General features: G+C 37.8%; 1 protein-coding gene across 4 annotated transcripts; it reads right to left on the minus strand.

The window, feature by feature from the left end:
• Positions 1 to 317: 317 nt before the first annotated feature.
• LOC131428293 (band 7 protein AGAP004871-like) lies at positions 318 to 106,729 on the minus strand. 4 transcript variants are annotated; one of them, XM_058592121.1, is made up of 4 exons: positions 106,101 to 106,729; positions 7,313 to 7,463; positions 976 to 1,341; positions 318 to 914 (listed from the first exon to the last, which is right to left on the minus strand). In XM_058592121.1, the coding sequence occupies exons 1-4, from the start codon at positions 106,366 to 106,368 to the stop codon at positions 593 to 595; spliced, it is 1,107 nt and encodes a 368-aa protein (XP_058448104.1). In that variant the 5' UTR covers positions 106,369 to 106,729; the 3' UTR covers positions 318 to 592. The 4 variants fall into 4 exon arrangements, with proteins under 4 accessions (XP_058448104.1, XP_058448107.1, XP_058448105.1 ...); XM_058592124.1 differs by lacking the exon at positions 106,101 to 106,729 and adding an exon at positions 66,183 to 66,629; XM_058592122.1 differs by lacking the exon at positions 106,101 to 106,729 and adding an exon at positions 45,243 to 45,447.
• Positions 106,730 to 116,852: the final 10,123 nt, after the last annotated feature.

Genomic DNA, 116,852 nt, shown 5'->3' on the forward strand with positions numbered 1-116,852 from the left:
CTAAACGGTTGAAAAGCAAATTGGAGTAACGACTGAACTTCTAAGATGCGGAATTCCCATTAATTTCATTAATGTAACTCGCCGATTACATACGATTCTGTTTGGACATGCTTCTGTCATCTCGGACAACATTGATTGCAGTGTAGTGGGAAAGACCTGACTCTAAAAAAAAGTGATAGGAGACGATTAACGAACCTAGCTAAATGCAGTGTTCTTCTAGATAGTATAAAATAGAGAATCTATTCTTGATAATTTTCCGTTGATAGAGGCAGAAAGGATTTTCTCCAAAACGTCGCAAAAATTTCCTACACGATTGATAATCGGTAAAACCTTTTATTTACAAAAAAACATCTACTGCGAAAAAGACTGCGTAACTATCATTGTAATAACATGACTTATTTTCTCAACAAGCACACTGGGTTTATCGTTGAATTCTACGTTGATTAATTTGATCATAATAGCTTAATTTCTGTTGAATTTAGATGAACTTTTTGTCGGCCCGTTCCGCTGGCAGGGAAAGCTTTCATCTCTACCCAACACGACTTGACTAAATGGAGTCAAAACGATAAATACTACATTCGAACGGACAATGTTATTCTACTGGCGTAGGAATCGATGGCGTCGGGGCTCTCTGCATGCAGCTGGAGGTCATGTTCATCAGCGGTCCGATCAGTTCGATTGGTAACGGGAAAATGATGGTGGAGTTTTTCTCTCCGGCGATGCTGCTCAGGGTTTGCAGGTAACGCAACTGCAGTGCAGCCGGACTCTCGCACATGATATCGGAGGCTTCCTTCAGGGCTCGGGATGATTTCATCTCACCCTCGGCGGCAATTACCTTGGCACGGGCCTCACGAGCGGCTTCCGCCTCGGCCGCCATTGACCGCTGTAGCGATTCCGGCAGAGATACGTCCTTGCTGTAATTTGGGGAACGTTAGAACATTGCTGCTAACATCACACTTCTTTCAGGCTACTCACATTTCTACTCGTTCCACTTGAACACCCCACGGATCGGTCGCTTCGTCCAGGGTTACCTGCATCGAGTGGGAAATGGTCTCTCGTTCCGACAGCAACTCCGATAGGTTCCTCGTACCCAACACATTCCGAAGCGTTGTGGCAGCCAGCAGCCGAGTCGAATGGCTGTAGTTGGCCACCTGTACGACGGCGTTCAACGGATCGCGGATGCGGTAGTACACGACCGCATCGACGGACACGGTCACCGAGTCACGGGTCAGCACTTCCTGTGGGGGAACATCAAACGATACGGTTCGCAGGTCAACCTTGCAATAGTTGTCGATGCAGGGAAGCACGAAGAACACACCGGGCCCACGAGCTCCACCGGATCTGTCGGGTTTAGAAAGCAGAGATAAAAATTAAGGGATGTACTGTAAGCTAAAATTTTAAATTTTATATTGAAATTCGGCTTCCAAATTAATTGGGTTGGCTGTGAGGGTTAGCAATCGTAAACCATTTTTACGTTCGGGCCTTCAATTAAATTTGTGAATTGGATAAGGTTGGAGTTAGTAATGGGGAATAGGATTGCAATTGCAACTAAGAACTGACAATATTGTTCTGATTTAACGAAATTGTTGATACGATTTAGCTATCCACAGGAGCTTCAGGACAACCTGGATAGTCTTGTAAGATTGGTTGCTAATTTTAAGTAAGAATTTCAACAAAGAAGATGTTTCCTCGGATAAATTGAGTTTCCCGAATTTACAACGAGTGACAATATGTAATGTTCCGAACGTAATTCGCGAGTCCATTATTTACTCACATACAACTAATTTTAACTTGAAGGATTATTTCTGAGCAAGCAAAATGTTTTCTGTGGTTTCATTGTGGTATCGATATAAATGATGACTGGGTAATGTCAGAGACATAACTGGATGACGTGAATAGTGCTGGAAAAAGCTGACATTTTTTTTAATGTTACCTGCTATCAGGACAGTCATATATGAATGTCGCGCGAATCACACATATGAAAGTCACATGTGACAGTCATGAGCGAGCGCAGTGGCGTACCGAGGAAATTTGACGCCCGGGGCAAAATAAAAGATTTGCGCCCCCATCGTTGGTTTAGTGACAAAAAAAACAAAACTGAACTTCATCTCCGGAAATATGACTTGGGCGAGCAAAAAAAAATAAAGGTCCCAAGGATAACTTTGCCGCCCCCCTAACATTGTTGCGCCCGGGGCGAATGCCATGAAGAATCCTGAAGAAATTCATAATGGCGTCAATAGAGACGGTTTTTGTCTCGATACCGTTCCATGAAATGGTTGAAATTCAAATTGCTGGCGATCAAAAATCGTAGTTTTAACCTTTGTCAAGATGCGTAAGGCTGTCAACGAACGCAAAAAGGGAGTTTTTGGAAAAGTTTCAAATGTTCACCTTTATTCTTGTTTACGTTCGTATCGACTATTCGACGAACAAATACTTTCGAACGAATAAGAATAAGCCATTCTTGTTTTCATTCGAATGAATTCTAACGCGACTGGTTTGCCACAAAATATTTAAAAATCAGTAAATTTCCTCCAATAACTGCTAAGCCATGATGAAATCACTCCAGTTCTCCAGTTTTTGCTCATTAAAATTTACCATATCTATTAGGTACTTTATGCAAAATACGTCGTAGGGTAACATGCTTTATTTTATATTAAACTAGCTGATCCGTCGAACTTCGTTTCGCCCGATTTTTTTTTAATTCATGTTTTCGGCCAGTAGAATGTTCAAAGGTGTTATGCTGTTAATGTAACTTTCCATTATTTTACTGATAACTTGGCTGCGATGAATTCATAAAAAAATATTGTGAATATGTTGAAAGTTTGAATATGTTGAATCGCCATATCATCTTTTGAGTCAGTGCATCGAACAACGATTGTAGATCTCTCTCAAACTAATGGTTTCGACATATGGGATAAAAAGTGAAGCAACAATAGCAAAGATAACTACTTTAAATTGATTCCGCGAATTCACAAAAGCTGCCCTCGCGACTTGTAGTTCGTCACTTCTCGCTGGTGATATTATTTAGTCGTGTTTGATGAATGTTCGTAGCGTGACAATCACAGGAACAATTCTCGATTAACAATTTAGCGATAAAACTTTATTTTTACTTTTAATTTATGACTTCTGGTCAGTCAGTTAATATTTAGTATATTTTTGACATATCAGAGACTCGGATGTTTCGCATCGCTAAGTTCGACTTCTCTGGTAGAAGGTAAAAGTTTAGATGCGAGAAACCTTCTTCCTACTTAAATGAACCTTGTTACGTCAAACTTCTCCGCACTTTATCTTCAAATCCTCACTCTTCCTTGAGTACTATGGCTCTACATTTTTCATATTCTTTCTCCTCTCACAATCTCTAGTTAGTTTGATATTGTTAAAAAACCGAAAGATAAAATGAGTAAACATTCGAAAGTTCAAGTTAACATTCCTTTAAATATTATTTCCATTAACTTTTACATGAACACTGCATTCGTTTAATAGTTGTATCAATAGTCGTCGGATTAGTCAACACCACATCATTTTGTCTAGTACCCCACCTACGATTAACGAATGGTGGAGTTCGGTACTGAGAATCTATATCAGAAAGTTTTGTATGAAAATAACGTGCAATTCTGCTGTTATAGCGGAGTGAACAGGAGGAGTGATTGCACCAGTATTCAGCTTATCGTTCGAGTCAATGCATAAAATCTCACAACTGATGGTTTTCAATCCACCAGAATTTACCCGAAGCGATTGAACAAACTTCAGCATGCTAAATGCAAGGCAAACCTCTTTGTTTGATCTCATTATCTAAACAGTAGAATCCTATCATTGATTCGTACAAAATTCGTTCTATAATGTGATTTGTTCAACTCACGCCTACGATGGTTAACATTAATCATCTAACTGATAACATTGCACACAATGCATCTTCTGGAAACAATATCAGGACTTTTGATCCTGTTTACGATAAAGCTAGAACACTCATATGCGTTCCATCATTAAATCATTTGGCAAGCAATAATGTTGATACCCAGTTAAGCACGTGGCTCGGAATGACGAATCACATGAATCAAGTGTGCATGTGAAAACTTCACACAAAACAACTCGTTGCGTGCCAAAAGATTCCTTCAACGATCTAGTATTCCTTTCTTCGACGGCCAAACACTTATGCCATCAATCTGTAGGTTTTAATAACAGCTTTAAAATAAAAATAATCAAAAAAAATTAAAACCATGCTTTTTTTTATTTAACTTTTTCGGATTATTTTGTAATTATTGCTCAATTAATTTCATGCAGTAGATTATCGTTGAGAGTATCTTTATCGTGAGAATGCTCTGCGGGATTTCTTGTCACGAATAATCGTCGAACATTGAACAAATTTGTTCGAAATATATCGCTATAATCGGATTCAATTATGGATTCCACATATGAACACATGCCCTGATTTACCTACATCGCTTAGTTTTGCATTGAAGAAAAATGGCTACTTTGATGAATCACCGAATTTCGGTTTTCTAAAAGCTGTTTACTGAGATTCCGGTAAATTGATACAATTAATTAAGTTTTAAATTTTGTTCCACGGGATTATTTATATTTCATGGAAACTATTACAATATGAGTATTTTTGGAACGTGTTTTGAGAGTAGATTACAGAAAATAATGTTTGAGATATTTTAGAAATCCAAGATGGCGTCTTACGGTTTATTTATAATCCCTGAATGCCATTCCAATATGGATATTTTCGGAACAGATTGGATGAACAAGTGTCGGAAAACAATGTTTGGAGTCGTTCCGAAATACAACATGGCGGCTTTCGGCTTTTGATATTCTTTGGAAACCTTCACAATATGAATAATTTAGGAACGGATTTGATGAATAACACTTGTGTAACATTAAAAATAAAAATATTTTAGGAACATGGTCATTGGTCATTGCCCACAATTTGTAAATTGAGATTACCATTTGTTCAATAGATTATTGAATTCATACAAAACAACTTTAACACTATGAAACCATAATGCAAGGTATTGGAAAAAGCTTTTCAGATGTCTGTTTGTTATGGTAGTTTCGAGAACATTCATACAGTACAATGTTCAAATTATTTCGATGGAGATCTGGATCTGAATACACCTGAACTCACAATTTTTTAAACGTGTTTGAACATCATTTTCCGGCATCTAATTATCAACTCCTATCCGAAAATACTCAACTTGGAACGGTTTTTAAAGAATACAAAAAACCTGTTTTAATCCACCTAGTGGTGTAATGATGCCTTTCTTATATTACTCATAACATCATAAATATTACTGTAGAATTTGCAAAAAACAACTGTTCATTGAATAGAAAACTTAGTCTAACAAACTCTACAGATTCTGTTCGCCCTGTAGTTCCGGAACCGGAAGTAGTATCCACGAAAAATTTAGGAATTCCGTATGAAACTGTAAGACTTTTCCTTTGAAGTTTGTGAAATTCGGCCATCTTAAAAAAGTGAGTGAGATCCTTTTTGCAGTTTTTAATCATAATTTCCAATTTTTCCGAAACCGGATTCAGATGACCGGTATAGCCGAAGTGGGTTTGTTTGCCAGCAACAAATATGACCTACAAATTGGAACAGTTTTTAACCTAGTTAAACCTAGACTAGATGTCTATTTCGATTAAACCAATTAAACGAAATCTAGCAAATGAAGCGAACCTACGTTTCTGATACTTCTGCATATGTAAGTCAAGCTAAACAGCATGAATCAGCAGAATAAAACATGTAGTAGGATTATTATTTTAATTATTATTATTGACATCACTACACCACCGGCACGGTATTACTGCACTACCGGATGTGAAAATACAAATTTTTTCAAAAAAATTTGAATTCATTGACATTCGCTTATTCTTTTGGTCGTACTGATCATAAAAGAGCTAAAATTTTTATCAACCGTAGCCCCGTCTTTTACCAATACTACACACTAGCAGCAGACATCCGAAACCGTTTCGTTTTCTTTATAGCGTGTACGAAATAGAACAAAGCACGAATCGTTCGTTTTGTGTCTTCTTCTTCCACCGTACCACCACGTACCGATGTTATATATATTGTCATTGTACATGGCGATTTGAAAACTTTGACACTCATCGCCCTGTAACTGCGGAACTGGAGGTCGAATCCGAATGAAATTTCATAGTAGCTTTAAAGATAACATGAGCTTTAATTCAAATCAAGCGTTGTGAAAATCTATTCAAGCATCGCAGAGAAATCGAAGAAAATTCTATTCTTGAAGTTTTTCTTCACTACTTTCCGTGCTTCCGGTACAGGAAAAAGGGGAACCAGTAGTTCCGAATTACGTTTTTATGTCCACAAACTAACAAGTTCTGCAAATTAGAAAAATGTATGAGACAGTTTTATGAGATTTGTACCTGTTTTTGACCATCGTTTGAGAAAAAATACTCATGAAATTGGGAATTTTCCACTTATCACGATTTAGTTCCGAAACCGGAAGTCACATGTAAATAAAATGTTCTAGAAATTTTTAAGAAATTATAAGATCTTTCATTTGAATCTAAGTTTGTGAAAATCGGTTGAGCCGTTGCCAAGAAAATTGAGTGCACTTTTTCTCTAATTTTCACATAGCCTTTCTATATGTGAAAGGCAAAAATGAATTTTATTAAAACCAGTAAATTATACTTTTAATGAAATTATCACAATAAACTACGAATAATCGAAATGCAACTGGCATTCTAGGATTTGAAATAAACCGGAAATCGCCATCCTGGAGTTCAGAATCAGTTCAGATGTTGTTTTCCGACATCTACTCATCAAACTTGTTCCGAAAATACCCAAATTGTAGGGGTTTTTAAGGAATATAAATAAACCGCAAGTCGCCATCTTGGATTTTGGAACGACTCCAAATATTGTTTTCCTGCACCTGTTCGACTTTTTTACGAACCCCCGTTTAGTTCGTAAATTGACGTTTTGGTGTAAGGGATTTTTACACCCATTTGAGTTTTGTTCTAGCTGACCCTCAAGTGGGGTTTTCTTCATCCAACATTTCATGTGGACCAAAATAAAAAATTAAAATAAAATTCAGTCGGATCTTTAGATGTAAATAATTTATGGTATGAGATAGTGATCAAGGATAGCGGTAGAATTATTGATTGGAGTTTTGATTGATATAGTAATCAAGGATAGCATTAGGCTTATGATTTAGACACTTGAATTTATAACTTCCTGATTGAGTTCTAAATTTATTTTTGGATATGAAATGAAGCTCAGTTCAGTTCAGGTGGAATTCAAAATTAATATTAAGTTTCAAAATGTGGGTAGTTTTAATAATATTACCTCAAACGTCCCAGCCGAAAGATAACTGCCCTTTCATACTCTTGAACGACCTTGAAGCAGAGGAAGATCGAGATAGGCAGCGTTAGGAACATTAAAATGGTCGAGCAGACCGTCGCCATAACTTCCACGCATCCTATCGACTCTGCTTCAGCTGTAATGAAAAGAAAAGTAGACATTAATTACTCATTAGAATAGAAAGATTTATATGAAATAATTTTATGGCAAGCCTCCATCAGGAGATTTTGAAGAAAGTCTGAAGAATACTTTTGTATCTGTGAACAAAACATGAATGTTTTAAAAATAATACAAAATGCTAACGCGTCCCATAGTGAACCGTTCATAACTTACAATATAATTTACGAGTGTTTGTTTTTACAACGAAAAAAAAACTGGCTAATTATTATCTGTCGCAAATTTGTGTCCCCGCTCTAGTTGAGTACATCATGCCAAATTTATAAGCACCATAAATCTACTCAGGAGAAATAAATCGTCCGTAAATACGGCGTGGTGAAAAGCAGGCAATAAACCAAAAAAAAAAAAAATAAAGTGTTAAATCGCTGCTAAATTTTTGTCTAACCATCCCTCAAAAATATGTTTTCCCGATTAGACAGCAGAAAAATAAAACATGAATCGCTACTCAACTTTCAGGAAATTGCCGCCAGATGTTTTCAGTACCACCTTCATTGGCGACGGGACGATGGATTGGCCGTTGCAAGGGTGAAGATAATCCAAACGGACGGGTTTGCCTTCGATTTATTTTCGTTCCAAATCGTAATTCAGCTACCTTAGCATCATGTTCACGCTTTTCGAAACACTTTCAAATCGACTATTTCAACAACAAGCCCGGGAACGGCACTGCACTTTTCCTGTGTGAAATTCTTCAAACGATTCACCAAATTACTACACTGGCTAAGGCTATTATTTTTCCATCCTAAATGCCCGCTTGGACCGACGATGTTTTTCTTTGGCACGTTCGGTACACACTTCATGCGCAAATTGTGTTTATTCCGGAGTTCCTGCCCACTCTCTTTTCACCGAGCACTTCTCTCCGATCACGGCTCTCTGCGAGCTCTGCGGTCAGCCGTTCGGGAAAGGAGGCAAAAATCTCTAAAAGAAATATTTACTCCAAACACAACGATTTTGACGTTCGGTTTCCTGACCGACCGAGCACATGTCGGTCCCTCATTTGCTCTCTAAATACTTTTGCAGCCGCTGTTCTGTTATGCCTTTCCACCAATTAAACCCAGCCTACTTGATAGTATTTGTCCAACTGTCGGATTTTCGTTTCGGTTGCATATGTTTCACACCAACTTTAACGAAATTTCTCATAATTTGCAGGACCATTAGTTGGACCGCAAACAACTGCTGGTCGTCACCGAGACAGTTATGAGTCGAAGTCCCATGGTCCTGAGAGTATGTAACAAACATCCGCTGAGCATGAGCAAATAAACCTGGCTACGAAAGTGTCCGAGTTGGCTGCGCAGGGTGAAAATGATTTGTAACAGTTTTGACGATTAGTGAAATATTCAACATGAGGAATGCATCTACCGTTGCGGTTCGTGTTTGGACCGGTTAATGATTTTCATTTGATACAATGTACAGATGAACAGCAAAAGAAATTGAACAAATTAAACCATATTCTGAAGCTTCCTGGAACACTCTCTAAGGGTTCTTAAGAAACCACAGAAACCAATTCCTGCTCTCCAAGATGAAAATCAAATAAAGGAGAGGTGGCGCACCTGAGCCTTTTGCTTTCTAGATAGAAAGGTAATAGAATTACTGGAAACCACCAAGCTGAGTCGTGGATCATGCTCTAGAAGATCAGATGGCTGTCACTTCCGATTCCGGAGGTATAATGGTATGGGCAGGCACTTACCAAGAGGGGGGCCCTGAAACAGAAATAATAAAAACGTGTGGATAGTGCTTATAAGAGTTGACGCTAGCATGTCATAGTTGGGCAATATTCTGCACTTGAGAAAGATATCCTGCCGCAGGATCCCGCACATACTGTTTTAGGACTGAAAATACGAACGCAAGCGCACTTCGAACACTTGTTTGGCTGGATCCATTATTATAAGCCAGAGCAGAATGGTTACCCGACAATGGAGTAAAGTCAGCACGAGGTTTTTTAAACGTCACTTTTTGAGGACCACCTTAAATGCAAGTATTAGCATGCATTGATATTTGTACGGTCATCAACAAATGTTTTCCGTTCTCTACTAAGCGGAGTAAGAAAGCTATCTCGAACCGAAATCTATCATCACAAGTCTTGTGGATTGTTGTGCTCTATAAAGGTAGCTTTAGAAGGTCTTATACACGTGCAACAGAAATTGCATGACAGTAAACGTTAAAAAAATGGAATTTTTGGTCTCTATTTACAGAACTGAAAACCGGAAACCGGTAAATCCATGTTAGTGTAAAAATCAACTAACAAGATTTTCGAATCAAGTGGAGAAGATTTTTCTATTTTTTTTGCATCGTTACTTCTATTGACGATTTGAAATTTTTGATCTTCATCACCCTGTATTTTCGGACCTAGAAATTACATGTCATACGGCACCTTTCATTTGAATATAATTTCGTGAAATAGGTCAAAGAATGTCTAAGGAATCGGTGCGAGTTCCATTCCGATGTTTTCCGTTTTTTCCGCGTTGCTTCAGGAATTGGTGAAGTCAACTGGGCCTATCCGAAACGAAATCCTGGGTACGGGTCGGAAGTTGTACCAGACGATGAAACCTACGTCAAAATGGATTTCGGACAGCTGATCAAAATTATTAGTATTAAATTTTGAAAAGGGAAAGATGGGAACCGAAATTAACTGGTTACATAGAGTAAGGGCTCCATCTGAGCTCCCATTTCCATCTCATCCCTTCACCTCATTACTTTGAACATGAATAATATCTTACAACGTACCTGAACCAAACTGTGAAATGTTTAAAAATGAATATTTAAGCTATTGTCACACTTTTCCATTAGAAGAAATGATTTTAAATTCTTCAGTGATCGTTTGAAACCAACTCACTTTTCGATTTAGGACACATTTTTGTCTCCAGATTTACAGTTCGTCATGTTTCTGAATATCTACTGAACGATTCGTCTCATAACATGATCACTGTTTCGCACAATTACACTACTATTGAATGCTGGATGACTTCATAATTAGTACTGTTCACTCGCTAATTATTTAATTAACGAATAAAAATTTCAAAAATACCCAACAAGCGATAAAAGTCTTCAAAAATATGAGATAAAAGTTTTTCACTTAGTTCACTTGATTGCGCTTTGTTTTCATCTCATTTGGTTTCGCAAAGTTGCCAAGTTTTCTCATAATGTTACAAAACAAAATTGTTTTTCTTCTTCAAATTATCATCAAAAATTATGTTTTTGGTATCCGTGACATTAGTTTATTTATATTATTGATATTCATATTTCAAAAAAACTATTTCGGCTTTGAATATTACCAGAAAGAGCGTGTTAAATACTAATGAAATAACCATTGTGGTTAATCTAGTAGCACTGGTTTCTTTCCGCTATATGTCAACATAACGCTGTTATGTGTGTGTGCTTCATCGGCTGTGCACAGAGATGCCAGATATTTTCATAGAAAATATGTATTGCTTTGCACAAAAGGTCTATATCTGCTCTATCTGTTTTCACTCATAAAATAATGTTAAAAAATAATTCTTCATACCTGCGAAGATTTCCATTTTAACATGAGATTTGTCCGTTGATTAATAAACTTTCAAAGAATTACTGCAATCAAATACGAATAGATACTCAGAGAGAAAAGTCTAATTTTTTACTTCTCACTTTCTATGAACCTGTACAAATCTGTATTAAATTTAGGAAATCTGTATACAATCTGTACTTTGATTTAAATCGTATGCGAAAGCAAAAATCTATACAATCGAAATAAATCTGTATGAATGGCATTTCTGGATCTGCATTCTGTTTTAAGAAGGGCTAATGCCTAAATAGTAACAATTCCTTTTTTTGTTTTTAGTCAAAGTTCGTTAATTTAACTTTACAGAAAAATTTCAAATTTAAATCGAAAGTTAACGAAAACGACCCAAAAATTTTTAAACGTCGAAATGATTCAAAACTGGTTCTAAATATATCGTGTGATGTCTTATAGTTGGCCATTTTTAAGAAAAAATCGAATATTTTGAGTCTGAGAGTGTAATAGTGAAATGTTTTGTTTTGATTGTTGTTGCCATCACTAATTAATAGGATGAATAAAGAACCAACGATAGGATGAATAAAAATCATTTGAGATGGAATTAGGAGCAGAGTAGTGAATATATCAGAAATGTGTTAGGCTAATTTTTGAACATTATTTTAATTTCCAAGGAATGTGAATCAATTCTTCATGTGGAGCAAGGCGAATTAAGAAGAAATATGGAAAAATCATAGTGATTTTAGTGGCTAAATCAGGTGTTTAATGTAACGTCCTTACAAATGAGATGAAATAGGGAGCCCTAATTACCATCGTCTTCATTGCTCTAGAAAATTACTATGGAACGAACCCAAAAAACCCAAATTTTTGACGAAGGACTACGTTTTTCTTCATTATGCTAACCTGGGTGCACTTTCAAAATTTTACAACACGAAAGTGTATCGAAATAACTCCAGATTTGATTTTTTAATAACTTTTTCCCTGCTTGAGTATTTACTTTAATTCCGTCACGAAACGAATGGAAGAAGGTGTAAGATTGTTGTTAATATCACGTTTATCATGTAAACATTGTTTAAACAGTGAAAAAATAGATCCAAACACAAAACATCAAAATCAACTGAATATATAAATAGACCCTTTTGCTAGCTTCAGTCTATGATATTCCCTGGAGTGCGTAGACTTCCATCTACGCCAAGATAGCGGAATTACTACATGAATTTAAAAGTCCCGGGTCTAACATAGAAAAAGTCGATTGTTTTACCGTGAAAACTTTTTATTCTTCAGTATAATCACCATCTAGAGCGATACACTTGACCCATCGGTCCTCAAAAGCCTTCAAAATAGACATTCGTTTCTGCAACGACCCCAGCATTCGACGAAAATTTCTTTCCCTGGAGAAACCTTTTTCAGGTTTGGAAACAGATAACAGTCGCTGGGGGCCAGGTCAGGAAAATACGGAGGATGGTGGACCAATCCGTACCGCATATCATTTAATTTCACTGTTGCTTTTATGCGCGTCTTTATGAAAACTAGAACTCGTCTGACACGATCAGCTGTTATTCCAACACTAGATAGGATATATTGTCATGAAATTAAATTTTGGGCCATCAAGAGGCCTGTTCTGAAAACAATATACACTTTTAGAAACTATTCACACCTTTTCTGTGAGAGGTTCGGGACTTTTTGTTCCATCTAGTAGATCAAAAGATCAAAATCGTTCGTTTTTCCCTGGCGCAGTAGGCTATCGAGGTATGTTTAGTGAATATCTTACAAGCCACTTGTAGTTCCATATAAAAAAGATAATATAAAACCATATAAAAAAAGCCATCATATCAAAGATTTTCAGCTGAAACAAAGAATGGACACTTTCGCTATAGGCGAAGAAATAAATTATAAATTTTGGTTATAAATTGAATGACTAAATTGACTGTCCTCGTATAAGTAAATTAAAAATACTTAGGCTGTAAACCATTTCGCGGTTAATTTTAACTTTTGGTTAAAATCTGACACTCGACCGGTTAATTTGATGTTGTCAAAAATAACCCTGCTTGAGAGCATGGTTATTTTTGACCGATCGATAGTTAGTTCCGACACTGAAAAATGACAATTGTAATACTAATTCTTTAGTTGAAACTATTTCCAGTGGAAAATAAACCCAAATAAATTTCCGTCCGTCAAATTTTGAAATGGGCCACAGTTTTAGTTAAATTTAACTACTCGATACAAAATAACTGTCAAGTGTCAAATTTCAACCAAAAGTTAAAATTAACCGCGAAATGGTTTACATAGTTAGTGTCTGTTTCGCTAGCGAACCAAACGTGTCGTAGGCTCACAGTAGTCAATCATTGAAAATATTTCGTATTTCTCTGTGCCAGTTTTGCACGATACGCTTTGTGCGATGATTCGTTCGTTTCATGCGGTGGAAGTTTTGCGCGTCTTATTTTGGTAATGAATTTTTCCTTAATGGCTGAGGCCAGTGCGTTTTAGGGCGTTTTAGAGGGCTATTTTCACGCTTCAAATCTAATTTTCTCAGAAAAGGTGTCGAATATAAAACGAATAGACAAGTTATTTTTGACGAATATAAACCCAACTGACAAGTTATTTTTGTGAACGTATGTATGTATTCGTTATTCAAAACCAGTTGAACAGTTTTCTCAAATATTACTATTCCAATTTTTTCAAAAGAATTCTTGATTGTCTATTTCTGCTTCTCTATAGTACTAGCATTTAGTATTCAAAGAGTGTTGATATGATGCGATATAAGAATTAGGTTCAAGTTTAAACTGTATTTTCCGCCTCTTGAAGATGAACCGACAAATCTATAAAAATTATGAGATTCACATGACATGCAAATCAAAGATAATATGAGCAAAATATGAGAATCAAGAATGTGATTGAAAATTATCATCAGTCCAAAATTTATGCTTATTTTTCGACATTTATTTTTAGTTTTGGAAATGAAATTCCAAGTGCTTGGGAATAGATCAAAAGCTGCAACACGCTAGGTTCTAAAACTTCAGCATCTTTGGAATTCATTTTGGCACACTCTCTCCAACATATCGACCGGTATTTCACGAATATTCACGTAATCCACACCAAACAGTAACTTTTTTTTTGGATTCATTGGTAGCTCTTGCAATGCTTCTGGCTGGTCTTCAATTTAGATGCGACAAGTTTGCTTGTTGACGTATCCATTCAACCAAAAATGAGCTTCGTCACTAAACACAATTTTTCGATGGGGGACGGGTATAGCGTGATGGGTGAGTCGATGCCTTTCACGTAGCCCAACTAGGTTCGATTCCCAACCCCGCACATAGGGTCAGAAGGTTTTTCTGGCCCGAAGAGGTGAATGACATCAAGGTTAAAGCCTCTATAATCGAAAAAAGATAAGAGATAATTTTTCGATGAAAAAGTGGATCTTACTTCAACTTTGCCAGCGTCCATTCATGATTAAAATTTAGACCAAACGACAATTCATGTTTAAATTATAGATCAAACCTAACTAGACACGATTCACGAGTGATCTGTCAAAAACAGTGTTGCCAAAAAGATACCAGCAAAAAATCACCCTTAACGAAGTGTGCTTAGTCCGCTAAACTTTAAAAACGCGTTTTTATCAAAACACAATTTTTAGAAACTTAATTTTTTAGAACATGTATAAGCTCAAAAAAAGGAAAAATATGATTTTTTTTGCTTGAAACTTTCACAAACAATTATTTTCTCATATTTTTTTTTCTTATTTTAGTTCCAAACATAGTATCGAGTACCACGAATAAAATGGTGCATGATATTTTGATTTCCGATAAACAGAACAGTCGGAATCATGGAAGCAGTGGAGCATCTCTTCGTTTATATCTGTTCTTGTTGACTTCCAAACATTGTTTGAATGTATTCAAAAAAGATATGAAACATATCAATTATTTCGTTTCAACGGTTTTTCATGAAAAAATTCCCTTTCATAACGGCTTTCATAACGCCCGTCACAACTGCTGATCCTCTTAACCTTACAATTTTTTTCCCTGACAGCATGTTACTTACGCAAATTCACGTAGCACTCACAGCCTCCGGAGTCGGTGGACAGGCACTCGGTGTTCATCCTCGGCATCCCCGGGCAGGAACATAATTTCTTCAGTTTTGCTAACTATTGACGAACGAAACTGTCATAGAAAACTCAACTCCCAGCGATGCAAACAGGCGGCAGGCAGACACGTAGACAGCTAATTGGAGTTTGGTGTTTTTTCCCCTTTTTTCTCTCAACTGGACCGACAGCAGTCTGTCGGAGTCGGAGTCGGTGTGGAACGAACGTTATGACATCCAGAAGCGAAAAGCGAACAACGACCAGAATTGTCCATCAGAGCTCGGAAGGTGCGAGTTGTTGGGCGGGAAATCAAACACGTCACCGTCTGTCACACCAATGCTACACAGCGAGAATCACGTGCCAACTACGATTGAGATCTCAAAAAAACACTTGCAATGCTCAAAAAAAAAAAGGAAACAGAAATCACGACCCGGCTGCTCCACGAGAGAAAAAAAATCGAAACGGCAAGATTTGAATTCTCAAACCGATCCCACTTGTTCGCGATCGCTTACTGATGAATGCGGTGTTGATTTTTATTCCCACTGGCGAAAGGAAATCGAGAAAAATAAAACGGTTATAGCGCAGAAGAAGCAATATCTGTCTCGTTCGCTCCTCCTCCGGTGGTGGCGACAGGATGATAGTACCGATTTGATGATCACCGGTTTGTCGGCTGATTGATGCAGAGAAGGAGTCATTTCTATGCTCATCTGCTTGAAGTTGACAGTATTTCGGGTTGTTTTGGCATTCACATCAGTATTCAAAGGGAATGGTTTTATGACAATTTTTGCTAATACAGTGAATATGAGTTTGAGAATGTTTGAACCACTTCCGGTGAAACTCTCAACGGGTGCGGTGAAAATTTGAGTACTTCGCGAGAAAGAAAGAATTTTTATCCATACTTTCGCGGCTCGACTGAGCCACAAAGTCAAGTTTTCACTTGTGAACTATAAACGAATATTAATTGGCAATATAGACTAAGTTGTTGTGCCATCAATCGGCGTCATCTCGAGTGGGGAGACGCCAACCAGAAGGAAAAAGAATAAGAAGAAGAATGTTTGAACGGGAAACCTAATCTCGAGTTTTTGGGATAACTGCCAATAAGCACCCTGTCAACGCCTACTTTCAAATGGGATTCCGAAGGATTCAGTGCCAAAACCACGTAAAAACGAAAATGGAATGCTACTCTTTTGTGAAGAAGTTTACGAGAAATTTCAATGATTTCACTGCAAGGTTTAGCAAGATCTAGTCAGTGAACATAATAAGTGTCCGTCGATGGACTAAAACCGGCACGAGTGCTCCGAATCAACTTAGGGACGCTCAACGAGTCAGAAACATGATCTTTGCCGACCACCTCATCATAATAGAACTCTTTCTAATCTGTTTTACTAATTTTCACTAACGCATCTTAACTTAATCTGCATTTGTAATGAACATTATTTCCTGTTTAAAACTCGTTACTGCATCTAATAGGTTTTGAACGATGGCCACTCGAATGAACTACCGATGAACTGCCGATGAATCAAGTTCATCTTTTGACAGCTATCAGTGATTTGTTTACATATCTATTAACACGTATTTAAATTAGAATGAACGCCATGAACACATAAACAAACCACTGATAGCTGTCAAAATTGATTCATGTTATTCATTTTTGTGAGGTTATGTCATGTTCGTGGAAAACCTGATTAGGTTTCACACGAACATGACATAACCTCACAAAATGAATAAAATGATCTTAGTTTTGATAGCCGCTGGTGATTTGTTTACAGTTTAAAAGTTCACCAGGGGTTCATTGTTTGAATTTAAAAATTGCAAGTCCCTCACACTAAACATATTTATACAACTATCGCTGCTTGATGCTGGAAACGCATACAGGGCAATATTTTTAGTTTTTTTTATTTTGGAACACATTTAAAACGGCACTTTTTCGTCATTTTTCAATTTTTAATTTTCAATCGCAAAACAACCTGATTCATCGGCAGTACATTTGTGTCGTGGCCAATTAAGCAAAACAGAAAATTCTTTCTACAAAACAATCGCAGCTATGGCTTAAATGAACAATTTAAAACTGCAATTGCTTACCTCACCTTATTTGCCCAATTTGGCTCCCTTCGACTACTATCTGTTCCCAAACCTCCAACCAAAGTGTCGTGTCACTTTACCCAATTAGCTCTTATTATTAGCTTGTGAAAATTGTTTCAGCCATCTCTAAGAAAATGAAGTCTACTCTATTATAGAGTTTTTAACCACTATTTCCGGTACTTTCGGAGCCGGAAAGCGGGAAACGGTATAATCAAAGCTGGTTCTTTCAAACTTCAGCTAACAAGAGCTACATATTGAAACAGTTTTAAGTGCAGTTTCAGACATTAATAATTTAATAATGATAATAATAATAATAATAATAATAATAATAATAATAATAATAATAATAATAATAATAATAATAATAATAATAATAATAATAATAATAATAATAATAATAATAATAATAATAATAATAATAATAATAATAATAATAATAATAATAATAATAATAATAATAATAATAATAATAATAATAATAATAATAATAATGGTCACTATTAAATTGAAAAAAAAAACAGGAGATCCTGAATAGAAAATCTTTTTAAAATTGGACAAGCAGTAGGTGTTCAAAACCTGGCCACTTTTTGTACAGTTTTATTTTCCGTATTTTGAATTTGCACACAAACAAAGTGGTCCTACGTTAAAAGAAAATGTAAATCTATCGAACAAAATCTGGACATGTTAAGATTTTGTACGGTCGGTGAGGTTTCATTTTCAATTGCGACAGTACTACAAGTACAGGGTTGCGTAAAGGAAGGTGACACATTTTATTCTTCGGTTACACTGGAACCAAACAAGGGAGGGAAAACCGAACGCCGCATCGAAAAATAGAATAGTGAAGGTTTATTTCCGTGTAGTAGTTTTCCCTCATGAAACACTGTAGTGTCGCTCACCGCGTTTTTATTTATAACTCGTTTTTGATGAATCACTCGTACGCTACAAATATTCGTGAATTTATAAACCTGTTTTAATCCACCTAGTGCTGTAATGCTGCCTTTCTTATATTATTCAATTTCTCCTAAATATTATAGCAGAAATTCCCCGAAATACTATAATTTAAAAAGTTTAGAAAAGAGTTTTGAAGATATCCTGCTGCATGATGCTACTTAATTGATATACCATACTTAACTTTAAGTTAGTGAAAATCGATTCAATCATATGTGAGAAAGTGAAGTGAGCTCCAATTTTTGACACTAAAAATGCCTTACTCTTCACTACACGGGGCCGGGTGTCAATTAAAAGTTTCAAAAATTGCCACGTAATATTTTGCTGTCATAAGGAGTGTATCGAAAATAAGCTATTCACAAACATTTGTGTTGTACGCATGTATTTGTGATGGTTTTTTATGCTCAGATCACAGCATGCTGTGCGTTTGGCTGGCAGTTTTCGTTTGTTTACTTGTTTGTGCGGTTGAAATTCTGCGTTTTCAAAATGTCGCGTATTGAAAAGGAAGTAAAAATTAAGGTTCTGGACACATTGCTAAGCGAGAAGGGTATTAGGCAAAAATTAACGAATCGGTTTGGAATTTATCATGCTAGTGTTAAAACCATCATTAATAAGTTTGGGGAGGACTATTCTTTGGATGACCTAGAAGAGGCAGAAAACCCGGTTCTTCCAACCCGAATCTGTACCAGAAAGTGGCATCTCTAATCGTAATACGTGATTTTGTCAAGAAAGCAGGAACGAGTGTCGGAACGATCCAGCGTATCAAGAGGCGAAATCACCTGAAGACCTACAAGAAACAGGAAATTTCGAAACAATGTATAGAAAAGAAGAAGCGATCAGCAACAAGGGCCCGGAAATTGTATTCGCGTACTTTGCAGTGTCCGGATGCATGCGTTTTGATGGACGATGAGGATTCAAAAACCCTTCCAGCTCCACAATACTTTACTGTCGTCGTTGAGCAGGATGTGAGCGATGCGGACAGGTCGATTCAAGTGGAGAAATTCGATCGAAAGGTACTGGTATTGCAAGCAATACGTTCCTGTGGTTTGAAGTCAACCATTTTTTACATTACCGGAACTATAAATGTAGAAATTTATCGATCTGAGTGTCTGAGAGATTGCTGCCTTTATATAAGAAACATAGTACACCTCCACTGTTTTGGCCGGATTTAGCGTCGGCTCACTATGCCAAAACCACTCTCAATTGGCTTGCGGAAAAGGGTATAAATTTCGTTGAGAAAAATATCAATCCACCAAATTGCCCTCAGCTCCGACCCATCGAACGTTACTGGGCAATCGTGAAGAGGGTCTTCAAGGAGACTGGTATGGCAGTCGGGAACATGCAGGAGTTCAAAAAAATTAGGGCTCAAGCGTCCAAAAAATGCGATGCAACACTTATCCGGAACTTGATGAAGAGCGTTCGATCAAAAGTTCGAAAATTCGTGAAGGAATAACTTAAATTTCATCCGGTTTTCATTATGCTCAAGTTCCCCTCGTACAATAAAGGATCAATTTTTAGTTTGAATAAAATATCGCTAAAATATTATCAAATTCCAAAGAAAAAATTGTGGATAGCTTATTTTCGATACACTCCTTATTGAAACAGTTTTAATTGCAGTTTCAGACCTTTTAAATTGTTTGCGCCGTCACGTTCAATGGCAGTTTGAAATTTTCAAAACTCTTCATCACTGAATCAATTTCATCGGGACACAAAAAAATGTGTTGTCGTCTCCGGCAAACAACCTATACGGTTAAAGCCGCAATAAAATCAAACGATATAACAAAAATAATAATAACAATAAATTTGGTTACCATTTAAATTGAAAACACAGGAGAACTGAAATAGAAAATCTTGTTAAAATTGGTCAAGCAGCAGGTGTTCAAAACCTCTTCGAATAGTTTTTTTTCGCCATATTTATAATTTGCACACCGAAAATCAATGACGTAGTCCTACGTCGAAAGAGAATGTAATCCAATTGAACAAAATTCTGAAGATTTTGCACGGTCGGTGAGGTTTCATTTTCAATCGCGACAGTACCACAAGTACAGGGTTACGTAAAGGAAGATGACACATTTTGTTCTCCGGTTACATTAGAACCAAACAAGAGAGGGAGAAAGGCAATATACTCAATTTTTAATTGTTCTAAATCTTTTTCTTCATTCGGAGTATCCACTGTTGTCAAAAACTCAAACAGCAAAGCCATCCAAAAAGCGAAAGTTTTTGTTTTCAATCAGATTGACTTAATTTAGTCGCATTTAATCTCAAATTTAGTTTGAGTACTGTTGAGTGGATATATCTTTCCTCTTAGCATAGTTTTGCAGATGAAAAAAAATACTAAGAGTCACTTTAACTTAAATTTGGTTACCGAACGAGTCCCTGAAATAGGACGGAAAGTTTGATTTCTACATAAAACCATGTAAATACGTACATAGCGTCGAAGCCAGAAGAGCGACGTGTTAAAAGTTGGCTCGTGTAACGTGGAAATCCAAACTACTCGCACATCAAGTAGGTGAAATACTTCCTTCATCCAAAAGATTCTGGAATCACAACCGTGGAGAGCTCACCCGATCACCCGATTAGTTTTTTATAGATGTTCACATCTGTCATTAATAGTCTATAAAATTTTTAGCTTGATATCTGCACATTTGTAAAACTTACGCTGTATTGATGACATCTGCGATTGTGCGTGTTGCACAATTTTCAAAATTCAATTGAATTTGAAACAACGATTTTGCATTAAATTTTGCGTAAAAAAGGGTTTCAATTGTGCGACGAAATTGCACATGCTAAAAGAGTGTTTCAGCAACGACACTCTGATGAAAACAGTCGTTTGTCAGTGGCACGAACGTTTCAGAAGTGAATGATGATGAGAGAAGCGGTAGGCCATCGACATCGAAAACCGACTAAAACATCAATAAAATCGAAGAATTGATTACCGTAGACCACGAATTCACTATTGGGTGTAATATTTGGGCGTAATGAGAAATTTACGTGAAGCAATTCCCCGAAAAAGGCCAGATTTGTGGGCAAACAACTCGTGGATCTTGCACCACGATAACGAACCGTCACACAATGCCATCGTTATCCGTGAACATTTAGATAAAAACGAAACAAATACCATTCAGCAACCACCGAATTCACCTGATTTGGCTCCCTGGGACTATTTTCTATTCGGCCGACTTTAGGAACCGTGGAAAGCGTTTCAGAACTCGAGATGAAATTATGGAAAAATCGCAGATGGCTCTGATGGCCACACCGAAAACTGAATATAAAAAATGTTTCGAGGATTGGAACTAGCGCTGGCATAAGTGTGTTGCAGTCGATAGGGAGGACAATATCGATTCCAATGAATAATATTATATTTTTAATTTTCGGAGTACATTCCAGGAACTTTTTGATCAAGGTAGAAATTTAATGTGACCAAATGTTATAAAAGCATTTGAAAAACGTTTGTTGACAGCTAGGAAAATTGGATCGAGTAAAATTAGAAAGCTGTGGGCCTCCCCAAATCCTCGTAAATAGTGGTTTGAGCACATGTTACCTGCAAGGTGGAAATGTTGTTCTCAACCATTCAGCATTGAGCTAAAAACGAGCCGGACATGAGATGGTGACACCAAATCGTGGTGTTAAACAGCATTGTAAAGTAACATATTATGGTAACTGGGAGATAAAGGTAGCAGAAATCTACCACACACAGTAAGCTATCCAAGCCCACAAAGAAATATTCAGTATGGCAGGTCATCACTTCCTGCGGCTTCAGAAGCGACATTTACATCATGAACGGTACCATGAACCAAAGAATTTATGAGCAGAAGTGCTAAGTCTGTTACCAAGTGATGAATTTAGCATCTAGCCATTATAGTTTAAATACCATGGAGTTCAATGTCGACAACATCATCCAAAAGGCCTATAAATAACCGCGAGATCTCCGACGAATAGATAAAAGTATTGAGCCCATGGTAAAAACGCGAAAAGTGGTTCTCACTCAGATACACTTCTACGCAAATTGGCGTACGTTTTCATAAAAAAAAATAAATGGTGTAAAGAGTTTCTAAGTGGTTGCCAGCATCCATGGCATTCGAAGTGAATGTCGAAAATTCTAGGAGATTTGTTGTAGTTGAACAGCCTTCTAAAAAGCCATGCTGTTATTACATTTTCCAGTTGGTGAAAAAGTTTTGATTACTAGATTTTGCATCAGATTAAAATATTATAACCATAGTTCGTTACATAAACTTTAAACACAGCATAATGTTATGATTTGATATATCGGAAAAATAAAGAAAAGCAACCCTCTTCAATTACTGAATATCATTTGCTTAGAATTAACTGCAGTCGGGAAAGTTATGCAGCCAATAAAAAACGTAATTCTCGGTTGATTTTTCATTACGGCGAATAAGCAAGTGACAATTTCTCTTCAATTACTCTCTCTTTCGATTATTGTGATGTGATTAAAAAGATTTTCTTTGATATCACTATTCTTTTTGAAAGTCGAAAGTTTCGGGTATCATTTCATGCAAAGAGTTGAGTGATAAACGTAGAAACCGCTTGGTAATTATTAGAAGAGAAAGTAAACAAAGAGAAACTGTCACTTGCTTATACGCCCTTTTGAATTTAGAAATATTGCGATAAACAGCATTTTTCATTTTGCTTGTTCTAGAAAATCGTAGTCAGCCATGTTTATCTTTCGCACTATATGGCCGAATTGAACATTTTGTGTTGATTATTTGGTAATCGTGAGCATTCCTTCAGAATCAGAAACACAAAAAAATCATATAAAATTTGATTCGATCCAGTTTTATTAGCCGTAATAATAATTAATCATGAAATTTGTAAACATTCCTACTCGGATTCACCTTTCAGGTGAATATCGAATACCCCGATAGCTGGTAGCAGAATTCGGCCCCAGAAAAGCTGGTAACTATCGGTGTCGATTTATTTACGGGCAATATCTCAAAACCAGACCGATCGGCATAAACAGCCGTCAGCAGGTTGGTGGGCAAGCGAAAAGAGCAACCCGGGGCCAGTCCAATTGGCCGACAGCCGGAGGATGAAAATAAATCCATATAACATAAATAGCGGCGGGGTCAGCGCAAAAACATAAACTATTTTCTCCTAAACCCTATACCGGGAGCCGACTGATCCAATGCATCGCAAATAATCTCCCTTTCCTTCCTCTTTTCGATCGGCACAGTGCGCAACCTTCGTTGAAAAGTAACCCTGTCTATTTGGCAGTGGTATTCCTGCAACTAAATAAACCAAAATATTTGGAACGGGGATTCATTTCACCGATGTGTAGAATCGAAATTGGTTCCACCCCGCCGAGTTTCGATTGCATTTTTTTGAGCAGAAATTCCTTGGTAGTGTAGTTGCTCCAACGATTTTTACACTCCACTTGCTAATGGGCGAGAAAAAATGCTTCCTGTTAATTATAAACAAATTTTGTTCCATGATGTAAGTACTTTTTACGTGTTTACCGAGAGGTAGGGAATGGTCATTCTAGCTTGTTGTTTTATATTATACGTTTACACTAAGGAGTAACAACATGTAATGGGATATATACGTTTCATCTTGGACTCGTCAGTGCTTAACAGTTTATGCTGCACTGTTATGCTACCTAGCAGTAAATAGAAAACAAAGATGTAGTACTTGTTTTTGATGGAAGAGAACCCTTCTCAACAATCAAATCAATCACAAAGGTTATTTTATTAAAAAAAACCCTTCTTAATCCACCTAGTGGTGTGATAATGCCTTTCTCTTCTTTCATAACAGTCTCATGAAAATGTATTTCATAATTTTATTAAATAATTTCGGATACTAATTTCGAAACTGATTGATTCATATTGATTCGAGTATTTCACAAAAGCATGCTTCAGTGTTTATGTCACACAGTCAGCATCATTTTTCCAAATTAGTGCTTGACATTTGCGTTGCCTATTTGTAATCAGTGATGCTAATCTAAAAAAAAGCCTTCTTAGTACACTTAGTGGAATTTTCATATATCTTGAAAAATCACCATAGGGGGGAGCACATGAAATTTTCGAAAACAAAAAAAAAATTTTGATGCCAAAAGGCTTAGAATTGCATGAAGCGTCGAGATCTAGTGTCATCTCAAAAAAATTTTTTTTTGAAAAAGTCGACTTTTTGGGACTTAGAAAAAATATGAAAATTTTTCTAAGTCCCAGAAAGTTGATTTTTTCAAAAAAAATTTTTTTTGAGGTGACACTAAATTTCGATGTTTCATGCAGTTTTAAGAGTTTCGGCATCAAAAAAATTTTCGATTTTGGAAATTTCATGTACTCCCCCCTATGGTGCTTTTTCAAGATCGAAAATTGTCAAACATTTACCACCGGGCAGCACCCCTTAAGCATATCCGATTTAGGTCAAATTTTGCATGAAGGCTTTTTTCGAGGTGCTTAAACTTTTGAGCACTAGAACTTAACGAAAATAGAGGTGATCCCAAAATTTTGGCATCCTTATATATATAAGAGCCGTAAAAATCAACGTGTTTTGTCGGTTACGTCACTTATACAATCATATATCTGGAACCAAAAGTCAAAACCATTTGATCTTCGAACTTGATCAATGGCACGACAGTAGCTTTCAAACGAGCCCAAGTTTGTTAAAATCGGATCAGCCATCTCTGAGAAAATTGAGCGCGTTCAAATATCTTCGAAAAGTGCACACACATACACACATACACACACACACATACACACACACACACACACACACAGACATTTTCCGATCTCGACGAACTGAGTCGAATGGTATATAACACTATGGGTCTCCGAGGCTCCGTTCGAAAGTCGGTTTTTCCAGCAATTCTAATACCTTTCTATAGAGAAAGGCAAAAACTAATTGCTAAAATGCTCTTTTACTGGCTCGCAGGTTAACTCTCTTAGTATTTCTGAGATCTGCATTATAAATGTCTCTAAACTAATTGTACAACAAGTTTACACCGATTCGATCATGGTTTCAGAAATAAGAATCATAACTAATTGGCTCAAGTGGCACGTTTCACTAGTTATTTGGAAATTCGTGCCTTGCCATGCCTACCCTTAATTTTCCTGATGGAAAGGATAAAAGGAACTCAGAAGTGGGTGAGGTGGAAAACAGTAGAAAACAAAATGAAACAATTCGTTCTGCTTTCCCGACAGGATGCTGAACGATTTACAGGCGCCAAAAAGCACATTTAATGTAATCTCTAACTCCCAAAAGGATTCAGAAATTTTACGAAAGCGACCCCATTCTGCATACCCGGAAGAGTGCAGAACAATTCGCAATATGTATGAGCAGAAGTATATTCGCACACAAAAAAAAAACATTTAGGGTCAATGCAGAAAGGATTCATTCACTGTAACGAAGTGCCTTAAATCTGTAGTAACAAAAATGAATTCGCTCACTACAGATTCTCTGCTGAAATGTCGATTTCTGCTTGGAACATAGTACAGTATCCACCAAGCGAATGAGAATGCTCTAGTCTCATTTCACGACAGTAGACACCAGCAGAAGCACGATAATCCAACAGAGAACTGTCATGAAAGATCATTGTTACGGTCGTCGGCGGTTCTGTTTTCTAAATAGCTGCAGAGTTGCACTTTTTTTTTCATAAATACGTTTATTTCATAGGCAATATACATAAGTTTTTCTTCGCCGTGGCATCCACAATATATAGTAGTTTAAACCTAATACATTTCGAATATCATATTAGTATGTTGGTACTCATTAGTTAATCTAAACACTGTTTTTATCAAGCGAGTTGCTATTTTAAATTACATTAAATAAAATACATTTATTTTGTACATGATCTTATAACTATTTCAGGATTGTTTGTATCAGTTCACCACTTATATTCAATATCCTATAGTTGGCTATTGGTTGAACTCATGGAAGAGAAAACAGTCTAACATAAAATAAAATTTAAATTGGAACTCCAATGGATTTAATGAAATGATAAAGAAGTTTCATGTATGGAAGGTCACGACAAGCAAGAAAGTCGCGAACTGGGACATTGGATAGTCTACCTTGGGTACGCAAGGAATTTATTAGTTGAGATCTGACATCACGATACTCCACGCATGTCCAAACGACATGATCAATATCGCGATAGCCTTTGCCACAAGCACAATGATTAGTCTCGGAAAGTTCAATTCGAAGAAGATGTGCATCTGACGTGTAGTGATTGAACTTGAGTCTGGACATCACACGAATGAAGTCCCTACTCACATCCAGTCCCCTAAACCATGCCTTTGTCGATAGTTTAGGAATAATTGAGTGCATCCACCGACCCAGATCATCTCTATCCCAGCTGGCAAGTGTTCTTTGGCGAGACGCGCTATAGAATTCGTTGAAAGCAATCGGTCTCTCATAAATTTCACCCTCAATAGCACCACGTTTGGCTAAAATATCGGCTCTTTCATTGCCTGGAATGGAGCAATGAGCCGGAACCCAAACTATTGTGATTCGATAATTATTATTCAATATGACGTTCAGGCACTGTTTTATTTTGCCCAAGAAAAAAGGTTCATTTTTGCAAGCAGCGTTTGAGCGAATAGCTTCAATTGCACTCAGACTATCTGTGAAAAGAAAATAATGGTTTGGAGATAATGTGACGATTACACTCAAACTATAATGAACTGCTGCTAACTCTGCTATATAAACAGATGCAGGTAAGTTGCACTTTCATGTAAATAAATGATTGTGATTACGGCGGCCTCTCAACGGATTTACATAACAGTACAATAGTAATCTTAAATTTAATCTTTTGTATAAAGTTTTCCCAGAGAAATTCGTAAGAAAAATGCAAAGTCCTGGCATTACATTCCTTTTGTGGAATTTGGCCTTTCTGTTTCAACAGACTTCGCAGCCGATTCATATAGCGTACAGAATCATTGCATGGCTAGTACTATGGATCCTACTGACACTAAGAATCCTTCCAGGTCGGGGCTCGAACATACGACAATTGGCTTGTAAGACCAGCGTCCTATGCATTGATCCGCCAACCCGGGAAATTCGTAAGAAACTAATTTTTAATAAACCAATCGTGCTACAAATTTTTACCATTACCATTTTTACCAATTACCCTCTAAATGTTGGCGCCCGAGACGATTGCCTCACTCGCCTCATCCTCACTACGGCACTGAGGGTGACGGGGAGATCTTTCATTTGCGAACAGTTTGATCAAAATCGGTCTAGTCATCTCTGAGATCTCGACCTCTTTGTTGACAGCATACATATAGACCCACACACATACACACACGTACATTTGCTTATTGTCAGTATTAACTGACATTTGTAGAATATGAGAATATTGAGACTCTCAATAATTTACCTTTTTCCGAGAAGATTACCAAGTACTCGGTGGTGCAAATCTCGGTATTTCTTTTGATCGTTATTTTGAGAAAAAAGGGCGGATAGGTAATGTCAGCGACATAACTGGATGGCGTGAATACGAATAAAACTGACATGCTTTTTCCTAGTGATTGATTCTGTGAATTTAGCAAACTATCAATGATTGACTTGCAGAATTGTAACGGTGCAAATATAAAGCGGAACACACTAGAGCAAAAAATTACAGGGTTGTGTAGGGGATAAGACCGATTACGATGACATTAAAATGCAATGTTCAAATTTATGCATGAATTGCATGCATGCATCTCACAAAAACTCGTTCGCCCATTTTTGTACCGCGGCAGAAATGAATGTACAACGCTTCGTATGTACGAGGTTCGAGTGTCGCATGAGAATAGGTATTGCAGCCTGTGTTAAAAAGCGGGAAGGGTCTAACCTTTTTGAAAAATCATTTATTATTTGTTTTGTATTTTCTTATAGTAAAACATTTCAGGAATATTCGGTGAAATTTTCAAACCTATCGGAACAAAACTCAGCAAGTTATGGCCCCTCATATTATACGGCTTATCTTATACTGCGAAGAAGTAAGAGCTCGGCACACAGGTCCAAGATTTCTGCTTCGATTGACTTACAAACTTTACAAACATTTTTGAAATGATTCATTATATTGAATTACAAAAGAAAAAATATGATTTTTTGAAAATGTCAGCTCTCTGGATTAACAAATTGTTTTCATTGATTTTACAGACAAAAAACTTTAAGAGCGTTTTTCTCGAAAGCAGGTTTCGAAAGTCCGTGTCCATCGTCATTCAAAAACTACTGCACCATTTTTTCTTCAAATTTTGCTTACACTTCCAACATATAAAAACCAGAACCCAACATTTTCCTTTCCGTTGTTTGTTACTTTCGGGAGGTTTTACAGCTACAAAATGGCAGATTTTTTCGTGAGTTTTCACTTTGAAAAACCAAGAAAAGTTCAAAAAAAAATTTATAAAATCAAACAGGAACGTTGGGGTCTATAAAAATTTCTACTTTAACTATGCTCCTTCGATTTGTTCACTTCTGATAAATCTGCGCTGAAATGCAGTGAACACCGCAAACCATTATTTTTAAGGAGCGTCCAAGAAATACCGCTTCACTGACTTATTTCTCAATATTTTTCCACGAAAAAATTACGATATGTTGTTCGAATGATGCTCTTTATCATGCAAAACAATTAAATTTATTTTGAAAAAAATCGCAAAAATTATGATTTTTTTCATCGTTAAGACCCTAACCAACCAACATAACATTCAATATGTGGAATGAATCCCGCAGCCGAGGGAAGCACGTAGAAAGTTTTCATGCAAAAATCAATACATTTGCTCTGAAAGTACCGGCTAAAATTTTATCCGGTTATCCCATTCAAAGTTTCTTGCACTAAAAATGGCTTTAAACGTTTTCTACTCTGAAAAATTCAAGTCCGGTTTTGACACACCAATTATTAACTCGGTTTTCGTATTCAAAACTACCTAAAAGGGGGTTGCACTCGTCAGCCGTTCATATAACGGTAAAACACGTTTCAAACAGTATTACACAAAGTGATTTTTTGATAAAAAGCTTTGGGAATTATTGTTTCATTAATGTCATTTTATGTTAACCCGAATACGTGTATTAGGCCGCAGAAAATTTTTTTGTTGTTGTCGCTCATTTGAAAATTTAAAATTATAGTGGTCTATAACTCCAAAATGGAACTCGTATCGATCGATTTTCACGAACTTAGATTCAAATCAAAGTTATCATTGAATTTCATTTAGATCAGACTTCGGATTGTGCAATTCCAGGCTTTTAACCTTACGGTTATTCACCTCTCTGGATCAGAAAAACTCCACCAAAAAATTAAAACTGGCATATAAATGAACACAAAAAGGTTATAAAACTTTAGAACTGATCTCACACATACGTTTCAAATTACCTCATAAGTTGAATATATAAAAAAAAACCTTTTTTAATCCACCTAGTGGTGTAATGATGCCTTTCTCATGTATGAAAACCAAAAGAAAGAAACCAAGAGATTTTGTTCATGCATTAACTTTAAAGAAACCAAGAGATTTTGTTCATGCATTAACTAGTATAACAGTTATTTGTGCAATAACTAGTATAACATACAGAATAAAACAGTGCTTTGATTGTGTAGGTCATCCTTAAGAAAACGAAGCGGGTTCACTATTATATGCACTTCCGGCACCGGAACCCGAGAACCGGTATAATCAAAGTCGGTTCGTACGGCCAACAACTAACATGACATACAAACTCTACTAATACGCACTCTAAATTACGATTTAAATGTTTGTCGCATCCGAAAATATGCAGTAATTTTTGGTAGGACCATAAGACCTTTCAATTGACCCTAAGATTGGGAATAACGGTTTAGAGTCCAGTTTATAACCAGTGTTGGTGATTGCCGAAAATTTGACAGAAGCTGCTATATTGCTATCTATATTGTATACAACATTTTCAATCCGGTAGAAGATGCTATAAGAACTCGAGTCTCTCAATACATGAACCGCGAGAGAATTTTTCTACATTTCTTCGCTCCACTTCATACTCTGAGTATTTCACGGCCCATGAAAAAATATACAGTCTGATAATGATCGTTGCTGTGTGGAATTTGCCAAGAGAGAATCGCAAGTTGACAATTATCGCAGAAAATCGAATCGATGGTTCATCTTGATGTTTCTCATACTAGGTTGCAATATTTCAAAACCCTTGTGTGGAGCATTCACATACATTTTCATAGACACAACTTATACAAAGGTTATATGCACATATTTAGAATAAGGGGTAAAAAGTAAAATGATTCTATCGCAATTATCCACTGCCCATACAGAATCGGATCGCGAAACGAGAATAAGCGACCGTTTGTTGCTTCAGAGAGGATCTCCACAGCGGCGTGCTAACCTTTGATTCTCAGAAATGTCATCGAGAGAAATTCACTCTCGCACTGGTGTCTATTCTATGTTAAATGAGCCATGCCGGGTGTTTGTTGTTGCGATGTTTTCCATTTCTCTTTGATGGCACTGATTGAATCGTGTGAAGAGTGAAGATTGAACGTTCTTTGATACGATAAAAGCCTTCCTTGTTTATAACATTTTTTACGTTTTTTGTTTCGCCGGTTTAAGTGACGGTGTACAATATGTAACACAGGAATTCCGTATGGGACCCGGAGACCTTTCATTTGATTCTAAGTTTGTGGAAATCGGTCAAATCATCGCTAAGAAAAGTGAGCGAGATCCATTTTGGTATATACGACCACTATTTCCGGTACTTCCGGAACCGGATACCGGGAACCAGGATAGTCGGAATCGGTTTGTTTAGTTGCCTACTGATAATGACTATCGATTTGTGTAGTTTTGAGACCAGTTTAGAAATTTTTTTACGTTTTTTGTTTCGCCGGTTTAAGTGACGGTGTACAATATACATTTTACCCTATAACTCCGGAACCAGAAGTACGATCCAGATGAAATTCGGGGATTCCGTATGGGACCACGAGACCTTTCATTTGAATCTAAGTTTGTCAAAATCGGTTCAGCCATCTCCGAGAAAACTTAGTGAGATTATTTGATACACACACACACACACACACACACACACACAGAGACATTGCACAGCTCGATGAACTGAGTCGAATGGTACATGACACTTCAATTTTCACTAGTCTGATTGCATAACCTTTCTATATGAGAAAGGCAAAAACAATATTATTATGAAAATATTATAAAAAAAAATGAAGCCAGTTTGATTTTTATGCTAATTAAATAGTTTAGGCATCATTTTTTTCAAATTTCTGCATCTAATTAGAAACCGATACCCATACGTAAAAGATCCTGCAGTTGAATTCTTGAACTTTACGGGCAGGCAAACTGTTTACTTCGAATATACTCTTGAATCAGATCTGGAAAAATTAAGATAAAAAAAATCAACAAATTGTAATCACTAGCTTGTGATCTTGCCCAATAAAACACACTACTGATCTAATCTTTTTAAGATCAGTTGATCAGTGATCGATCAAAATCAAAACTGATCTTCTGTCGGTAGTATCTCTGAGCTACTATTATCTATGATTAAATCTCTGGATGATTCGATTAGATCTGAGTATTGTGGAAGAAAATCACATATGAGTAAGATCAGACATGAGTGTCGATTGATTTACGTCCAAAATCGTTGATCCCGATGAAATACAGGAATTTTGAACTAAGGATAACGCGTATCAATGAGACTTTGAGGGTTTGAGCAAACCTGATATAAAAACCAGGTTCGAAACTGACTCGATTTTCAGTTTAACAACGTTTAAACTAGGTTCGAAACTGGATTCAAACAAAACGGTTTGACAGCAGTTAGAGTGGAAACTGGGTTAGGTTTGACCTTAAGCGAAAACGACATTAATTTAACGGTTTTCACTCCACAATAGCAATACGCAATGCAAAATTAGAAAATAAATATACCACACCAAATAGTGATTATAGCGACAAAAGACTTTGTTTTACTTCCAACTGATTGAAGCTGTTCATGCACTATTTAGATTAAACTCAATAAAACGCTATTTGACATGAATTTGATTTATAGAAATAACAGGAGCGCTGCGTTTGGTGCAGCGTTTGAATGGTACGTTTGAATTCGGGCAGCAAAATCCTGCATTCCTGTTCCTTTTGTGTATGATTTTCAAGCTAGATAGGGTAGTATTAATCAGTTGCATAGCACGCTTTGTGATTGGACATGTTTTTCTTATGATTATAATTACTATTCATCGCAGCATGTATGTTAATATTATTAACTGTTTTAATTAATGATAACACCAAACCACGACGGTATTATTGAATAAATTTCAAATACATCACGAAGCAAGGAATTTCGATGCGACAGACGAAATAAACTCACCTAGCAAAGCAGAGTCTAGGCATTACATTAATTTTGTGGAATTTGGCCTTTCTGTTTCAACAGACTTCGCAGCCGATTCATATATAGCGTACAGAATCATTGCATGGCTAGTACTATGGTTCCTACTGACACTAAGAATCTTTCCAGGTCGGGGCTCGAACATACGACAACTGGCTGGTAAGACCAGCGTCCTATGCATTGAACCGCCAACTCGGGACTTAGATAAACTCACATAACGAGCCTTAAATTAGTGATATCGGATAATCCATATCCGAGAAAAATGCGCGGTAATCAGTTCTGATGATTTTTTTTATACAGGGTCCGGCACTCGAAGTGTAACCAACTTCAGACCTTCGAGCCTGGCGTCAAGGTAAATGCGACATATTATCGGGAAAGTATTCTGGAGGTTGCTTTGAAGCCGTGGGCAGACAAACATTTCGGTGGCAGACCATGGACGTTTCAGCAGGACTCGGCACCGTCTCACAAAGCTCGAGTGAACCAAGAATGGCTGAAAAACAACGTTCCGAACTTCATCACGTCCACACAATGGCTCTCGAATTCACCAGATGCGAATCCAATGGATTATTCTCTTTGGGCCATTTTGGAGAGCAAAGTCCGAACTAAAAGATACACCAGTCTCGAGGCGCTGAAAAAAGTTATTGTCCGCGAGTGGGCCAAAATACACCTGCAAGTCACATTCGGGCAGCTTGCGATTCGTTTTTTGACCGTCTCAAGGCCATAGTCAAGGCAAAAGGTGGTCATATCGAGCAAAAGTGAATTGATTCTGAATTTTGTATTATTTTTACACATTTTGTACTTTGAATTAAGTAAAAGTAATTTTCCAAACTGAATTTATGGCCTTTTTAATTGGTTACACTTCGAGTGCCGGACCTTGTATCACCGCATTGGCGTATCTAGAGGAGGCGGCAAACCAATCCTTGGGACCTGTTTCGTTGCTCGTCCAAGTCATCTTTCCGGAGATGGAGTTCAGCTTTTTTTTGCTCACTAAACCAACTATGGGAACCGTAAGCCATTTGACCTTCAAACCTGTTTAATGCTGTTTAATGAACACAGAGTAGCATTGAAACAAGTCTAAATGTTGTTGGAATGTTGATTCCGAGTCAGACAGTGACACTGATAACGATGAAGACATTTTTAAATTCTAATTAAAACCAACATTTATCTTATAAAAAATCATTAGTTTCAAAATTCATTATAATATCTTCACTAAATATGTCATATTGACTATTTTTATTTACTGTGAATCAAAACAAAAATTGCATGCTTCCACCCTTGCCATAAACCTGATCTGCTCCAATTACTTCCTGCAAATACCGGTTCAAACTAAGCAGTAGTAGGTTGGATAGACGATCGATCGAGATTATTATGCGTGTACATAAACTGCCGGTTTATTCGGTACAACTTAGTAATATAAAATTGAAAATATTAAAAACATTTGAATATTATTCAGTTTTCTTATAAAGAGATGCTAGATGAAGTATTATCATCATGCCAAAGACTTTCGTCTGTAACAATGAATGAATAATTTCGCTATAGCGAACAAAACGTGCCATAAGCCCACTGCGCTCAATCATTAAAAATATTCCGTATTTCTATGTGTCGGTTTTGCATGATATGCTTTGTGCGATGATTCGTTGAATTCATGCGGTTGGAATTTTACGCACCTTACTTTGGCACTGAACACTCTCCTTCATGCTCATTCATACCAAACATTTTAGAAAACTTCAATTTTAAATTATTTGTAGTGATCTCGTACTATTGAAAATTTTATCATAAATTGCTTAATTATGTTGCTGCGTTTAATACAACAAGAGATATTCGTGATTAGGTTCTACCCATTCTTGTACAGAGTAAATTTTAAAAAGCAACGCTCTTCAAAATAAGTGTGTAGAGCCGAATCAAAGATATTATATCCGATTTTATCACAATTTGTTGATTGAAGTTTGACTGATCGGTAAAAAAATATTGTGACTTTACCAAGGATGGCGTTTATCGTATCAAAGAACGCTCACTGGCAACTCGATGACATTTCTGAGAATCAAAGGTTAGCACGCTGCTGTGGGGATCCTCTCTGAAGCAACAAACGGTCGCTTATTCTCGTTTCGCGATCCGATTCTGTATGGGCAGTGGATAATTGCGCTAGAATCATTTTACTATTGCCGCTTATTCTAACTATGTGCATATAACCTTTATATAAGTTGTGTCTATGAAAATGTCTGTGAATGCTCCACACAAGGGTTTTGAAATATTGCAACCTAGTGTGAGAATCATCAAGTCGAATCATCGATTCGATTTCCTACGATAATTGTCAACTTGCGATTTCCTCTTGGTAAATTCCACACAGCACCAATCATTATCAGACTGTAAATTTTTTTAAGGGCCGTGAAATACTCAGAGTATGATGTGGAGCGAAGAGATGTAGAAAAATTCTCTCACGGTTCATGCATTGAGAGACTCGAGTTCTTGTAGCATCTTCTACCGGATTGAAAATACAATATAGATAGCAATATAGCAGCTTCTGTCAAATTTTTGGCCATAACCAACACTGGACTTTACTAATGAGGTGACTGTTGGTACAATAGCCCAATTGGTACAATTTTGACGAATATCACTTCAATGGTATATATTTACGGTTTCTTATGGATGATTTAGTGCGAGATGACTTCAATAGTTTTCGGCTAGTGTCCCTGATTGGAATTTATTTGAAATTGCTCACATTTCTATCGATAACTGCGTTTGTCTTACCTCATTTACTATCACTTGACAAGATATCCAAATTGAACTTTTATCTGTTTGAATACTAACGAATTTCGGTTGGATAATAATCCCCTTATTTGTATTCAATCCATCCGAAACCACTCGTAGAAAAGTGATCCCTCTCAGCTTCAATCCCAGTGCCGAATTAGTATTCCACGCCTAAATCCAACTCCAACTGCTGTACCACTTGTTGGTCCCATTCGAAACCTGAAAACGTGATTATTTTCTCTCCTGCCAGAACTCATCTACTTGACGAGAAAAATGTTTGTTTCTCCCTTCTTCCGTTGCCGCGGCCGGATTTCCGTGTGTTGTCGATCTTCCGCCCATGTCAAGATGATCGCACATTCCCAGCGGACAGACTTTTAAGTCCTCATTCAAAACTTCAAGTGCCCATCAATCACACGTTGGAAACCCGAGCACCGCCAGCATCGTTTACTGTTTCGGTTAAGTGTCATAATTTTTCAGATTGTTTTTTATTTTTGGTAGCAAATTACGCCCCAGTGAACTTTAGCACATCGCATGGGGTGGAGTAGGATTTATCTCGATTGGTCGGTTAACGGCAATCGAATGACCACTTACCGAAGAATGAGAGGACGTTTATAGAAATTAATCTGAGTCGGGTTCAGAATCATTTTATTTCTGGCAGGGAATCAGTAGTGGAACTATTTTTAGAATCAACGAAATTCGAAGTTTTAATTTTGGAACATACATAAATAGTTTCCCATTCACTCGTGCGCGGGCAGTTGGCAAAAAGGAAACTTTCTACTCCGCGCTCTTGATGCGCGGTGGCGAAGGCTCATTAGGCGAATTTATAAATACGACGTTTAATTAATGAACCCGTGGGGGGATGGACAGACAAATGGAAGTAAATTTGTAACAAGCAAGTGATGTGTTGTTGTGTCACAACACAACGGTTTTTGTTTTTCGGTCTGAGATTCGCGGTTTCAAATAAATTCATAAATCTCGCGACTGGCTTGGTTTCTTACACCGGAACGGGGGTCTGACAAATTTGTCACGATTTGTCCGGGAGAAATTTTCTCGTTGTGTTGTCTCGGAAAACGGCAGGCAGGCAGGCAGGCATTCGATGATACATCGTGGAATAATTTAGCTCCGGTGGAAGCTGATGCCCATGAAAAGGCTACCATCTCAAATCGATCCAATTTTGTTCGTGTCATGTGCTAACGACATGGGCTTTGTAAAATCGACTTGAACTACATCAACCGGAAAATTTATTGACTGCGAACACAGCTGCCTGGACAGCTAGAAAATAAACGCCGTTTGCCCTCTCTTCGACGACGACGACGACGCGAAATTCGTCCGCCAGTCAACTGCCGCTCACTTGAGGAAGGCGATGTTTGTTTTTCCTTCCGTCATCAGCTTTTCGCATGTACGGATAATCAGATGAGTTCGATGGAGCTAGTCAATTTTATTGCCCATCATCGGCAGACGCAATTTTCCGGCTTTTCCGACAAACTTTTCTTCCGTTTTGCTGGTCGTGCGTCGCCCGGATTTAGATCTAGAGATTAGTGACCGATCCGGAGGGGCTTTACTTTGGCTTGCCCGATAGTTTCGGGTTTAGAGCTCTCCGTTCAAAGCCGAAAACACGCCCATTAAGATTTGGGACATGTGATGCGGCGTGGAATCCACTGCGCTAATTAGGAATGCTGGCACATGATTTCCGTTCCGGTTAAATAAATTTATGTGTGATATTTTCATCGTCGTATTACATTTCCTTTCATCCGTCGATCGTGTTTACGTTCTAGTGCTAAAGAAGCAAAAGGAGAAGAAGCCGAAGGGAAACGGTTTTCATGTGGGCGGAAATCACATTCTTTTTCCTAATCCTCACTGTTTTTAGGTCAACAATTCCAAATACCAAGCAGCTGCCGGACCATCCAAGTAACTGACGATTATAATAATTTTTTACGATAAAGCAACCCAAACATAAATGGTTCGCCAGCCCTTCGACTGTTTGGCAGTTTGCAGTTGATTGTGTTAATAAACATCACGAAAACAAAACTCCTGAACCGTTTTTCCGCTCTAATCAAATCAATAAAGTGGAAAATATCGCTCGCATATATGTTTCGTCGAGTTCGTGTTTGGCGAAATAACAACCAGGCGAACTTCTGCTGTATCATCGACAGCATCATCAATCTCATCGACGAGCGAGCTGATGCCAACGAAAAAAAACCACGATGTACCAACCTCCTCCATCAGGGGGAGGGCGCATGTGAGGTGGTGGTATCGTTGTTTGTTTATCCGACATACAGAAATCGAACAGAATGAGTTTCGAGACAGAGACAGAGACTGAAAGTGAGTGCAAGAGGGAGAGAGAGGAAGATAATTTGCATACATGCTACCAGCAGCAGCTGTCTCCAACTTAACGAGGTTATTTAATGTATCATAATGAGTCTCGGAAAAATGAGCTTGTTTTTCGCAAGAATACACTTTACTCCCTTGGGTGCTTGAAATATGGACACAGGAGACAGAAGAAGAGGCAAAATTAAAGCAACCCATTCGTAGTACTCGTTGAGACTTCTGCTTTTAGGATTCTTCCTAATTGTGTTCTGTTCGAGTTTTTCTTCTTCTTCTTATTCTTTTTCTTCTTCTTCTGTTGATTGGATTGTGAATGAAGCGAGCATAACATCATCCAGCCAGACGTCATTTAGCACAATTCAGAAGAGGGCTATTCCATTTCTATTTACTAGAAAAACTCAACATGTAGTCTCCTATGTTGCATTTTCCTTCTTTTTGCCATAAAAAAAAACAGAGCGAATGATTAGTGTATTTAAAATTAATACGTTGGATCCTGGAAAGCGTTCGTTTTACTGCGTTGTAGTTAATTTATGTTTTAAGGGTGGAATCATTTAATATCTGGAGACAAAAAAACTCGGAATTATGTTAATGGAATAACAATGTGGATTCAAAATCAAGGTTACTAAGTTATAAATTTAGTTTGAAATCATCGGAGAACGATAATTTAGTATGCTGGATTTGAAAATTTACATAATTGAGATAGACTAAAAATGCGAGCGGCCCAATATGACTTCCTTGTGGAACTCCGGAAAATCGGTGAATGGTGCCAGTGATGTTTATATTTATCGATTATTTAACTTTTTTTGTCGTTATTAAAATCGAAAGCAAGAAAATTGTGCTATCACATTGAACAAAAACCATTTTTAATCCACCTAGTCAAAAATATCACTAGAAGAAAAAATATCTGGTTAGAATTTTTTTTTCTATCTTGTATAAAATAAGAAACTTTCTTTGGGTATGAACTAACATAACCTTTTCAATTTGTAAACAGTTATGTCAAGTTAATGAGAATGTTTCTTTATTTTGCACCGTCGCACTAAATGATTACCCTATGAGACTATAAAAACTTTTATTTGAGTCTGTTTGTGAAAATCAATCAAATCATTCAGACTTTTTGACCACTATTTCCAGGAATTCAGGAACCTGGAACTTGGAACCAGTATAGCCGAAGTCGGTTCGTTTAGTAAGTAACTAATATAGTCTACAAACTGAACTGAAGTTTTGATCCAAATCTAGAAGAATTTTACTCTTTCTTGCATCGTCGCTCTAAATGACGGTGTGCAAACTTAAACACACTTCACCCTATGAAAGCATGACAAATCCAACAGCAACCTTTGAAGGCCGTTCTCACACTATTGAAAGAGATATTTTGTTACTTCAAGGGATCAACTGGCGGTGATTAAACTGAACCTCGATTGAAGAGAAACGAGTGATGAACTGAATGCTGCCCGTTCGGGCCGTCAGCAAACATTGTGTGTGTCAGAAAGTGAAGTTTACTGCATTAGAGAGATCGTCAATGTGTTCCACATTCAGTTTCAATTGAATTGAATGAAGTTTTACTGCACTGACTCAAACACATACACGCTAAGACACTGTGTGGAATGATATAGAACACTTAGCCCTCTGGCCCAATTTTCACTAGTTAATTTTCAAAATGATTGCATAAACTTTCTATATGAGAAAGACAATTAGTGTACTTTTATAGAAAAGCATCGTTATCATGATCTTTTAATAACACTAACAAGTACACTCTTAGAAAACATGAAATTTACGCTTGACGTAAATTCAAGCATGCCGTAATTTCTTCGGTGATGACACAATATTACATCTACTAACATGTAAAAATAAACTTTGCGTCTGTACCAATGTAAATTTCAGCTAAAGTAACTGTGAACTTACTGATATGACTTATCTTTACATGCTTTGAATTGTGAATGTAAGTGAATCACGACGCTCCTTTTATGTGCATCTATGTAAATTTTTCTTAGTGTGTATTTTGTGTATTTTTTTTCATCTGAAAAATATAGATTCAAATGTGGCAACCCGGCACGCTATACGAAATTGAGCAAAGCCCACTGCGAACGGAGCAAAGCCGCACGTACCGTCGCGCTCCAGTTTTGCATCGTCATTTTGAATGACGATTTGTATGTTTCGACACTTATCGCCCTATAATTTCGGAACTAGAAGTTGGATCTGGATGAAATTACACAGTGTATTTAAAGACAATGAGAGCTTTAATTCAAATCATGATTCGTAAAAATCGGCTTAACCGTTGCTGAGATATCGAAGTGAGTTCAGTTTTTGGAGATTTTATTCACTATTATCGGTGCTTTCGGAAGTGGAAACCGGGGACAAGTAGTCCCAAAGTATTTTTATATATTCACTAACTAACAAGATTTGCAAACTAGAACAATTTAGCAGTAAGTTTTATGAAAATGTACACCTCTTTCGCTATCGCTTCCGAAAAAATACTCATGAAATTGAAAATTTCCACTAATCGCACTGAAATACCGGAACCGAAAGTCGGATCTGGATCAACTTCTCGGGTACTTTTTAAAGAATTTCAAGACCTTTCATTTGCTTCTCAGTTTGTGAAAATCGGTTAAGAAATTTCCAAGAAAATTGAGTGCGCATTTTTCAATAAATTTGCACATATTTGCTAGTAATTCCGATGCCGGAAGTCGGATACAAATGAAATTCAGGAAAATTGTATTAGATCGTAAGACCATTCATTTGAAACTAAGTTTGTGAAAACAGGTTCAACCTTTTCTGAGAAACATGAGTGACTATTTTTTTTTCGCGGTGCATATCACCCTGTTATTCCAGAACCGGATGGCGGATTCAAGTGAAACTCAGGAACTTTAAATGGGACCATAAGTCCTTTCATTTGAATTTAAGTTCGTGGAAATCGGTTCAGCCATCTCTGAGAAAATTGAGTGACATCACAAACACACATGCATACATACATACACACACATACACACAGACCGACACTTTGTGATCTCGATGAGTCGAATGGTATTTGATACTCGGCCCTCCTGGTCTCGGTTGTAAAGTTGGTTTTCACAGCGATTGTATAGCCTTTCTATATAAGAAAGGCAAAAAGGCGAGGACGTGGCCTGGCCTGGCCTAAAAGTCTCAGCATAACTCAGTCCATGGCTGCTCGTCGTCAGCCACTCAAGGCACGGATGCTTCGGAGATCACCCTCCACTTGATCGATCCACCCGCTGCGCTCCTCTTCTTCTTCTTCTTCTTGTACCAGTCAGATCAGACTCAAGAACCATTTTCTCTGGGCTGTCGTCCGACATCCTTAAGACATGGTCTTCGATCAACATAGTCCAGGTCTCGTGGCCATAGAAAACAATTGGCCGTCACCGTCTATCAATATTCGTGGTGGGAGGCATAGTGTTTCTTCTCTAGAGCCTCTTCCTCTCATGTATTTTGCTTTTGACGCATTTATGGCCAGTCCGATACGCCTAGCTTCAGCTTTCAGTCCGATGTAGGTTTCCGTCATCTTCTCAAGGTTACGTGCCATAATATCAATATCGTCAGCGAAGCCAAAAAGTTGTACGCACTTTCGGAAGATCGTGCCACTCGTGTCGATCCTCGCTCTTCGAATCACACCTTCCAGGACAATATTGAACAAGATACAAGAAAGTCCATCACCTTGACGTAGCCCTCTCCGAGATTCGAAGGGACTCGATAGCGTCCCAGATATTCGGACGTGGGTACGTTGTATTCACGCCACTTCTGGAGTACTTGTCTATCCCACTTGGTACGGCCCTACGAATTCCTTAGATATTGGTGATAGACGACGGCAAAGGATTTGGGATTGTATCTTGTAGGCGACGTTCATCAATGTGATTGCGCGGTAATTGCAACAATTTAGCTTCACCCTTTTTGTAGACGGGACATACCACTCCATCAATCCATTCCTGCGGTAGAATCTCTTCCTCCCAAATCTTAAAAATCATCCCGTGCAGCGCTCTAGCCAGTGTCTTTCCTCCATTGTTGGAACAACTCGCCTGGTAACTGGTCATTGTCCGCAGCTTTGTTGTTCTTCAGCTGTTCCGTCGCTTCGCGATCTTAGTCTTCCTGGTGGCTTTTTTTCCTCCGGAAAGCCGTGCTCTGTCGGTTCCGCGCCTGTCTGTATCGTTCCTCGTTCGCTCTAGTGCGGTGTTGCAGCATCCTCGCCCTTGCTGCATTCTTCTCTTGGACCAACTGCTGACATTCGCCGTCAAACCAGTCATTTTCTTCGATTCTATAACCTCGTACCTAGTACGGTTGAAGCAGTGCTACTCACGGTGGACCTTATATTCCTCCAGCCGTCTTTAAGTCGGGGAAGAAGGTGCTTCGAACTACCATTCATCGGGAGGCTGCAAAGTTCACGCATCGTTGGCCGTTGTCGTTTGTTGCTGCGTGCAGGCTCTCCAGCCCGATCACGGGCCTAACAGTTCGGCTGAAAAGTTCGTATCGTTTAATAGAAACACACATTTTTTTGCCAAAATTCGTTTTTATTATTCAACATAATTGCCATCAGAGGCGATACAGCGATTATAGAGATCTTCCAACTTTTCGATACCATTTTTGTAGTACGATTTTTCCTTTGCCTCAAAATAGGCCTCAGTTTCAGCGATTACCTCTTCATTGCTTCTAAATTTTTTACCAGCGAGCATTCTCTTGAGGTCTGAGAACAGAAAAGTCACTGGGGGCCAAATCTGGAGAATACGGTGGATGAGGGAGCAATTTGAAGCCCAATTCATTCAATTTCAACAATTCAATTCGTTGTTGTTTTTGATCGATTGTGAGCTCACGCGGCACCCATTTTGCACAAAGCTTTCTCATATCCAAATATTCGTGAATAATATGTCCAACACGTTCCTTTGATATCTTTAGGGTATCAGCTATCTCGATCAACTTCACTTTACGGTCATTGAAAATCATTCTGTGGATTTTTTTCACGTTTTCATCGGTAACAGCCTCTTTTGGACGTCCACTGCGTTCATCGTCTTCGATGCTCATATGACCAGTACGAAATTTTGCAAACCACTTACGAATTGTTGCTTCGCCCGGTGCAGAGTCTGGATAACACTCATGAAGCCATTTTTTGGTATCGGCGGCACTTTTTTTCATCAAAAAGTAGTGTTTCATCATCACGCGAAATTCCTTTTTTTCCATTTTTTCATAATAACAAAAGTAGCTTCACTCAAAATGCAATATCTCACAAACTAATAATCAGACAGCTGTCAAATTTATACACGTATCTTTTGAAGGTTGGTACTAACTGAAAATGGTATGGATTTAATTCTAGTGGCGCCCTCTCATAGAAACGATACGAACTTTTCAGCCGATCTGTTACCTGAGCTTTCATGTCGCTGATGACGAGTTCAACATTCCGCCGTGAACAGCTGTCGTAGATTCGTTACAACTGCGCGTAAAGTGCTTCCTTCTCGCCATCGGGTCTCGTCTCATGTGGACAGTGCACGTTAATGATGCTGTAATTGAAGAAACGGCCCTTGATCTTCAATACGCGTCTTGCCCAACACTACAAATCCATTTCCTAGAACCCTGGTTGTGCCACAGCTGCAAGTGCTACGACATCCAAGTCGCGGATTTGAAGCTCATCATGCAGTTCCATGTGCCAAGCTTCCAATCGTAGTCCTTTGTTCGTCACCTAGGATGCTTTTTATTATGAAAAAAAAAATATTTTTTGGAACGATAGCTCTAAAAAACTTTCGCAAAAATAGTGTTATTTTTCATCCGTTAGACCGCAAGGATTGAACGCAATATTACATTGCATTTACGATAGTTTTGTCATAATTGAATTTGATCGAAAAGTTCCCGGAATATATTCAGAAACTCGACACATTTTCTATATTCAGTTTTCGGTATGGCCATCAGAGCCATCTGCGATTTTTCCATAATCTCATTTGGGTTCTGAAACGCATTCCTCGGAGCGGTTTCTTGAATGGAGCGAATAGGAAAAAATCGAAGGGGGCCAAATCAGGTGAATTCGGTAGTTGCTGAATGGTATTCGTTTGGTTTTAGCCAAATGTTCACGGATAAACGACGGCATTTTGTGACGGTGCGTTATCGTGCAAAATTACATGAGTTTTTTGTTGTTTCGATTATCATTCGCCTCTTCGGGCCAGAAAAACTTTCTGACCCTATGTGTGGGGTTGGGAATCGAACACAGGCGGGCTGCGTGAAAAGCATCGACTTACCCATCACGCTATACCCGTCCCAGATCCACGAATTGTTTGGGCACCAATCTGGTCTGTTTTCGGCAAATTGCTTCACGCAAACGTCTAATAACGTCCGAATAATACTTGTAATTGTTAATTTGCGGTATACGGTATTCATTCCTTTTATTTTGTTGATGTCGATGGCCTACCGCTTCTCTCATTATCATTCACAGCCTCCCGGCCACTTCTGAAACGTTCGTGCCACTGATAAACGACTATTTTCTTCAGAGTATCGTTGCCGAAACACTCTTCTAACCTTTGCTATGTAGTCGCACCATTGAAACTGTTTTTAACGCCAAATTTAATGCAAAATCGTTTTTGCAAATTCAATTTGATTTTGAAAATTGTACAAAATCGAGGACACGCATAATCGCAGGTGTACTCAATACAACGAAAATTTTACAAATGTCCAGGTATCAAGCTGAATATTTGATAGAATATCGATGACAGATGATAGCGGCGAAATGACCCTACCGATGTCTATTAAAGCTTCTAAATTTATAGGTGGATTTATAGGTGGATTTATAATTGGATGGTAAGTGATTTCAGCAAGCTTAGCTTCATTTGAAAGCCACTATCAGGTTATTGATCTAGTTCGAAGATCAAATAGCAGTCTGTTTCGGTTTTGTAGATATAATGGTATAAAAGACATAACCGACAAACTGTGGGTTACTGGCCGAGTATGAAGATTATGGATACTTCCTGTTCCGAAGATATTATGGTATAAGTGACGTAACAGACAAACCTTTTAACTAATTTAATTTTGGCTCTACGAGTTCCGATTAGCTTAGGTTTATTTGCAAACTATTATGAGATCATTAGCCTGAGTTGGCGGTTCGATGCACAGGGTGCTGATCTAACAAGTCAGTTGTCGTATGTTCGAGCCCAAATCTGGAAGGATTCATAGTGTGAGTAGAATCGTAGTAGTAGCGACGCAATGAGAATCGACTGTGAAGTCTGTTGAAACAGAAATGTCAAATTCCACAAAAGTAGGTGTATTTCAGTGTTGAAGTACACTTTTGTAAATTACTCGAAATATTCCGAATGGACCCGAATAAATCTACCTAAATTCCCGTTAGAAATTAGTTCAACGAAAACAATGTTTCATTACAATTTGAACCCAAGTTTTTATTTGTTTACAGAATGTCGAAGAAAGTCTGTGTTAGGTATCGGAATATATTGCTTATAATCGCATGTATGTCCTATGTGTGACGAGAGAATTTGTGTAAAATGGAATCCTATATTCATTATGGTATATTAATAAATTTTGATAAGCTTTGGGAACATAACAATTGCTGTTGATACATGTTCGGAAGAACATGCACTTGAAGTGCTTGAAGAGTCGATAAGGCTGAACAATAATGGAAAGATAATTTCTGTTATCAGAATTGCACCATTACTTGATTATAATTAAAAAGATAAACGATTCATTGAATGTTCGCAAAAAAAAATAGACAGTCAACAGTCGGGAATTAGCTTTTCTGACAGAAATTGAGAAATTGTAACCATACAATCCGTTGCCAACAGCTAATAGAAACTTACTTCGAATGTTCACGGCTTGAGTTGGCTCCGGTGGAATCCTTACCGCTGCACTGTTGGATCCAGCTGCGGGTGTCGACGAGCTGGCTGTCATCTTGTTGTTAATAGCTGACACAAGTAAACAATCGAAAACAAACAAATTCTTTCGAACGACAGTATAGAATGTCACACGTCGGTCGCGTTCCGAGTGAAAACATACACTGTTTTCGAACCCAATCGAAGGAGACGCGCCACGACGAACGAACACGACGCAACGCCAACTACGCCTAGTCATTGTAGATAACGCGCTGCTGGGGCGTTTGGTTTTGCGTTGATTGTTTCGCGCACTGTGGCGGGTACGGTAGGGTAAAACATCATTCGAATGAGATTATCTGTTTCAATCTTGTCACCAGAGTTGGGTGTTTTTTAATGATTGATTGTAATCATTTCAAGTAATTGCGACAAGCATTTTAATTATTCTGTTTGTTTAATATTTGTCACTCGTCAACAGCACATTTTTATTGCTTCATCGTTAATCTTTGCACCAATGTGTAAGTGATCAAAATGTACGGTACTTTCTTAATCTTTATTTCAAACTGACTTTTATTGTTCGAACACATGATGCAATACCCATGAAATACAATCTATTCACAACCATCCAGTGCATCTGAGGGATTCCAACGAAGTGAGATAAACGCATGAATCACACTGAGTGGGATTCACACAACGAAATCATTTATTTGCATGCTTCAGCAGTGTTAAATAATAGCAAATTCTAGTAAGTTTTTGTAGAATAACACGCCACATTCGCAACTGTTATGGCACAGGAAGTAGTAAAGCTGAATACTGAATTTGTTCTGCATGGTACAAACATCGGACAGAACGAATGGAATATGAATCACTCCAACAAATTGATTCAAACCGAGAAGTGGATTAAATTACTTTAGCCACTGACACATTCCAACTCACTGAACAAGTCAAACCGGATTATTTTCAAATAACAGATACGGGTTTGACGTCGAAGTGCGTTTTAATCCGTAGTATTAATGGAGTTTCAGAATTAAGCTCTAAATGAATGGCGAAATGTATTTCTTGGTGATTAAATACTGTTTGTTCATTGGAGGGAAACTTTTGGCGGTCAAATTCTCGTGGAAAATGAGGGAGAGTATTTCGATATTTTAAATTTTCAGACGTAAACGATTTTATGATGTGTTTTATCTTTTCCTGCGGCCTTGTCTTGAAAAAAAGAGCTGTATTTATTTTCTAAGATTTATGATCCAGGCCCAGCACCTATTAGCAGACCGATTTAGTCAGATAGTTTGTGTGCATGGAAGAAACTTCATCCATTAATTAAATTATTGTGGAATTGTTACAAAACTCATAAGAATGAATACTTCTATCAGTTGAAAGACCATAGCGAATATCGACTTTGCAGGTTGTAATTAGACTGGAAAGAAGTCTAGTTTTTATAATGAGTAATTCCGCTGAGACAAAACAATGCGCATGTTCGACGAACCGTTCTTCTTTTAGTGATCAAGATCTTTATCAAATTAACAAGAGCATAAAATACTTAGTATGTGTATGTATGTATGTGTGAAGCCACCATCAGTTCAAGGCATTACCAGTGTATGCGGGTAGACTTACAGTAGATCCGAATTTGATTATCAGATAGCTTTCATATAATTGCTGTTAAGAAGGCCAAAATAGGTTTTGAGGTCCCGGCGCCTTCCAGCAAGAACATCCGGCCATATAATAAAGAATTTCGCTGTACCAGCTTAAACCCGCCTGATGGTTTGTTTGTTAGAAGGGAACGTCTTACTCATTTCAGACCTGCAGTAGTATAAAATAGTTATTCTATGAACGACTCTATTGTTCCGAGATTCATCAAACAACTTTACCTCTGTATAAATCACAATAAATACTAAAATGCTTGTTACCGATTAGGAATCCGCTGATATTAACGCATTCATTAATGAATTAAGGGGGGAGTAAGGGATAATTTGAATCAAAAATCACTTTTATTATAATTTTTTACGGAGAAACAGCTTAAGCAAATTTATTCAAATTATTTTAACATTATAAAGCATCATTTAAAGAATAAATTTCCGTCTACTACTAACTCCGTATTTTAATATTGAAAAATAAGGCGGTAACAGAACATTTCCCAAAACCTCTTTTGAACACGATAACTCGGCGTAGAATTATCTGACATCAAAAATGTTCTTGAATTTACTTAAAGTACGGGCTATTTCTCCACCTCCGTCGTTCTCTAGTTCTCTATTATTTTGATTTTTTATCAGTTCGTGGCATATTTAAGCAAAAAACGCGATCTTACGCTAAATTTTAAATCGTGTTCACGGACTTCGAAAAATTGGTTTTCAGGAAACGCGATAGGAAAGACAGAACAGGACAGGACAGGACAGGACAGGACAGGACAGGACAGGACAGGACAGGACAGGACAGGACAGGACAGGACAGGACAGGACAGGACAGGACAGGACAGGACAGGACAGGACAGGACAGGACAGGACAGGACAGGACAGGACAGGACAGGACAGGACAGGACAGGACAGGACAGGACAGGACAGGACAGGACAGGACAGGACAGGACAGGACAGGACAGGACAGGACAGGACAGGACAGGACAGGACAGGACAGGACAGGACAGGACAGGACAGGACAGGACAGGACAGGACAGGACAGGACAGGACAGGACAGGACAGGACAGGACAGGACAGGACAGGACAGGACAGGACAGGACAGGACAGGACAGGACAGGACAGGACAGGACAGGACAGGACAGGACAGGACAGGACAGGACAGGACAGGACAGGACAGGACAGGACAGGACAGGACAGGACAGGACAGGACAGGACAGGACAGGACAGGACAGGACAGGACAGGACAGGACAGGACAGGACAGGACAGGACAGGACAGGACAGGACAGGACAGGACAGGACAGGACAGGACAGGACAGGACAGGACAGGACAGGACAGGACAGGACAGGACAGGACAGGACAGGACAGGACAGGACAGGACAGGACAGGACAGGACAGGACAGGACAGGACAGGACAGGACAGGACAGGACAGGACAGGACAGGACAGGACAGGACAGGACAGGACAGGACAGGACAGGACAGGACAGGACAGGACAGGACAGGACAGGACAGGACAGGACATTAGACAATTTCATTAGTAATTTTTCACAAACGATGGTCAAAAACAGGTACAAATCCCATAAAACTATCTGAAAAATGATTCTAGTTTGCAGAGATTGTTAGTTTGTTGGCATAAGAACTTAATTCGGCACTACTGGTCCCCTCTTTTTCTGTTCCGGAAGCTCCGAAAGCGGTGAAGGAAAACTCCCAGAATAGAACTCACTTCGATTTCTCTACGATGTTTGAACCGATTTTCACAAATCATGATTTGAATTGAAGCTCATGTTATCTTTAAAAATACTGTGAAATTTCATCCGGTTCCGCAGTTACAGGGCGATGAGGGAATCGAAACGGTTACAGATGACTGCTAATGGTGTGTGATATTGATAAAAGACGGTTCTGAGGTTGATAAAAATTTTAGCTATTCTATGATAAGTGCGATTGAAAGAATAAACGAATGTCATTGAATTCAAATTTACTTGAAAAAATATGCAATTTTCACATCCAATTTAGCAGTAATACCGTGCCGGTGGTGTAATGATGTTAATAATAATAATAAAAGTAATAATCCTACTACATGTTTTATGCTGCTGATTCATGCTGCTTAGCTTGACTTACATATGCAGAAGTAACAGAAACGCAGGTTCGCTTCGTTTGTTAGATTTCGTTTAATTGGTTAAATCGAAATAGAGCTCTAGTCTAGGTTTAACTAGGTTTAAAACTGTTCCAATTTGTAGGTCATATTTATTGCTGGAAAACAAACCAACTTCGGCTATTCCGGTCATCTCAATCCGGTTTTGGAGGAATTGGAAATGGTGATTAAAAACTGCAAAAAATGGGCTTTCCTTCAAGATGGCCACATCGATTTTCACAAACTCATAGGTTCAAAGGAAAAGTCTTACAATTTCATACGGAATTCCTAAATTTGTTGTAGATACTACTTCCGGTTCCGGAACTAGAGCGTGAACAGGATTTGTAGAGTTTGTTAGATTTGGTCTGAACAAACTTTCCTATTTCTATTCAATGAACGGTTGTTTTAGCGAATTCCACAGTAATATTCATGATGATATGAGTAATATGAGAAAGGCATCATTACACCACTAGGTAGATTAAAACAGGTTTTGCCTTTCTCATATAGAAAGGTTATGCAATCACTTGAAAAACCGACTAGTGGAAATTGGCCCGGAGGGCCAAGTGTCATATACCATTCGACTCAGTTCATCGAGCTGAGCAATGTCTGTGTGTGTGAGTGTGTGTGTGTATGTATGTATGTGTGTGTGTCAAATAATCTCACTAGGTTTTCTCGGAGATGGCTGAACCGATTTGACAAACTTAGATTAAAATGAAAGGTCTCCCAGTCCCATACAGAATTCCTGAATTTCATCCGGATCCGACTTCCGGTTCCAAGGATATAGGGTAAAGTGTGTCCAATATTGTACACCGTCACATAAACCGGCGAAACAAAAAACGTAAAAAAATTCCTAAACTGGTCTCAAAACTACACAAATCGATAGACATTATCAGTAGGCAACTAAACGAACCGATTCCGGCTATCCTGGTTCCCGGTATCCGGTTCCGGAAGTACCGGAAATAGTGGTCATATATACCAAAATAGATCTCACTCACTTTGCTCAGCGATGGTTTGACCGATTTCCACAAACTTAGATTCAAATGAAAGGTCTACCGATCCCATACGGAATTCCTGAATTTCATCCGGATCCGACTTCCGGTTCCGGAGTTATAGGGTAAAGTGTGTTTAATATTGTACACCGTCACTTCAAATATTTTCGGATGCAACAAACATTTAAATCGTAATTAAGAGTGCGTACTAGAAGAGTTTGTATGTCATGTTAGTTGGTGGCCGTACGAACCGACTTTGATTATACCGGTTGTCGGGTTCCGGTCCGGAAGTGCATATAATAGTGAACCCATTTCGTTTTCTTAAGTATGACTTACGCAATCAAAGCACTGTTTTATTCTGTATGATATGCATAAACAATCTCTTGGTTTCTTTCAAAAATCGAAGAGAAAAATTTTGAATAGAATACCACAATATTATATGTACATGAGAAAGGCATCATTACACCACTAGGTGAATTAAAACAGGTTTTTTAGTGAGGTACTGGCGTTACGAAGCATGACAAATGTTTGTGTTTTGTAAATTATAGGCGTAACGAAGCGTTACATGCGTTATTTTTCTGTTAGTTATAGACGTTACGCAGCGTTACAGGCGTTACGTTAATTTTTGTTATAGACGTTACGAAGCGTTACATTCGTTACTTTTTGCCTTTCTCACATAGAAAGGTTATGCAATCACAGTGAAAACCGACTTTTGAACCGAGGCCCGGAGGGCCGAGTGTCATATACCATTAGACTCAGTTCGTCGAGTACGCAAAATGTCTGTGTGTGTATGTGTGTGTGTATGTGCGTATGTATCGATGGGAGGATAATGCGATAGAAAGGATAGCACTTTTTGGTCCCCAAAAGTACTCCTCCAAAGGGATCATCTCGACCCAGACGAATAATGTTAAAATCGTGGAAGTTTAAGGGTATTTCAGAAGTTAGCCAAGTTTCGCACAATGCAAATGCAGATTGTTTACTAATTGTTTGAAAGGGTCTATTTTTGGGATGATACTTTTGCAATTCCACTGAATAACAGTAATTGTATCCGTGACCTCGGGGGGTGACTTAGCCATCGAAGAATACGATCGCTGAAAGAAGGGGCCATTTTGCAGTCAATAGCTTCAAAAATGTTTTAACTGTAGGAATGAAAGCCATTCATAGACTTTTAAGAGGTTCTGAAATATTGGAGGCAGTCATGATCCAGTCCACGATATCAGAGAATTTAAAAAACTCAGTATTTGGTAAATTTTCTGATTGATTTTTAGGGACTTTCGGGGGTTTTGAAGTCCCAGGAAAGGGTGGAAATTCTTGCACTGAATTTAATTTTCCAAAACCTGGAGCTTTTTTCTCCGGTTTTTTGGCACCACTTCCTGTTGCTGTAGTTTTAGGAGCCCCCTCTGAAGACATCTTCGAACCCTTACTAGGGAGCTTATGAGAGGATATATTTCTCCTCTTTCTGATTGATGAGCTATGAGGGATAGCCGAAGATGTACCTTCGAGGGGGTCATCATATTCGCTCTCGTCAGTTGACAAGTAAGCGTAAGGGTGTTCGGTAGGTGGCGTAGCATATTTCAATATTTCCGCAAATGAGCGTTTGGAATGCATCAATGGGTTGCTGTATGTCCCAATTGTTTGCAATTGGTGCAGTTCATGACCCGCGGCACAAAAAGGCGAACAGGTTAACGAACTCGGTCCAGGAGGACGTAATTAGGCAAAACCGAGCCAGCAAAAGTCACCCGATACGAGTCTGATGGGATATAGGACTTAGTCCCATCCTCAGCGGTCGATACTGAACGCAATTGCTTGCAATCCAGTATCTTAACGTTCTTGAGTAGGGGGTTTTTAAAACCGTCTACCCCATGCTTAAGAACGTCCTCGCAAGTCAGACTCGGATCGGTGATCACGCCGTCTATCCCGACTTCGCGAGCTGGTACGTATACGCGATACTCCCGCGTGAAAAGTTCACATTTAACGTGAAAAACTCACACATTTAATCTCATTAGCTTGTTTTGCACTGGCTTGTCCGGGCGTACTTTTTCAATTTTTTGTACTGTATTATATCGCGAGGTCAAGTCCTTTGATAGTCTAAGGAGGTTTAATTTTTTTCCATTGGCTTTGGTCCGGATGTAAACCGCAAACGGTCCGGCCGGGAGTGCAAGCATCGGGATAGCTTCTAATGCGAGATTTATTGCCATCAGAAGCATCCATCTGATCATCTGGGGGAAGGTCAGGCAATTTTATATATATATATATATATATATATATATATATATATATATATATATATATATATATATATATATATATATATATATATATATATATATCACTGTTTCTAATGTATATATAAACGATATATACGCAGCGCCCCCCCCTTGATAACGGAAAAAATCAACTCAATACACGATTGGAGAAAGTCGAATTTACGTCCAACCGATCCGATAGTTACGGCACGAATGTGTTAAGAAGTGTTACACGCGTTATTGTTCTGTAAGTTAGAAGCGATACGAAGTGTTATATTCGTTACTTCAAATTGGTCTTTTGTTAATTATAAATGTTACAAATCGTTACATGCATAACTTCTTTGTAAGCTCTAGGTGTTACAAAATGTCACATGTGTTGCATTTTTAAAAGGTACAGGTGTTACGAGGCGTTACATCCGTTACTCGTGTGTAAGTTTTGTGTGGTAGGAAATTATTATAAGTGTTACTTTTTGTAAGAGATTTGGCATCAAAATTTTAATTTAATGTTTAATTTTCGAAATATACTGGAAATGTCAAAATTATTAAATTATTAGAAATGATCCTTTAACGACATGAAATACACTGATCAAAATGAACGCGATGACATATCTTATCGAAACGAAAACTGGTATTTAATTTTGAAGGAGCATAAATATAAAGCAATCGAAATCGCTGTGAAACGGCCTTACATGAAGCACATGAGCATCGCTACCATGGTTAAAATCAACGGTTTAGATTTCAATTATTTAGCCATCACCCTCGTTCACCTGTATTATCTAGGATTAAACGTTAATTTATCTCCGAGAAATTTTTATGAGTTTCGTTTTAGAATTTCAGATCACTACTTTCGGAACCTGAATCCGAAACCAGTATAGCCATAGTAAATTTGTATGACCATTCACTAATATGACCTATAAATTTAGAAGATGTTTTCCGTTCTCCACGAATCGGCTGTGCTACTCTATGGAGTGAATTGTCGTCATTTAAAGTAGGAATGTGAACGATCTCACGAGTCTTGTGGTTTGTTGCGTTATATAGATATTTAGAAGGTTTAGACATGTGTTACAGAAATAACATGAAAGTAAACGTGAAGAAATTTAATAATGTAATACAATAAGCTTCTCTCGGGCGCAGTCACAAATTCTATTTGAATACTCCATAATGACAGCTCTAGGCACACCGAGTATTAGGTACATAAGTAATCTTCAGTTACATTTTTTTTTGTCTGAGTGCCCCTCCCGAAACAAAATTCTGGGTAATTTATTTTCACTCTAGAATGTTTTCCACAATGTAATCCGACTACTGATTTCACAACGGTAACTTTCCGTACATTTGCTGTTTAAGGGTCAAAAGTCGAAAACAAAAAAAAGTAAAACTTAAGAAAAAGTCCAACAAACAATGGCATGTTAAACTAACACGAAACTCAATCATCTCGCAAGACTTCACTCTCGCTATCCCAAGAGGTCCAAATGAAAACACCGTAGAAGTGAGACGCCCAAGACTAATAATTAACAAGACAGCAAACTCAAACAACGATCTCGTTATTTTCTGTGTCAGGTGTCTTGGCCTTAGTCTTCACTTTATAAATATGTCACCACGTGTTGGCGTCCTCGTCTTCATTATTCCCGTGCAGTTTTCGAACTCGAAGTTTAATCACATTACCGGGGCAGCATGGTAGCATCGAGAGCGCAAAATACAGCGCGCACACACACACACACCATCGAAACAGACTACAAATCGTCTTCTGGTACGCGAAAGATTGATCCAATCGCAGCAATCGCCGTTACCTTGGTAGGAGAAAAAAATGCACTCTAAAAAATCGGTTTCGCCAACCAACCAGACAGTGGTCATTAAAATAGTACAGATTAAAACATAAGAAAAGCGCGTGCAATTTCCCCATAACGATCTTGACAAACCATTTCAAAAAGTCATCGCGTGGTTTGTTGGCAGGAACACAGGACAGAACAGGACACGCCCCGTCTGAGGAAAACAACTGAACCAATATTTGGCCATTAAACCGTTTGCTGTTTGTTTATTATTTTTAACAGTGTTCAAACACCACCCGGGGGCCGACATCGATGAACAATTTACCGTGGGACGTGCTATAATCAGGATTGGAGACCATATCTCAGTGCCGGCCGAAGTGAGATCTATTCTTCCCAACCGGGGGACCGAGATTAATGAACACGTTTTCTTCGAGACACCCACAACTTTCTCTCTCTTTCCTCCTGCTATCCTGTAGTCAGTATATGTAGTTTAGTTAGAGTTTAAAACAAGAGCAACGAACACCAACCCGGTGCATGCGGTGTCCTCTTGAGATAACGCCTTTCATCACCTTGGTTCGGTTTGGGTCGGTTCGGCTATCCGCATTCAGTGGAGATGAGCTTCCCAGCAGACACTCCAACGGCCACGTCCGTAACGCGACAAAGCGAACGGCTCGGAGACGGTGACGACGGCGGCGGTTGGCCGATCCGGGGATGGGTTTGGAAAATTAGTGGGAAATTGATGCAAATGGGAAATGTTTACGAGCTGCGAGCCAACTTTACTAACGTGTAAACGCTCTAGTATGTGTGGTGTTTAATGGCTTTGCAATTATCAAGAAATATGGGTCTCTTCTCTGTAGCTCGAGTTGTACCTCTGCCAAAAGGCCGACGGAACAAGCGCTTTAAACGGCCACTGGTTTGACTGAGGGAGGGAAGGGGGAAAGCAGCGCGTTTCATAAAATATCTATGTTCTATGGGCCATGATGGGACTATCAGTGTTTGCAGGCAGCATCCCGTCAAGAATCAAAGCCTCGGTTATAAACACACTATTGTCAATGATGACACTTCGCATCAGCCTTATTAAATCGTCACTCGAAAGGGTCCGAACCGAAGAGCCGGAACGAAGCGGAGTAGGCTCAGGACATTATTTTACAGTGTGACATAAAAATGGTGATATAGACCTTCCAGTAAATGATATAGAATGACAGCAGCGGCAGCAGCAGTGACAGCAAGCGATGGTTCATTCGGTATTCCGCGTGAATAATGTTTATTTTACGTGTTGTTGCTTCGCTCGGGACCATTTGAAATTCTTATCATATCAACATCCGCAGAATTCGTGCAGCAGTCATTTTGCAGCTTTTTGCTTCATCTAAAATTTAAAGTTAATTCTCCTAGTACATAAATTTCAAATAATAGGGTCAGATTGGACCGGTTTGCGATTGTCGTTTGTCGGAAATTTATGCAGCACCTTAGCACATTGTTGGAATCGTTTCTGCATTCACTTTCTTTTTGCGAGTCAAAGTTACTTTTATAACGGGACAAGCGGATGTGCATTGATGCTCGTGTATGTTGATAAATAAATAAATGAACCACTTTACGACGAAGAGAGACGAACTAGGTATAATGACCCACTAGCCTACCAACTGCCGGATATTGTAACACTTCCAACAGGACCATTGAATCAGCTACAAACCAATTCAGCTACATATTTTAAGGTTTGCACACGACTGTCCTTCCTACGAACAACAACAACAACAACAACACCAGCAACATAAACCGGAAACCTTTCTAATGAGAAACTATAAAATATGTATGCTGCAACGATGTGCGTCTGCAGAAGTGTTGCACTTGGCATGCAAAGCCGGCCACTACGGAGCTCTGTGTTTTGTTCCCGTCAGTCGGTGGAAGAAACACCGAGCACTGGAGAGTGGCAAATTATGCAAGCAAAGCATTTGAAAATGTCCCGGCCGAGTAAGTTTTTGGTTTCGTTCGCATTGTACAAAAACAGGTCAGGTAAGCACTAAATCGTTCCTAACGGAAATCATGTGGAATGCTTCTGTTCGGAGTTTTCCTCTCCTGGCGGTGAGACTGGATAGAAATACATTCAATTTTGCTGATATTCCCTCAGTGAAACTGGATGTGGTTCTTTTGTAGCTGGGATTCGTTAACACATTAGTGGTTATAAGCTATTGAAACGTTTTCACTCTGAATAGTTAAACAGAATGTATTTCGTGCACGTGCAGCTTGGTCGACTGAACCAATTGAGTCAGTTCATAACCCGGGAAGAGTTCATAGTAAGTCGGAAAGGACCAAGTCTGGACAATATGGCGGGAATAGCTGTTCGATCACTCATTAGGATTACCACGTGGGATGCATCCCTCGTCCGTCAGTAATTTAATTTGGTGGAAAAAAGATCCTAGTTATGCCGCAAACATCGTAAAATCATCGTGATGTAACACCTGATGCTGGAGAAATTACACCATATAAGTCGCACTATAGGGTGCATTCATCTAACTAGGAATCCAATTACTGAATCTTTGATTCGGTGGGAATGAGCTTGGTTTTGTTTAAGTAGGTTATTTCTAGTCTTCGAAAGAAATATTCATCTAATGGGAAATCTAGTTAGTTAGTGAACATATTTTGGTCTCGAAATTTGGGGTCTGATTTCTTATCTTGACGGAAAGTTTTGGATTATTCTTTACTTAATACAGCATTGATGTGTGTGTGTGTGTGTTTTTTTTTGTTTTTTTACAATGTGAAATACTTTATGTACTTTCTCAGCTCACGCGCTCGGTAGTTGTCAAGCTACCGCTACTGTGAACCAGCGAGTGGGACTGGCTGAACCTTACCCACTAAAACACCTTGGACATCTTGCCTCGATCCCCCGGAACTAAGCTTAGCTCAATACTTCTTCGTTTGGGAGATCCACCTTTGGCGCCTCGACGACCCAATGCCGCTACGTCGCACCAGACTACTCCACTGATCCCCGACGATGGATCTAGCCTACACCGACGGAGAGTTTCCCGGAGAAGAAAAATTCTCCCGCAACCGGCGCCTCCGGTACCCGTCCACGGCCCGACCGTTCATCGGGTCGATCCAATGATGCCGGTTGGAGGATGGCTTCCGGTTCACTGGTGCTCCGACGACCTTAACGGTACTACGCTTCGGTCTACTCGTCTAGTCCCCGACTAAGGACCTAGCCCAAGTAGCAATTCGCAACTAGTTCTGATACGACAAAGTCCAAACTATGTTGCAACAAGAGCACGAATATGTGTTTTATGTTATACTGGTTAAAACATGGTGACAGCAATGTTTCATCATAACATAACTAGTTACGAAATAGTTATTTAGGTTTCCAATCATAACATCTTTGTGTCATATTGAATTAAATATAGTTTATAAGCTATCGTTACTTAATCCAAACATATTTTTAATCACAACAATGCTTCTAGCCACTAGTTGAAAATAAGTTTATTTGACTTCAATAGTACCAACCCATAACTAGTTTTGATACCACTTAACCCAACTGTGTTGCAACAAGAGCACGAACATGTTTTTTATGTTATACTGGTTGAAACAAGGTGACAGCAGTGTTTCTTTATAACGTAAACATTAAACTAACTATCATTTGTAAGTTATCGTTACTTGATTCTAACATATTTTTAATCACAGCTATGTTTTTAGCTACTAGTTGAAAAAAGGTTGATATTCCGTTGCGAAACCATTACAAATACGTTAACGTATATGTGAATCGTTACTGTGAATTGATGTAGCAATAACTTAGATATTATAAGATTATAACATATAATTTCTTCATTGCTTCAGATAGTTATCGGTAGGTTTTCCCAACGTTATGATAACTAAAATGCAAACAAAACAACCTTTGTTGGCTTGAATATGGCGAACACAATATGGAGTCTCATGAAGTGTATGAAACGTAAATAAAACCAGGATATTACTTTTTCAAAATTACTTTTTGCCGAAAATAGTGAAAGGTAGAATAGTCATTTTTGTTCTATTCACAGTCATAAACACGAAGAAAATAATATAGGGATTGAACATCGATTGTGATAATATTATAGTTCTCATGATATATGAATTTAAAATGATAAGAAATCACTCTACTTGGAATAATTTTGAGCATTCTGAACATAGGGTTATTTTGTTGTTTATTTTTATATCTTTATAAACAGATTTTGATTGAAGGCGCATAAAAAACAGTTAAGTAAAATTGAATTCCGCTCGACAGTTTTTGGATCGTTGTGAAATTTGTACCTTGTATCAAGTTTGTGACATAAAGTACTCTTCTGCTTTTTTATTGATGATAGAAAAGTATTCTGGATTCATTCAATATTTATAATGTCGATGGTGACTAAGTTTCAACTAGTTTACTTGGAAACAAGTTATTTTCAAGTTATGAAAAGATAAGTTATTTCAGTATGGCATTACAACGTAACGACAACATATTTTTAGCCGACTTAACAACTAGTAGAAATTGCGCTTTTTGAGTCATGCAAGTGGTTAGAAGTTAGTAACAATCACTCAAATATCTGGTTGCAAACTAGTCACAAACAAGCTAGCGTGACAAAAATTGTTACTTGGGAGACTACCCCGACGGAGAGTTCCCCGGCGAAAGAGATTCTCCCAACTCCGAGTCCCCTGTTACACCACACGGGACACACGAGAGAGTGCTGAGGTCGGTCCGGCGATTCCAGTTGTAGCATAGCTTCTGGTTCGCTGGCGCCCCGACGACACAAGTCGGTTTTGTGGTGGCTACTGGACTAGTCCTCGCCGAAGGATCTAGCCTACCGCGATAGAGAGTTCCCCGACGCTGGGAGTTCTCCCGAAACCGACGTTTTCGATACCCGTATACGACCCGACCGAAAGGATGCCAAGGTCGGTCCAGTGGGTCCGGTTGGGAGATGGCGTCCGGTTCCCTGGTAGCACGACGATCCTTACGATGCTATGACGTGGTCTACTCATCTTGTCCCCGACGACGGATCAAGACTACACCGACGAAGAGTTCCCCGACGAAGGAAGTTCTCTCGAGCCAACGCTTACTCGCTGATCCCTTCTCCATGTTCGCTGCAACTCCGAGAGTATCTGTGTTACCACTCTGTTTACTGTATTCCACGTGCCTTCTTCACGACACATTTCCTCAGATATATTATCCACCCTTAAGGTAGGCATTTCCCTACGTACTTCCGCAAACCGGGGACAATCGAAAATCACATGTTCAGGTGTTTCTTCAACATACTCACACTCCGGACAAAATGGAGACGCGGCGTGATCACACCGATGCAGATACTTCCGGAAACAACCATGGCCAGATAGAAACTACGTTAGGTAGAAGTTTACCTCTCCGTGTAGTCTATTCATCCACGGCGACGAATGTGGAATGAGCTGGTGAGTCCATCTACCTTTCTCCGTACTGTCCCACTCCTGTTGCCACTTCGCCATCGAATCGATTCGAACCATCGTTCGCACGTTTCTGGTGGTTCTACGCTGATAACACTCGATATCCTCCGCCAGGGTGATGCAGATTGGGATCATTCCGATGATAACGCTTGCTGCTTCCGACGATATTGTCTTGTAGGCGCTCGTGACTCGTATGATCATAAGCCGGAATGCTCTGTTCAGCTTTTCACGGTTCCTCTTCGTTTTCAATGCTGTTCTCCAGACAGGAGCACCATACCGTAGTATCGACGAAGATACGCTAGCTGACAGACGTTCTGTGCTGCTTTTCGGGCTACCGACATTTGGCATGATCCTTGTTATTGCATTTATCGCCTTCGCGGACTTCTCACAGGCATATTCGACATGGCAGTTAAAGTTCAACCGGTTGTCGATCATCACTCCGAGGAGCTTCAGAGCTCGATTAGTTGCAATCGCATGTCCCCCTACATCTATCTCATTCTGTTCACCAATAGCTTTTCCAGGACCTTATTGAAAACTGATAAGGTGGAAATCGGACGGTAATTGCAAGGATCATAAATATTTCCGGACTTGAAAACAGGCACAACACGAGCAACTTTTATAAAGTCGGGAAAAAAACCAGTGCTCAGAATTTTGTTGAAAGCTTGTGCCAAAATCCGTGAAAAAGGCCAAGGATTGCTTTTCAAGAGTTTAACGGGAATATTGTCATACCCATTACGTTTGCTAGCATCTAATTCATGTATTATGGCAATAACTTCATTTGTGGAGGCCGGACGAATGAAAATTGAGTTTGTTACACAGGTTACATTGTTGAAATATGTTTCCAAACCCTCGAATGACAAGCAGTGTTGAGTAGGTTTTCGTAGTATAACTTTTTACTTTTTCTTTTTGCAATGTCTACTTTTTTACTAATGTGCTTCAGTAACCCTTGAAGGTTTAGATCATCTGGTTTTTTTCGAACCTTTTTAAGATAATTAGATTTCAGTTGCAACAACTTAAAAAGGTCATAAGACATCCAAGGACAATAATCTTTTTTGGTATTTACTTCCTTAGCATATCTCTTGGTACATTGGAACAGCATTAAGTTATATGTTGACATTATATTTGAAATAAATGTGTTAACATCATCAATAATCGTTAAACTGTCGATATATTGATTGAATAAACGATTCAGTTTATTATGATTGACTATTTTTTGATAAGTACTTGCTTTTGTTTATTACCGTTCAGATTAATTGTAGATCTAATCTGAAGATGATCGCTTAAGTTTGTGAAAATGGTGTCGTTTCGCAAACGCATAACGTCATCAATCTTACAAATAAAATGATCAAGGATTTTCCCACTATAATAATTATAATTTCCTCCCTCATGCTCCACTGTGCGTCTTTGGGAGCTTGAGCCGTTTGACTTTAATTGTCTTATAGAGCAATTTCAGGCCACTTGTCTATTCATACCATGTGATACAGAAAGTCGACGAATAGTTTGTCCTCAAACTAACGCATGGAAACGCATGGAACTTAGTTCTAAAGGCACGTGATGTATGATTTTGAAACTAAATACCATGCGTCTCCAGCTGATGATAATTTGACGGAGACGCATGGGTCTTCAATTGATTTATTTTTTTGAAAGTCTGGTATTATACCCGTCCACATTTTTTTTTTGAAAATCTGTAAATAATACAGCGTAATGTACTCATGAATGATTTATTTTTGATGTAAAATTTAGATTGGTTCCAATTTTTATACCCTCAAACCCTAACATGTAGAAATGATTCAGAAGTAAATCTATGAGCCGATTCTAATAAGATCAATTTGAATGGACAGCTGCCAAGAAAATGAAAGTCGTTACATAATTCTTTAGGGGAATTTACAATATTTGTGACTAATTGTTACAAAGAAGATAGGAGGGGTTAATTTTTGTTTTTAAATTTGGCGTGACGTAATTTGTGTGTGACGCCATTCCTTTTTTTTAAATCGGTCAAGTACCATATCTCACGAACAGCGCGATATTTTTACACAGTGGCAGCCTCTAATAAAGAATATTTACTACACAAAAATAGAAAAATTGGCAACTCACAGTTTTGTTAATCCACACTCAAAATGAAAGAATGAAAAATTTCGATCATTTTAACTTTAATTATTTTAATTTTTTTTGTTGACTTGACTTTAGTGAAAACGGGACTCTGTATTACACAGATTATTTTCCATTTAATGTAATATAAATTTCCGAGTATTCCCTCACATATCAATATTAAATTTGTGATCTCAAAACCCCATTCTATAGTTTTTTTCATACATAATAATGTTACAAAATATAGTTGATTTTTTTTATTAAACGATACTCTTAACATATCTTGGAATATTGAAACTTTAGGGTTAAGTTTGACGAGTAGGTTTCGAAAATACAAAGTTCCTGCTGAATTATATTCGAATCCGACTTCCGGATTTGCAAAGCAATTAGTAAAAAAATCCTATTTCAAATCACTTTCCATTTTTCCCAGAGATGGCGTGACCAATTTTATCTATCTTATCAAATGGAAGGTCTCATAGTCCCAAATAAAACTCCCAAGTTTTATCCGGATCTGACTTCCGGTTCCGAAATTATAGGGTAAAATGTGTTAAAAATGTTATACCGTCGCTGAAAGTGGTGAAGCAAAAACCGTAAAATAATTTCTAATTTGGCCTCGAAACTACTCCAATCGGTAGCTATTATCATTAGACAACCAAACAAATCGATTTCGGCTATCCCGAATCCATTACTAGGTGGATTAAGACAGGTTTCATTAATTTCAAATGCAATGATGGCGACCTCATACACTATGCGTTTTTTCTGGTTTTCCATAGACAGAATATAGAATTGACAGGAAAAACCAACTTTCGATTGGATACCCTTAGTGTTATTTACCTTTTGACTCAGCTCATCGAGTTCGAAAAATGTCTGTGTACGCCATTTAGAGATTTCTCTTTCCTCTCAAATGGATGAACCGATTTCAATAATCCAGTTGTCGTATTTTAGAGCCCCGGCCTGGAAGGATTCTTAGATTGGATCGTAATACTAGTCATGATTCTGTACGCCAAGGCAGTGAAGTCCGTTAAAACAGAATGGTCAAACTCCACCAAAGGAAAGTAACACTAAAGCTTTGCAATAGACGTATAAGTGATAGGGATGGTACTCGGAAGGCAAAGTAACGATACCTAGGGTATCGGATTACCGAAATTTTGGGTATCGATACAAGGTATCAAAAGGCAATAAAGTATGGATACCTGTAAGTATCAATTGATACTTGCACAGCAATCATTTCGGAATCAAATAAAATTGTCGACTGTGGCATTATTTTAAGATGTACAGAAAGGTTTTTTCATAAATTTGTTGTATCACCAGTATACGTATATTTCTTGCCACATAGATTGTACTTCGCCCTTCGCGACTTTTAGTCCACGTCAAAGAATTTCCGCAAGCCACTTTGTGTTGGAACCATGATGATTTCACATTTCACCAATTTCTCAAAAATGGTCTTGTAATAACCTTTATATCAATACACGGATATTACACTAAATCAGTACTAAGTTAGCGGATTAAATTGAACTGATAGACGCGAGATGTCAGCCTAATTTGAACTACTTTAAACACTGATGAATCGAAGGCGAAACGCGAAGAAACAATTCCTGTTGCTATTATGACGGGACCGGGGACGGACGGAACGGAAGCACCAGACTCGCGCATGTATTGGTATGATGTGGACTAGCCGTCGTTGATATTCGTTCTCGACAAGCTCGCGTCGTCCCACAGGCGCATTAGGAGAAAGTGTTATGAGTGTGAAAAATGATATTATTGAATCCTCTGAGAGTATGGCCTTTATGTGCGTGTTTTGTTGATGGTTTTCTCTCATTAAACTCTCTTTCAGTGCAATCGTGGGACGGAGCGAGATTGTCGAGAATGAGTTTCAAAGACGGCTAGTACACGTCATACCAATCCATACAAGAGCCTGGCGCTTAATCGAAACTGAAGAAAAAATGCTCCATTGGGTACGGGTATAATCTATACCTTTCACACAGGTATAGTCGATACTTTTCACGCAGCTCACCTGGGTTCGATTCCCAACCCCGCACACAGGCTTATGAAATTTTTCTGGTTAATGCCTCTATAATTGAAACAAACAAAACACATTCCGTCGTAATGGGAATTGACTTTAATCTGTTGCGATACCCTGTAAGTATCGAGACCAAAAGTATCGATACTAACAGTATCGCTCTGATGTGATATCGATACCAAAAATAGGTGAATCTTGATAGAAAGTATCAATAACTCAAAGTATCGACTTGCCCTAATAAGTGACACTACCGGCAAGTTGCACTTATCCTATCCGCGTTATGTTTTCTGTATGGTCATTATTCCAATACAAATGTATTATTGCTGACAATTTGACTAATGTTACCAAATATGCGACGTGAGCGTAATTCGGTAACATTAGTATTAACGAGGTAACAATAATAATAATAATAATAATAATAATAATAATAATAATAATAATAATAATAATAATAATAATAATAATAATAATAATAATAATAATAATAATAATAATAATAATAATATTAATAATAATAATAATAATAATAATAATAATAATAATAATAATAATAATAATAATAATAATAATAATAATAATAATAATAATAATAATAATAATAATAATAATAATAATAATAATAATAATAATAATAATAATAATAATAATAATAATAATAAAAATAATAATAATAATAATAAATCTGTTTCAATCCACCTAGTGGTGTAATGATTGCTTTCTCATGTACATATAATATTGTGGTATTCTATTCAAAATTTTTCTCTTCGATTTTCGAAAGAAACCAGAAGATTGTTTATGCATAACATACAGAATAAAACAGTGCTTTGATTGCGTAAGTCATCCTTAAGAAAACGAATTGGGTTCACTATTATATGCACTTCCGGCACCGGAACCCGAGAACCGGTATAATCAAAGTCGGTTTGTACGGCCACCAACTAACATGACACACAAACTCTTCTCGTACGTACTCTGAATTACGATTTAAATGTTTGTGGCATCCGAAAATATTTTAAGTGACGTTGTACAATATTGAACACACTTTACCCTATAACTCCGGAACCGGAAGTCGGATCCTGATGAAATTCAGGAATTCCGTATGGGATCGGAAGACCTTTCATTTGAATTTAAGTTTGTGGAAAGCGGTCAAACCATCGCTGAGAAAAGTGAGTGAGATCTATTTTGGTATATATGACCTCTATTTCCGGTACTTCCGGAACCGGATACCGGGAACCAGGATAGCCGGAATCGGTTTGTTTAGTTGCCTACTGATAATGACTATCGATTTGTGTAGTTTTGAGACCAGTTTAGAAATTTTTATACGTATTTTGTTTCGCCGGTTTAAGTGACGGTGTAGAATATTGAACACACTTTACCCTATAATTCCGGAACCAGAAGTCGGATCTGGATGAAATTCAGGAATTCCGTATGGGACCACGAGACCTTTCATTTGAATCTAAGTTTGTCAAAATCGGTTCCGCCATCTCCGAGAAAACCTAGTGAGATTATTTGACACATACACACACATACACACACAAACATTGCTCAGCTCCATGAACTGAGTCGAATGATATATGTCACTTGGCCCTCCGGGTGAATTTTCACTAGTCGGTTTTTCAAGTGATTGCATAACCTTTCCATATGAGAAAGGCAATAATAATAATAATAATAATAATAATAATAATAATAATAATAATAATAATAATAATAACAATAATATTAATAATAATAATAATAATAATAATAATAATAATAATAATAATAATAATAATAATAATAATAATAATAATAATAATAATAATAATAATAATAATAATAATAATAATCTGCTTCAGGATGTTTTAGAAATGCATGAAACGTTGAGATTGAGAAACGAAACATCACGTGCATTTCTAAGACAATACAAGATGTAAAGCTTCGAAAACTTGAAAAAACCGCATAAAAAAGACTTGAGTGTATATCAATATTTTTTAGAAAATTTGAATAACCCAAATCAAAATTACCGTTTTTCTGTAAATATGTATATTAAATTAGATTTGCTGAATGTATACCTAGAAATTGATATTTTATTCCGTTGCAAACATTTTTTATATCGAAAAAACCTTTAAAAAAATGTCCCAGATATGCTGTTATCTAAATCAGCATTTAACTTTGATTATTATTATTATTATTCTAGACTCATGGTCAGACTACTCGACGTACTGATCTGTGAATCAATTATTTTCTTCTGCCCACATGTTTACAATCAAATTCTAACCCGAGTAAAATTTTCACGCGATAAATCGGTAAACATTTAACATACGAACGGTTGCCTAGCGACAGTTGCGTCTATGAACAATTGCCAAACGGGAAAAATTCGTTCGTGTCTGCGTCTGGATCTGTGCTCAATCCGATTTCAAAGATTGCGGTTGAAAGACCGTAAAGCACGATCAAACAAATTATTGCACCATCACGAGTAGTTCCGAATGAGCCGACACGCTAATTCTACTTGGAAAATCATAGTCTACGGCCGGGAACAGAACCGAGCGCACACCGTGGGATCGTGTGCGTGGGATCAAAACAGTCACCATAACAACAACAAAAACAACAACAACAATAGAAACCCCTCGTGGTTCGGTTCACCGGCAAGTGGGCAAAGAATTGTTACGTACGTTTGAGTTTCCACCTGGGCGGTTCGTACATCTGCGTGTCTTGGGTTGATCCTGACCGGGGGGACGTTAGCTGGATCCGGAACCGCATTCGCTGTGACCCAGGTCACGTCGGTGGAACTGTTCGTCCTGTTGTTACCTTCCTTTCTGCTTTCGAGAACGTGTCCCGCGTGTCGAGCGCCTATTTAATTCGAGTTATAATGCGACGGCCGGGTGCACAACCGGGTGCTCATAAATTACACAATCACGAATCTTCGAAGTGGGTATTTATTTAGAGACGATACACTCGCCTATCGTTATTGGGTAATCACCATCACGACATCGTCGAACACGGCAACTGCCACACATCAGACGGAACGTACGAAAGAAAGTACTACGTAGGTTCGTAGAACAAACAACTCGCCGCACTTCTTCCGCCCGGTGTCGGGAATTTCCAACGTGCTACTGAACGGGGGATAACTTTTTTGTTGTCTCGTCGGTCCATCGTGTGGTGCTGAATGCTGCGTGTCGCCTTCCCGGTTTGCTTTTCCTCGGAAAATTCGTTACAACAACCAGAGGCGGTGGCCCGAGCGAAACAAAGCAGCAAAGCCGGCCGCCTGCTGCTGGCAGTGATGCTGGCTTCTGTTGGCACTGAGCTGTATTGTTGTTGTTGCACTCTCCAACTAATACACTAAAATGATACCGGAGTCTCAGGCTCTTGCTACTCGTTCGGTCGTGCCACCGCCACCGGTTTCATTGCTGCTATCATTGCCACCAATCTAACAACTCCTCATTCGGTCGGTGTAGTTGAGTCGGAGGCCACCAGTCGGTATGTCTTACTGGGAACACATTCCGGAAGAAGCTAGATTCTGGGGTAGTGCCAAGTAGGGAGTAGGGAGCCAGGCTCTGAGGCTATTGTCATCGGCGGTTCGTCGGGTCGGATGTCTTCAGCACAGCTGTGCAAGCTCCGAATCTGATTTCGCCATACGATAGCAATCTTTGGAGAAAGAGAGCCAAGGAAAATGCTTTGTAGAGAACTAAACGAAATAGACGGATGCTAGGGTGGGACGTAACTCCAGGCAAGTTTCGAACAAGAATGCGTGTCTTATCTTATGAATGTTTTGCCTGCACTAACTATACTAACTGCACGCCGGAAGGATGATAGCCACTTGTGAAAGCAGTAGACGCATCTTACTAAATCTTTTAAATCAACCGAAGGGCAGAGTAATTTTTTGTTTTTGTGATAGCCCCACCATTTTCGAGCCACTCTACCTCCGCTGTCTTGGCAGCAGGAAAACCAAGTGTCACCACCAGCCACGGACGGCTGAATTTCTCCGAGCAGCGCTTTGTTGGCTTACTTCTACCGAAGCACACATGTTTTCCGAATCGCGGCGCAGCACTTTTATGTTGTATCCAGCTGCTTCTGTGACTTGCTGAAAGAAGCACGAATAAATTTCAACTTGTTCTTCTCTCAATTCGGTCCAACGAACAGCACTGGCGGGACGTTAAGTTGTGCATAATACTGACAAAGGATATTTGTTGCAGCTCCCGCAAACGGTTTTCCTAGCAAACCTCATTTAACACAGGATCCATCCATCAGCCGCGCGCATTCTACGACTTCTACTTGCGACCACAGTGCAAACTCTAGTTTGAGATGTTAAATGAGGGCAGATACTATCTTACTTTAATATTTATGATCATAATATTTCTATAATATTCGTAATTCGAGAACTCCTTCGAAACCGTGACGAATAATTTTATCCGTATTTTTTCTTAAAAGTATGAAGAAAACGCTACATTTATAAAAAAAATCTTGAATTGAATAATAAATTACTGAAATACAGGCAATTGTCTTTGTTCCAGTTCTATCTGAAGCAAGCTTTATGATCAGTATCTAACGGGGCGAAGGAGGCATTCGCCCCGGGAGCAATAATTTTAGGGGGCGGAAAAGTAATCCTTCAAACCTGTTTTTTTTTGTTGATCACCCTAGTCATTTTTCCAGAGATGGAGCTCATTTTTGTTTATTTTTTGCTCACTAAACCAACGAAATCTCTTATTTTGCCCCGGGCGCCAAATTTCCTCGGTAAGCCACTGGTTTGAATTCTTAATGTCTACTTTCTACGCGTTAGAAATTTCGTTTACCAAATCTGAAATAGTAAGGAAAATGTTTGTTGTGATCGTGTCAAAACATTTGGAAGAGGAACTAAACTGTCTCACTTGGTTGCTTTTTATTTGCTCTAACCTCTCCGTGCCCTTTAAAAAAATGTTTTATATTTCTTCGCGTTTCGCCTTACGCTCGTCAGTGCTTAAAGCAGTTCAAATTGAACTGCCATCTCGTACCTAGCAGTTCAACTTAAACCGCTAAGCAGTTTAAGTTGAACTGCTAGGTACGAGATGGCAGTTCAATTTGAACCGCTTTAAGCACTGACGAGCCGAAGGCGAAACGCGAAGAAATAGAAACAAAATATGTGCTTTTTGCACAAACCAACAAAACCCCTAAATGTTAATGTTTTATATATTTGCAAAGTTTAATGATCTGTAGTAATAATTTTTATCCCAAGAAGCTTGCCAGCTTGCAAGTGTTCTTTGGCGAGACGCGCTATAGAATTCGTTGAAAGCAATCGGTCTTTTACCACCTAAAATTGAACTATGTCAACCAATCGAAGCGTCATCTGCATATCAATTCCAGTGTTATCTGATTTTTATGGAATGTGTGAAAATTTACAACCCATTCGCGAGTATTTACAGGGTCCGGCAACTTCAGACCGCTCGCGCAGCTGACGCACGGGCATCAGCTCTCTAGAAATTTGCTAAATGACAGTTCGGAGTTGTATTGTTTACAAGCGCAAGAAAGCATTTTGCCAAAAGTGAACGCGAAAAAAAAATCAGTGATGGATTTAAAACGTAATAGTGTGATTGCTTTATATTTGGATGGAAAATCACAACCAGCGATTGTTCGTGAGCTCAAACACCTTAAAGTGAATAAAGTTTTTGTTTATCGCACCATAACTCGTTACAATAATACTGGTAGCATCGCAAAACGTCATGAAGGTGGTCATCAAAAGACTGCAACGTCACGTGAGATGGTTCAAAAAGTGAAGAAGCGACTTGAACGAAATCCTCGACGAAGTGCCAATCAAATGGCAAAAGAACTGAAAATATCCGACCGTAGCATCCGCCGCATACTGAAAAATGATCTGAAGGTCAAGCCTTACAAGATCCAAAAGGCGCATGATCTCACACCGAAGCAGCAACAAGGTAGACTTGAGAGAGCGAAGGAGTTGCTTCGTTTGGCCGAAAGCGGTCAATTTCCGAACATTGTATTTTCTGACGAAAAAATTTTTCCAATTGAGCAATTCGTAAACTCTCAAAACGATAGGGTTTACTTGACCGACCGTTCATACGAGAATTTGAGTCATCGATTGGCCAACAGGAGGCAGCACCCGCAACAGATAATGGTTTGGGCCGCTGTAACCGCAGATGGGCGCTCTCCAATCGTTTTCATCGAGCCTGGCGTCAAGGTAAATGCGACATATTATCGGGAAAGTATTTTGGAGGTTGCTTTGAAGCCGTGGGCAGACAAACATTTCGGTGGCAGACCATGGACGTTTCAGCAGGACTCGGCACCGTCTCACAAAGCTCGAGTGAACCAAGAATGGCTGAAAAACAACGTTCCGAACTTCATCACGTCCACACAATGGCTCTCGAATTCACCAGATGCGAATCCAATGGATTATTCTCTTTGGGCCATTTTGGAGAGCAAAGTCCGAACTAAAAGATACACCAGTCTCGAGGCGCTGAAAAAGTTATTGTCCGCGAGTGGGCCAAAATACCTGCAAGTCACATTCGGGCAGCTTGCGATTCGTTTTTTGACCGTCTCAAGGCCATAGTCAAGGCAAAAGGTGGTCATATCGAGCAAAAGTGAATTGATTCTGAATTTTGTTTTATTTTTTCACATTTTGTACTTTGAATTAAGTAAAAGTAATTTTCCAAACTGAATTTATGGCCTTTTTAATTGGTTACACTTCGAGTGCCGGACCCTGTATTTTATTTTATATCTTCAGTAGTCGTTAGTTTAAAGCAATGCGAGCAAGAGAAGCAGGATACTTGTGAGATCGCTCCTAAGAGATATTAAATATTTTTCTTTTTACAATGTCTTATTATATTTCTTCTTACTAAAAATCGGGCTAGACTAAACTTTGTCGATTATTCGGGGAACGTTTGATCAATGGATCTATTTTTTTTTCGTGTTAAGCGCTAAGTTTGAGACGCACACGTGAAGTTTACTTCCTTCCCAAGTAGATCTGCATTCGGACGTGGCCGGTGTCGGTATTAATCAGCATGCAGGGATCAATGCAATTTACACAATGTGAATGTTATGTGCTGCTCCTACGCAAGTTGTTTCAGGAACACATTTTGCAAGCTCAATTGGTTCTGATCAATTGGGCGGTCTCTAATGCTAATGTTACTATTTTGTTTCCAGAACTGTAACGAAATAGTTGTTTTCTATACTCAAATGTTCTGATGCTTACAATGGTCGAGTACTTTCTGTCATCACTTATTTATCTACACCGCAACCTAAATTCAAGACCAGGACAAACCCAGATCTAGAATTTTATTTCTGGAGTTAGTATTTTTTCCAAATTTAATTCTAGAATTTTAATTATAGAACTGAACTCACTTTCAAAATTTAGTTCCAGAGTTCAAGTTTCGAATCTATTTCCAGTGTGCAGGTTCCAAGTTCTAAATCTAGATTCCGGACGTAAATTCGTGAACAAAATTCAGGAATTAGGTTCTGGGTGAAAAGCCAATTCCAAAATTCAGGTTCGAAGTTTAGATCTATAACTCAGGTCTACAGTCGAGATCTAAAAGTCATATTTGGAATTTCTGAATCAGAACTTTGGATATTCTGGACATAAATTAAGACACTAAATTCAGTTCCAAAAATATAGTTCGTGTAACCTGTATTCTGGAATTAAGTTCTGAAATTGAATTCTTAAACTAAACTTTAACCCTGAAACTAAGTTTTGAATTCAGTTCCAGGGGCTGGGGTCCACAAGGAGATTGATAGTACCTATTATCTTTCGCCTGACAGTACCAGCCTGGATGTCGTGTGGAATCCGGCGGAAAAAAAAACTTAACCAAGAATAAATCCACTGGGTTGCTGCTTCCATGTCGTAAAAGGCGACAATGGCAGGAGTGTCTTTTTCCCCTCAGTTATCAAATTTTTCCAACGTTTCACATATGATTACTCTATTTTACTAAATTTTCTCTTCATTAAACTTCTATCAACTTATCAATTTCCGGTTAGCTTCAAAGAAAAGTTTTATTTGGTATGTTTTATTCTTCCATGTTTTTGCTTGTCTTTCACGATTATAAATTCGAAGACCCGTTCATATTACAATGTTAATAATAGAGGTAACAATGATACTTGTTTGTTTGATAAATTATTTTTTTTTCTCATTAGGCAGCTGCCCAGATCAACCAATATAACAAATTAATCATTTTTCGCGGTAAATAATTAAGTGGAAATAATAAACAATCAAGATGCGCGTGAAATCTGTTAACCTTTGTTTGGTGATTTAAAATGATTTGATATAATTTACAGAATATGTCACTACAATGAAACAACTATTTTGTCTTAATCCTATTCAAATATCAAAATTAACGTTGTAGCAGATAATTCGCTTTTGAAAAAAAACAGAGCTATTTTTATTCGTTATGCGATAATATTTCAATGAAAACGGTTTGTAAAGTTTGGTTTGCAGGCTTGCTGCCCGGAAAAGAAAACGCGTGCTAAATAGTTGCCCGTGAATTGCCCGAAAGTGCATTTTTTTCGTTTCGGTTAGTCCGGGCAGCTTAAATATTTTCTAAACTAGCAATTGTTTTGATCCGTTGGCTTTGTAAACACGCTGTCATATGGCAGACAGACGTCAGTTAGTTGGATCGAGCTAAGTCGATTCAGATTGACGTCAATCGTTTTCATGTCAAAACACATGTACGTTTTAAACTGAAATTTTTTGAAGTGAATACGACTTACTTTACTATGGAGCGCCTTTTCAAAAGTTACCCTGTACAAGAATGGGTAGAATTTAACCATGAATATCGTTTGTTGTACTTAACCTGAAAACATCTTCATGCTATCGCAAATATGATCAGCAATTTATGATTAAATTTTCAGTAGCATGAAATAATCACAAATAACTAAAGATTAAAGTTTTATACGATGTTTGTGTTCAAACAGTATTGAAGAGAAAAAACTCACAACGCTAGTTTGTCTTTCTTCTGCTCGGATGATGGTTTTGATGCAGTGAGCGACACAACATTTTCGTGTTGTCAACTGGGTAGATAAATCATATGAAAGTTGACACGTTTCATCTAGTCTACCCCCTAGACAGTTTACTTTAAATACCATTAAATGAATTGTTAAAGAGCCTTTGATATTTTCTTTCATTGAAATTTGTGTAATTCGTTACGTGTGTACTTCTGCAGGCAAACAATTTTTTACTCTCTGTCTTATTAATTTGTGTGTTAAAATCATTGTGTCGTGAATCAGTTGTACTTTAATATAGGTGCACAGTTTCTATACTAGATGTAAAGAAATTAAATCTGGTGCAATTTACACAATATATCAACTTGAGAGAACGATTTTAGATATTCAGGAGTGAGGAATTTTATTCGTATTCACGTCATCCAGTTATGTTTCTGACATTACCCACCCACTTTTTATTTTAATTATTCGGATATTTGGGGCACATTTGATTTTTGTGCGTCATAACGATGGTCTGGTTGTTGCTTTTTAAATGTTTATTTTGCGCTGAATCCAGTTATTTTTTGAGTACTTTCACCTAGAAAATAAAATTCTAACTGCGCCTCGAAAATAAATTCTCTGTGCAGGGCTCTTCTGGTCAACAAGTGGAGCTCAGCGAATAATAGCACGTAATTTTCAACTCGCAATTTTAACGGATCCTTGACGCATACCTAAATATTGATGTTCATATCTCTTACATGTATAACATATAAATCACTTATTAAAACTAGATCTACTATAAACTTTAGCAAATCGATCTTTTATGTAGCGAAACTATCAAGTAGTTTTCAATAAAATTCTAAAATCAATTTTAGCCTAAGTTATTTTGTACAGAAGATTGTCTAGTTTCGAGAGAGTACTTATATTTTCGACGCGCTCATTAAGGTATCTTGAGATTTGGCACCCAGACCGACAAACAGACAGTTGCTCAGTTCGTTTTCCAAAGTTTGAGCGAGAATTATACTTATAAATATGAGGAAGGCAAAAAGATGAGAAGATAAAAAAAAACTACATTTGGAGACCTTCGATAAACAATGCTTCATATCTCGACACGAATCCATTTTTTTAAAAGAGTTTATGTGTTTGGCATGTTTTCTTGTAATAATATGGTCTACACTCCAAAAAAATGGAATTTTACAGGTGATTGAATTTTACTGGTTTCGACTGTAACTTGCATTATGCTAGCAGGTGCGACTGTATGAATTTAAATGCACCTTTTACCAACCAAGCAGATGCATGCTTCTGTGGCTCAGTCGATTAACAGACGTACTTGCGTTCCAATGATTCTCGGTTCAAGTCGCTTCGGTTGCTATCAGTATTCTTTTTTTTTTTATTTCATTGAATTTCTTGTCATGGAGTTTTAGACACAATATTAAATGTTCTTCAACGTAAATTTGCGTGAACAGCCACGCTCCATTTATGTGCCTCTAGTGAGATGTAAAATCACAGGGTTTTTGTTAAGTGTGTACAATTCCTCCGAAGAAATGAATTTTCTATTACGCAATATAGGCAAACTATAACTTTAACCTCACTTCTTGGTGGATTACAGACTGCTTTAATTATATCAAGAGAAGAGGGCAATTCCATTTTGGCTCGAAAATCAACCGCAAGAAAAACGTTAAACCACCGTTTACGTACACTTATTTACGTTACCTCCTTTCACGTAACTCTTTTTACGAACCAAATCCTAAAAAATGTTTCAAAAAATTAAAACGATTTCTGAGTCATTGATATTTGATGAAAACCTGTATAATGTGGGTGTTTTCGGATCGGGTTTGAAGAGTAGATTTCGGAAAAACGATGTTTGATCTCGTTTAAAATGCAATATGGCGGCTTCCGTTTTATCGATATTCATTGAAAACCATTACAATAACGGTATTTTCGAAACGAATATGATGATTAATTATCAGAAAAAAATGTTTGAGCTCTTTTTAAAATTCAACGTGGTGACTTTCGGTTTATAGATATTTATTGAAAACTCTTACTCATATTGCACGGGTTTTCAAGGAATATCAATACACAATACTGTGTAGTGAACAAGAGAGTATACGAAATGTGCAAATACGATTTACAACAGTATGAAACTTGGCCTACAAGACTATATTCAATTAGTATTGATTTCAAGCGCTTCAAAGTTAGACCAGCAACAAACTTAAAGAACTTACTTAAAGAACGAATGCTTCGAGACGATAATGATGTCAGTGAAGTTCAATTCAGCAACGCGTCTAATTCTGTGTACATTATGTTTATACGTGAAATTCGTTTCGATTAACAACGAGGTGCACAGTATGCCAACGTTAAATACAAAATCCCGGTGGTGGACGGTGTCATAGAAGTGCGAGTACATGACCTTCTCCCGTACAAATACGTTGCAATACGGAGAAATTCTTTCCAACGAAAAGAAGTTTGGCGGATTTTTTTCCCGGTAGATGGAATGGAGTGCGAATGTTACGTATGCGACTGCATAAGGCAATTCCATCTCATGTAACTTGTGGTCAGGGCGGAGGACATCCTTGTAAATCGCAGTTACCTATGAGAACCAGCTAATTATACTACGACAAACTTTCCACTGAAACTACAAAAAGGACATCTTCAACCAAAGACAAGGACAACCGTTCAGCAACGGTAACTAGTGCGGCCAGTACTTCTGCTTCAAAAACGCTTTCAGCATCCAACCAGCAAGCAATTGCAATCAATTTCCAACAAAACATATCTATGGCAACTGACAATGAGCACAAGACAGCGAACAACAGCGAGAAGAAAACGGAAACCACTTACAATAAAGCATTTGATCCTCGCTGGATGGAAATGGAACATCCTTTCCCCCAAGAAAATGGATGACAACTATTGAACAAAAAAGGAACATCAAGAAAAACCGGAAGCCATTATTTTGGACTTCGGGACAACCCCCAGGCATCGTTTTCCGACATCTACTTTCCAAATCTGTTTTGAAAATACACATACTGTTAGGGGTTTCTAGGAATATCAATAAACCGGAAGTCGCCATCTTGGAATTAGGACTCATGAAATTCATTGCGAAAATATTCATATGATTAGGTTTTAAAATATTGACTGCACAAGCTATTTTACGAAGTAAATTCCAAATAACGTAAACTTTTTTTAGGAATCAACTTGATTCACGAACCCTCGTTTAGTTTATAAATGGAGGTTCCGGTGTAATTGGGACCACTGTGCACTATATAAGGGGGAAAAGTCGTCTACACAAAATTATCGATATCTCCATTAAAATGGACTGTACAACAGTTTGGCTAGTTGAAAAGCTATTACCGTGCGGAATTTAAATCTTAGACCATATTTTGTTTACAAGGTCAATTGTGATAGAAATTTCTAAAAAACTGCATTTTTAACAAAAAAAAAACGTGTTTAATCCACCTAGCAGTGAGATGATACCTTTTTTTACCAATCTGCATGTGTTTTTTGCATGAATATTCTTCGGTGTTTAAGTTTTCATGACATTATTTTAATGACCGTCGTTTAAAGCGACAATTTGAGATTTTAATCACTCATTACTCTGTAATGTCGAAACTGCAAATCGGATCGAATTTAAATCTAGAAGTGTGATAATCGATTAAAGATGCCATGATATGTAAGTTCCACTTTAGAGTTTACGGTAATTTAAGGTACTTCCAGAGCCGGTATTAAGGAACCAGCATAACCCAAACCGAATCGTATGGCCATATGACGAATAAATTACAACAGTTTTGAGTTCAACTTTGAAGCTCAATCCCATCTTCTATATCGGTTTGAATTTTAAAAATTCATCATCATGTAATTCGAGAACCGGAAGTCATAATTGGATAAAATTAATTAATTTTTGTATGTATGTATAAAATTAATAAATTTTGTATACAAGTTTATTTTAATTTGAATTTTTGTTTCTAAAATTTGATTAGGCTTTTTTTGAGAAAACGATTGAGCTTTGAGAAATGATTTTATACTGGAACCGGAATTCTAAATTCGGTATGGCCGAAGTCAGATAAATTCACCTGAATAGCTGTATAGTTTACATTTGTTTCAAAATATTTGAAAATCAGTGAGGAAATCTTTGAGAAATCATAGCACGAATTAAATTTTTAGGTGCCTTCTGAATCGACAAAAAGTTAATTTTTTTTATCGGCTATCCAAATCTGCTAACCCGATAAACCTGATTAATTTATGTGGAATAGACATTTTTATACCAATCACCCTGTATCCCCGAAACCGGATGTTGGATCTGGCTGAAGAGCAAAATGTTTTATAAAATCTTGAAACTTTTCATTTGAATCTTAGATGATTCATAGAATTCATTTGAATCTTAGATCGGTTCAGCCATCTACGAGTAGAATGACTTACACAATTTTGATTTCGTTTCATATATCATCCTGTAGTTCCGGAACCAGAGGTCGGAACCAAACATAATTCAGGAACTTTGTTTGGGAGCATACGACTTTTCATATGAATCTGAATTTGTAAAAAAGAAATTTTCAGAGAAAATTGAGTGAAATTATTTGTCACACACGCATTTGCTGATCTCGACGAACTGATTCGAATGGTATATGGAAGTTATGTTCTTCCAGCATTTATTGCTGTAAGTAGTTTAAAACAATATAATTAAAAAAAAATCTGCCATCATCTGGTTTATATATGTCATATTCGAACGATTATGTTGCCAAAAACGAGCCGTGCTAAAATCGGTCCGAGGCTAAATGTCATGAAAAAGGATGCTGTACACAGTGTTTTTGGTACTTAGAAACAATTGTATGTAACAGTATAAAAAATCGTGTTTTCCGTTGCATTGCTTTGTCATACAGCGCTCAAAACTCCTTCGGCTGAAATAGGGGAAAAGTCGTTTACACAAAAATTTCGATATCTCCGTTGAAAATGGACGGATTTTAACAATCTATGGCTTGTTGGATAGGTATTATCGTGCGGAATCTAAGTCTGAAAACATATCCAGTTTTCAAGGTCAATTGTGACAGATACTGTCAAAAAACTGAAAATCTTGACATAAAACTTCGTATAACTCAAAAAGTAAACATCCGATCTCAAAACCATTCAATAGCGTTTTGGGTGACGGGGAGACCTTTCATTTGCGACTAGTTTGATCAAAATCGTTCCAGCCATCTCTGAGATCTCGACCTCTTAGTTGACAACACACATACAGACACACACACATACACACACACACACACACACAGACATTTGCTCAGTTCGTCGAGCTGAATCGATTGGTATATGTCATTCGGCCCTCCGGGCCTCGGTAAAATTTTCGAAAGTTTGAGCGAATTCTATACCTATTTTTTATATATATAAAAAAAGGTAAAACTCTGAAAGTAATCATCAAATCTAAAAACTAAAACAATAGCGCAAAGACTTCCACCTTTCATGCAACAAATTCAGTAAGCCGAACATAACAAGTGGGACCGCAAGATGATTCAATGCATGTAAAAGAATATCTCCAGAAGTACCAGCTACTCTTCCTCCGACTCCAGGAAAGCGACACGAAAAAAAACTATTTCTTTCCAACTGGCATCATGGGACTACGTCCAAAAGGTTGGACATTGGATGCCACACAGAATCCGTGTTCGGGTTGGCGGTTCAATGCCTTTGGCGTTCGCCTCACAAGTTTCCGTACATTCTAGTCTCGACCTGAAAGGGTTCTGTAAGCTAGCTTTGTGCTGAAACAGATGATCAAATTATTCAAGAGATTCCATGCCTGTTAGATTTATTGGTTCGTTTTTGTTTCGGTTGCCGGTTAAAATACATGATAAAATATTTATTATCGCCTAGATAACTCGTTCAGCTGACAACTTTGTGAAGGTAGAAGGTAGGACCAACATTATCATAATTATCATCATCTTTAAGCCTTCCAGGCACATGTTCAATGCCTTACTGTCGAACCTACTCAACTTAAATTGTGCGGAACCACTCCTCTCTACAGGTTCAACTGCTCATTTCATTCAAGATAAATACACTCAACAATGTTTATCTTCGAAGAACATGAACTATTCTTTTTACTCATCCGGTTATGTCTCTGACATTCCCCATTCGTCTTTTCTTTCATACAACCTAGTTCCACCCTAGTTATTAAACATCTCCGTAGTAATTCCATCGTTTACGAAAAATGTTGACGTTTCGATGCCGGTGACGTGTGAATTACGTGTGAATGTTGTCAGACAAATATCTGTTAGCCATATCAAAAAGAAGAAAAAAAAACGACTTTCGACTATCCCTCACCAAATTGTAAATCGGTTTTTTGCTGGAAAAGCAAATTCCATCCACTTCGAACGAGGTGAGGTAATAAATCCGCACCGCTAAGCGAGAAAAAAAGAGCGAGAATACACAGAAATATCGAATGAAAACAAACCTGAAACTCCAGAGCAAGCAAAATCGAGCCGGTCGTTGAATCCAACCCAAAAGCACAATGTTTTGAAGCAGCACTCAGCTGATAGAGGTGGGTGGTTATTGGGAGCACGTCTTCGGGACCCTGAAATCATGCACATCGTTTGTCTATCCATATGCTGTGCAGGTATGACAAATTCGAGCGTGAACATTACTTTGGCAACGACTCCGAAAAACCTTGCATTGGATTGATTAAAAAATGGCTTCAAACATCAATTTTCGACTGTCATTGCATTTTGTTCTGATGGCTTATAAATGTCCTATGGTAACACTTCAGTGAGCAGCATTGAAACACTTTCCGGTTATTCTTTTATGTACATGCAAAACGGTGCCTCCGTAAAATCACCAACCAACGTTACTCGATGAATAGAGCCGGTATGATAAACGGTATACGATATTAACTGCCAGCTTTTATGTGGTGCTTAGTAATTTATGTATGTAGCTTTGCAAGGGTAGTCCAAGGATCCGAATAGAGTCTTCATGAATGTTGAAAAATGATTTTACTGTCTAATTCCCGGCTGCGATGTAGGACCAAAATACGATCAGACACTCTCAACGCCAGCATATATCAACGTAATCCTGAATAAGCCATAAAAGCGCAAAATGTGTCGGCAGCAACGAAGCGGAAGACTGTTGGCATTTAGAGGAAGTGGTGCCAGATCTGCGCCTTGTGAGGAATTCTTCGGAACTACAGATTCATGTACCCTAACTTAGTTGGCAGTTTTGGATGTGGTTATTGTTTTTTTATGACTTGATCAATATTGGAGTAACCAAATAATTCACCTCCACTTCCTCGAAATGTTCGGTTTAAAAAGGAACAAACCCGAACCGAATTCCATTCCCGAAAAATACCCATACAAATTTAACATTTGCTGTGATAAACCCTCGACTGACTGGAGGTGTTTCATAAATCCCGCCCTATTGATTTTAAACGTGAAGCGACGTATTTAAACGACGTATATTTAAAGAAAGATATTTCATTCAGTTAGTGTCAGTATTTATTTGATTCGCACAATAAGCACATCCCGTCCCGGGTTGGTGGTTCAATGCCTAGGGCACTGGTCCTACAATCACGTAGTCGTATGTTCGAGCCTCGACGTGGAAATATTGTTAGTGCCAGGAGAATCGAAACACTAGCCATGCAATGGTCATGTCCGTTATGAATCACAAAACATTTAAAGCGTAAAAATGAAAACTTGTACGATTCAATTTATCGTTCAACTGTAAAAAAAGATATTCGACTACTGGAATATATGACCACTATTTCCGGTGCTTCCGGAATCGGAAAACGCCAACCAGGATAGCCGGAATTGGTTCGATTAGCCACCTATTTATAATGGTAGATTGATCTTTAATAGTAACCAACATCGAACGTTATTTGTCTTGATTTGTATTTGTTTAATATCCGACGAAATTACACCAATATCCCAAATGTATGCAATTATATCTTTGTACATACTTGCGATACGGACTTCGATATTTAAGCTTCTCTTCGCCAATCTTGTGTTCAAGTTATGCATGCAAGCAGTTATTTTTATAGCGTTAATTTTCTCTACCATTCTGCGATTTCGGTTGTAGCGACAAACTTTTTCTCATTATCAATCGAGTTCATCTTATATAAATTAGAAATGGATCTTAAGCACTCAAAATTTACACTGAGGTAGTTGTCAATTTCTGAGGCTCGCGACATAACATGAAATTTCATCCGAGCACAGCAGCAGATCAGCTAAAGTTCAAATCGCATACCAATTAAAGCTTCAAATCGTTTTATGGCACTTTTTGTCTTTCGGTCTAGCAACAACCTACCGCTAGCATGCTACGTGTAGGACTGAAATGTTAGCTATAATTTCGCTTATAATTATAGATTCGCGTGCTTCCAACAGCTTCGCTTTTGCATCGATTGACAAATCGAGGCGATACTTTCCCATTGATGTATCGCTTACTCCTTCAAAACCGTCGTCTACGTTAGGGAAATCCGGTATGCGGGAGATTTTTAGCAGACTGGACACTGCTCGCTACTAATCAAAATTTTAATCATATATAATTGAAAATACGTGACTTCATACATTCAAATCGAAACTTAGAAATATTTCCAATCAAATGATGAAATAATATTAATAATTGATACAAAATAAGCTGAGCTGTACGTGTTTAAAACCTGACCACATTTCTAAGTTTCCTTGAGTTTCTGATTTTCACCCCTATATAGAAAATAAAGATGTGTTCCACATAAAAAAGTTTTTACGTTTTTGTTATGATTGCGACTTGTTTTATTATGTGGCGTCTTCTCAAAATTTACCCTCTGAGAGAGTTTGGTAAGTTTTTGATCATGAATAAGGAGTGTTTCGAAATGCTTACATGCTGCTATTCGTTTGCATTGGCACAAAATACAACGAAAAGTGGGCAACGATAGGGAACATTATGCAAATTAGCCCTTCGAATGACTCCTAATGCCATCTAAAGAACTATAAGATTGCATATTTGCAAATCGCAGTTTAGTGCAAATCTACATTAATTTGATAAGCTTTGAACACTCTTCGCAGTGTAAAATTCGCACCAAACGAGTGTGAATAAAGTCAGCATGTGATTGCTTCGCGTTCGAGAAAAATACTCCCAACAGTGTTTAATATCGAAGAGAATTCCACAGTTTGGCCCATCTGAACGCCAGAAATGAATTCCGTACTGTATTTTGATAGTTTATTTCACTGAAATATGCAAATATAAACTAAAATAATCGACATCAAAATTCTGTATCGCTATTTTTGTGGTCGTTAAGACCGCTCAATTGTGCCCATTTTTGTAGCCATTCGTTTAGTAAGTAACTAATATAGAATACAAATTAAATCAGGTTTGAGCCAAATCTAGAAAAATTAACAGTGTGCAGTTTTAAACTCACATTACCCTATGAAAGCATGATTAAATTCAATACCAACCTATGGGACTATGGGATTTTTTTATTTTAATGAGTGACACTATTTGACACATACATACACACAGAGACAGGGAGAGAGAGAGCTCGATGAACTGTGTCGAATGATATACAACACTTAGCCCTCCGGGCCAATTTTTCAAGTGATTGTATAAACTTCCCATATGAGAAAGGCAATAAGTGTACTTTTTTAAAAAAGCATAGTTATCATGATTTTATAATAACACTACAAATTGAATGAAAGATTTACAAATTCAGATTTACCCTGCACGCTTAACGGAATTGAACAAAGCACACTGCGAACTAAGCAAAGCCGCTCGTATCGACGTGTACTAGTTTTGCATCGTCATTTTGAATGACGATTCGAATGTGTTGACATCCATCGCCCTATAATTTCGGATCTGGATCAACTCTTTAGGGAGTTTTTAAAGAATTCCAAGACCTTTTATTTGCTTCTTAGTTTGTAAAAATTGGTTCAGGAATTTCCGAGAAAATTGAGTTCGCATTTAATCATAAATTTGCACATATTACCTTGTAATTCCGAATCCGGAAGTCGGATCGGGATAAAATTCATCTAGCGATCTATGGGTTTGTGAAAATCGGTTCAGCCATCTCTGAAAAAATCGAGTGACATTATTTGTCTCCGGGTCTCCGTTCAAAAGTTGGTTTTCACAGTGATTGCATAGTCTTTCTATATGAGAAAGGCAAAAACGATCGGGTGACTGAGAGTGCCACACAGTGGTGATTCCGGGAACTTAGTAGTAGGCAAACTATTCCAATTTGTAGCCCATATTTGTTACTGGTCAACTTTGGTTATACCACTCCCAGGAATCCGGTGTCGGAAGTACCCGAAGTAATAGTCCAAAACTGTGAAAAGCATCTCACTCATTTTTCTTCAAGATGGCTCAACCGATTTTTATAAATTTAGATCCGCGTTTACAGTCTTACAATTTCATACGCAATTCCTTATTTTGTTACGGATCCTACTTCCGGAGCATGCAATGGAACGCGAGAAAAATAATGAATTTTCAATTACTATACTCTTTTGACTATCTGTAGGTTTCAGTTTAAGAATAGGAATAAACATTTGAGAAATCAAAATGGTGTACATATTTCGCATCTCCCGGAGCTGATTTTAAAGAATCCTATTGAAGAATCTAACCAACTCTTTTGCGGTCGCTGCGCTGCTCGAGTGGCGAGCTTTGAACAAAACGATGGTGATAATTTCTTCTGAACGATGAAAAAAATCATAACTTTTACGATTTTTTTCCAGAATTATCGTTCAACAAAATAAATTCAAATGTTTTGCATGATAGAAAGCATCATTCGAACAACATTTTGTAATTTTTTCGTAGAAAAATATTGAGAAATAAGTCGATGAAGAGGTATTTTTGAGGACGCTTCTTAAAAATCATGATTTGTGGTCCACTGTAACTCAGCGCAGACTAATCAGAAGTGAACAAATGAACGCAGCATAGTTAGAGTAGAAGTTTTTCTAGACCCCAACGTTTCTGTTTGATTTTTTTTTTAATTTTTGGTGGTTGTTCAATATGAAAAACCACGATTTTTCACGAAAAAATTCACCACTTTGTAGCTGTTAAACCTCCTCAAAGTAACAAACAACGAAAAGGAAAACGTTGGGGTCTGGTTTTATATATGTAGAAAGTGTGTGCAAAATTTGAAAAAAAATGGTGCAGTAGTTTTTGGATGACGATGAACACAGACTTTCAAAACCCGCTTTCGAGAAAAACGAGTTTAAAGTATTTTGTCTATAAAATCAATGAAAACAAATAATTGCTCCAGGGAGCCCGTAGGGTCTAACATTTTTAAAAAATCATATTTTTTCTTTCATAATTTATTACAACGAAACATTTCAAGAATGTTTTGTCAAGTTTTGAAGTCAATCGAAGTAGAAATCTTGGACCTGTGCGCCGAGCTCGTGCTTCTTCGTAGAATGAGATAGCCATAGATAAAGATCCATAACTTCCAGAGTTTTATTCCAATAGGCTAGAAAATTTCACAGAAAATTCTTGAAATGTTTTACTATAAGAAAATATAAAGAAAATGATAAATGATTTTTCAAAAGTGTTAGACCCTACCCGCCTCTTAAGGTGGCATTCGACGGGGTAGATCACGGAATCCTTCTAAAAAAATTGGAATTACTTTGCGTTTCTACTCGTGCAGTTTGTTGGTTCAGATCCTATTTATTGCAACGCTGTGTGCGAGTTTTAATTGGCTCAGTTATGTCGGATGAGTTTTCGAACCTATCCGGAGTTCCACAATGTAGCATACTCGGCCCGCTGCTGTTCTCGGTCTACATAAACGATGTGTCTCTGCTTTTGTCACTGGATTGTCGATTATTTTACGCAGACGACACAAACATTTTTAAAATCATCAAGTGCCGTTCGGACTGCATCGAATTACAAAAAATGCTGAATGTATTCCAAAATTGGTGCTCTAACAACCTTCTGGGCTTAAGCGTCGAAAAATGCAGGATTATTTCCTTCCACCGTAAAAAAGCTCCAGTTGCTTTCGATTACAAAATCTCAGAATGCTCTCTCGCCGGTAGTCTACACAATTAAAATTGTGACCCGAGCTTAAAATTGTCACGCATTCTCAATGAAAGAATCCAACCCAACAGCCTCATTTTCAATATTTTACTGTCTCATTCGTAAATAACCGACACCAGAACAAACGAAGAGAGACAAAGCATTTTCGTTTCTCATTAAAAAACGTGATTAATCCACCTAGCAGTGAGATGACACCTTTTTTTATCATGTGTTTTTTTCATGAATATTCTTCGGTGAGAAACGATTCGATACTGGAACCGGAATTCGAAATTCGGTGTAGCCAAGGTCAGACAAATTTACCTGAGTAGCTGTATTGTTTACATTTGTTTCAAAATGTTTGAAAATCAATATCGACATCTTTGAGGAATCGTAGTACGAATTAAATTTTTGGATGCCTTCCGAAACGAAAACTGAATACAACCAAAAATGAAATAAGTTTATTTGGTTATCGACTATTCAAATCTGCTAACCCGATAAACCTGATTAATTTAAGTGAAATAGACATTTTTATACTAATCACCCTGTATCTCCGAAACCGGAAGTTGGATCTGACTGAAAAAACAAGATGTTTTAAAGAATCTTAAAGCTTTTCATTTGAATTTTAGATGATTCTTAGATTTCATTTGAATCTTAGATCGGTTCAGCCATCTACGAGAAAAATGAGTTACACAGTTTTAATTTCGTTTTACATATAATCCTGTAGTTCCGGAACCATAGGTCGGAACCAAACATAATTCAGGAACCTTATTTGGGAGTATACGACTTTTCATATGAATCTGAGTTCGTAGAAAACGGTTCAGTCATTTCCGAAAAAAATTGAGTGAAATTATTTGTCACACACGCATTTGGTGATCTCGACGAACTGATTCGAATGGTATATGGGTGTTATGTTCTTCCAGCATTTATTGCTCTAAGTAGTTTAAATCAATATAATTATGAAATTGCTTTCAACTCGACAATTCTGCCATCATCTGGTTTGCATATGGCATATTCGAACGATTATGTTGCCAAAAACGAACCGTGCTAAAATCGGTCCGAGGCAAATTATCATGTTGTACACAGTCTTTTGGGTACTTAGAAACAAATGTATGTAACAGTATAGAAAATCGTGTTTTATGTTGCTCCCAAGCATTTCTGTGCCAGACAGCGCTCAAAACTTCTACTGCTGGAAAAAGTCCCTTATACAAAAATTTCGATATCTCCGTTAAAAATGGACGGATTTTAACAATCTATGGCTTGTTGGATAGCTATTACCGTGCGGACACGGACACGGACATTTGCTCAGTTCATCGAGCTGAATCGATTGGTATATGACATTCGGCCCTCCGGGCCTCGGAAATTTTTTCTAAAGTTTGAGCGAATTCTATACCTATTTTTTATATTTATAAAAAAAGGTAAAAATGAGAGAGAATAATCGCCAACGTCACTCTTTCCATTATGCCAAGACGAAACCAAACGTAACGTCTTCAGGGAGCATCAGCAGAACTTCAATTCTCATTATTTCATAGATGTATTGAAAATCTGTGACGCTTGGCTATAAATAGTGACTAAAATATGACAAATCAAAGCAATTACATCCCAGAACCTCTTTGGAAACCAAAACTGCTACAAATTCGAGCACCAACAGGTAAAAGTTATTGTGAAACCCAGGCATGGCAAAAACACGGATCCGTTCTGCACGGTACTCACCTTCACTCGTGAGCACACCACCAGGAGTATTGAATGCTACACTTCGTGCCCGTGTTGAAAAACACACACCGAACGCAGTAGAAAAAGCACTCGTAGCGGTGGTCGTGTAATTGTCAAACACCGGTGCTTGGATTTTCGGGCAGCACTGAAGTCGAGTGTTCCTGACTTCGGCAAACACCGAAGCCGAGTGTTTCCGATTTTGCCACATACGTTGCTTGTACTATAAGCACCTATAGCGCCACGGTATGACGAAAAATGCGTTTGAATGATTAATTCTTTTTTCATCAATACGCGTCTGATTGAATTCAATTGATTGACATAATCACCAACGCATGGGTGCTCTTCGGTGCCTTCGCGAAATTGAAAACACTCGGCTCCGGTGTTTAACGAAACTGAAAATACGCGGTTTCGGTGTATGCCGAAGCTTGAAACACCAGTGCCGAAAATAAAACAGCGCCACGAGCACCGTGGCTTCGGATATTGCGTTTCGTGTTTCTCTTTGTGCACTGGCACGCAATGGCATTCCCAATACACGCGGTGGCGGTGGTTATATGAAGCACGCAGTGCAGTGCAGTGTTTGGACATGCCTGGTGAAACCTTTTTCTGTCATTTTCGATTCTCACAGCTTCGGCTGAATATCGACACTGCATACTATGGGATTTTCATTGAAAACTGCAAATGACTGAAAGCGCAAATGAAGGAAAAAAACACAATTTTGAAACTACTCTCCCGCTTATGTCATTGACTGGACATGGATTTCGTTCTCATAGTTTGCAAGCGAAGCTAAGAGTGACCAGTGTTGGTGATTGCCGAAAATTTGACAGAAGCTGCTATATTGCTATTTATATTGCATACAATATTTTCAATCCGGTAGAAGATGCTACAAGAACTCGAGTCTCTCAGTGCATGAACCGCGAGAGAATTTTTCTACATTCCTTCGCTCCACTTCATACTCTGAGTATTTTACGGCCCTTAAAAAAATTACAGTCTGATAATGATCGTTGCTGTGTGGAATTTCCCAAGAGAGAATCGCAAGTTGACAATTATCGCAGAAAATCGAGTCGATGATTCAACTTGATGATTCTCATACTAGGTTGCAATATTTCAAAACCCTTGTGTGGAGCATTCACATACATTTTCATAGACACAACTTATATAAAGGTGATATGCACATAGTTAGAATAAGCGGCAATAGTAAAATGATTCTATCGCAATTATCAACTGCTTGTATAGAATAGGATCGCGAAACGAGAATAAGCGACCGTTTGTTGCTTCAGAGAGGATCCCCACAGCAGCGTGCTAACCTTTGATTCTCAGAAATGTCATCGAGAGAAATTCGCTCTCGCACTGGTGTCGATTCTATGTTAAATGAGCCATGCCGGGTTTTTGTTGTTGCGATGATTTCCAACTCTCTTTGATGGCACTGATTCAATCGTTGAAGAGTTGCGTTCACTGGCATCTTTGATACGATAAAAACCATCCTTGAGAGTGACAGTAATTTCTCGTCATTTTCGTCTATTTTGAGTCAATGAAAATGATTTTTGTTAGCTCTGATTGTGACATTCTGCCAACACTGCTCGGAAGGCTGCAAATTGGAAGGAGATTATGTCGCCGGAAGCGATCGTCTCTATGATTTCGGTTAGAGAAACTAGTCGGGCACGGTTAAAGAAAACGTCAGCTTCGGAAACCGTGGCCAAACTGTTTACTATCGCTGGAAGAATTTTTTTTCGTCCTGGTGGGATTTGGCACGAACAAATCGGCAAAGGAAACACCGAACCGAAGTTCCCGAGGACGTTCCACGTTGGTTCAAAACACGTCGCCGGGTAGGAGAAGGTCGAGTTCAATTCATCGTTTTTTTTTGCTTTGAACAAAGATTTAAAAAATAGCACCATATCAGTAGATGCCACTGGAGCTGAGATACAATTCATCCTCTGCTACTCTTGTGTTTTAGGTTAAGCATTCTTTCCTTTCCTTTAGATGTTATTGTTGCCACTAGCGAAACTATCTATCGATATTAACTCACAGCACCAACTCGAAATCCGATCGTAATTCAACCCATTGGGAAACTATTCCGCGTCGTAATTTGCTTGCGGTTAAGTTGAGATGAATGACAACAGCAAGGGGGAAAAAATGTCGAGTTATGTTCGTGTCGACTGGTTGAGCACATTTTTGCGGCTTTTCAAATCGTCGGTACCTAAAAGCAAACAAAAAAAAAACCGACGTACGACAACGTTAATCACCCGCAGATAAGATGAACGAAACCGATCAGATTTATGAGCTTCAGTGACCCGGCCGGTAAGCACCGTCTTCAGGCGTCTTCCCACCGTCGCGTCGGTCGCGGATACGAACCACGTAACGATGGCACGAATGGGACATAAACTTCGGATTTCTGGGTGTTTATTTTTTCGGTTGTTTTGAAAATTTGCTTTCGGAAGAAAATGAATGGACTTTCGAGTGGCGCAATTCTGCTATTGCCAAAGGAGTGAGAATTTGTTTGTTTTTGTTCTCCGATTCAGAATGTTAATTTCAGGCGGTGAGAAATGTTGTTTTAAATGAACGCCAAACAAAACGGAATGGCAGGATGGCAGATCGAAGTGTCTAACTACTTTAAAGGAATAAATTCAGATTCCATGCTCATTTCTGTCGAAAATGTTTCACGATTTATGCGCCTGACTCTTCTCGAGCTATTCGGGAGAATAACTTCCGAAAAGTTTTAAAACAAATTCAATTAATACGGCTTTTCGGTGCTTCCAATTGAAACGCGCCGACAAAATTCAATTTTCCTCGAAAAGAAATTATTACTCGCTATTACTCCTTTTGGATTATTGTTCCGCATCTTCAGTGCTGTGCTGGCTGCTTTTTGGGGATACAAAACCCGTCCCAACTGGCTGTCGATGATTGCAACGGAGAAGGCACGGTTTGGTTGTTTTCGTATTCGCTTCGATGTCTCGGATCGGACGGCAGTCGTTGGCCTTGTTCTCTTGCCAGAACCATAAAACATAATTGACATAAACAAAAAAAAATGATAATACAAAAATTCTCGGTCAGAGCTCGATTACGATGTGTACAATAATGCTTTAATTAACATAAACTTATGAATAAATATATCCTGGCGACTGGTGTCCTGATGGTAGAATGTCGGATGTTTCGAGGCTCAGCGAGAACACAACTCTTTTGCTTGAATATGTTACCGAAAAAAAATAACGAGCTAAAATCTATGAGAGTCTTCTCGTGATGTTTGCAATTTACCACTAGAGGTGATTTTTATGTTCCCTCATCATAACTAACATCATAACTTACCGGGGTGATTTACACTCTGGACGGTTTCTCTGCGAAACTAGAGGTTCAAATCTATTTGAATGAGACAGTGCTTTAATTATTTGACGAAAAAAAATTGGTTTTTAAATGATAGAATTTATTTTGAAACGTGACGCATTTTCAAAATGTCAGCATGATGATCAATATTTGAACAACCACGTAAACAATTGTAGCAAAACATAAGAATTGGAATTCTCACCACCACAGCTGAAGACTGTCCCAGGAAGTTTGGATGTTAAACAATTGAATTTAATCAAATTTTGATATATGGGTTTGGATATGTGGCTTGTTTGCGACAAAATCTGGATAGATAAAATTTGAAATTTAACAAATTTGCTGTTAGTCCAAACGAAGAAGCATTTTTTATTAATTTAATTGTGCATTAGTAGTCTTATTCAGACAAATTACAGTTACATAATTAGGCTACATGACGAAACTACGAACTTTTGAGTTTACTTCAGCCATTAGAACCTATGAAGACTTGTCTGCAACCGATTTAGCTGCTTTTGTCTAACACTATCGATATTTTCTCTATTTTTTTTCTCATAAATATGTTTATTTCATAGGCAATATACATAAGTTTTTCTTCGCCGTGGCATCCACAATACATAGTACTTTAAACCTAATACATTTCGAATATCATATTAGTATGTTGGTATTCATTAGTTTATCTAACCACTGTTTTTATCAAGCGAGTTGCTATTAAAAATTTCATTTATTTTGTACATGATCTTATAACTATTTCAGGTTTGTTTGTATCAGTTCATCACTTTTATTCAATATAAGATAGCTGGCTATTGTTTGAACTCATGTAAGAGAAAACAGTCTAACATAAAATAAAATTTAAATTGGAACTCCAATGGATTTAACGAAATGATAAAAAAGTATCATGTAAGAAAGGTCACGACAAGCAAGAATGTCTCGAACTGGGATATTGGATAGTCTACCTTGCGTACGCAAGGAGTTTTTTAGTTGAGATCTGACATCACGATACTCCACGCATGTCCAAACGACATGATCAATATCGCGATAACCTTCGCCACAAGCACAATGATTAGTTTCGGAAAGTCCAATTCGAACGACAGGGCATTTAACGTGTACTGATTGGACATGAGTCTGGACATCACACGAATGAAGTCCCTACTCACATCCAGTCCCCTGAACCATGCCTTAGTCGATATTTTAGGAATAATTGAGTGCATCCACCGACCCAGATCATCTTTATCCCAAGAAGCTTGCCAGCTGGCAAGTGTTCTTTGGCGAGACGCGCTATAGAATTCGTTGAAAGCAATCGGTCTCTAATAAATTTCACCCTCAATAGCACATTCGTCCTTTTATTTCTACGGAAACCAAAATGAGTATCTGACAACAAACCGTACGTCTCGATTCAAGTGTCGACACGTCGTAGAATAATTTTTTCGAACAATTTTCTGATGCAGGACAACATTGCAATGGGTCTATATGAGTTGTGATTGGAAGCTGGTTTACTCGGCTTTTGAATGGCGATTACTTTCACTCGCCTCCAATCAGGTGGGACAATATTTTGCTCAAGAAACTTGTTGAACAATTCCAACGAACGTCTTTTTGCGAGGTCGGGCAGATTCTTCACCTAGTTGAATTTAATTCTGTCCAACACAGGAGCGTTATTGTTACAAGACATGAGTGCTATGGAAAATTCCATCATTGAAAAGGGGCTATCAATAGAACCATTATTTGGAAAAGATTCCCTAATGATGCTATGCGTAGGAACAGAATCTGGACAAACTTTCCTCGCAAAATCAAATATCCATCGGTTCGAGTATTCCTCACTCTCATTTCCTACGTTACGATTCCTAATTCGTCTGGCCCTATTCCAAAGAGTGCTCATTGAGGTTTCTCTTGACAAACCTTCGACAAAATGTCTCCAATAGCTACATTTCTTGGCCCGAAGTATGCTCTTGTACTTGGTTTCTCAAGTCAAGAATTTTACAAAATTCTGAGGAGTTCCTCCTCGTCGTTTTAAAAACGTCTTGAAAGCATTTTGTTTCGCGTGTTTAGCTTCTGAGGACTCTTTGTCCCACCAAGGGTTTGGAGGCCTTCTGTTGGACGATGGACAAAGAAATCGTTTGGTTTGGGCTTGTTCTGCGGCCTCCAGAATCGAACAAACGGGGAAGTCATATTCTTCAAGTGGGGGGAGCTCTTCCATTGAGTTCAAGGTACTTGAGATACTACTTTGGTATTTAATCCAGTCAACATTTTTTGTCAAATCATATGGAATATTAACTGAATTAGCAATGCCTTTGTTACTGCTAATTGAGATGATGATTGGTAAATGATTGCTATCGTGTAAATCACGAAAAACTTTCCAGGTGCAATCTAGTCGAATTGAAGTCAAGCAAAGAGATAAATCTAATGCACTTGGACGTGCAGGAGGTCTTGGAATATTTTCTGTATAGTTGTAGCTTGTTATTTATATTGAGAGAGTTCTCTCTTCAAGCGAGCCCAACACCGTTCGATAGGTCGCAACTCCGGACAGTTGGGTGGATTCGTTTCTTTCGGTACAACATTGGCCCCATTCACTTTATACAGTTTCAGAACATCTTAGGCGTAGTGGGTAGGATTGATAACAACCGATTCCTTAGTCATTTTCCACGGTAAATTTCCTTGTTTACCGCTTCGGTAGATATAAAACTTTGGCTGGCTTGACCACAGCAGCATATTTCCTGCCAAACCAAATATTTTTTGTCAGTTCGTGCTCGCATCTAATCCGACACAGTCGAAAATTGCGTACGGTCGAGACGATAGAAACGAAGCCAATACAGTGTAGTGAACGATAAAGTGCACGAAATGGGCAATAACGATTTAACAAAGCCTGAAATTTGGCCTGCAAGACCAAATTTTAGTTTGTATTGATATCAAGCGTTGCAAAGTTAGACCAGCAGCAACCGAAATTGAAATCTTGCTTAAGGAACGAATGCATCTAAACGTTAATGTTGTAAGTGAGATTGAATTCAACAAGGCGTCTAACTGTGTGTACAAACGTGTGTTTAAACGTGAAAGAGATGTAATTGCGTTTGCTTCGATTAATAACGGGGTGCAAATCCCTGTGTACATGGTGGACAGTGCCATATAATTACACGTGTATGACCTTCCCCCGCAGACCAGCGATCAGTTCGTTCAGGAAAGTATGTTGCAGTACGGTGAAGTTCTTTCCATCGAAAGGGAAATATGGCGGAAGTTTTCCCGGGTATCCGGAATGGTGTGCGAGTGGTACGTATGCAACTACGTAAAGCAATTCCATCTTACATAATTTGTGATCAAGGCGGGATACATCCGTGTAAAACGTTGATTGCGTATGAAAATCAGCTGCTTTCATGTCAGTTTTGTGAACAACCTGCACACTACGGCAAATCTTGCACTGAAACTGCGATAAGGACATCTTCAAATAAAAACGAGGACAACCACCCAACAAAGGAAACTAGTCAGCGCAGTACTCCTGGTTCACCATCAAACCAATCAGCAACCGCAATTAATGTACAACAAGGCGCATCTACAGCAACTAACAACGAGCCCAAGACTGCGAATTTCAAGGGAAACGAAAAAAAACGGAAACCAACAACGATTCCACCGATGGGGCAATGGATGGCGAGACGAGCCACGAACAAAGTAATAATCGCAAGATAGAAATGGAAGCTCTTCTCCTCCTGTAGTATCACCAAAAATAGATTTTACACAATAAACTGAAATACGTTCATCAGCCTGTGAAATATTTCACGGGTTGATGAAATATTTCCAGAGATATACATATTTAGGGGTGCTCAGATTCCATCGCGAACAAGCCTTTCTGTTATTATTAGATATTATTATAGGCTACTTGGTAGGTTTTCTTAGTCAATGCTCAAAATTCTTAAATTGGTTAAATTTGTGGTCAATTTGGTGAGTCTTTTGGAACGACAGTAACCCTTTTGATGGTGTAACATTCTACCGTCTCATTTTGCGTAAATAATAAATGCAAAACCTGACCAGAAGCTATAGGACCCTTTGTTGATTCTTATCATGGTAGAAGTCGAGTTGTAAACATTTTTAGATTCATACTTCGCTGTTCATCGAAGCAGCTGTATTGTAATGTTACTACAGCCACAAATAGCTTGCCAGACTATAGTTTGTTCGACTTGAACAGATGTCTTGGATTGGTTCAAAACTTGCATTCTCGCACCGTTTAGTATTGTGACCCCGGCTAGAAATTGAATTCCACGTAGGTTTCGTCGTCCATGATTATACAGTTCGAATTTCCAGCATTCGTACACACCGGACTTCGATGCTTCTCTTGTTTTGGATTACACATGTTTTTTAATGGGTTTAAAGATTTAAACGATCTTTAGCACGAATAATATTTGATTTCGTAGTGTCATCTTATGTGATCACATCGTGATCGGATACTTTCTTCTTTTGCAAAACCATTTGTGCACAATATGTCGACGCTGTTCTGCTGAGAGTTCACGCATTTTGAAACAAACTTATGGAAACAAATAAACGGCTACATAAGTGGTGTGTGGAGAAAAATGTTAGCAACAAGACACAGAAAAAAAATTACAGATTTTTAATTCTTGCTATTCGGCTTGATTTATTATTCAATTTGTTTGTTATGACTAAAAGTTTAGCTCGAAAGCTGGAAATTGACTGATGTATGAAATCGGGGAAAACTTTTGGATCTGGTTTTTGTTCAGTTTGGACAAGTAAAATACTGTACACTTTCGCATCATCGCATTCAGAATTCGCAATCAATTTCCTACAGACTTTTTTTAAATAATTGTTTCCGAGTGAAACAATTTGTAGAATGTGCAAGCAAAATGAATCATTCACCTTTTTTATAAAATCAGTTTTGAGTAGAGCTGGTCTCGCCATCCGTGTAAAACAAAGGTTTTACCTTTCTAAAGATGTGTACAAAATTTCTTCTAAATCGTAGTAAGTCGCTCCTGATGGTTCCTTTCACTACCGTTAGGTGTTGAAATGGCTTCGTAGCGTAACCCGATCCACATATCGTATCACAACTATTTCTCTTCTTCTTATTTGATTAAAAATGTAATTACTTCAACTACTAGCCAGACCATATTTATATCAGCACTTGTTACGAAAACAGCTTTTTTTATTAACTTATTATTGCTTGATGATCGGGAAGTTACCAGCAAATTACAGGGATATCTCGCACCTTAACCATAAGTCACGTAAGAATGAATAGGGAAAAAATTCCGCCACACTTCCCTTTGAACATATAGAATGTCTTTCATACATAGCTTTACGAATGTAGCTGTCAGGGATTAAGAATCTAACGTTATCATATTCGACATCGTTATTAACCGAAGCGAATGGTATTACATCACGTTCACGATTAAACTGGACAAAAACTGAGCTACAAGTTATGTTAAATTGTATCTCAAATACACCCCTTTGTTCCTTTAGTGAGATTTCAATTCCGTATACTGTAGCTTTAATTTTACAGCATTTCGAAACAATGCAAATAAAATTTGATCACCATCAGGCGATAAATTATTTTCTGAGAACATTTTTTTAGAAAAATTATGAAATAATTGAAGCAAATCATAGCAATTAGTATTATTTAACTTAACTTTATTTAATGAAAAATGTATGCTTTAATGAATTATTATACGCTTAAAAAAAGCAAAATATTATTCTCCTTCGGGAAAAATTGTTCCAAGTTTGAAAAGACTCGAGCCACATTCGAAAGGGACCAAAAGTTTTTCAGTATACTCCATTTTAGTATAATTGTATCTCGAAAATGGTAGAATTCAGCGAAACTTGATTGTACCTTTTTTATTGAGAATGTTGAATCTTTTAATATTTCATATTACCATATTTAAAAACGAATATTTCAACAGTTTTGGAAAATTTACCTTTCTCCAAAAGAAACTAACTCCTTTGTCTATTAATTCTCAATTTTGTAATTTTTGAGATTCCAATGGATCTGACTTCTGATTTCTGAATCACAAGATAGAAGTTTTCTTCTGTAGAAGAGTGTGTAAATATGAGCTAATTTCTCAAAAATAGTGCATACATTCTTCTAGCTCTTAGATCTGGTAAGTTGACAATTGACAGTTGACAAACTTATATCGGATTTACCGGCCCGAAAGTACAAGAATCAGTGGTCAAAAATCTCCCAAACGAAACTCACTCGCTATTCTACGAGACGACCTAACTGATTTTCACAAACAAATGGCCCAAATCAAAGCTCTGGAACTACAAGGTAAAGTATGATTAAAATTAAACTGGTGCTGCAAAAAAGCTGAGAAAATTCTTCTAATTTTGGCTCAAAACTATTAGGATTTGTAGGCTCGAACCAATTTTCCTGTTTCTACTCAGCAGTCTTTTCAAGAATAATATTTATAAGAATATTAGTAATATGATAGAGGTTTCATCACACAACTTGTTGAATAAAAGCAGGTTTATAAATGTTATTTAAAAAAAAACATTAAACAATTTGTTTTCCACATGGTCTTAATAGTAGCTAAAACATTGTAGAAAACTCCACATCAATTGGATCAACCGTTTTTGAGATACATAATTTTGAAAACTTCCTAGAAATTTTTGCCCAAGCTCTTCAAAAGTAAGGCAGTAGTCAAACAAATTAGAAAACCCTTCTAATTCTAATGGTATCGCTCTATTTAAATACTTACGTCATTAGACGGTGATTGTCAATAGGGCGGGACTAGCGAGACCGAAGCATGGTCAACCAGCACTTCACGACGGAGGTCATCCTGAAACACCTAGACTACGAAGAAACAGGAAGATTTCGGTGGAAATGAGTCTCGTGCCAGGCGAACGGCACACAAAAAAACACAAATGGTTTACTTCCTGATGTGCACATTAACGAACCGCACAGTATGCGAGTCGGCTCTATTCTGATTCCTGATTCGTGAAGGAACTTTTCTTAAATGTACATACACATACACATTGAAAACAGGAATTCCTATGAAAACCGTGAACTTATGTATACGAAAATGTTGTCTCAGTTACGGAAAACCATGACAATGGCTTAGGAAAAGAAGAAAATTTGACATTATTTGTTAATAATTGAATTTTAGATTCCAATTCCAATTTTCTAAAATATTTAGGATTTATTTATTTAGTAGGTGTAAGGCAATCGAAAATCGGTTTGAAATTGATTGACTGTCAACGTTCAAAGTCTGATCATTGTACACGTACACGCATTGTACGCTTTTATTTTCCGAAGTTTCAATTGATAAAAATAGATCAGTTTAAAACAACAAAGAATATTGAAAATGATAATGGAGATGATAATAAAGCAGAAAAATCCACAATAAAGATGAAAATTTAAACGAACATCTGCAAGTCAACCGCTACCAAACAATAACTGGATGGATGTTACGTCTGCCTAGCGGTTTGTGTTGAGCTGCTAAGTGGCATAGCGGTTCAATATATACTGTTATGCACTGACGAGTCGAACACGAAACTTCCCTCTAAAAGAATCAGTGGATGCCAACAACATTACTTACGAGAAAATATACATCTGAGACAGGCCATGAGCTTGAATACCAACTTATGTTCATGAAACTTAGCTGAACAGTTATTGCACATGCATGTGAAATGATACAAATCTCAAAAGTGACCCAATTTAAAAGATTGTCGTCCCTCTCCCATGGGGTGCATCAAAACTACAAAATTACCGTCAGCGGTCTGATGCCTTGAACATCAATTTTCGAACCGAGTAATGAGCTTCCTATTAATTAGGAATGAGATATTGATTCACTCGATAATAATTAAATAATAATACCGTTCTCTCCTAGCAATCAAGTCTTCCAAATCTAATAAGTAACTTTCGGAACTTCGCCAGTCTATCGACACAGTTTGAATCCACTTACATGAACTATCATTCCTGGTACCAACTTCACCACCACTCCCGGTCTGTCGATCATGTTTAGACACAGTCTTACCGACTGTCCCCGGGGATCGTAGCTTGGCAAACGGGAAGCGGTCATAAAATACCGCAAAAACGGGGACACTCATTTCGTCGCCCGGTGAAGGCACTTCCGGCTCTTTCCACCATCATTTTCTATGCATGAATGGCGTGTATCGTATAATTCCTGCAAAATTCTCTCATTACACGGTTGTTCCTGGTGACGCCGTTTGGCCGCAGGCTGTCGCGTCGGTGGTTGCGTGTCCCGTCGGAACGACAGTAGCAACAACAACAACAACACAATCGACGTGGCGGAAGACGCTTGTCTGTATAATGGGATGGTAGCCAAAATTGCTTCTTATTCCAGATATGTTTAGGTGAAGTGTTCACGAGATGCACGTTGCTGGTTCCGGCATAAGACGAAAATGCAGTCGTTGGAAAAGGAAAAACCCATCGCCCAGTCGGTGGTGCTTTTTTTCACGAGAGCCAAGTCTTTTCACCAGGACTGAATCTCCCGAGATTATCAGTTCGCTTGACCCAATTTGGCAACATTTGTTCTATGACTTTATTGGTCGTAAAAGGATATGTTTCTTTTATGTTGGAATGATTCGTTTCTTTTCGAGATTACTTGAGTTTAATTCATTTCTTGACTTTCAATAGAATTTAGCCAATGCACTAGTAGACATTAGCTCTGGCAAGCAATTTGATAATGTTTTTCAACTTCGCTTTAGTATTGTCATGCATGGGATGACGGTTCAATGCATAAGGCGCTGGTCTTACAAACCAGTTGTCGTATGTTTGAGCCCCAACCTGGAAGGATGGTTCTGTACGCTTTACGGGTTTGCAAAGTCTGTTGAAACAGAAAGGTTAAATATCACAATAGAAATGTAATACCAAGGCTTTGCTTTAGGGTTGCAATTTTCGATTAATTTCAGTCGATAAAAATTTGCGGTTAGTCGGTTACGTCACTTATATCATTAAATTTTCGAAACCGTAAGTGACAACGCGTTTTGTCGGTTTTTCCGGAACCAGAAGTAACGGCCATTCGTGCTTCAAACCTGATCAATGGTATCTTTCAAACGAGCCTAAGTTTGCTGGAATCGGCTCAGCCATCTTCGAGAAAATTGAGCGGTAAAAAAATCATTCAAAAGGAGCACGCACACACATGCACACAATGACATTTTACGATCTCATCGAGCTGAGTCAAACGGTATATAGTACTAGGGGTCTCTGGAGCTCCGATCGGAAGTCAGTTTTTCGAGCAATTCTTTTACCTTTTTTAAAGATAAGCAAAAAGCAAAAATCAAGGTAAGTAAATAACATGGTGGGTTAAAACAGGATAACAGTTCGGCTGAAAAGTTCGTATCGTTTAATAGAAACACACATTTTTTTGCCAGAATTCGTTTTTATTATTCAACATAATTGCCATCAGAGGCGATACAGCGATTATAGCGATCTTCCAACTTTTCGATACCATTTTTGTAGTACGATTTGTCCTTTGCCTCAAAATAGGCCTCAGTTTCAGCGATTACCTCTTCATTGCTTCTGAATTTTTCACCAGCGAGCATTCTCTTGAGGTCTGAGAACAGCAAAAAGTCACTGGAAGCCAAATCTGGAGAATACGGTGGATGAGGGAGCAATTCGAAGCCCAATTCGTTCAATTTCAGCATGGTTTTCATCGACTTGTAACACGGTGCATTGTCTTGATGAAACAAAACTTTTTTCTTCTTCAAATGAGGCCGTTTTTTTTAAATTTCGTCCTTCAAACGCTCTAATAACGCTATATAATAGTCACTGTTGATGGTTTTTCCCTTTTCAAGGTAGTCGATGAAAATTATACCATGCGAATCCCAAAATACAGACGCCATAACCTTACCGGCCGATTGTTGAGTCTTTCCACGCTTTGGGTTCGGTTCATCGCGTGCAGTCCACTCAGCTGACTGTCGATTGGACTCCGGAGTGAAGTGATGGAGCCATGTTTCGTCCATTGTTATATATCGACGAAAAAATCGGTTTTATTTCGATATAACAGCTCCAAACACTGCTCAGAATCATCAATTCGTTGTTGTTTTTGATCGATTGTGAGCTCACGCGGCACCCACTTTGCACAAAGCTTTCTCATATCCAAATATTCGTGAATAATATGTCCAACACGTTCCTTTGATATCTTTAGGGTATCAGCTATCTCGATCAACTTCACTTTACGGTCATTGAAAATCATTTTGTGGATTTTTTTCACGTTTTCATCGGTAACAGCCTCTTTTGGACGTCCACTGCGTTCATCGTCTTCGGTGCTCATATGACCAGTACGAAATTTTGCAAACCACTTACGAATTGTTGCTTCGCCCGGCGCAGAGTCTGAATAACACTCATCAAGCCATTTTTTGGTATCGGCGGCACTTTTTTCATCAAAAAGTAGTGTTTCATCAACACACGAATCTCCTTTTTTCTATTTTTTTTTCACAATAACCAAAGTAGCTTCACTCAAAATGCAATATCGCACAAACTAATAATCAGACAGCTGTCATATTTATACACGTATCTTTTGAAGGTTGGTACTAACTGAAAATGGTATGGATTTAATTCTAGTGGCGCCCTCTCATAGAAACGATACGAACTTTTCAGCCGATCTGTTAGTTGCTGGCCAAACGAATCGATTTCAGCTATACCGGTTACAAGCTTCTGGTTCCGGAAGTACCGGAAACAGTGGTCGAAAACTCAAAAACGGAACTCCCTTCATTCTCTCAGAAACAGCTAAGTCGATTTTCACAAACTTAGACTCCAATAAAAGTTTAAACGTCTATAGAAAACATACTGCTTTTGACCTTTTTTCGGATGTCCCTTCCGGTTAAAACTATCGAAAATTGAAAAGGTTATGCCAATGTATGCCCAAACAAACTATTTTGTTCTTATTCAATATTCAAAGAAAAGCTTTTTGGTGAGTCCCTTAGTAACATCAATGAGAATATGTACACTTAAAACCGTTTCTCTAGCTCGACATAATGAAATGCCGAATTAGATTGGCAACACAACATTTTACTGACCATTCAGTAATCCACACACTCTTTTCCGAAAATCGTTAAAGTAAAATGCTGATATCTCGGTGAAGCGCGTTTATTTGCCGAAGTTTGGCATAGTAAAGACTGTCCCAGAAAGTATGGACGCAACCAAAAACGGCTGCCAAATGGTGCACAGAACGCGGACTGTCACTGAGAAAGATAGCAAAAATGGAAGGAGTAAGTGAAAAAACCGTGCGAAATGCAATCAGGAAGTTCGGTGAGGATAACACCTTCGAGGATAAACCGAAAACGGGTCGAAAAAAAGGTCCTGCTAACCCTCAGTTGGATAAACGTATACTGAAGGCGTTCGAGCAAAAGAAAGAGGTTTCAGTTCGGGATGTGGCCAAAAAAGTGGGCACTTCGAAGTCAATTGTTCTTCGTGCTAAAGAACGTTTGAATCTTCGAACCTATAAAAAGCAGAAACAACCAAAACGTAGTGCAAAACAAGAAGAATCGATCAGGCCGAGGGTTCGCAAGCTGTACAATACGATTCTTGCTGGAAATTTGAACTGCATAATCATGGATGACGAAACCTACGTGAAACTCGATTACAAATTCTTGCCGGGACCGCAATATTATACGGTGGGAGAAGGGCAAGTGTTAAACCAGTCCGAGACATCGATTGAAGTCGAAAAGTTTAGTAAGAAAGCTACGGTCTGGCAAGCAATTTGTAGCTGCGGTAAGATTTCGAAACCATTCATCACCACTGATTCAATGAACCGCGAAATATACATCGCGGAATGTTTACTAAAACGACTTCTACCCATGATTCGAAGCCACAAGGATCCTGTTGTCTTCTGGCAAGATCTTGCTTCTTGCCACTACTCGAAATCTACGGTAGAATGGTATACTACCAAGAATGTCACTTTCGTCCCAAAAGACATGAATTCACCAAATTGCCCACTACTTTGTATAAGGTAAACTGAATGAACCTAGAAATAAATACTAATGTGGTATAGTAGAAGTTAGTACAAAAATAATCTAGAATTTGATCAAAATTACTGGAAAATACGAGCAAATTACTACCTTGTCGATCTTGTTTACCCATAACTGGTTTAAAAGCACCTCAATAATTTACCTATATTATAAGTTTGTGCAATTTTATTTGATCCTGGGTGCATTCTACAAGAATAGGATATTGAGAACTTCAACTTTACCCAGTCATAACTTTGTTGTTAGTCAACTGATTTTCGAAATTTGTTCACCATTGGAAAGTATGTTGTAAAATAGTATTCAGATTAATCTGTATTTTTATTGTAAAGAACTATACTGGTTATTTCATAATATTTAATAGTGTTTCAGAATGTTTAATGTAACTAATCTGAACTTTAATTTAGGTGTTTCGTTTCAAATGGTAGTAGTGAAAAAGGGGAATGCTTGCATAAGTCATACAATTGATCAACTAACTGGTATTCGGAAGTTCTGAAGAACATGCCAGTTGTTTTCGTATTCACGACATTCAGTTATGTCACTGACATTACCCACCCGCCTTATTTTTAAATTGACTATCTGAGACTTTGAATTTAAAGATTTCTGATATCGAACGTCGAGATCTGGTGTTATCTCGACCTTTCAGGCAATTCTAAGATATTTGACACAAAAAATAAATTTCCTATTTCGGTGATTTTTTTTCAAAAACAATTTTTTTTTTCAGATGACAGATCCTAACGTTTCAGCCAATTTTAAGATATTTGGAATTGAAAATAATTTGGGTGGTGAAAATTATCCAACTTTCACCATTATCTTTACGTTTCGTTTTAGACTCGTCAGTGCACAGCAGTTTATGATTCCAAAATATTGGCACCCTACTGTTTAATTATACTACCATTGTAATTGAACAGTAGAGTGCCAATATTTTGGAATTAAATGATAAAAATCCAACCATAAAAAATATTTTATGTTTTTGGTTAAAAAGTATTACCCTATATAGTATGAATTTCATATACAAAAGTAACATAAGTGCAGGGTTTCATTCAGTAAGAAGAATTCAAACGGAGAGGTTGTTTTTCGAGACGAAGACAACTGTAAGCTGCAGGTAGATTTGTTGGTTGGTGCTAATCGCAAAGGCTGCAGTTTCAGAAGTACCTATGGAATAGTGGAACTCACTTCACTGAGAAAGATAGCCTAATCGATCGATTTGAAGAATACGTTTTTTATATGAGAATAAGAGAGATATGAGATAGGCATCATCACATCATTAGGTGGATAAAAACCGGTTTTACTTAATTTCGTGAAATTTTTTGTGCTAAATTCGTAATTATACTTTTCTGAATTGGTAAACTAGTATATGATAGATTTTCCGAAACGATTCTAAGTTTTTGACATTTAAATTTTAATATTCTATCGATTATAATTGATGTCGTTTAGGATAGCGGAAATAAAAATCAAGCAATAAATTGTTTTTAAATTGTATTTGATTTCTTTTGCCATTGGTTAGTATATAAAAATCCAAAAAAAATTACGTTCTATTTCTTATTGTACAAAGCCATTGAAATTATTTAAAATTTTTGTGTTGTCACAAAATTTATTTTATTAGTATAATTCAAATTCTATATCTTTATGAAACAGATGAAATCAGCACGGAATTTTGAAAATAGTTTTTTTAGATTTGACGGAAAACCTAAAACAAAATCAGAATTTTAGTAGTTATCAATTGCGTTTGGGTTGTGCATAAAAATTGTTTAGATCTTTTGTCCAATACAATATTATTATTATTTTTAGAGTTTAGATATATTTATTTGAGGTTTTTTTGTAAATTTTGTTCATAATAAATTTCCAACCAAAATAATAAAAAAAAAATTAATGTCAAAATTTCAATTGAGATTCTTTGAACGGGTATATAATTTTGTTCATCAATACATTGCTACTGGTAATGATTCCAATATTTTGCAGCAGAAAAATGTGCATGTCATCGCTTTAATTTTTGAGTTATATACAAACATATGAAAAAAACTACAAGGATCATGGGGTCCCATGGGGTTGTTCGGATCATTGATGTGGAACAAGGCAACCAAAATTTCTAATGATCTCCATCAAAAAGTTCAATCAATCCGAACCAACACCGAACATCATTTGTCTTGATTTCCATTTGTTTTATGACCGACGAAATTACACCATTATCCCAAATATAAGCAATTATATCTTTGTACATACTTGCGATTTCGATAATTCTCGGTTAATTTTTCAAAAGGGCGTATAAGTAAGTGACAGTTTCTCTTTGTTTACTTTCTCTTCTATTAATTGCCAAGCGGTTTCCACGTTTATCACTCAACTCTTTGCATGAAATGATACCCGAAACTTTCGACTTTCAAACAGAATAGTGATATCAAAGAAAATCTTTTTAATCACATCACAATAATCGAAAGAGAAACTGTCACTTGCTTATACGCCCTAATGAAAAATCAACCGAGAATTAAGCTTCTCTTCGCCAAGCTTGTGTTCAAGTTTTTTATGCAAGCAGTTTTTCTAGCGTTAAGTTTCTCTACCATTCTGCGATTTCGGTTGAAGCGATAAACTATTTCTCATTATCAATCGAGTTCATCTAATATAAATTAGAAATTAATCTTAAGCACTAAAAATTTATCCAGAGGTAGTTGTCAATTTCTCATGGGGAAACGACATAACATGGAATTCCGAGCTTGCATGACACAAGATCAGAGCATACCAATTAATGGCTGAGGCCAGTGTGTTTTTGGGCGTTTTAAAGGGCTATTTTCACGCTTCAAATCTGATTTTCTCAGAAACGGTGACGAATATCAAAAAACCCAACAGACAATCTCTTAGAAATTTAGTTTAGATTATTCTGTGAAAATTTTAGAATAATTGTTTGACTTTAGCGGTCGGGAAAGTCTTTTTTCTGAAGGAAGAGTTGCATAGCTGAAAACGGCAACTTTTAACATGTTCATTGAATATCTCGCCTTCTAAAGCATGGATCAAAAATCTGTCCTGACAATGTCTAGATAATTTAGTTTAGATGCGATTAGTGCATAAAAACATATATGTTGTCGCGATAAAAATTAAGTGAATGTTATTTTTGTAATGGTAAGTACGTTTCTAACATTTTTTTCTGCTCTTGTATCCTGGTAACGTAACGAAACATGAGAGAGAAATAAAATCGGCTCATCAAGGCTGCCAAACAAGCGGTAGCTTTATTGGATTTTATGTGATGTAGTCAAACTTGTAACCGAAAATATCAAAACTTTCTTGGCCACCCGGCCACATCGAGAGTCATTTTACACATTTACGAGAGAGCATGGAGAGAAATGTAATACGCGAGCGAGCCACACGGTTTTACGCTAACAACTGGCATCAGCCCTTAAGGCTTCAAATCGTATTATGGCACGTTTTTGTCTTGCTGTCTAGCAACAACCTACCTCTAGCATGCTACGCGTAGGACTGAAACGTTAGCTATAATTTCGCTCCTATTTATAGATACGCGTGCTTCCAAAAGCTTCGCTTTTGCGGCGATTGACCAATCAGAGCGATGCTTTCTGATATATCGCCTACTCCTTCAAAACCGTCGTATATGGCAGGGAAATCCGGTATGCCAAAGATTTTTAGCAGCCAAATAGGACACTGCTCGCTACTAATCAAAATTTCAATCATATATAATGGAAAATACGTGCATTGATACATTCAAATCGAAACGTAGAAATATTTCCTATCAAATGATGAAATAATATTAATAATTGATACAAAATAGACTTAGCTGTAAGTGTTTAAAACCTGACCATCTTGCTACGTGTAGTTTTTCTTGAGTTTCTGATTTGCACAGCTATATAGAAAATAAAGATGTGTTCCACATCAAAAAATGAAATATTCATAAATATTTATAAATTCATCGATTTTTTAAGGTTTTCTTTTGATAGTGCAAGAATGATAGCTGGGCAAAAATTGTTGCTGGTATCAGTAGCAATCGAATGATGTGTAAAAAAATATAGGTCATCGCTTTGGCCATCGAGATATTTACGATCATTTTAAACAGTCTCTCCTTTACTGAGGTCATCTATCTACAGTTTTCATTATAACTTGGGGTAGACAACCCTATTTTTCATTTTTTTTTCAGTGCATTTCATTTCTAGAAGTAGTACCTTTCCAATGGTAAACAAATTTCGTTAAAGTTGAAGTGTTCAATATTTTCTATGCGACGTTTATGCCAATGGAAAGAAAATAAGAAAGCAGATAGGGCATGTTGGGCGCGTGAAAACAACCTGGAACGGGAAAAATGAAATTTTCATTGGTTTTCCTTTACCAATCGTCTCCTACAAAGTTTTTGAATCAATCTACGAACTTCACAAAATTCGAAAGTGTAAAATTTGTTGAGATTCGTTGAAAAACAGCTGAGCTATGACAGCTCGAAGTTACCGTTCCAACTTTTTTTCAGGCTTGATATTTGGAGTGTTAATGAGGGGCAGTTTTCAGAAGAAATTTCAAATTTTCTAGCTCAAACGAGTGATTTAGTCCGATATATGATTTCGTTCTTCAGCTGCTTTCGACTAAACGCACGAATGAAGCTGACGATTTTCGTAACCCTGGCTCCTCAGCTACGAATAATGACATTTAAGAAGGTCCGAGTGTGATCGGTGCGACATTCACCTTAAACGCAATGTACTATCTCTTTAATTTAAAAGTGAATTTAATTTCAAAAAACAATATACCTCACAATCAAAAAACAGTCACCGAAACGGCAAGGATTATCAAGATTCTGGCCCGCGTTATTGCATTGATCATCTGACAACTTGTAAACAACTAACCTGTTCTGATCCTATGTATATCCGATATCGGAATTGCTAGTGTTTGCGGGTTGAAGGTGGACTGTGATCGTGGAGGTGCAGGTGGCTGTGATTGCTGTTGTTGTTGTTGCTGTTGTTGTTGTTGTTGCTGCAGTTGCTGCTGATACTGTTGCTGTTGCTGAGGAGTTTGCGATTGCGACAGTGACAGTGGAACTGCCGGTCCCAGTTGATGTTGAAACAGTTGAACATCTGGGATTACGATGTCATCTTGCTGATTAATCGAAGTCATCTTGTTTATTTTGTTTTTATTTTCAACTACGATTCAACTGCTGTTTTGCTACTTTCAAGCACCAGGTATTTTTTTGCAAACAGAAATCTTCTCCCAGAGTGTTGACCTTTGTACAAGCGCACTTGTTGTGATTTTTGCGTGTAACCGAAACGGAAGCGTCGCGACGGCACTGTATCATTGAATGGACGGGCGTGGGTGTACAAGTTTTTTTTGCTCCAGACTGAAATAAATCAATCGCCAATGAACAACCGACAGACCCCGTACCGGGGCGTGAGAAATAAACAACGCGCCAAACTCGAACCGCGCTGGCAGCGATCGATTAAACGCCACCTCGATCGGAACTCTGTGGAGCGGGACTCCGGCATGAACTGGTCGATTGCGCTGCTACTGGATGGAATTCGCTTCGATGCCGATTTAAATATTTTGACAACCACCGTCCTATGCGGAACGATTTTGAGCGGTTCGGTTCCTTTCTAGAGGCAGAAAGCAGAAAGAGACAAACGGATGTACAGCCGGAATAGGCGAGAGTGAGTCGGTCAGGCCTGTACTCTTCTGTCCACGGCTTTCCTCAGTTCATTAGGCTACTTAATTGCGGAAAATTGTTTATTGCGAATCCGGTGAGTGCGAGATATTATTATTATGATTTTTTCTCGGACGTTGCCTGCTTCCACTGTGGCCCGTTGGAGAAAGTGAGTCGAGAACCGATTTGAGCACGCGTCCGGTAGCTACTAAACGCAGATTTAAGACCGATGCGCACGCGGCCACGAGATCCAGAGAGCAAAGAGTACAGAGGCAGTTTGGCTTTTGGCTGGTCAGAGGCAAATATAAACATCGGCCGAAAAAAAAAGTGGCCGGTTACGTTCGACGGCCACAAACCCGATGATGGTTGTGATGGGGAAAATACAGTCGCAGAACATGGATCGAGAATTATCAGAAAATAGTGTGTTGGGATTTGGATATGTGTTTTCCGAGCTCGAATTCCGGCCAGAAATAGGCTGAACTATAGTGCTCCAGTGGCTTTGAGTTATTTGAACGATTAATTTCGTTAGCATTCCGGAAAATATTATTCTTCTTTATTTCACCGAGTTATGGACCGGCCACTGTGAAGAACTAAACAACGTGACATTTTTACACAGTCTTGACAGATTGATTGATGTCACAGAAAGCATTGCTTATCTTCGTCACGTTTTTGTTTTTGATACGCTAATTCAGAATTGGTACTGATGTGGTTTTGTGTGAGAATTTTTTTTTGTTAACGTTGACGTTTTCGTTCAACGTATACAAGGTATTCTACTCTGAAAATAATTTACCTACTAGCATCATGTGCAAAGCATTTGAAAGCATTCATTAAAATATAAACTCAACTCATAAAATGAGGGTAAAAACTGTTTATTTGTAGTGTAAATCATGCTACATTTATCTGAAATGCACATCCAAACGATAAGATATATCGTTATATGAATTGATATGAATTTAATATGAATGACACATTGTTTTTCATATATATTTACACACTTAAAACCAATTCTCGAGCTCGGTAAAGTAAAATGCCGAGCCAGATCGGCAACACACAATTTTGCTGATTGTTTCTGTAATCAATATTATGTTTTCCGAGATTCGTTTAAAATATTTACTGATTTTTTTGGCAAAGTGCATCTTTTTGCCGAAATTTGGCTTAACTTTTTGCTGAACTCATCGGTGAATAACGATTATGCCAGTAGCAAATACGTTAACCGAAATTTCGAAATATGTGTTAACTTTTGCCGAAATTCGGCAATACAACTGTCATTTATGCTTTGTAAAGGGTGATTTTTTAAGAGCTTGAGAACTTTTTTAAACAATAAAACGCATAAAATTTGCAAAATCTCATCGGTTCTTTATTTTAAACGTTAGATTGGTACATGACATTTACTTTTTGAAGATAATTTCATTTAAATGTTGACCGCGGCTGCGTCTTAGGTGGTCCATTCGGAAAGTCCAATTTTGGGCAACTTTTTCGAGCATTTCGGCCGGAATAGCCCGAATTTCTTCGGAAATGTTGTCTTCCAAAGCTGGAATAGTTACTGGCTTATTTCTGTAGACTTTAGACTTGACGTAGCCCCACAAAAAATAGTCTAAAGGCGTCAAATCGCATGATCTTGGTGGCCAACTTACCGGTCCATTTCTTGAGATGAATTGTTCTCCGAAGTTTTCCCTCAAAATGGCCATAGAATCGCGAGCTGTGTGGCATGTAGCGCCATCTTGTTGAAACCACATGTCAACCAAGTTCAGTTCTTCCATTTTTGGCAACAAAAAGTTTGTTAGCATCGAACGATAGCGATCGCCATTCACTGTAACGTTGCGTCCAACAGCATCTTTGAAAAAATACGGTCCAATGATTCCACCAGCGTACAAACCACACCAAACAGTGCATTTTTCGGGATGCATGGGCAGTTCTTGAACGGCTTCTGGTTGCTCTTCACTCCAAATGCGGCAATTTTGCTTATTTACGTAGCCATTCAACCAGAAATGAGCCTCATCGCTGAACAAAATTTGTCGATAAAAAAGCGGATTTTCCGAATGGACCACCTAAGACGCAGCCGCGGTCAACATTTGAATGAAATTATCATCAAAAAGTAAATGTCATGTACCAATCTAACGTTTAAAATAAAGAACCGATGAGATTTTGCAAATTTTATGCGTTTTATTGTTTAAAAAAGTTCTCAAGCTCTTAAAAAATCACCCTTTATTTTCGCTTGGAAGGAAGCCGTTATTTTCTGACGCAATATTTTGCAGAAGTTTTCCGATGATTACTCGAAAAAATTGAATACATTTTGGAAGTAGTCCAGAAGGAAGATGTGATAATCTACTGCCTTTTTAGTGAGTACAATTACTACAAATTTTTATTTTTTAGAAATCCCCTTCCATAGCTTGCTTTGACTGCCAAGAAGTTATTACGAGATGCCGATTTGAATAGACGATAGACGAATTTAATGAAGGTAATTACTCTTTGGCCTGGAGGAGTATCGAAATCCCTATTGTATCGGATATGTTCTGAATTTACTGTTTTTTGCATGTTCTACACTGTGTTTAGCGTTTTTTAAACGCAGTTTGATTCGAAGTAGAGTCATTGAGTACTACCAGTAACAAATTCATTAATGTTCTTTATTTTTTCGCATCTTTTGTATTTTTTCACTTTTATACGAGAATAAAACGAATCCTAGACCACTCATTGGACATTTATAATTTCCAAAAACTAGAATCTTTTTTTGGTTGCTTCCAATACTTGGAATCTTGGTAATTCATAAATTCCATCTGCTGAACATACAGTAAAAGTGTTGTCGAATGTATCATAAACTTTTTGCTGACAATTTCAGTAATAACTGCCGCCGAGACTCCGCAATTTCTGTGCAAATCTCGGCAATCATTTTACCGAGATTCAGCCGAAAAAAATTAAGTGTGTATGCTGTACTCATTTTCCTTAGAAAATGAAGTGTTCTACACATGTAGTTCGATTCAATAGCCAAACACATCACATCCAAAAGAAAAACACATCAAAGCTAAGTGAAAACTAATCTAATCTTGCATCTTAGTGATTTCGCACATGAAATCGCTTGGGTTATGTATTGATATGGAAAAGTATATTAAATTGAAGTGCTGTTTACACATGAATCGATTGTGCGAATTTTTATCAGTGTAGTATAATTATTTTTCGGATTTATTGCCTTCGTATGCCCTAACTTCTTACTCAATGTCACTCATTAAAAGTCACCTGTCTAAAAGCAGTTTTTCACATTTTAGTGAAAGTTTCCGCATTATTTGCATATCCTGTTGATTCCCTCTCAGCAGGCCGTTCAATTTTGTTGGTTTTTGAGCCCTTGTTGAACGACATATTGCACGAAATATTCGTTCAATTTGTTGGAACGGTTTGTTGTTGTTTTTTGTCTTGCAAAAATAGTGTGAAAATTAAGTGTTACCTTTACATAGAAAGAAAATTTGTTGTTATTCTACGTGAAGTAGAAGTATTGAGCAGGTATGTATTGTTAGTTTAAACAAATAAGTGGAAAAAACTTCAGAAATTCTGCAGTAAAACTAGTCCAACGGGACTCCAACTCCTCATGTTAAAAATGGCTCAACAATGGACCTCTGTCTGCCGGGTTTGTTGAACGAAAAAAATGGCATTCGGTTCAACGGTCTGTTTCAAAATCGGCAAACGAAGGTCCCGTGTTGGCCTCCCGTTGAACGATTGATTGGACTTTCATTGGACCAATGAAGGACCACCGTTGAACGTTTTTTTCTAAGTGGGTTATCCAAGGTTTAGCTTAACATTGGCCAAATATTTTTCTGTAGGATAAAGTTCTGGGGTATTCGAAGAATTGGAATCGTTAAGTATAATGCCAATGTTGTTTTCTGCATACCACTACTGGGTAACATAGTCATAATGGTTGGACGATAAATGAGGCCAAAACAACACATAGCTCGTGTGCTTGTGAATTATTAATATCCAAACGTGTTTACGTTTCGTTTTTGACTCATCAGTGCAATGATCTGCTTAATGCAAAATTTGAACCGCTAAGCAGACGCAAAGTTTCTGGTTCAAATTGAACTGCCGAGTTTTGCATTAAGCAGTTCAATTTAAACTGCTATGCACTGAGGAGTCAAAGACGAAACGTAAACATATTTGAAAATGGTTACGTTCCCTAGCACAAAATTTGGCTAAACCCCATGAATTATAATATCCGTTTCTGGTCCTGAAATGACCATTTCTGGTCTTTTGGTCTTGGAATGATCGTCAACCTTGCAACGGTTATATGACCTAATACCAGGAAGCTGCTTGAAATCAGTGTTTTTGGAACCCATCGAGAATTGACGTGGTTGATGGGCAAAATATCCAAATTGGTTTCGACTAACCATTTTTAAATGTTAATGTTGTCAACAATGTATCTCAACGTCGCTTGCCGGTTTTCAAGTATTATTTCCACGATTTTCGTGACGTACTCATGACGTCACATCAGTTGAAGTGGATAGTCTGCCGCGTTGTCTAAATCTAAGTAGTGTCTGTTACTATCTCGTGACATCAGTGGCGAAATAGTAAAGATTTTTTTAAACATTGTGGAATTAAATGGAATTATTCTTTTTCTTTTCAAACCGATCTAAAATTTAATGTACCACCTCAATCATTTTTTTCTTTATAAACAACAGTATTTTTCAAAGTTTTATTAATTGAAACAGTTATAAATCCAATCATGATAGTTGATGGTAGTTGTGACCCAAGGCCTTCGCCATGCAGGGTGCATTGGGCCGAATGTCAACAAATTTCAATTTTTATGTATAAAATACCAAAGAATCTGTTTACAAAATAAACCCCAATGAGAGAAAAGGAGGTACACCGAAATCTCCATCTACGAACTAAACGGGGGCTCGTAAAACGAAGTAGTTTGTAAAAAAAAGTTAACGTTATTTGGAATTTACTTCGTAAAAAAAGATTTGTGTGATGAATGTGGAAACCGCCCATCATGGCTATTTTCGGAAAGGATGTAAGCGCAAGAAAATAATGTTTGGGCTCGTTTCAAAATCCAAGATGGCGACTTCCGGTTTATTGATATTGCCTAAAACAACAATATGTGTATTTTCGGAACTGGATTGATGAGTAGATGTCGGAAAACGATGTTTCACATAAAACCCATATTGTAAGGGTTTTCAAAAAATATCGATAAACCGGAAGTCGCCAACTTCGATTTCGGAACCACCGTAAACATTGTTTTATTGCATATTATCCTTAAATCCGTTCCAAAAGTATCTTGAAGAGTTTTCCACGAAATTCAGAAAACCGGAAGTTGCCATCTTGAATTTCAAACAAATTTCTATTTTTTTGGTAATACACACCAAAGATGTTCTCAAAATATCCACATTGTGAGTATTTTCAAGGAATATCAATAGATCGGAAGTGGCCATCTTGTATTCGGAACGATCACAAACATATTCATATTGCAAGGGACTTGAAGGAATATAGATCATACGGAAGATTCCGAAATTTACTCTTTAAATCCGTTAAAAAATACCCATATTGTAGTAGTTTCCATGGAATATAAATGAGCCGTTTTTCGTTTCGATGTATACCAAAACATATATTTACGAAATAGGTTCGTAAAAAAAGTTTAAGTTATTTGGAATTTGGTTCGTAAGAAGAGGTAACGTATAAAAAGTGTTCGTAAACGGAGGTTTGGGTGTATACTAAAATGCCATAGTGTAGAATTCCGATGAATACCTTTCATTGCGTCAATTTGCCTCTCTCCCCTATTACTTGTATGTATTAGCTTCCAACTTCGTACGAAACCGTGCGAACAAAAATTGAACAATCCAATCAGCGTAAACACCACGAGATAGCGTTATGGTGATTATTTTGACATATCCCATGCATTTAGAAAAATGTTTGACGAATTTTTCCATTTACTTGGGTTTGAATGCAGATGGCAAAACCTTACAAATATGGGTAAAAAAATGAAAATCTTGAAAATCTTGGATGAAATTTGATTTAGATGATAAAACATGAGTAAATGGACGAGTAAATCGACTTTTAATAATAATTTATCAATTTATCTCAAAATCCAACCATAAAAACAAAGAATTTCCCAAATATGAAAACAGTACCCAACCTCACTTCTTCGAATTCGATATTTCATCTTACGATTTCTCCATAAATATCAATCAAACATACCACGGAAAGTAACTGAATCATTGATAATCGATTTTTTTACCAAATTTTCAGACGTTTTTGTATATTAGTATTCCATTCATAAGAAAAAACGTGTTTAATCCATCTAACAGTGAGATGATGCCTTTTTAAAAAAAATTCGTATATGTCTTTTTGCATGAATATTCTTCGGTGTTTCAGTTTTCATGGCATTATTTTAACACGTTGACTGCCACGACCATTCTCAGAATTCCGGTCTAAAAAGCCAATTGCATTTAATCTTAGTCGTATGAATGTAATGCGACATTTGCATGTAGCGTTTATTTATTAATAAAATTTCTGTTCATGTCGCCAACATTGATTTTTTGTTCGCTTCCCAGAAGCCATCTATCCATATTAGCACTGATATGCTACGAGTTTAAGCGTAGCTACGCGACAATGGCAAGTAAACACAGTACGAGATAACTCGTAGTCGGCGTCCTAGCAAAGAACGGAATATACGAGTTATCTCGTAGTTGGCAGCAGAGATGTCTATCTCCTCTGTGTGACGAAGAGCAAGCAAAATTTCTCCCCTCGCACTGACAACTTCAACGAGAGCTCTTCTCTTTCACATTTATACACCGCTGTTGTGTAAAGTGTGCACGCATCATGAGTGCGTTTGTTTATTTCCTTTTACCTCTTCCACTGAATCGCACCAAAGTGCTAGAGCATTAGCTAATAAATTCTCTGAGGAGGATGCAGATACTTTCACAGAGGTGTACACGCCGGTGAGCACTCTGCTGTATGGTTTTCGTAGATGAAGCGTGGACACGCAAAATCAGCAAAATAAAACAATTTATCGTAAAATTTTCGGTTTTCCTTGCAAATTTTTCATAGCAAGGCCAGATCTACTCTCTATTAATTGAAGTTCACAGAAGTGTTCGCTCACAATCACGCGCCAGTGGTCACTTGGGTGTATTTAGACGAGAGCGCGTGTGAGCGATTCATGCGAAGAGAATGTGTTTCACTCGCGCCAGCTGCTTTAACCACAAGCACACACTCAAATGCTGTCTATTCGACACTGAGAAGAAGTGCGCTTTCCTCTTTGTGCGGTGCTTCGTTTTTTTCATCCTTGGTGTGGCAAAAATCTGACTCTAGCGTGTATAACTCTGGTGAAATGCCATCTCTGGTTGGCAGTCAACGTGTTAATGACCGTCGTTTTAAGCGGCAATTTGAGATTTTAATCACTAATTACCCTGTAACGTGGAAACTGCAAATCGGATCGAGTTTGAATCTAAACGTGTGACGATCGATTGAACATGCCATGAGATGTAGAAGTAAGTTGATATTTATAGTTTTTCGTTATTATTTACGGTACTTCAAGAGTCGGTATTCAGGAACCAGCATAACCCAAAACGGTGCATACGACCGTAAATTATTATGACGAACAAATTGCAATAGTTTTGAGTCTAACTTCTATATCGGTTTGAATTTAAAAAAACTTATCACCCTGTAATTCCAGAGTCGGAAGACGGAATCGGTAAAATTCATCAATTTTGTATGGGACCATAAGTCTTTCAATTTGAATTATTGTTTACGAAATTCGATTTGGCCTTTTTTGAGAAAATGATTGAGCTTTGAGAAACAAATCTGCAAACCCGATAAACCTGAATAATTTATGTGAAATGGACATTGTTATACTAATCAACCGGAAGTTGGATCTGATTAAACAGCAAGACCTTTTAGTCGAATCTTAGATTTCACTGAATCTTTGATTTTTTATCTTTTTTTCTTTCTCATATCCTGTAGTTCCGGAACCAGAAGTTGGATCCAAACATAATTCAAGAACCTTGTTTGGGAGCATACGACTTTTCAAATGAACCTGAGTTTGTAGAAAACGGTTGAGTCATCTCCGAAAAAAATTGGGTGAAATTATTTGTCACACACGCATTTGCCGATCTCGACGAACTGATTCGAATGGTATATGAGAGTTATGTTCTTCCAGCATTTATTGCTGTAACTAGTTTAAATCAATATAAATATGGAATTGCTTTCAACTCGAAAATTCTGCCATGATCTGGTTTACATATGTCATATTCGAACGATTATGTTGCAAAAAAACGAACGGTGCTAAAAACGGTTCGAAGCACAGTCTTTTTAGTACTTAGAAACAATTGTATGTAACAGTATAATAATCGTGTTTCACGTTGTTCCCAAGCATTGCTTTATCATACAGCGCTCAAAATTACTACAACTGGAATAAGACAAAAAGTCACTTACACAAAAGTGTCGATATCTCCGTTGAAAATGGACGGATTTTAACAATCTATGGCTTGTTGGATAGCTATTACCGTGCGAAATCTAAGTCTATAAACATATTCTGTTTTCAAGGTCAGTTGTGACAGATATTGTAAAAAAACACACAGCATGTGAAAATTTTGACATAAAACCTTGTATACCTCAAAAAGTAAACATACGATCTCAAAACCATTCAATAGCGTTCAGGGTGAAGGGAAGACCTTTTACTTGCGACCTCTTTGTTGACAACAAACATACAGACACACACACGGACATTTGCTCAGTTCGTCGAGTTGAATCGAATAATTCGGTCCTCCCGGCCTCGGAAAAATTTTCTAAAGTTTGAGCGAATTCTATACCAATTTTTTTTATATTTATGAAGAAAAGGTAAAGAGGTAAAAAGGTAAAAATATAAAAAAACGGCTTTTTTCGAATCTTCAAGCAAAATCTGAAAACTATCACCATCGCTTAGTTCAAATCTCGCCACTCGAGCAGCGCAGCGATCGCAAAAGAGTTGGTTGGATTCTTTCAAATCAGCTCCGGGAGATGCGCAATTGGTACATCATTTTGATTGATCAAAGGTTTATTCTTTAACTCAAACCTACAGATACTCAAAAAAGTACAGCAATTGAAAATTGATTATTTTTCTAACGTTCCATTGCATGCTCCGGAAGTAGGATCCGTAACAAAATAAGGAACTCCGTATGAAATTGTAAGACTGTGAATGTGAATATAAGTTTGTGAAAATCAGTTTAGCCAGCTTGAAGAAAAGTGAGTGAGATGCTTTTTGAAGTTTTTGACCATTATTTCCGGTACTTCCGATACCGGATTCCTGGGAGCAGTATAGCCGAAGTTGATCAGCAACAAATATGGGATACAAATTGGAACAGTTTTTAGCATAGTTAAAAAAAATTGCTTCCTCTTTCGCTTCGCCGCTGGTATAAAACAACTCCAGAACCGGAAGTCGGATAAAAATGAAATTGTATTGGACTCTTAAAACTTTTTTTTTCTTAGATTCAAGTTTGTTGAAACCGGTTGAGCAATCTCCGAGAAAAGGAACCGGATGTCAGATTTTGATAAAATTCAGGAGCTTTGTATGGGAACAAAAAAGCTTTGAATTGAATCTACTGAGTCGAATGGTAAATGACACTTAACTCTCCGGGTCTCGGCTCAAAAATCGGTTTTCACAGTGATTGTATAACCTTTCTATATGAGGAAGGCAAAACATGTGCAAACATCTTCAACAACAACGAACACCGACTACGGCAATCCGAACAATAACAGAGATTGTAAGATGAAATGACCCTTTGAGCCAGACCCTGTCAGCTTGGAGCGATCTCAATCTTCAGTTCAGCAACGCCATCGCACGGCTTCACATTCAACATATCATGTCAATTGTATGAGTGCGCAGCCCTGCTATTTTGGCGCGCACGAATTTGACATTTCTCTCCCCTGCTTTTATGTATGAGATTTGATGCGGACTCGCCTGGTGGCGACATGCTCGCAAAAAAGGATGTTGCCAATGATTTGTTCG

This window comes from Malaya genurostris, chromosome 2 (assembly GCF_030247185.1).
Source record: "Malaya genurostris strain Urasoe2022 chromosome 2, Malgen_1.1, whole genome shotgun sequence".
NCBI classification, from domain to species: Eukaryota; Metazoa; Arthropoda; class Insecta; order Diptera; family Culicidae; genus Malaya; species Malaya genurostris.

What these genes read in the sequence shown, in the direction of transcription:
- LOC131428293 (XM_058592121.1), bottom strand. Translation starts at nt 106,368, where the DNA reads ATGACTTCGATTAATCAGCAAGATGACATCGTAATCCCAGATGTTCAA. An exon ending in TATACATAGGATCAGAACAG is followed by an intron (nt 7,464 to 106,100) that starts GTTAGTTGTTTA and finishes TTTTCATTACAG; the next exon opens with CTGAAGCAGAGTCGATAGGA. An exon ending in TTTCGGCTGGGACGTTTGAG is followed by an intron (nt 1,342 to 7,312) that starts GTAATATTATTA and finishes TAAACCCGACAG; the next exon opens with ATCCGGTGGAGCTCGTGGGC.